The sequence below is a fragment of the Larimichthys crocea genome, chromosome XIII, assembly GCF_000972845.2.
Source record: "Larimichthys crocea isolate SSNF chromosome XIII, L_crocea_2.0, whole genome shotgun sequence".
In the NCBI taxonomy this organism is placed as follows: Eukaryota; Metazoa; Chordata; class Actinopteri; family Sciaenidae; genus Larimichthys; species Larimichthys crocea.
Genome location: NC_040023.1, coordinates 10,423,307 through 10,534,877, shown reverse-complemented (window position 1 = coordinate 10,534,877; position 111,571 = coordinate 10,423,307). Strand labels below are relative to the sequence as shown.

The following is a 111,571-nucleotide window of genomic DNA, read 5'->3' as shown; positions in this document are numbered from 1 at the left end:
TATGCATTGTGGCTATGTGGCATTGTTGCAATCTGTCCATCAATAAACTCTGCAAATCACAGAGAGAAGAAGCTGAGCAGCCAGAGGACATCAGACGGAAAACTAGACAACTGTGTATAAAATCTGATCCAGTTTCACCAAAATCACTGAATAAAGTTATAAAGTCTAAAGGCCCGGTCACAGCCATCAGAATCACTCACAGACTGTATCAAACAGGAAACACTACACTCTAGCTGTGTCATAAGAGAGAAAGTGTTTCATTGGATGTAAAATTAGTACACGCCCGAGTACAGGATGAGTCATCAGCAACTTTTTATTGTTATCAGAAAATTACTAAAATATGATGAAGAATACATGAAATAACTTTTTGTCATTGTTGGACCAGATACTGGAGTACAGGTGACAGGTGGGAGAAACATTAATTCATGGTAACTTTAAGATTTTTTAATATTATTACTATTTGTGTAACATGTGGCACAGTATTAAAACATCTGGATAAACAGCCAGTCATATGTTTGTGATGTTGACCTAAATACGGACGTTTACTTTGAAAGGCAGCGGAAATGTGTGAAGTTGACGGACTCGTACCTGAAAGTGAAAGTACGAAGTGTTGAAGGGGGAATTCAACGATCTGAACTCCAGCACAGCAAAGACTCACAGCAGAGAGACTTTACAACCATGACGGACCTCTCCACGATATACAGACTGTCCCTGCTCGCAGCCTTCTGCTTCGTCAAAGGTAACAGAGGATTATTAATATTAATAATATCTGTCTGTCACTGTCTCATGTCAAATACACCGAGTGCTTCAGTGCAGCACGGATACGTGCGTGCGTGTGTGTGTGTGTGTGTGTGTGCGTGTGCGCGCGCGTGTGTGTGTGTTCTCGTGTAATGAAGTAACACACACTTTAATTATGTTGTTTAATGTTTAATGTTAATTCATAATTGCAACATTTTAAAAAAAGATTATTTAAGCCCCTTTGTGTATTATACATATATTATAAATAGTGGATTATTATTTTTTTTTAGAGAAATCCAAATACAGAAAAACATATTTACACTCACACAGTCTGCAACTTTAACGGCACATTTCAGGGTTTAAAATGTTGATTCATCCTGAAGCATGTACGCCGAATTTAGCACAAGATCTATTAAAGTATTAATTTTTTTAAATTAATTTCATAGACCTCTTTTATAATCAACTTTAACTTAGATTACTTTAAATTACGGCTTATTTCTAAATGGAGTTCTGCCCTGTGAGGCGTTGCGCCCTCTGGTGGCCCAGTGAAAGCGAAAGAGTAGGTCAGTGATAAAACTGAGACAGCTGAACTTCATATAACATAAATATACACAGAGAGAGAACAAAAGGGTTATTAGTTCTGAACAATGACAGAATATTTGTTAAAGTCTGACATCAGAGAGCTGGAGAGTGAAGTGAAACAGAAAGGAGCAGTCAACCACGACATTTTTGGTTTTAGTTTTATTTCTAACTGTCAGGGTTTAATTTTTGATAGGCCGTATGATCGTACTATTATGCTTTTCTTTAACCATGTTTTTTTTAGTTATTGTTGATTTATTGTTATATGTATTGTCTGAAGCCTACAGCAGCAGCTGTCCAGTGTTGGAGTGCTGGTTTGTGCAGGAGAAGGCGGGTCGAGGTGGAGGCTTAACTGCAGCTACAACCCAGGAGAAATCTCTGCTTTACATCAGAAAAGAGCCACACAGCCACAGTGCAGACACCCAGACAGCTCCATCTGACATCAGCCCTGACAGAGTCTACTTTATCACCGGTGAGTACAAACTGTCGCTGAGCAGGATGTGTAACCGCATGTTTATTTGTGTATGTATGAGAGTGTGCCCGCACTCTCTGCTGTTCACTGTGTGTGGATATGTTGCAAAATCTGTCAGATTTTAGGGCTTAAGGTTCAGCTTCATTGTCACTATACGATACAGGATTGTACAATGAGATGCAGTTGTAGCCCTCTCCACACTACATGCACAGAAAACCTATGAACAGATATTTAAATGTTTAAAACATTAAAAAACTAAATAATATTTATAATAAAGATACAGACAGAAGTATATCATGACAGTGTATGCATTTTACCCATCTGCCTCCTCTTTCCTCAGACCCGGCTGGCACTCTCTGTCACCGCTCTCTGAACCCTCCTAAAGGCTCCGTCGAGAAGCCCCACTGTGAGATCAACCCCTTCCTGCCGCAGCCCTCCAGCCTCAAATGGGTTGCTGCGCTCACAGACTCTGCTTTAAGCCCCATATATCTGCAAGCTGATTGGTTTTCAACTGCCCATCAGGGCCTCAACCAACAGCTGACCGTTTCCACTATAATGCGTGCTCCCACAGGAACCAAAGAGCAAAATGGTAACGACACAGGAGACCAGGCGAAATCTTTATGAATTAGTTTAATGATCTCAGTCTGTGGTAGTTTGGCTCTCTCATCCTCGCTGTCTGTTTCCTCAGTGATCCTCAGTGTGACCAGTAAAACGGCCTCAGTGCAGTCCAGGCTCGGGGAACCAGTGCTGCTCGACTGTGGCTTCTGGACCGACCCCTCCTCACCTCTATCTGGGTCGGGATTTGCCGTAGAGTGGCGCTACCAGTTCAGAGGCGATGGGCGATTGGTTCTGGCTTACGATGGCAAGACGGACCGCTTGGCTGATACAGAAGAGGAAGGGGCCACCCTGGACCTTGATAGTTTGCACAAGAAGGGAAACGCGTCCCTGATCCTGCAGGAAGCCAAAGTGCGTCACTCTGGGATGTATATTTGTACAGTGTATCTGCCGTATCTCGTGGCTCAGGTGGCGATGGAGCTTGAGATTGTAGGTGAGGGAAAAGGTTTTACTTTGTGTATGTGATTAAAAACAAACCCACATACTTCAATTTAATAATTTTCATTATTAACTTTCTCTTGTCTTTCCTTTTTTCTTCTTCTCTCTTTTCTCCATCTACCCAGAACCTCCATCCCTCCTCATCCACCCGTCCCCTCTTCCCCTCGCTGTTCCTGGCCAGACTTTGACCGTCCAGTGTGAAGCTTCCGGCTTTGCCCCCCTCACCCTGGAGCTGAGCTGGGAGTTTAAAGGCGCTGATGGGAAGTCCATGCCTCTAGGATCAGGCAGCGTAACTGGCCACAGGCAGGCCTGGGATGGAACCTATAGCCAGAGTACCCGGCTGGAGCTAGACACATCTACCCTGGACCTGGGCAGCGGAGGGGAGCTCACCTGTGTGGCTGTCCATCTTGGAGGCACACGACGGGCCAGCGCGAACCTCAATGTCATTGGTAATGTGAAAGAATTTTGTTGTTTTATTGTTCCCCATATTTTATTCTTCTGCCTTGAGAGAAAGTGTAGAAAAGATTTCTTCTTACAAAATAACAATAATCAAACTTGGAATCTAAAGCCACTATTTCAGTTGGAAATAAGAAGTCTATGGCACATCCGGTTTAAGAAAACATCAGCTGACAGTCACGCCTCTTTCCTTTGTCACCTACATAGTGCCACCCAGTGTGTACAAAAGAAAATAGAAAACAAATGCAAAAATAACAAAGAATTATAATAATCAACTAATGAAATAGCTCCTACAATAAGAGAGTTTATAGTGTATGTTTGAGAGCGTGAATACTTGAAATGCATACAATACATTCATATGAAAACAATGGTCATTTTGTGCTGTGGGGCAATAAAAACATATTTGATTTTCACACCTACCAACACACCTACTATGTGCAATAGCTTTGGTGGATAATTATTGAAGATTAAATTCATTATCTTCTTCAAACTTCACAAAAAAAAAAACGTTATATAAATGTGAATGAAGCTTGAATTCTGTCTTTTGTCTTTCCAGGGTTCAGTACTCCTTCCATTGAAGACTCAATGGCAATGGTTGGCGTAGCGCTTGTGCTCTATGGTCTGATCAAGTTCGTCTCTTGGTCCTTCACCGGCTCAGGTAGAAAATAATCCAGAAACAATAACCAGAAAAATGCCTTGTATAACCTCCACAATAACAACAAAAGCCTTTAACACTGTGTATGTTTAAAGAAGATACAGTAGTATAAGATATTTCAATTTCATTTCTCTGTATGACTCTTTGTCTTTTATTCCACTGCACATAGGCTCCGATGAGGCTGCTAAACAAGACAAGGTAATGTTATTTTTCTTTACATAAATGTGCTACTTGTCTGCTTCTGTTGTATGATCCAGGGTGTCAATAATAACTTTACACTTCTTCCTCTTACAGAAAGACAAGTAAAGAAGAGCAAAGTCCACGGCTGAGGAAGTGTGATACTGAACCGACACATCTCTCTGTTTTCAGCTCTTGGATAGGTGTCAGGATTAACTTTCATATTCATTCAGACAGCTATGTCTGTTTTTTTTTTTGTTTTTTTTTTAAAGCTAACAGAGTGGTACATCTTTTGGCTTTAGACTCATTGTTTTGCATTACATTGATAATTTTCTGAAAAGGTCTTCTGCTCAGTCTGTGTTGTTATATTTCTTAAATTTTCCACTTCTAAGCCATATACTTGGTACATTATGTTGGCCTCCCACTGTTCAAATTCTGTGTCTTGTCACGAACACTGGAAAAGATTCAGAAACTTGGAGCAATGTTAGAATGATAATATCTTAAATCAGCTTTAATTTGGAGACAAGAATGCTCCCTTATGTTTAGAAGCCAAGACGATTATTATCTCTGAGGGTCCAGGGACACTCCAAACCCACAAAGTGAATCCTACTTTTGTAAATACAGAACATCATATTGTTATTTTGTATGTGTGCGTGTGTGTGTTGGTCAGAATGATACCCTAACACCCTGAGCTAATGCACAATGAAACATACTTTGAAGGAAAGATTCAAACACATGAATCTACTGAAGAAAAAAAACATTTGTATAAGAATTAAAAATGATAAGTGACGTCTGCACTCTCCTGTTTATAAATGTTGGTGTCCTCTCAAACGTGCTGGTGTGCCACATTGTTTAAACATAATCTAAAAATGACGACGTGTGTGTATATATCAGCTTTCTAATGGTGTAAATGCTGTGGTGGTTTCTGTTCTATCTATCTATATAATTGGAAGTGACTTCGGTTGTAATTTTCAGAATAAAACTACACCATGAACATACAGTTTTATTTTGTAGTAGCATTTCTGAGCCATAATAGTAATTGTGAGTAATCGCAGTACAAAGTAATGAAGCAATATGTTGGTGTTTTATCCCAGCTGCATAATCATGACTGTATTTTTTTTACAGGACTATTTTAATCACATATGTTGATAAAACCACTGATGTGTTGTTAATTTTAGTTTTCATATAATATATAGAATGAATATTGTCAAGTTAAATAGCTTTGTGGGTCAGTGAGGGAATAGTAGAGCAACTAAAAAACAGGAAATAGAATTCAGCCCAACAGTTCTGTGGACGACAAGACCAGAACGGACGTTACAAGAAGCAAGAGTAGATCTAAAAATATCGGACATCAGAAGAAGAAATAAAACAGTGGACCTGGTACAGGAAAGTCATAACTACACAGATAAAAAGTATGGGGAATATGTTTACTTTTATACAGACCGGTATAACAGGAGCAACAGGTGCAGCAGTGGTGGTTCCCAGTCATAATAACAAAGTATTAAAAAGAACATCAGATAATTTAAGCGTATATGCGGTGGAGCTATGTGCAATAGTATTGGCAATAGAATGGGTGGATAGGAAGATAATCATATGTAGCGATTCAATCTCATCACTCTTGAACATTTAAAAACAGAGCAGCAAAAACACATCAGGAAATATTATATGAATTATTATAATATTATATGAAATACTGTTGAGGACATCCAGATTAGCACAGCAGGGGAGGGACACAGGGGAATGAAAAAGCAGATTAAAATGCAGAGGAAGAAGCAAAGAAAGAGGAGGTGGAAATGAAAGTAAAATGATCAAAAGCAGAAGGAAAAAGTTTAATAAGGAAGGAGATAATCAATCAATGGAAACAATATTGGAAAATCCAGGAAAGGGGGAGACATTTCTATAAACTACAAGAAGAAGAAGATATACTTTATTAATCCCGCAATGGGGGAATTCTTTTTACACTCTATTACACTCTGCATTTTAACTCAGACACACACATGCAGTACATAGACATGCAGTTGGAGAGAGATGGTGGAGTGATGGGTGGCCCCCCTGAGAAGCGCCCAGCGAGCAGTTTGGGGGGGATTGGTGCCTTGCTCAAGTTCGACTCAGCAGTGCCCAGGAGGTGAACTGGCACCTCTCTAGTTACCAGTCCACCTTCCATATTTTGGTCCACCTGGGACTTGAACCGGCCACCCTCCGGGTCCCAAGCCAAGTCCCAAAACTTACGGTAAACTGAATAACACACTCAGTATATTAGGGAAACATCCAGCTGGTCGCTGTAGCTGTGGAGGAGAATCATAAAGGGACATTTTGTTTTAACTGGGTTAATTAAAATAATTAAAAAGGGGAGTAGTGAAGAAGTCCAGCAGGGGGCGGTGTGCGCAACAACAAGGGTGCAGACTGCCGTTCAACAACAAAGAAGAAGAAGAAGAAGAAGTAAATAGCTTTCAACGGCAGTCAACGGGCGGAGGTCATCCAATGGCTGACGACGTTACTGACGGCGAACCCCACCTCGCAGCCAATCAGAGGCGCTGACGCTGACGCACTTTAGCGGGTACACTTTCGGTCTGGAAGCGGCAGCGCAGCTAAGTTAGCGAGCTTTGTTTCAGAGAACACAAACTCAAACCCATTCACACAGCGGAGTCACTTTAGATAACGAGCTATGTAAGTTTTTAGAAACGTACGCAGCATGCGGGGTTTCACGCGGGGTTTCATGCGGGTCTTTCTGCGGGTTTTCTTACTTACTAATCACAAAGCTAACTAGCCACCGAGTGCTAACTGACATCCTGACGATGCGTCTCCGTGGATCGGTGTCCTCCTCTGTCCACACGGCACACAGCTCCTAAAACAAGAGGTCGGTATGTGTGGACATGTCCCTCTGTCTGTCTGTCTGTCTGTCTGTCTGTCTGTCTGTCTGTCCCTCTGTCTGTCCCTCTGTCTGTCTCTCTGTCTGTCTGTCTGTCCCTCTGTCCCTCTGTCTGTCCCTCTGTCTGTCCCTCTGTCTGTCTGTCTGTCTGTCTGTCTGTCTCTGTGTTATTTAATCTGCATTAACGTGCTGCTGTCACGTAGCTTCACCTCACTGCTCTCACTTAAAGTCTCCGCGTGTTGCTGATCCACTCTTTGTGTCAAACCAGAGACACACACAGAGACAGAGACACACAGAGAGACAGAGACACACAGAGAGACAGAGACAGAGACACACAGAGACAGAGACACACAGAGAGAGACACACACAGAGAGAGACACACACAGAGAGACACAGAGAGAGAGACACACAAAGAGACACAGACACAGAGAGACACAGACAGAGACACAGAGACACGCACAGAGAGACACAGAGAGAGAGACACAGAGAGAGAGACACAGAGAGAGACACACAAAGAGACACAGACACAGAGAGACACAGAGACGCACACAGAGACACGCACAGAGAGACACACAGAGAGACACAGACACACAGAGAGACAGAGAGAGACACACAGAGAGAGACACAGACACAGAGAGACAGAGATAGACACACAGAGAGACACAGAGACAGAAAAACAGAGAGACACAGAGAGAGAGACACAGACAGAGAGAGACACACAGACAGAGACACAGACAGAGAGAGACACAGACAGAGACACAGAGACAGAAAAACAGAGAGACACAGAGAGAGAGACACACAAAGAGACACAGAGACAGAGAGACACAGACAGAGAGAGACAGAGAGAGACACACAGAGAGACACAGAGACAGAAAAACAGAGAGACACAGAGAGAGAGACACACAAAGAGACACAGACACAGACAGAGAGACACAGCTCCTGTTAAACAGCTCCTGCATGTGCAACCATAAATAAATAAATGATCAAACTGCTTTCTCCACAAATCCATGATCGAGCTTTAAAATATTAGAAAGTCGCAATAAATGTGTTTGTTTTTTTTCAGTGTTAAACACCAAATGTTCAGTTAACTTTCATTTAAGACAGAAGTTTAGATTAAATTTACTTTATTCATCCAAACCACGGAGGAGTTTACGTGTTACAGCAGCAGAGGAAAGTGAAGCAAACACTACAGAGTTAGAAAAAAACACAATAAAAATATCTCTAACCGACAATAAACACCTTCAGAAACAGGTACTGAGGGTAAACGTGGCCTGATATATAAAAAGAGTATTGTAATGTAAAGTGAGCACAGTGTAATTTAAATAAATATAAATATAGTGAAGTCTTCACCTCTGAGAAACTCAAACTCGACGATGTTACGGCGCTTTGGCTCGGAAAGTGTCCGGTCAGCGTTTGTAACATTGCTGACTCATTCTCCTCGTCACACAGCGGACTATAAAGATAAAAATAAAAATATTTTACGTCTTAAGAACACGTTGTTATTGTGTCACTACCAAAATCTGAGGCACCGTATTGATGTTGATGGTCACATTTTTATTTCCCATCACTCAGACCTTAATAATATTCTAACTTCTCATGTTACAGCTTTCGTGACTGACATCAAGCGTTCAACTTCCTACTTGATACTGTGCCTGATCAATGTTCTCCCTGTTTGTGTTTTCCGAAAAGCAGAAATAATCAACGTTTGGGATGGCGGTGGCTCCCGCCGTGATGGCAGATAAGATCATAGTCCTGGATGACGATGAAGAGGAGAGCCCTCAGCCCTCCTGCTCTGCCTCTACCTCGTCCGCTCAGGATCAGAAAAATGTGTCGCCACTCAAAGCTCAGCAGCCCGTCACGACCCACATCACTGAGTCACCTTTCGCCTCAGCCAAGAAGAAGGCACATGTTCTGCAGGCGGAGAATGAGAAGCTGTTCGCTGAGGTGAGCGTGCGTAACGTTTTTTTTGTTGTTGTTGACAATACAGTGAACTGGAAACCTGAATCGTGTCTTGTTGCTGTGTTCTCGTCTCCGTCCTCCCAGTTTGTGCAGCACTGCTCAGCTTTCACGCAGGACTGCCCCGAGGTTCTGACCTTTCTCCAAACCAAGCATTCTAAGGCCTGCCCCGACTATCTGTCATCTGTGGAGTTCAGGAACACCTTGGGACGATGTTTGACTCGCACCCAGACAAACCGCTCCAAAACCTTTGTCTACATCAACGAGCTGTGCACTGTACTCAAGCAACATGCAGCCAAGAAGAGGCAGACCCTCACCAAGGTTGAGCCTGGGCCTTGTACCTCAACATCAGGTTCTCTCCAGTCTACCTCTTTTATGCCCAAAAGTGAAGACAAGACTGATGCTGAGGAGGAAGGGGTGAAACAGGCAGCGGAGGATAAACCTTCCACCTCAGAGCAGCGGCAGGGCGGGGAGGGCGATAAAAAGGAGGAACAGGAAGCAGAGAAAAAGGCAAAGAGAGCATCCAGGAAACAGGTCAGTGTTTTATTGTTTGGTAATTCTCAAAAGTTGCTTCAGGACATTAATGAGGTCAATTAATGGATGTTACATGTCACGTTCTGATGTTTTCTTTCTTTCTTAACATACAAAATAAATGAACCATCGTTATATACCGAAAGCTTTGATCGGAGGTCAGTGTAGGCAAACACACCTTACCCTTTCTGTCTGTTCTCCTCTTCTTTCAGATAGCGTACCTGGAGAACCTTCTGAAGGTGTACAACGAAGAGATCCAGCGCCTGCAGCAGGCCGAGCTGAGTTTAGATGAACTGGAAAAAGAGGAATCTTTATACATCCAGGAGCACAAGCTGAAACGCAAGGTCAGTCTGGAGTCTGGAGCAGCTTGTGGCTGCGCTGGTTCTGAATAGTGCGTAACAAGCTGTAACAAGAACCTTTACACCAGGTTGTGTGGCATCTAGTCACACCGCGTCCTTCTCTTCTCTTCTTTGTCTCTTCCAGATGATGAAGATTTATGAAAAACTGTGTGAACTCAAGAGCTGCAACACACTAACGGGCCGAGTCATCGAGCAGAGGATCCAGTACAAGAGCACTCGTTACCCTGAGATCAACAAAAAGGTGAACGGGTAGTTTTCTGATTTGAAGTTGAGTAAAACGTTTGATTTTAGTTATGATATGTCAGCTATACTTAGATTTAAATATAGCAGATATGAATATTACACACTCAAATCAGGGGCTTGGGTCAAAAATACTTCTAGATATGACCTATTTTTGTTCGATGTTACTATATACAGTATGTATGTGGGTGACTTTGATTTGCTCCTGATCCCATAATCTTTTTCCTCCTGTCAGATTGAGCGGTTCATCAACAGTCCTGAGGCACAGAGGAACCCTCCGGATTACCAAGACATCCACCAGCTGGTGCTGCGTGCCAACGAGCGCCACAACTTGTGCCTGAGCAGAAAACAGCTGAAGGAGATCGCCCAGGAGGCTTTCAGAGAGACCGGGGGACGCTTGCAGGAGAGACGTCACCTGGACCTGGTGTACAACTTCGGCTCGCACCTTACTGACTCCTACAAGCCTGGTAAGACTTCAGCCAAGGCTTAAAATGATTCTGTGTCCTGACTAGAATGAAAGCAAACATATAATAAATACATACACCACAAAAGGAACCTTTATTTTCTGCTTTAGTCAAACCTTTCAGCATTTAATATTGACATTTATTTTGGACTGTAAAAATAACATTTTCTTTCCCTCACCGCCCTCTGAAGCGACAGACCCAGCTCTGTTGGACCCCGCGCTACTGCGGAAGCTTCGATCTAACAGAGAAGTGGCTATGTCCCGTCTGGAGGACGTCATCACAAAGTACGCCGTAAAACAGGACGACTCAGAGGAGCAGGAGAGGACCAAACGACTGAAGAAAGACCGCAAGGAAAAAGAGGTATGAGAGCATGTGGGGAAGCAGGAAAATCACCAGGGACAGCTCTGTTTCTCATTTTTCACATTTTGTTCCTCTTTCCTCATGACCTGATCCCGTCTGATGCTCACATCTTATTTTCAGGGCCACAAATCAGAAAGGGAGGAAGAAGAAAATGAAGGGGTGAATGGAGAGGCAGAGGAGGAGGAGGAAGAAGAAGAGGTGGAGGAGGATGACGACGACGAAGAAGATGAATCATCAGACCCAGACATCGAGGAAGAGATCCAGGCCAGCACTCAGCAGGATGGACCAGGTTAGAGATAAAATGGTTAAATCCAACATTACCTGTAAAACCCAGTGACAAGTATTGCAGAAGTCAAACATCGCAGGTCAGTGACGCAGATGAGGAGAAAAGATTTCATTGCATTTGTTTTTTTGTTTTGTGTCTTTATAGACGATGGCGACAATGAAGACGACAGTAATGAGGCGGAACAAGCGGCTGATGGTACCAACAAGGAAGATCAGGCAGACGAGGTGTCGGGAAGCGTTTCTGCAGGGGAAGAGCAAAGCATGAAAGATGAGGACGACGAGCCAACAAGTGGACTCAGTCCTCTTTCTGATGAAAGCAAGTCTCAAACGTCTCCGCAGTCTGACGTCCCCTCCCCGAGACACAGCCCCAGCCAATCAGAGCCAAAGCAGTCTGATGACCAGACGCCGCTGTCCAATGGTAAACTCACAGGACTAGAGGAGCCTGTGGATTCTTCCAATCAAATCTCAGTCGTGCTGGTAAGCACCAGCAAAGCCACTAAAGACCCTGCAGACGTGTCTGTAGCAGCCAATGGGGTGTCTGTGCCCCTCTCACCGGTGATCATAGTAGAAAGATGTAAAACGCAGACGAGCAACGGCACGTCACCGCCTCCCAGCCCCAGAACTACGAGGAGCCATAAGAGGAAGAGGGAGGAGATTACTTCAGGGAACCCCCGAAATACAAAGCACACGATCATCCATGACAGGTACCGTGAGGCTCAGCAAATCAATCTGTCTAATGCGGTCACTGAGTCCCATGTTTGAGCTCGCACAGTGTCATTGATTGAACATCTCACCGTCATGTTTTTCCCTCTCTTCTTTTCGTTCTCCTGTCTCTTCATCCATCCATCGTTCCCTCCTCAGCGACGCAGATATTCCTCTGGACATGGGTGTTTTTAACTGCAGTCCTCCGCAGCAAGCCGAGTCAACCCGAGCGGACACTCCAACCCAGGAAATTGTGAGCAGCTCACAGCTGACGCCGCCTCCCAAGAAAAACAAGGTGGGGGTCACATGACCGAACATGAGCCACAGTAATGACAATTAAAAGCTGTTAATGTTATGGCGAGGATATATTTTTATATTTTTCTTTTCAATCCACCTGTTTAACATTTAAATGAAGTGAGATTCAGATTTCCCCTTTCGTTGTGTTTCCAGGTCAACGTGGCGACTCAGTGTGACCCCGACGAGATCATCGTCCTGTCAGACTCAGAATGACCTTTCACCTTTTGACTTACTGAGCTGCAAGATTCTTCCACACGACACCTGTATTCTGGGACAGACTTTCTTTCTAAGGCTTTCCTGCACCTGCGAAAAGGAGAAAAAGAAAATCTTTTTATTATTTTTTTCATGGTGAAATTGCTGAAATACGTTTTTACCAAAACCTACAGCAGGAACACAGGGAAAACTATGAACTTAGTACCTCATGTCACTCGATTACATTACCACACGAACGCAAAGACGACAAAGTGTTTTTGTAAAGGACTTAAATAAAATAATTGTATAATAACATTTGAAAGAAAGCTGCTTATACAGGACGTTTCTCTTTGTAATATCAAGGTTTTGGGAGCCGCCGTCTCTGAGGAGAAACATGGCTGCAGTAAAGATCCGAATCTTTGTGATCCAAGCGGCCAAACTACTGTTGCCGTGTTTCCTGCCTTTTAGTGCTACACGATAAGGTCCAGTTGGTCGTAGCACCGAAATAAGTTTTTTGCTGAAAACACTTCCCTTGGAATGATTGTCACTTGACCTGAACTCTTGTCAGTGTGGTTTAGAAACCAGTGCCTGAAAACATGAAGCGTGCCGTCAGACGCGACGCCCGGACGGGGAGGTTTGTTTTCATACTTCAACTGGCGAGCGACACCGGTTTGTTTACATTTTTATATTTCAATCTTTTTTCATAAAGGACAGGGAAGTGGTGCTCTGTACTGTAGACAGCATTCTTTTATTTGCTCTTGCTATTTATGCATTGAATTATGAGGTGTCGTTTAGACACAAATGCTTGATGGACAAACCTGGCAATACTCTGAGTTTTTCTTATTGTCAACAAATCCCATGAAAAGGCCAAAGAACATATCACCCACCTGCTGCTGAGATACTCACTGGAGCACCCAGCTGAAAATAGTCCCATACAAATACACCATTACTCCTTTTTGAGTAACTAAAACCTACAATATCCAGCTGTTTTTAGGAAATGACTAAAGGTGAGATATATATTTATAAGTTAGCTTCAGTCTGAGGGCAGGTAAAGACGTGGTATATGGTGTGTTTTGGACTTTGCACAGGCTTTGTTGATGATAATAATATTAATAATAATGATGGTAATGCCAGCCTCATCCTTTAAGTAGCTGTAGAACAGAAGCAAAGGCAGGTAAGTTAAGAACAGAGTTGACTCTCACCATGACAATGAAAACTTGTAGGTGTATTTCTGCCCGGCCCTGAAACTGCAGATACATTCATTCACCTGGTCGTCATTGTTTAGGCCCAGCCTTAATTAAACACAATGCATTAATATTTGCCTAAATCCAAACAAGGGGAAGGGAAATCTAGTTTTATTCTGACACTGGTAATTATTCTCTTTCATACAAATTCTCATTATCTAAGTTCTTAGTTTTTATTTTACATTTCTGTTCCCGCCTGTCGACGTTGGCGATTCGGATACATTAAAATTTAAATTTTCTACATCCCTGCTGAATTTAGAATAAAGTTTTTTTTCTCTAGTTGTATGTATGTTGGAGGTGTTCCACTTCAGATCTCCAGCATTCGGTGAATGAGTTTGTTGTTGTCGTTTCTGCGGCTTTTCTATTCAGAGCACTGATGTTTGCAGTAAACTTCAGTTTTATTGTTGTTTTTTTATAATTCTTATTCCAAACCTTGTTTATGTTTTTTCCCCCTCCCAAATTGAATTTTTAAATCAAATTTAACAACACGGGTGAAAATATATTTTGGGGTGAATAACCTTTTTTCAAAGTTACTATGTAGACCAGGAATGTAGTCATCGTAGCTACGATCTTCCAGGCCTCGTTTGTGCAGAGGAGGGATCCATCGTTCACTGTGAACCTTTTCTTTTTCATTTTTGATAATAAAATAAATGGTATTTTTTTTAAATATACAACCTGCTTGTTGTTTTGACTGTATGGAAGCAGAATGACTGTGTAAATTCTTTATTCCTTTTATTATTTTAGTTCCAGGTAATGAGGCATACAGACTGAAAACGGTTCTGTTGTCTGCAGAAACGTTGAGTCAGGAGACTGGAAAAGTTTGAACGTGCAGCCACAGCTGTATTCTCTCTGAATATTGAGGCCTTGCAGCTGCACAATCACCTGTTTAGGAATCAATCAGTCAATCAATCAATCAAACACAAAAACAGTCCAAGATTTATTCGTATATTTTGAAACTTGAACAGAGATTATGACAGATGTTATTTGCACCAAATAATTTATTAATCTGTTATTTTTGATACAGGGCGGAGGTGAATATTGACGTACTGCAGTTCATTACATTATTAGTACTACTCAGGATTTACATAAAAATGTCCATTGACAGTTCAACAATCGACTGGTCGTTGAAGTTGTGTAACGTGGTTTGTGGAATGTACAAAAATAATTCGAACACCTCGGTCTGGTTTTCAGCAGCAAACTGTGAGCTCTCTGTCTCAGCCGCACGTCCTCGTGATGAAGGAGCGCTCAGCTCCTCTAACGCTCATTCAAAGGAAGAGGTGGTGCAAGACAAAGCGTGGGTTTAGAGTTTTTCATTATCTGGACACCAAAAGGCAGTGAAGGTACGAGGCTGTGCTGGGACCCGCGGTCACCTTTAACAGATTTAAAAAAGGTTTGTTGTCATAATTTACGGATTTGAAGATACACGTCCTGATTTTAAACTTCACTAAATCTAGAGATCTGAAAGTGATATAACAAAATCAAATTATAACAGCATTTCCTATAGAGTTATGTAGTTAACGTAAACACTGTACAGACACGTTATTGAGGTTTATTGATTATTTGAGGGGTTTGTACATTCTTGCAGTGCATCTGCTCAGTGTTATCTAACTCTTCCACTGAAATCCAGCTTTATCCTTCATGTTCTTTGACAGGAAATCTTTTAATCGATTATTGTGTCTGACTGATCATTCACATATTTCTGAACACACGACACCTCTGCCTCTTCATATGTTCTGTCTGAACACAGAAATGTGCTCGTCTTGTTCACATACGTTCACTCTCAGTGAAAGTCATCTACATGCGTGTTTTAGAGTGTTGGCACACTTCAAATGTGAAAAGCATTAGATCACATTTCACATGATCTGCTCTCACAACCATCCAGCGTTTTCTCTGCAGCGGCGTAAACAAGCGGGAGCAGATGTGAAACCAAAATCACCCACAGACACAAACTGAACCGGAGTCGTAGAGGAAACACTGGAGGTCACACGAAGCTGAGCTCCAAACCTGCGTATAAAAATATCCAAACCCAGCCTTCACAGAAGGTAACACTCAGATCCTGCATCTCTTTGCTCTGTAAAACATCTCTGAAGGCATGCAAAACGTTTGAAGAGGTCACGTGTAATATTTCTTCCAGCGCCCCGTGCTGTAGCTGCACCGGCACACTGAATGAAGTTTTCTACACAGTTTGATTTGGTTAAATAATGTTACACACAGGAGTGAAACAATAATACAGCTACATATCTTCATAAACACAATACATGGTCATCATCTCTGATTCACAGTACCAACTGTGGCCACAAGGGGAGCACTCCTCTGTGATTTATTAAAAAGGCTGTTTGGATAATTTTCTCTTTTCTGGAAAATCATGCTCTGAACATTTGCTGTTGTTCCGGGTTACAGCTGAATGAGATGTGAAGCACATAGTTCAGAAATGATACGATTAATAACTAATAACTGGAGAATCTGCAGCCTGTTAAATGTGAAATGGTTCAATTAGTTAGAATAAGAGCTACAATAACAAACACAGTCGGGGGTGAACAGGTGTTTCTTCTCTTCTAACAAGTCTGTGACTTTCTATATAAAGACATATTGGAATGTATCATGTTGTATCGTGGCCACCAAAGAAAAATAAGAACAAGGTGCACTAATGGTGGTTAAACCTGATCCGTGTTTAAGGTGTCCCAATACGGTACAAATATACTTTACTTCTATACACACACACACATTAGTTTTGAATCATGTACACACTTTGTGATAACAAACAGAAATATTAGTGTTGAATGAGTAAACCACCTGAACCCATTTGGCAACGTCCCACTTTCAAAAACGACCTCCTTCACGAACAGAACGTATTCCTGCTGTGATCAGTGTGTGTCTTATCAGTAGTTGTACTGGTACATGTTCAGCGTGGTCCCTAAATGCATCACACAGTATTGATGTTACTGTCTAACTACAACAGTTCAGATACAGACATAGAGTGTATTCAGAAGAGAGCATGGTACTCGTGTACAGTGAGGTTCAACGTAAACAAACCGACCTGTGTTTCCATGAGGCAACTTCATTTTTCTGTAATTGTGAGTAAACGATGATGAACTTCCTCCGATCCAACAAATAACTCATTCTATCTGCAGTTCAGCCTTTCCCCAGCGCATGGTAAAAACATAGCTACTATTACCAGGCTTCCAATTATTATTATGAAGAAGGTCAGATTATTTGTTTAGAACACGTCTAAATTAACGAGCAGTGTTCTTTGTGAAATCTTCTTTCCTTAGTTTGGTTCAGTTTAGGTTAAAGTCAGAGCGTTAATCCAGGACATTATCTCAGGTGTGTGTGCACACAGACCATCCATCATCACGATGAACTGCCCTGCTTCTACAACAGAGAGGATCTTTTGTGGGTTTAACACTTTTCAAGGCCTCCACAGTTTCTCCTTCGCCCTAGGAAGGAGAGGGTGAGGCGAGGGGGTTACAATCAGCAATTAATATTTGTTCATCAGCTAATCAATTATTTTTAATAGAAACTACCACTGTTACTCAAAACGGATGTGTTCAGGATGTTTGACAAGTTGGCTGAATATTAATTAAAGTTTTGTTCAGGCAACATTTCTGACCTGGTTTCACTATTCTTGAAATCTTCAACGTGGAACATGTGAGAGAACTGAACCAAAACAATCTTCAGCTTATTGAACCCAAGGTACCTGGACTGCTGCCACATTCACATCCAGGACCAAAACCACTGCTGATAACTTCCCTCGTTGATGGAGAGAACATCCATCAGCATTTCCAAACGCTCGCGAGGTCAGGACGTGTGTGACTCAACGATTCTTTTAAAATTATTGCAGGAAGAAAAACTACCAGTAGAAAATATTTGAAACCCAAGAAAATGAAATGTGTAGCACTCTTCATAACAGAACATTCATAAAAATAATATTTGACTTATTCATGTGCAACGGCTACTGAAAAAAAAACGGAGGTTTTCTTTTCACGTGGGTTCAAAACTTGAGTGAAATCTACTTGGTCAACCGTTCTGAGGAGGTACGCTTGTAAACACACTATACACTGTATAGCTTAGATCAGACCACCGCCTGTCACTGCTTTCATACTCTTCATTGACGTGAACATCGTCGAAGAGGCGCTCTGTAGGTTAAGATGAGTTCTGGGAAACTCGGTGCAGAAAACTTTCAAAATACTTTCTTTACTGCTTCATGAACTCCTTCAAAGCAGACCGGACAGCAGCGAACGCATCAGTTAGTATTTGTTCCAGGTCTGATGAGTAAACGACATTAATATATATATCTCTCTATATTTACAGTGATAATATACTTCTCAAAGCACAAGAACTCTGTGAACAACAAGAAAGTGAAAGCAGGTAACGGCAGCAAAAACAAAAGCAACGGAGAGCTTGTTTAAGTACGTCTGGACCAGATCGGAAAAGAGCTGGAGCTCGTGGGCTCTGTCAGGGTTTCTGCTGCGATGAGGATAAATGATTGTGCCTTTGACTCTAATCCAGAATGCAAAGCGGCAGCGTGGTATCATCTAAAACAACATGGCAGTGCTGACAGTTAGTCTGGTACATGAGAGGAAAATGAACCGCTGCTGCTGTAAGAAACAAAAACACAATGTGCATCTTCAGCTTGTTCGTTTTTGCACATTTGTGTTTCTTCTCTTAAAGTGAAATCATATGATACGTTACAATACAATACTGCAGAAAATCACAGCAATTTAGAACAGCCATTTTTCTACTCTACTGATACTATAATGTTGTCACAGAAGGTAACAGTTAGTGAAGCACTGTCTTTTCATTTTTGGTTTCCTCTCGGCACGCACAGCATTCTTCCACAAAACCAAAAAAATAAACTTTAGTAACATCTGGGATATTTAAAACGATAGCTTACTCACTGAGACAAAAGGTCCATTTTTAATGAGGCCACTTTTTCGGAGGCAAGTTTCCTTGAAGTCTTTGCGGTACGAGAATTGAGGATAACTTAAGATGGCATCAGCACGACCACAAGTCTGTTTCAGAAACTTCACGGCACAACAGTCGACTGGATTCTCCAAGTCCCATTTTTCTATCGACACTTACAGGTTCTTCAGGTTGTCTGTCCAACGGGAGCCTCACCTTTTCCGTGTCCGTGCTTCCTGCTTGAAGTGCTGAGTGTTGGCAGTTAGACGTGTTCCGGAAGAGCACCGAGCTTCTTCCACGTTTACTATAATGTAAAAAAACAGCAGCAGGAACGAGAAGCATGACTGAGAAAGAGGCACCCGTTGGACATAACACAGTTTTGGTTTAAGTCACGCTACTATCATTGGCACTGACTTCACACACGTCTTCATCACACACGCTTCGACCCAGCCCCAGACCGCCAAACATCCCTGATCCCTGACCTTGACCTGGACTCTGAGAGACGACCCCTAGCAGCACGCCTGCTGCCGCAGCCATGTTGTTGCTCAGCGCGGCGCCGCTGCCGTTATTCAAACTGTTGTTACTGCTGCTGCTTCCTGTCGCTGAGACGCTGCTGTGCTGCGGCGACAGGACGGAGCCAGAAAGATGTGGAGAAGAAACAGACATGCCCCCTCTTCCTCCTCCTCCTCCTCCTCCTCCCAGAATACCGCCCTGTCCTCCCTCACCACCAGACAGGAGGAGGTGAGGGGAGGAAATCAAATCTGGCCCGTCCTCACCTCCACCTCCTCCTCGTCTCCCTCCCTCACCACTATTCCCGCCTTCTCCGCCCTCTCCCAGCCCGCTGCGCCTCTCGCAGTGCGAGCGGTGCCTCATGAAGCTGTCGCGCCACATGAACTTCTTGCCGCAGCCGAGGCAGTCGTACGGCTTGAGGCCTGTGTGCGTCTTCATGTGCTCTGTGAGGTGATGCTTCATCTTGAACTTCTTGGCACAGACGGGGCAGTGGAAGGGCCTCAGGTCCAGGTGCATGTTAATGTGGCGGTCCCTCATGCTCTTGTGAGTGAAGGTCTTGCCGCAGTGGCACATAAACACTTTCCCTGATCCCCCGCTGTTACCGTTACTGCCACCACTCCCACCTCCACCTCCAATCCCCCCGCCGTCCATCCCATCAACCCCCAAACCGCCCTGCACCGACAGGTGGACCGCACCGTGCTCCAGGGTGGGACCTTTGTAGGAAGTTCCACCAATCATACCGCCTGCCATCCCCAGAGGAGGGGCGCCAGCGTCCAGAGAGAGTCCGGAGGCCTGGCTGTAAAGGAGGATCTGGTTTCCCTGCATGTCCAGGGGGAAGAGCTGGGCCCGGGCTGTAGCTGCAGACTGAACCTGGCCCAGCAGCGCTGAAACTGCACGGTTAGCGCTCTGGCTTTGACCTGCTGCACTTTCATGAAGGTGCTGAGCTAAAGTCTGGTCCATTAAACTGCCTTCGAACTTGAGGTAGTCTTCTGAAGACTGGCAGTAGTCGCCCTGGAGACAGACAGGGAAGAGTTTAGATGTATGCAAAAACCAACATCAGGACAAAATGTAAATTTCAAACTAGTTATTTAAAGGAGCTTTGAGTTTTCAGAATATATGTGAAGCTTTAATCACATAAAACTCTGCACTGTGTCTTTAAGGCGTTTCCGCTCACCTGTGAGTCCATGTCGTTCTCCGCTCTGCCGGCCAGCTCGGCTGAAAGGCTCCTAACGTTGGAGATGTTGAAGTCGCTTCTCTCCCTCTCTCTGGCCAGCTCCATCTCCCTTTCATCCTCGTCCTCCTCGTCGTCTCCTCCCTCCTCTCCGGACACCACTATGAGGTCATCGTCCTCCATACGTTCAGTTTTCACAACCACCCACTGTTTACGAGGCATGATGCTGGGCTGGCTGTAGGTTGGACGCTTCTGTGGTGGCAACGCTGAGTCATCGCCATCCTTTCAATTCAGATATTTAATGTTATATTAGGGAATATATAATAGGACGTATCTGCTCTTTGTTGTCAGTTCGTATATTCTAAATATTAGATTTTGAGAATCAAACAAAAGCAGAGATGTGTTTTATAAACTGTACAGTTATTAACAGGCCATGTGAAACTTTATGAAAATAAAACTTTGGTTTTTCAAAATAAAAGGTTCACCTGGTAGGACGACACGCCAAAGCTGTCGCTGACGCCGACTTCCTGCTCTGACACTGAGCTCATTTTCTTCCTCCTCCCGCTGCCCCCTCCTCTTCCTCTCTTCCTCTGATGGTACAGCACCTCCTCTTCTTCTTCCTCTACTTCCTCCTCCTCTTCCTCAATCAGGAAGGCTTCCTCTCCTCCCGACGGGGTGCAGTAGCTGGGGGTGTTGCTGGCTCCGCCTCCGTCCACTGAGGCCCCAGCGGCGGCCGCACCGCTTCCTCCAAAACTGCTCCCGTCCCTGGGGCTGAAGTAGTTGGTGCTGCTGGGAGACTGGCTCTCACTCACTGAGGGCCGGCTGGGAGGATGGGAGGCCCGCTGGGGTTCGTTGGACCCTACGACCTGTGCTTGACCACCACCCACGCCGCCATCACCACCAGCTCCATTGCCAACACCTGTACCGCCGTCACCGTTGCTGCTGCTGCACCCGAGGTTTGCTGTCCCTCCACCTCCTCCGACACTGGCTCCTTCCTGCATGACGCCGCCTCCTCCTCCTCCTCCTCCTCCTCCCCCTCCTCCTCCTCCTCCTCCACCCCTCCCTCCTCCCGCCCGGCCCTCCTTCAGCAGCTCGGTGCATTTGTCCACGATGTGCCACATCTGCAGGACGCTGCCCACTGTGAGGTAGTTAACGATGTCCTCGCGCAGCATCTGGAGCTGACCGGTGTAGGCGCAGCTCAGCACGCTCTCAAACGCCAGCGGGTCCATTACCGCCGGGATGGACACTGTCGACATGTTCTTCAGTAGTACCTGGGTGGATCAATACATCATAGATGTCAATGCATTCCCACCCCTCCTCCTCACCGCTCTCTCCACCATTTCTCACTTCCTATAAACACTTACTGCTCACAATCCAAATCAGAGTTAATTTATGTCGTCTATGGAAGTAAAATCTGTCTGCTGCCTCTCAGACGGCACCAAGTGTTAGTAAAGCTGGTCCTTGCTGTATGAGTAAGGCTCTCTTAAACAGAATAATTAAAGCACATAAAACAGAACACACACACACACACACACACACACACACACACACACACACACACACACACATACGTGTCTGTGTGAGGCTGCTGCTACACTGCAAGCTTTTATTCTCAGTTCTAAATTTATGCTTATATCTGCTTAATCAGAGTGACTGCTTGACAGAAACAAGCAGAAACACATCAGTTTAACACAGATTCTGTGTCTCTGTTTCGCTGCATAAAATATTGATGACACTCCCACCTGGTCATGGAAGTAAGGTGAGGAGGCAGCCAGGACGCAGCGGTGGGCTTTGAACACATGTCCCTGGACGTGGATGGAGAGGTCGCAGAGCCTGCCGTCTTCTCTCTGCCGGTTCAGGCTGTCCAGCACCGAGGTCTGAGCACTGGGGAAGCACACCTGCACCACCGAGCCAGATGTGTCGCCGGGGGCCGAGCTGCTGCTTCCCACTTCCATGGGCAGGGACTGCATCTGGGCGGGAGAGAAGGTTTCATGAGTCGACAGGTGAATTACATTTTCATGAAGTTTCACTGCTGCCAGTACGACATTCACTCCTGGTTTGTTGTTGTTAAATCTCTTCAAGGCCACAGTTAAGCTTTAAAAAGTGCATTACAATAACCAGAGGACCTTGTTCTGATATCCAAATATAGTACATCATTATATTTTTGGCAATAAATTCAAAGTATTTTAAAACTCCCAGAGAGCTTGATACTCAGTTCTCAGTTACAGTAGACTTGGATAACAGGATTACAATCTAACCCAACAGCCCTGCAACAAATAAAACCTTTATTAAGGTAAGGATGTTCACATTTTGTTATGAAATGTTTCAGATCAAATAGAAAACAGAGGAAAATTAGTTTCCCAGAGTCGAGGGCGACATTTTCAAATGTATCATTTTATCAGACAAAAAGTCTAAAAACTCCCAAAAAATCAAGTTTCATTTTATCAGACAAAAAGTCTAAAAACTCCCAAAAAATCAAGTTTACAGTGATACAACACAAAAAAACAACAAATTCTTCCACTGGAGAAGCTGCAACCAGACAATTCGGATCATTAATCAACTAATTGTAACTATTGTTGATGATTCTGGAGGCTGCAGTTTGTGGAAATTTCAAACTAACAATCCCTCATTTGGTGTTTTTAATGATGGTGGTCGAGAGCGCTCTCTGACAGGTCGGTCCACAAGTGTTCAGTTTGGTTGACATGTGTTGACTGTGACGGTCACAGCATCTGATTCACATCATTTTCATGCTCAGATCATTCAGTGACCCCTCGTGCTCGATGGATGTGGCACTGTCAGCGTAGGATAAAGGAGATCACGGAGAACTACTCTGTATTGATCTGGAGTAAACCTTTCCTCTGAGGGGACAAGTGGATCCAAACCATGCAGGAAAAAAGCCACAGCACAACAGAGCCAGCGGATCCCCTCACCGCCGGGGTCAAGCTTTCAGGCCTGCAGCATTCTCTCAGTGTACAGCACACATGCACTCGCCACCTTGTCGAGAGTGTGATGAAGGATGACTCATCCGACCGTATCACTTTTTCAACATGATGGTTTTTACACCACTGAACTCTTTGTAATGAATGGATGGGTTCATGCACTGCAGCTCTGACGTTCTCAGTCACCTGAGGACGAGCTGCTTTTTTTATTCTTCCTCACATCATGACATCCGATCCTATTTACTCATTTCTTTCCCATAGATCTAAATTCAGATGCTGCTACTGAAACACGAGCGTGACTGAAGAACATCTGAGTCTCTTTAAAACTTAGATCTTCTCCTCTTGATACAAAACCACAATGAGCTGGGCCTGCTCAGTATTTTTACACATGCCACAGAGCATGATTGGATGTTAATTGCTTAATTGCACCATGCGGTGCACCTGTGTTCGTCGTTAGGCTCAGTGTGTTTTGTCAGGCTTTGTTTATTTTGTTGTACAACTTAATTTAAGTCGAGCCCTTTTTAAAAACTGTAATTTAACAGCAGCACTGAGGTGAAAAAGCCAAAATCAGGTTTGTCAAACAGCTGATCAATTATTTCTCCACCTGTCCAAGATGAATACTGTGATCGAGTGGAATTTTAATCACATCTTAATCCTTCGTAACACACCAGTATGTGAGGGAAAGCAGAGGATGGTAAGTGCAGAGAGAACAGTGGGACAATCAAGGGAGCAATTAACTTGATTGGCCTTGTCGTTACTTAGAAAAGACCCAGAATACACTATAAACGAGTCCTACTTGAGACAGTGAAGAACTAGACAGCCTGGTGCAGCTGAAAACCTGAAGTGTGTATTTGAAGTCTCTTTGTTAGCTCGCAGCCACAGTCACAGTCTGTCTTTGTGCAGCCAGCCTCTGCCGCACGTCACTGTGTTTGAACGCGGTGACAACAAGCTGCACGTCCCCTGTGTGTGCAGCTCAGTGCTGTGCATTGGACATGAGCACTGCATGGCATGCATCATGCGGCTCAGATCACACCGTCCCTGCACTGATGATCTGACCTGGTCACACTCTGACAGCGTCACCCTGAAAAGCTCAAATCAACAGAGTCATGTTGCACTTTGCAGAAAACCAACATTGGAAGAATATCTCCAACACACACACACATGCACAGACACACACATGCACAGACACACACATACACACATGCACACACACACACACCACTTTGTGCTGTTATCAGTGCATGGAGACAAATCAACAGCTGGGTTACAAACACACTTTGAGTTGACCAGCTACCAAAGCTGCAGCTTCAGGAGCAGCAGGCTGACATTGTGCTGACACACACACACAGACACACACATGCACACACACACACACACACACACACACACTCCAATCACACCTTTTACAGATGTGACGCTAGCCTGTTAGCTTAGCTCCGTTGGCTGGCTCCGCCGCGGGCATCGAACTCACCGTTTTTTCGGTTCACGCCGCAGCCTCACAGGTCCGGTCCGTGGCCCAGCTGACGGCAGCCAGTCCTGCCGGTTCGTCCGGGACCTGAAGTTTCAGGAGCATTTTTTTGCAAATGTTGTTCCCATCGGAGCTCCTGCAGCAGCAGACAGCGACGCGGCGCCTTTAAAAGGTTCCAGACAGACGAGCCAGACTTCGGCCGACGGAAAATGAATTAAATAAATAATCAAACATTTAAATGAAGCGTCGGCTTTTCTTCATAATAACAACACACATGCAAATATGTTTTTTTTGTATCTGATGTAGGACGACATGATCAGACTGAGGCGGTTAGTAACTTCATATTACATAACGTTACATCAGCACTATTTATCTGTGATGTCAAACCACTGTGTGCACATCTGTGTTACCTATAATAATATGTATTTCATTATTATCACTATAAATAAATAAAATACTCCTTTATGGATACAGTCAGTGTCTATCAGGCTGATTAAGACCATGCACCTGTTCACAAAGGTGAAGTATAAGTATGTAACCAACCTTTCTTAAAGGTGTGTATGATTCAGTGCCATCCAATGGAGAGGTTGCAGACTGCAACCAACTGAATACTACTCGCCTCACCCTCCTGTTTCAAAGATAACACCCAGAAAAGGTTTCCTGAGCCGGTTTATTATACACAAATGTTTTCATTTCTGTATATTCATTAATAGTTCTGCATATTGTATTCAATTTCTGCCAATAGATCTCTTAAATGTTACATACTGGATGTTTAATCCTCTAACATAACTCAGACCTGCCATGAACTTAGTCAGCCTGAGCAGCTTGGACCTAAAACAAAGACGTCCAGTCTTCAGACTTCTCAAACAAATCTGTCCATATCATAGTAGAATGACACTGAACTCATCTGCCTGGGAAGTAGAACAAAGAAATGCAAATCATTGGTTTGGAAAGTGGCTTCAGTAATGCTACATGCTCGACCATAACATGCTTTATGTTTGACAGGATGAGCAGTCATGTGTCTGAAATAAACAGCAGCACAGAGATATGCAGTCAGTAGCTCAGCCACTGAATGTCTTTATTATGTTGGGCCAGAGGTGAGCACAAAAACAAACACACCTTCGAACACAGATCCAAAGAAAAAACTAAACAAAAATGACAGTATGAGTTTAATTGCACTACAAGTATATGTAACACACTTAAACATGCGTAAATGAATAAAGAGATTAAATGTCTGTTAGATCATAAGTCAAGAGGCCGATCATGCATTTAAAAAGAAAGAAAAATCTGGATAGAATAACGCGTATGTACACATACACTTGATTTACACAGAGGCATAAAAATGTTTAAAAGCTTGTATTAGTGATCAAAGTCCTGAGAATATACAAACAGATGTTTTGGTTTTTACTGGTTGGCACCAAAGCGTGTGTCAAACAGCACAATGTGAAAGTACAAGCTACTGGAAACAATTACACTGAACATTTCATGTTGTGACCGTAATAATAATAATAATAAAAAAGGTAAGAATAGAGTTTCTTTTAAGCACGCCGCACTACTTCCTGTTGGCACTCGCAGTCCCAATTACACAGTCGTTCACCTGTAGAGAGCAAACACAACATTACACGTCAAATATCCAGATCATTCCAGTAATTTACACTAGGCAACAAATTAGAATGAAATTCTGCCAAAAGGAGTCAAGGAAACAAAAAATGATCAACATCTTCTAGCAGCTGTCTGATCAAGAAAAGACAGATGCCACTGACCTTGCTGGCGAACCTCAAGGAGTTGAGGGTTTCCCCAAAACTGTCTGACTCCGGGGCGATGTTCACAAACATCAGGCTGAGACGAGGAAAAGCAAGAAATCAATCAACATAAATAAACATGTCCTAAATATGTTTGCCTGGTGAGAATTTTAAACCAAGGACAACACAAGGCCACCACTGACGTCTTAAAGCTACTTAAACTCACGTTTTGCTGTTTCCTCCCAAGCAGCCCTGCAGAAGGTAGGTAAGCTTGGAGTTCCTGTACGGAACGTAGCTCTCCTGAAAACACAAACAAAATAATACTGAGAAATGAACAGAAATGTAAATAAACCATATATTTATGGCTTCACAGACTCAGAAGATCTCAGTCATTTTCATCCTCCTCTGCTTACAGACCTTGTTGGCCAGCGCGCTGATGACGATGCCCAGGTTGGACAGGGAGCCGTTGATGGCCGTCATCTCTTTGAAGCGTTCACCCTGAGACTGACTCTTCAGCATTCGCTCGCTGCCAGCCAAGTCCACCAGGCACAGAGTGGCTGCACGCACAAAAACATATTTATAAAATCAGATTATTAAGAGATCACATATGCAGAAAATGCAGCTGTTTATAACTGTGGTAAGGGGCTCAATAAACTAATTAACAACAGTTTTGATGTTTTTCATACAGGTAGAATCAGTGGGCTTATACTCACACTTGCATTTGACATCCCTGCCAGCATTCACTCCCTCGATATCCAGCTGGAAGACTGAATGGGAGCGAGAGGAGCGGTCGTTCTGGGCCGTCTGGGCTGTGGAGCGATTCTGATTGGCCAAAGCGATGAGGCCGAGGACCTGACAGGAGGAGGGAAACACGTTATTGTTGATTATTCACTGTAGAGTAACAGATGTACAACTCATCATGCAAACGATGTTACTGAACAGTCACATAACCACAGCTGATGTGTGTGTCTGCCGTACCTGATCCTCGTTGGAGACCTTCTCGTAGGTGAGGTTGGTGATGGTCACCTCATTGTTGGTCGACTTCCGGATCTCATGCTCGGGCCTCTTGCTGGCCTTCCCAGTGTAGAGGAGGTCCCGCAGGGTCTCGTTGTAAATTTCAACAAAGCTCGCTGTGAAGGTGAACTGAGAGAAAACAGAAATGGAGCCAACATTTAGTGAAACTTTTCCACAGATACAGACATCCTGCATGCCACAGAGCAGGCTGGTTGTGTGAAATATGTAGCTGTGACAATAATTTTCTGCATTGCTCTGGGAGAAATCACACCAGTGTGAGAATTCTCCCAGTGCTACAGGCTGTGCTGCTCTCTGCGAGTTCTCTTGTCTTCTGAATGTGTGTACTTTAAGCATGTGTGTATGACATTACACTCTTACCTCCCAGCCCTGTGTTGCCAGCTTCTCTGCTGCTCTGAAGATTTGCTGCACGGCTCTGGGAATGACACCTCTGGTCTTATCAAACTCGTCTCCCTCCATGGTGTACGTCTTTCCACTCCCTGTCTGGCCATAGGCAAAGCAGCAGACGTTGTAGCCGTCCAGTGCTGACTGCACCAGCAGAGAGATCTCTTCAAAGACCTGAAAACAAAGCGACACAATCAGCGTACATGTCCTGGTTTCCAGCTGTTTTATATGTTCAAACATGGGCCCCATTGAATGTTCATGCAGTGTAGATAGTGATAGTGTTACCTCCTGCTGTGAAGCCCCGGGGCCAAACACGCGATCAAAGTTGAAGTTGTAATTCTTCTGAGTGTCTGCAGTTTTGCCTGTGTGAGACTGAAACAACAACAGGAAAGACACCCAACTCAATTAGATATTGCAGTTTATTTTCTACACTGTAACTGGCTTGTCGACAGTAAATACATCACAGAAACTTTAGATGATCGCTGCTACTATGTTTCCTTGACTACAAAGATGCCTTTGAAAGCATTCTCACCTCCTCTGTTTTGGCCAGCGTTATGGTCTTGATGTCACTAGTCGGGAGCTGAATGTGCTTGCTGAGGCCTCCGTCCACCAGTGGGCGCACTCTACAGAACACTCTGATATTGCCCTGCATGAAAAGGGTCATAGACAAGTTAGTCTCACTAGTCAGACAAAAGAGATTTGTTTGGTTGTTGGGAGACTGACAGAAGGATTTTGGTTCTAACAACACAAACATTATGACAGAACCACATTTTCACCAGTAAAGTTAGACTGGAAGTAAACACAGCTCATCAGATCAGCTGAAAGGCCTTTAAGGGCGACATCGCTGGACCGTACCGAGCCGTTTTCCCACATTGTAACTCGCCTTGAGCTCCTGGATGGTATTGTGAAGCCGCCTGCGCTCCATCTCCCCAGCATGAAGCTCGTCTTTCTGCTCAGCCACGGTCTCTTTGAGAGAGCGCACCTCTTCCTCTGTGTCTCTGAGGGTCCCCTGCAGGCGGGCTAGAGTCAACTCCAGCACTGAAAGCTTCATCTGGAGTGGGAAGACAGACACAACTGTTAGGATTTCAGGAAAACGGGTAATTTCCCTGATTGTTAAATGTTAGAATCAGGCATAAATACACTTAAGGAAGGTCAGGTATGCCCAATGATATATTTATGTATATTTATTTGACACAGTCAAAAAACAGATTTAGCTGCCGTCCAGCAGCAGACTGTACCGTGAGAGTTTGCAGCTCTGTCTCCTGACTGTCTCGGAGAGTCTCCATGACTTTGTACTTGCCCTCCAAGTTGGAGAGCTCCTTCTGAAGAGTACTTTTATCACTGGAGACTTTCTCCAGCTCGTCCCGGACTCCTGACAACGCATGTAACTCGTCCTCATACTCACTAAGATCACCAAAACAAACAGCCAAATTATTGACATTACAAGAGTGACAGTAACACATTTAATTAGATTCTTCCAAATGAAATGGTCCTTTCACCTGATCTGGCTCTGCTGCCTCTTCAGCTCCCTCTCCATTTCGGTCACTCTCATCTTGCTCTGGACCATCGTGCCTTTAAGAATGTCATTCTCCTCGTTGACAGATTTCACCTTGGACTGGTAGTTACGGAGCTTTCCCTCCATGTCGCTGACCTTGCCCTTCAGGTCCCATGCATGCCGCTTGGTACCACCACCACCTGTACACAGCAGCATCAGTATCAGATTCTTACATTTTTCCCTTTCAAAAGCCTTTTCTACATACGATCAAATAGATTTCTCACCTGGTTTTGTACCAGTGGGTGCCGCAGTTTGTTTCATGTTGCCTCCCTTTGGTGCAGCTGAAGCTACAGATGGTTTCAGGACACCTGAAGAAACAAGACAGAACAATGCATTAAAAAAAAACAGCCATACAGCTGTGAAATATTGTCTCTGTAAACATTTCCAGGTAAAGATGAGGCCTGCAACTCATGCATGTTCCTCCGTCACCCAGCAGACATATCATCTCACCTCTGGAAGGACCAACAGCCACAGTGGCAGCTCCCACAGCTCTGACTGACCTAGCTGTGTGAGGGAGAAAGTGAGACAAATGTTTTATTTTTATGAAAATAAATAAATATATTCTAAGATTCAAGTTTCAGCTGGTAGCTTACAGATGGGTGCTCTGGTCGCAGCAACAGGAGGACGCTTGCCACCGATGATTGTAGCTGCTGCGTGTGGTTTGACGGGCTCTGGGTCCTTACGAAGCTTCTTCTGCAGACACAGAAAACAACAGCAACATAAGTCAAGAGCAACTTTGAGTTTTGAGAGCAACTTTTTTTGGATATAACAATAACAAAGCTTTTCCTGCAATGCCTATCATGCATGCTCATTTTAAAGGACAGACGAATAAGTCTGTTGAACATTAATGCTTGACAACAGCACCACCAAAGAATCAGCAGCATTTGACACGCCCACAACAGAAACCTAACTTTTTATATTACTTCACCTGTTAAAGATCAGCAGCAGAATAAAACAGACAGACCAATAAGAAAAATAAAAGATGTAGATGACTTTTGGTACAAACCTGAGCGGGTGCCATGTCTTGGCTGTTCTCAGAGCTGCTGCTGCTTGTAAGGACCCGTTTGCTTGTCATGACTGGTAAGCGGGACATGGTCTCTGTGGATGGAGAGGTGAATTATAATCACAACACACAGCAGAGCAACTCAACCTGACCCAACTAATCCCAACCAGGAGCATGTTTAGCCCCAGTTCATACCGATCCTGTCCAGAGAGCAGGGTTCCCACACCTTTTTCATGAACAAATTCAAGCACTTTTCAAGCACTCTTCAAGCACCAGTTTTTCCATTTTTCCAGCACCTTTAAATAGGTAGCCTACTAGTTGTGTTTGCCATGATGGTCATGGGAAGCGCAGCGGTGCCACTGTATGGCATAATAACATGGGTCTAATTAGCATTATTTCATATGGTGGTAGATTGACTGTTTTGATGTTTAACTAATTGTGAACTGGCTTGTATTTGTCAGCTTGTGAGCGGTGTATTGTGTAACTACCATAGCGCAATAACAGTGACAAATAGACATCACACAAATTTCAAGCATTTTCAAGCACTTCACAAAAAAATTCAAGTATTTTCACAACCTTGAAAACACTGAATTGAAATTCAAGCATTTTCATGGAATTCAAGCACCCGTGGGAACCCTGAGAGAGTCACATCAATACAGATACATAAAGCTATTATGTCTCAGTCATTCATTGTAACGTTATAACACAGCTTTACTAACTCAAACGTCACATTAAACACGTGAGAGTGTTAAATTATCTCGGAGTGAACCGTGAAAAACAAACTAACCAACTGTTACCACCAACGTTAACTAAAGTAACGTTAGCTGCTCACATTAGCATGGGCACAAAAGGTAAATAACTAAGTTTACGTTAAATTATAGGAACTGAAGTTATCGCTTTTCGTAGCCTGGACGTGCCCCCTCTAAAACCTTACCTGAACGAACCCGTTATAAAGCTTTAATTAATAAAAACAGTCACCTTTAGCGCCGCTGGTTCTCCGCCGGGACTCCTCCGGCTCCGTCTGCGACCGTTTGAATTTGAAATCGAATGTTTTGGTGGGCGCTTCGGACCGGCCGCTGTGATTGGCTGAGCCAGCGTAAGCCCCGCCTGCCGCTTTATGTGTGCTTGTTTACAATGCACGGAGTGTCCCGCTTGGGTGGGATAACGCTATCCTCACAGTTACCTCCGCCCTGAAGACAACATGTTGGCGGATGACTTGATAGGAATCAAACGAACCCTGTTTTATGTTTTTACCGAAGCTGCGTCACAAATAAAATTTAATTTTATATTTTTTTCTGATTCGTATTATTTATTTAATCATTTTGTACGTTTTAATCGATCGTCCTTTGTGTCCACGGTCCTTATAATATATATGATATGAGTTTTAACACGCCTATGTTTGTTTAATTTAACAAAATAAAACTAGTTTGAATAATTAATGACTAAACATCTCTGTTTGAATGAACTGGCTTTACATCAGCCACGTTTTTGCACATTCAAACATCCAGAGACTTATTTTTTTAAGTTGCGTTGATGGTTAATACTGTGCTGATAACTAGCCCATAAACACATTGGTTACATTATAATATCAAACTGTCTTAATTGATCTTCTCTCTTTTACAGATCGTTAACTTCTTGCAGTTGTTTACTACCCCTGAACAAAGTCCATTTGAGTCACTGTTGAAATTTCCAAATCAGGAAGCAGGAGGGTGATTTCTTTTTATGTTCCACAGAGCAACCAAACAAAATCCTCATAATATAAATCAAATTATTAAAGAAAATCTTTTTGTCAGTTTGGGAGCTTTAACGCTCAGTAAGAGTGTTACACCTAAACTGGGAGTTTAAAAATCAGACACAACAAGGCCTCAGATTTTATCAGACAAAAATATTAGACAAGCATACATTCTTATCATACATGAAATAAATCAGACAATTCATTTTCTTTTTTCCTCAGAAACTGTTTTCGAACTTTATTCTCCTTAAGGGAAGAAACAGTCTGTTCAGATGAGCAAGAGGTGTAACTGTGCATACAGTATGCAAGAGTGTAGCATAAGAGGGCAGTTAATAACTGTATTATTACCAGGAGCATCAAACATTAACAATATTGAGAATGTGTTATTTTTCATAAAAAGACACAATGAAATACAAGGAGGAGTATACATGGAGACAATCAGCCCAGTTGTACCGGCTGCTTGAACGCATTTGATTGGGTAGAGACAGTTTTGTGCACAAAAACATGGCAGCGGTGTCCCAGGTCACCGATGTCACAGCATCGTTTAATGTTATTTAAACGTTCAGATGTGTTCTCGGACAAGTCGTGGAGGTGTTCATGGAGGAATTCACAGGAGTGACCAATGTTTAAGAATTAGTTTACAGGTTGCAGGGAGTCAACTTTGCACAGTGACACAACAAGAGTCCCTGTTAATGATTCCTACAAATGAACCACGATTAACCAAGTTATCAGGTTACATCATGGTTATGTCATAATGAATGTAGTCATGAATCTGAGTGAGGAGACGCTCTGTTACATTTTTCATATATAGGGAATGATCCCTGCGGTAGAAGACTCGCCCGACCACGGCCCATGCTTCACGTATAAAACACCTGTGCTGGCGTGGAAGTACTCCTAGTTTGATGGGAACGCCATGGATGTGTGTGTGCGGTTGAAGATGGAAGAAATGTTTTACCGAAAGAGAAATATTTGAACACAGTTTAAACTTCTATCATTATTTTTAGGAGGTTACAGTGCGTCGGCACCAAAAAGGTGACCTGGGATACAGCCAATGATTTGGTACTTGTTAATTTGAGTTCCTTTAGTTTCCATATATGCTTTATACAGGTCATACTTCCCTTTTACTGATGAAAAAGTATTTTCTATCTATTTATGTACAGCATACTGCAATACAATAATGCCTCAGATTGATAATAATGTGGATAACATTTGCAATACAGTTATAATGAAAGTAGTAATAATATGTATGAAAAGTTCTTTAAAAAAAGATTGATAACAGTACCTGTCAGCCATTTTTATCACACAATCATTATTTCCCCAACAGCTGCCCTGACAATGACAAGTTGGGCTGTCTTTACCCCCTGGAGGAAAGTAAACTGTCTTTCTTTGAATACTAAGAAAAAAAAGAAGAAGGGAAAACCCTCCGTTAGGACTTTTCTCTCTGTTCCCTTCACATTCATGCACTGCACTCGCTTTTTCTGTTTGTTCACACGTTCTTCTGTTGGTAGAAAAATACATACATATGATATATTAAAAAAAAGTACAATGATGACAAACATAGGCATGAAGTACAAGCTCCATCAAGTGCTTTCTTTATGACCCCTCCCACCCCACGACCCCTTTTTTTCCTCTCTCTCTCTCGCTCCGCTGCAGATTCCTCACATTTAGTGCATTCTTGAGCCGGCCCGTCTTTTGTTCGACACTTTGGGCTCCGACAGAGAAATGGTTCCACGGCTCCCCGCTGTCCGAGGGGAGGTGGCTGCAGTTTTGTGAAATGCACACTTTGAGATTCAGCCCCGTGCTTTAGCTTAATCCTGTAATACACCGCATCCCTTTCTTTCTTTTGCGGTTCTTTCTCAGGCTCCAATTCAGTCTTTCGGATCCGACCGCTGCTGTCCGCGGCACCTTCGGCAGTTTCATTCAAAACCCATTCAAACTTTTTTTTATTTTTAATCTAGTCCATCCTGATTTTTGAGATCAGTAGCACTGCCCTGCTGTCTCAGTTGCTATCATGAACCGATACAGTCTGTCCTCCTTGATTCCTCGCCTTGTTTTCCTCTCTTGTTTTGGCTTGAACTAAATAATGGAGAATGTTCAGATTAATGTGATCTGAATGTGTTTAAAAATGGCACGATTCTCTGGACCACACATGTCCAGAGAATCGTGCCATTTATTATTTCACAGATATTTTACACCTTCTTCCTCCTTGATGTCGACTGCAAACAATGCAATACAAAAAAGAGAGAGGACACCGGTGAGCCTCTTTAATCAAGACTCTCAGAAAACTGCTGGTTTAGGATCAGTGTGTTTCACAAAGCGTCCACTCATAGATGTTTAATGGTCAAACTGGACTAAAGATGCTTTTGAGAGATTCAGGTTTATATTTAAATTATAATTACAATGATATAAAAGCCCAAACTGATCTGAGAATAGGTTTTGGCTGGAAGAACGTGGTCCCAGGCTGAAAAACAACTGACTTATATCAGTGTCATAGACCAGCATTTCTACTGAGAGATACTTGGCATAAGTGAGCTCAGGAATCCAGAAGCACACTGTAAAATATCTGTGTTCTAACAAGTAATTTGTTTTTGTACTCGGCATTAAAGCTTCTTTAAACAGAGGGAAAAAACTGGCATCGGGTGGATTCAATCTAACTTGTATCTTTTATCCGGCCGCTCCCTTTTAAAATAATGCTATTCAAAGCTGAAGGAAAGTGAATCTAATTGATTCCACTCGTGTCTTGTTACATTTTCAATTTCAGTTAACTCCTAATTAACCAGATGATTTGCATTTGGCTGACACGGTGGTAATATTACCCATTTTTTCTCACTTGAGAAGACGATAACACTGAGTACAGTTAAATGACTTGTTCATATGGACCTTTTTACACTGCAGACACAATTAGTAATTCCTCAAACAGAGAGGGAAGACGCAGCCTAAGAGTTCATATGCTCCACCTGTATGGCTGACGTGGAGACAGTGAGGCAGAGGTCTTTGTGGGTCACTGGCAGGTCTGCCACAGTGACTGGTTTGTACTGGATCTCGCTGGCTGACACTGTCTTGTACTGGTGCAGGTCAAACGGGCATTGAACCACAGCTTCTGTGGGCTGCTGGTGTGACTGGTAGCTGCCTGGGGGTCCAGGGTTAGGGTTCTGGTTGTTGTTAGGGTTGTTCTGGTTATGGTGCTGGCTTGCCCGGCCTCTCCCTCGGCCACGGCCTCGGCCTCGACCTGGCGTAAGGCCCTGGGCCTGCTGAGCAGCTACCGTTGCTGCCACTGTTAGCGGGTCGGGGTTGTGCTTCCTCATGTGTTTCATTAGATATGTCTCCTGGAGTCGGGGGAAGAGAGAAGTAGAGGACATGACGGGAGGAAAGAAAAAACACTGAAAGAAGGGATCTGCCTAATTCAAGGTAGTCGCGTGTTTGTTTTCCAGTGTGACAACATGAAATCTCTGTGTAATAATAACAATAACGTAGTCAGTACATTATGTGAATACTATGTCTGATGTTGCTTACCGAGGTATAGGATCGGTTACACAGGCCACAGGAGAACAGCTTGGCGTGCTTGACGGTGTGTGTGGACAGGTGCACCTCCAGGCTGGCAGCATCTGTGTAACCACGGTTACAGTTGTGGCACTTGTACGGCTTGTCTTTGTTGTGCTGCCGACGGTGAGACTGTGGGGAGAGGAGGAGCGATACAGAGGAGGGTTAGGACAAACAGCCTGTAGCACAATCACAATACAAACATATGTCTGAAAGATCCGACAATACAAAACAAAATGAGACGATGAACCTTTAACAAGCTGTGAATACACTCACCTGTAGGTTGGACAACTGAGTGAAAGATTTTTCACAGCCAGGGTGGCTACACTTGTACGGTCGGTCACCAGTATGAATCCTGAAAATCAGGCACAGCATTATTTAATTAGATTATTTCACTGAATTATGAATTATATTTCATACAGAAAATGAAAATGATTGTGGTGATTATTAAGTGTGTTTTCTCTGATTAAAAGCAGCATATTTTAAATACAGCACTGTTACCAGATCCTCCTTAGATATATATAATTTAGCATCACTCACAAATATATATTTTAATGACATCAAGAGCTGAGTAACTCTTTTTAGTTTGCAGCTTTTAAATGGAGAATGTGGCACCAATAAACAATCCAAAGTATCATTATAAACCAGGTCTTAGCTTACAGATAAAATGTTATAGAGCTGAAGTCTAAACTAAACTGAATTATTAAAAACATGATATTGTGACAAACCTCTCTGACAACAAGTTTTAAAGAGGCACAAAAACTCAAAAAGATGCAAACAATCACAATGCTATATCTCTCCTCACACCTGCTCCCAGACATGCACGCATAAAAACACATCCGGCCATTCAAACCCACACAGCCCAGCCCAGCCCAGCCCAGCCCAGCCCAGCCCAGCCCAGCCCGGCCCGGCCCAGTACCGTGTGTGCTGCTGTAGGTGACTGAGCTGCCTGAATGTTTTCTGGCAGTAGGAGCAGGAGTAGGGCTTGGCCCCGGTGTGGATGCGGATGTGCTGGGACAGGTAGCTGGAGTTGGCAAACGACTTGGAGCAGTGGGGACACTTGTGGGGCTTGGCCTCAGTGTGGTTTCTAACACGGGAAACCGGGATTGGAGGGGTGAGGAGGTGGAGAGAGAGAAACAGAGAGAGAAACAGCGAGAGATTTTTAAACTACAGCATGACCAAACTTCACGATGAACCGAAGACTAAATCATGCGTTCAGGTTAACAGGATCTGCGATCAGTCGATCACAGATCATTAAGTTTGACAGTGTGCTCTTTGTGCTGTGTCTGAGTTGTGAAAACACAGAACAAAAACATACAGCAAGCACAGTCACGCTTTTCTCTTTCTCTCTCTCTTTCTCTCTTGCAGTCTCTCCATTTGGTGTGCCCTGCTCTGAGTGTGAGTGTGTTTATGAATGTCTGACTGTGCTGCAGTCAAATTGAAATGTAAATTCAAGATAAGTGGCGGTGGAGTGCATCTTCCTGTTTAAACTTAATGGTCCCAAAGAAAAGCCAGTACATGGCAATACGGGAAATGAAAAACATGAAGACGGTGAATGACGGGGTCAAACGTAAAAGTCATGACGGTGTGAACGGGAGACAGCTGCTTTCATCACTTACACGAATAGTTAAAGTTTAAACTTTCTCTATGTCGGATTAGTGATTTTATCTGTTATGATCATGAGGGTGTGTGAAACATGCAGGCTGACTCAGTGCAGTCAAAGAATGGAAAAGAAATAAAGAGTGTGAATTGTATTAGGGGGTGAATGATCGTACACAGTTAGTATGCAGAGTGCGTTCGCACTTGTGTGATTCAAATAACACAAGACTGACTTTGCAGTGAACTTCTGATAATCTACTTTGTCACTTTTTACTTTCACTTTTTTTTCTGCTCGACATGACGTTCCAGTGAAAATGTTTTAACGTTACAAGTGGCTCCAATGACAGTGAAATGCCTCCAGAAGATGCTTCAAACCAAAGAGGAGATGTTAGAGGGAGTGTGGAAGCAGAGGTGAAATGAAAGAAAATGGAATATCTAAGATCAGGCAACATGCATGCAGTACTAAACCAAGCTTGTGAATGTCTCTCCAACAGGATGAAAATGTTATCAACCTCCACCTGATGAATGAAGGTATATTCGGTGGTAACTGGTACTGTAAGGTGACCTCTAACACCGACCTCATCCACCAGGTTCTCGTGTGTTCTGAGAGGATTTTAGCTTGTAAGTGATCAAAGCAACTGTTAAATTTAATGATGAAGCCAGATTCTAGAAAGGAGCTTAACTGGTAAATATATAAAAATTACAAGAACCGTGATTTAATTTAAGTCTGGTACACGCAGAGGTGACACTTAGACTATGCAAAAAGAGCTTTACACTGTCAACACTCTTTCAAAAGCCCCCGACACATCCCTAACTCCTCACCCCTTCCTCCCTTCATCAGTCACTGCACACAGTCCGACACACAAGCATTGACAACAAAAACCACATGAACATGCAAGCACACAGACACACACACACACACACAGAGGACCTCACAAACCACTGCAGCCCAGTACCGTGTGTGCTGCTGTAGGTGACTGAGCTGCCTGAATGTTTTCTGGCAGTACGTGCAGGTGTAGGGCTTGGCCCCGCTGTGGATGCGGATGTGCTGGGACAGGTAGCTGGAGTTGGCAAACGACTTGGAACAGTGAGGGCACTTATGGGGCTTGGCCTCAGTGTGGGACTTGGCGTGGATCTGCATGTCTGACTTGCTAAAGAACGTCACTGCACACATCCGACACCTTGGCAAATGAGGAGTGAAAGAGAGAGAGAGAAAGAAAAGCTTCATGGCAAACTAAGCAGTCAAGGAGAATTAATGTACAGTTACACGTATTCTGTACTGGCAGGTGTTTAATAAATCTGCTTTCTGATCTAAATGTCTCTCTGCTACCTGTAGGATTTGGGGCCATCCTTGTTGGTATGATCATCCTCATCATTCGACAGGTCATATGGGTCAGAATTATGGTGCTGTAACACAATAACAATATAGTTATGAAGACAATCCATCCTGTCAAAGCACTAACAGCTACACCAAAGGTCTAACAAAAGAAAAAGGGAATAGAGGAGACGCTCACCTGTCCACCAGCGGCGAGGTGCGCCAATATTAATGCATCACTTCCTGGAGGGAGGACCCCACCCACTCCTGCCACTCTGCCCATCACCTGTTTGCTTTTCCTGCCTCGCTTTGACGGTGTCGGCATGACAACTGCAGGAGGGATACCAATGTCCTCTTTCTTGTCTGGAAACAAGAGAAAAGTCAAACGTTGTAATCAGTCCCACACATCAGCTACATGAGTTGTTACGCAGGGATGTGCTGCCTTATCTTACAAAAGAACATGCACATACACACGTGTGTGTGTGTGTGTTACCTGCATTTGAGGGGTGCAGTGCAGACACTATCATGGTGGTGGCAGTGTGGGGTCCAGTTACAAATGACTGCGTGGAGGCAGTGGGGACCAGCGTGCCTTGAGGGGTGGTGATCACTAACCCCGCTGAGAGGAAACGACAAACTGTGATCGGGCTATCCATTTGGTCAAAACAAACATTTTTTTAAGTGCACTGTCCGAAACAATTAATTAAAACCACATATTTTTATCAATATCTTGTTTATTACCAGCTAATACTGACATTAAATATGAAAACACTTTCACGGATACAAAGAAACTTGTTCAGATCAACATTTGTAGCTTTTCTGACTCTCATGCACCAATTTTCAAGTTACACCAACAAACAATTATAATAACACAACACAGGAAGGTCGAATGGAGTGGGGCATGTCATGATTCAGGGAGTAAAGAGGACGTAACAGCTCACTCACTCATGATACCCGTAGAGGGAACAGGCACAACGGTGATGTTCTGCGAGGTGTGCGACTGGTGCAGGTGTCCCCCGACCACGCTTAAAGGCCCGCCGCCACTGTTGCCACCTCCTCCTGCATTACCCCCACCCCCTTCCTGTTTCGGGACGACCCGCACCCCGGCCCCTGTGTCCACAGAGCCGGGGATCGCGAGCACAGCCGTTGGGTAGTGAGGGGAGGAGGTGGAAGACGCAGAGGAGTGAGGGAAGGAGCCCGCATTAGCCTTCTCTGGACCTAGCTGCTCCTTTGCCTTGTTCAGGAACATGGCGTTCTCGATCTAGATAGGGGTGAGTAGAGGGGCAGGTTGGTGGTAAGAGGAAAGAAAGGAGGTGAAGTAATGAAGAGAAAAGGAGCATGGGACGGGAGATTGGGAGATTTCACAAGGACAGCAGGATATGGATGGGGTGATGAAGCGTTGTAGGATCAGAGCAAGTGAGAACAGGGAAGGAAGATGAAGGAAGGAGGCCGTAAGAGAAGAGGAACAGGACAGGACAGGTGGGGTGTGAATGAAGGTGAGGAAAATGATGATTAAAAAGGGAGGCGGTGAGACAGGTGCATGAGGAAGGACGGCGAGGCAGATTGGAGGAGGGCAGGAGTTGATCATGGGTCAGATCGATGTAGGGAGAAGACAGAGAGAGAACAGAGAACGGAGGCAAGGTGAGATGCAAAAAAAGTAAACAAAAAAAGGAACAAAGAGAGGTTGAAGCGATAAGACAGGGGAGGGACAGGAGTGATCATGTGATCAAGTCAACCCTCGCCATGTCAAGAACTCATATTCAAACAACTTCAATGTGAGGTTAAGCCAACTTCACCGACTGAGCGAGCAATCGTCGGTGGTGTCATTAACAACATGTTCAGGGTCAAATCATTGTCTGGTGTTATGTAATGCTCAGAGTATTTCCATAAACAGTTAAAGTGATAATCGCTTCCGGGTATCTTATGACATAGCACATACCACTATATCATGTGTATTTCAAGACAATTCCAACAATAAGGTTGTCTCTACCTGTCCTTGTACAGTGGGGACGGGAGACCAAAAGTATGATGAGTTGAAATGGGAATCGTCCATTATTTCTGTAATTAAAAAGCAACACACTTAGAAAACACCTGCCCTCCTCCTCCTCTTCCTCCTCCTCCTCCTCACTGTGCTCTTCTGTTTTTTACTTTCATGCGTGGCTGCGTCTCAATCATCTTTTTGTTTCCTTTCCACTGTATCCTCTCCTCCATCAGCTGACGCGCTGAACTTCTCAAAGCTAAAATTTAGTCGTGGCTGGTTAACGGATCTACCAAATCAGCCACCAACTGGTTTAAGGGTGGGAAAGGTTATTACAAAACTGAGTGGATGAAGGGAAATGCTTTAAAGTTTACACTCTTAGTATTAGAGTTCATGGAGAAGAGGAGGTGAAAGGAATCAGGTAAAGATGTTCAATCCCAGAAGGGATGGACATAACAAAAACTTACAGGAGGACAGAAGAGGCAAGACTTGAGAAAACACTAATAATAATAATAATAATAATAATAATAATAATCAGTCGTTGATGCTCTAGATAATATTTTGTAACACAGCCCATGCACTTCCTCACTATTTCCTCACACAGTATGCGTTGCTGTTAAACAGATGATACAATCTTGGAGAGGTTGCTTTATCAACGACACGTTAGTTAGTCTAGTTAACAGAACAAGCTGTGTCAAATCTATTTATTGCCCGGAAGAGCGACACAGAGGCGTGTCCTCCCGAACTAGATGCTGTCACAGTGTGTGTTGAAAACCTTTTCTAAACGTGCATGATTTTTGTTTTTTTATAAACACAACATTTACTAGTTTAATTGTATATTTCGTCATTGTCACACCTCTCATCTTCTGTTTCCTGATCATCTCCCACTGACACATAGGCAACATGTTTTCTGCAGCACAAAGAAGGAAGTTTCATTGCTCTATTTTCCACATGCATTTTTTTGCACTTTATTCACCACATACTGCTGTTAGAGTATGTGTTACAGCTTTGAGGTTTCCTGTATGCATGTTAACATTACGAGTGCCATGCATTTGCCATATTGCTCACATACCAAGCAAAGCATGCATGTAATTACACGTTAGTAAAGCTGAAGGCTCTTCAGAGGAGGAACCATGAAAAATAAAACCAGCTGCAGTGTCGATGTGTTCCATGCACAACTCAAAGCATGTTGTTTTTCATGAGCCTCCTCTGTAGTTAAGTAGTATAAACACATAAATATATAATGGGGCAGAGCTTATGAGACAAATGCATTAATATCGTCTAATATATATAAAGTCTGGGGCCGTTATTAGTGCAGAACAAAGTCACCGTTACAGAGCTCTGAGAGCCATTTTTGACGAGGGGCACCAGCACTGTGGCACTGCTAGCCGCGGGCTGGCGTTAGCACTGACTGGAGATGGTAAAGGCGGAATTTTGTCACAAAAACCTCAGGAACCGTTTCGTAAAGCAGAGAGCCGGAGAGTGTGAGCGGCACCGAGGCAGCTGCCGGCGCCGAATGAGACGTCTACGGTGTAAACAAACATGGCTAGCGTTAGCTGGTGGCCGCAGCGAGACGACGGGGAGCGAGCCGACTTGCCTCCATTAATTTTCTCCTTTTGTTCGCTGGCTCGCTCCGAGCTACACGGAGGCCTGAGTGTTCACAAGCTCCACCAGCATGTCCGCTTAGTAAACACAAACACCGTCCGCTGCCCTGCTTTACGCCTCCGGTCCTCACTCTCTGCTCATCTCGCTGAGAGAAAATAAAAAAAAAAACAGAGAGAGAGAGAGAGAGAGAGAGGAAAAAAAAAAAAGTCTCGAAAAAAAAAAAAAAAAAAAAAAAAAAAAAAAAAAAAAAAAAAAAAAAAAAAAAGAAGCGTCGACGCCGCTCGGCTCTGTAGAGACGCAGCTTCATGCAGACTTCCGGCGGTTGGGACGACGCTGCTTCTCAGACACACTGAAAATAACAGACAATTAACAACCGAATAATAACTCCTGTGTTCATTACCGGTCAGATCGATTCCCAGTCGACCCCCCCGGAGCTTCCTCGGGTCGGGACAGTTGGGAAACTTTGTCCAAATCCGGCCTCGAACCTCAGATCAACGTTTTTTTTTCTTCGGGTGTTTTTTTTCCTTTTTTTCCCTCCAGCTCTCAGCGCAGTCAAGCCACGCGCGCAGTTACAGCAGCCGCGTATCCGGTCACACATTTCAAAATAAAAGCCGCCGTTATTTGCTAATTGTTGTTGTTAAAAACTAGAAAATCTCTAAAGAAATTTTGAGTGTGCCTGACTCTGGCCCCGTCGCCCCCATACATTATTACTGACACTGCTCAGAAAATTCAGGACTAGAAAATTCCCGCACACCTCAAATAGTCATTGTTAACATTTTTATTTAGACACAAGAGCAGCTAGCGCTTACATGCTAGCAATTAGCATTAACATGTTAGCATTAGCATTTTAGGATTAGCATGTTAACATTAGCATTTTATCATTAGCATGTATTTAATTCTTAGTGGCTAATGTTAATTAACATTAGCAGGTTAGCATTATCATGTTAGCACTGATGCGCTCACGCGCTAGCAATTAACATTAGCATGTTAGCATTAGCATGTTAATATTAACATGTTAACGCTGATGCGCTAGCTATTAACATTAGCATGTTACCATTAACATGTTAACATTAGCATGTTAACGCTGATACGCTGACGCGCTATCAATTAACATTAGCATGTTACCAATTAGCATGTTAATATTAGCATGTTAACGTTGATGCGCTAGCTATTAACATCAACATGTTAACATTAGCATGTTAACATGTTAATATTAACATAATATTAGCTATTAACATTAGCATTTTAACATTAGCATGTTAACGTTACCATGTTAGCATTCACATGTTATCGTTAGCATGTTAACATTAGCATGTTAACGCTGATACGCTTCTTAGTGGCTAATGTTAATTAACATTAACAGGTTAGAATTATCATGTTAGCGCTGATGTGCTCACGGGCTACCAATTAACATTAGCATGTTAGCATTAGCATGTTAATATTAACATGTTAGCGCTGATGCGCTAGCTGTTAACATTAGCATGTTAACATTAGCATGTTAGCACTGATGCGCTGACGCGCTAGAAATTAACATTAGCATGTTAGCATTAACATGTTACACTACTATGTACAAATGTTTTTATTTGGATTCTTCAGACAGGTACATGTGTCAGGGTGCTGGTACTGGCAAGGAGAAACCAGAAGCACGACTCAGAGGCAGACAAGTTTAAGGGATAAGCAGTTTAGTCAGTCCAAAGTACGAACAGGGTCAAAACCAGGAGAGCAGAAAGGCAAACAAATCCGACAAAGGGCAGGCGGGAATCCAAAGTACAAAACAGGCAAAACAGGGTCAGAACGAGAAGACTAAACTGGAATCGCCGGAGAGCTTGGCAAACGATATAACACAAGACAATCTGGCAGGGATGAAGTGGAAATGAACCAGTACGTGAGGAGAGGGGTGGGGAAAACCAGGTGAGGGAAATGAGCTGATTGCAAGGTGGGATCTGAAATGACAGGAGAATTAGTAGACATGGAACCAATAAAGACAGACTGAGTGTAACTATGTTACAACATGTGCATGTTGATCACAGAGTAAAACAGCAAATCAAGGGGGGCACCGCCAGGAATTTTGGGCCCCAGGACAAAATTTGGTTTAATAATTTTATATTGGTGTTTACCTATTTTTTGGGGCCCCTGTCAGTCGTGGGCCCTTGGAATTGTCTAACTCCCCCCCCCCCTATACGGCGCCCCTGCAGCTCGGACCAGCCCTGCACAGCCTGGACCAGCCCTGCACAGCCAGGACCGGCCCTGCACAGCTTGGACTGGCCCTACACAGCCTGGACCGGCCCTACACAGCCTGGACCGGCCCTGCACAGCTCGGACTGGCCCTGCACAGCTAAGCAGGGGTGCCGCCAGGAATTTATATAACTATATATAACTATTAAAGTCTTGCAACTGTTTTGCGTCTTGTAGTTCAATACTAGTATTAGCACAATATTTACTGCTGGTGATTTGTACATGCAAAAAATGTGTGGTAAAGGCCACTTTAGTGTGTTGCACTGTTAAATGCTCCTTCTTGTACAAGAATAATAAATTAAACTTAAACTTTGAGACTTTGAATCCACCCTTCCTTAAAGGGTTTTTCTTTAAAATTCCCATAACAGCCACCGTCTTTAACCTTTTTCAGCCCAAGGGACAAACAGAACAGGGACTAATTAATATTTACGACTGTGTCACATTTTAAGCCTGGCCTAAAATAACTTTTACATTTCACCCTTTTAACCCATTTATATACTGGGTTATTAGCCTGTATGTGTTTATGATTGATAAAAAAAAGTTCATGCATAATTAAGAGCTGTGCGTCTTTGGACATGAACACTGATTCTAGTTTCTCAATCATCTGCAGCCTCATATTCAACATTATTTTGGTGAAAACTGTCAATTATTATGCAGAAAATTGATGGACCCCTGCACTACCTCTGCGGGCCCCCCTAGGGGTCACAATCCCCTTGTTGAAGACCCCTGCCATAGACCATTTATTAAAAATTAAATGTAATAATTTATTCAAATAATGTATGTCCTTGCACTATGCTCCATTGGACCATTTAACTTCTATATATGTCCATAGTTTTTCTTGTCAAGTCCTCTGTTCTGTTTTTTAACTGTACCCGAGTCTATATATGTTTGATGTTTGTACTAAGAGAGCAAAGTGCAACCGGAGTCAAATTCCTCGTGTGTGTACACTGTACACATACCTGGCGAATAAAAGTGATCCGGATGTATGATATAAACAATGTCTATCCCAGCTCCTCATATCTAATATATTGGTTCCACTGGGCGGTTTTAACTGTGTTATAAATATATATCAAAGCCTGTTTTTCCTCTAGTGGTTTATCTCTCAATTTTGAAGATATAATCCTCTCACTTCCTGTACCCGTTTGGGTATCTTCAGCTAACTTGACAGAGCTTTCATTCAGCCTTCCGGTGTTTTAATTATCCCGTCAGTGTGCAGGGTTAAGTATATCATTACAATTATCAGTTTCTGTGTAAAGTTTGGTCTTAAATTGGACGCTCTGGCTGTGTTCTTAAAGTTAACTTAAATAGCCACACTTCTGATTTAAAAAGCCATCGCTGCTGCAGTGTTCTTGTATCCATAATATCCAATTACTATTTTTTATTTTCCATTTGAATTAAGCTGAAATAGAGGGCCACAGAAAGTGACCAATATCTTATGTCAGCAAACATTTTTCATGGCTTTAGCACCAGAGAAGAACAGAAGAGGAAACGACTGTGATTAGACTGAAGTTAGTTATAATCAATGCACAAATAAATAACTAAATGCAACAACAGTTACAAGAGATTACATCAATGAAGGAAAACCTGAAAAATGTTTAAAAACAGAAGTTTATTAAGAGCTCTGCTTGTGGGAGCACAACTTGACTATTGATAAAAAAAAAAATAATGAAAACTCAAACAAAAAGCCAAAAACGTGAAAAAAATCAATGTGTAAAACAGAAATAAAGCACAAAGCACAAAGCAAAGAAAGATACATAATTAACACACAGCGGTATAATATAGGATACAATTATTCTGGTTTCAAAATCAGTCAAATCAAAAAGACATAAGTGGTTTCCTTTTGCAATGTAATAAGTTTATTGTGTATAGATTTCTAGAATAACATTTTCCTAAAAGACAAATTTCCTGAAGTGCGCAGACACTAATTAAAACGTAACAAAGTGGTGTCTTTCATTTTGGCAGAACTTTACCAGCAAACTACAGCAGAAGTTTAAATAACACAGAAAACTGACGAGAGCTTAAATACGCTTACAATAAAACACTGCGGCTGCAGTTAGTAAGAGTTAGTGGAGGTGTTAATGGTGACTTGTGAAGTGAACAGTGCTACTGTATCAAATATATACTGCATAAATACATCCATATCCATATGTAGTGCCACTTATCATTACACTTAAAACCATCACAGAGGAGCAAAGACACATTTCCTTTCTGTAACTGTGATAGATCATCTCTAAACCTTTGGCTGTACAGTAAGCAGCAGTGCAGAGACACATTCACAGACAAACAGTGAGCCATTTAAGCCATCACGAAGAAAACAGAAAGAGCTACTCTTGGTTAAATGTTGTGGTTAGTGATTGTAATATTCTTAAATCTTTAAGTAGTGTTTGATGTCTTAAAACATATGTAGATACCAACATAAAACATGTTTTCAATACCCAGATGCAGAGGTTATGGTGAGGTAGAGGGTGACAGTGTGATGGGTTAGACTATAAGGCAGGTTTGAATACGCTCCTAAAACTTCACTAGCATCATTCTGGGTGACAAGCATTGACTCAGTGAGAAGTGACATTACAATGTACAAGATTTCTTTTGGATTGTTTGGTATTAACTAAATGTCAAATCTTAAACGTCCCTTTCCCTGAAGTACAAGCTGACATCACTTACAGCTACTAATCTGAGTGTTTAGCACCTCGTCCATCTCGCTTCACGTTAGGCTCCCATTACAAACAATAACGGTACACATTTCAGCATTTCAGTTCAGTTATCTCCAAATTACACTGTGGTATTCCCACTGCTACAATAGAAGACTAAAGCTATACTTTTACACCACGTTTACCTTTAGTTTCACAAGCTACACCTTTATGAGAGCTGCTACATAACTGGCCATAGTAAGACAAAGGACAGCACTTTACTTAAAGTATACATCGAGGACAATATATGTAATACTGGGCTGCAGGGTGGCAACATCTCAAAGGAAAGACACCCAAATGACTTTTCTGTTATGGTCTAAATCTGTTTTGTTTAAGCGTTCTTAGGAAATGATAGAAGTTCTGGATCAGTTCTGCAGCTGACCCCGATCTGTGACCCCACTGAGTGAGGAGAATTAACCTACGCTGGTCATCACAGCATCAGATTCAACAAAAACAAACGGCTCTTGATGCATTCGAAATTTCTATTTCGCTCGACCATGAACCTTCAACAAAACATCATCATGACAGAGAAGTTAACAGCAAATAAGCGTCCGATAGAAGGGGCTGTGAGGTTTAAAGCGACCGCTGTAGTGCACTGATGATAAATAGAAAAATATCAATCACAGAAGTGCTTAGTGTAGAACCTGAAGTCAAAAGTTAATGAACATGCATCACATATGTTGATGTTTTGCATAAAGTCACAGAGAGAGGTGTGATGTGGGGTTACTGTACAGGTTCCTAATGTATGGTGCGATATTATACTGGTTTGTCTTAAGCAAATGGTTCTTAAAAATAGCTTCCTAAAATCCTCAAAATATTAACACAATATTGATATCAAGACAAGAAGACATCAGTGGATGGACAATACACAAAGAAAACAATGATAGACTTAGAAAATATACTGAAATGCCATTCAGATTTACACTTTGTATCACAATTTGAATTACTTGTTAGTTTGTAACCATCCATGACCCATTTTAAAGTGATGGCCAAAACCACAGGCTGAAGTTGTGACCTAGTATTGGACTATGTAATGTATGTATGTAATGTATGTAGCATTAGTAAACGAAGCTGTTGAATGTATGTTTGTATTAAACTTTTATATTAAGATGCACTTAAGGTTTGGCAGCAAGACAGTGTACAGGCAGTTATTGGGGGGACACTGAAGGTAAACACAGCCAGTGTGGAGTGTGGAAACACTCATTTGACACAAACACAGAGAATGTGACATACTGTAGGGTCAATAACTAAAAAGTACAGGATGGCTACTGTTACTGATGTTGCAGAGCCAATGTAAATCAAATCACAGGCCCAAATTATGAGAATAGAAAATGTGGGAGGATTGTAATTTGAACATTTCAAGTTTATGCTGAATGTAACACAGTGTTTGACATATTTTGACATATGGACCAAATAAAAACAAATAACTGGAAATAACTGTAACTGTAGCCAGAGAACAATACTTTAGCTCAGATGGAGCTGGGTGTTAGTGACCAAAAACAACCTATTTCCCAACACAGAGACATCACGGCAACATGTGGATAGAGCTACATGGGGAAACAGCTTTACACATGATGTTAGACAGAGACGGGAGTAGAGGAAAGAAGTTAGCACACTCATGCAAAGAGTCCAGGCAGCTGATAAGACAGCGGATGATTGAATCTGCCACCGGTCACTGAATTCACTGATCCTCTTCAGCCTGTACGAGAGGTCACCTGCAGAATGGACGGAAGGAGGGAAAGACAGACGTCTATATATTAATAAATGTGACAAATTCTCAAAGCATGATAAACTTCCCTCTGCAGCTCTACAGAGTCTTTAAGCCCAGTTATGCTGTGGTTCAGTCGGACAGGACGTCCAATAAGAGTGTGTGTTCATGGATGTGTTACCTGGGAGATGGTGACTCCGGTCAGCTTCTCCACCGCCTCGGGGAGGCGGGTCATGATGTCCAACACCTCTCCCGACAGTTTGGCTGCACCCACCTCCCCATTTCCACTGGACACCATGGTAATCTTTCTGGCTTCACACAGAGGCTTGCTGATCTCTTCTGCCATCTGGTGGAAGACAGATAATGCTAAATGCTGAAACCTTTACAAACTCTTTAATGTGCAGAAGAAACATGAAGAGCATGGGGTGACAAAGTAGAAGAGTTAAATGTTTTTATATTAAGACTTTATGTATGTCACTTCATGGATTATAAAATGAGCAAATCTGGATAAAATGTCAATTTAAATTAGCAGTAATCAAAGTGTTAAATAAATACCTCTCTATTTTTTATACCTTTTGTTTTTGTTTATGCAACAGTCTTCATAAAATATGCATGAAATAGCTCTAATAATCAGCTGTATTTAGGGCAATAAGTGGAAACCAGGAATGGATTTGTAACCAAACTATCCACACAGAGCTGAGATGCATAAAATAACATTGGCTGCATATCACGGCTGTTATGGACTGTTCAGGATGTTGTCTCTCACCAGAGGCAGTTTCTCCAGCAGCATGTCCACCATGGCTCCATCCTTGTACTGCTGGAAGGCCTCTGCCTTCTTTGACATCTGCTCTGCCTCAGCGCGACCCTTGGCCTCCACGGCAAAAGCCTCAGCCTCACCTTTAATCTGAAGGAGACAAGAGGACATGCTAAAAAAACGTTTCCAACGTTTTTAAAAAAAACCCCACAGACAGCTGAGTTGGGATTCTGCTGTTGTGACTCACCCTGATGGACTCGGCTTCAGCCTCTGCCTCCATGATCAGCTTAAGACTGGACAGGAACAGAGAAAGAAAAGCTGAGTCAGACCGAGAGCAGACAGAGAACAGTTCTACGATACAACCATGTCATGAACAATACTGCAAGATGAGGCAGGACGTGTGTGTGTGTGTAAGAAAACAAAGCCTAGCAACTCACCGCTGAGCCTCAGCCAGTTTCTCCAGGCGGTACCGCTCAGCGTCTGCAGGTTTCTTCACCTTAGCTTCCAGCTCCTTCTCCCTGCGAGTGATCTCCTGCTCCTGCAGCATGATCTGCTGCGTCCGCTCGACCACCTGGACCTGCATCTTCTCCTCCTCAATACGTTGCTTTGTCTTTGCAACCTGGCAAAGGAAGACACGGTACATGCATTTAATATTTCATCATTAAATAGTATAAAATATTAGATCCAGTCAGTGAATGAGTGTGTTTACATTGTGGTTTGACATGAGTAACCAGGTTTCTGGTCATCTGAAGGCTTGTGTCTTTATTTCTCACCATCTCACCCAATCTGATCTGTGCGTAGATCAATACTATGCAATGCATTCTCCAGCTCACTGGTGGAATAATATTACCCAGTTCTTATTCACTCTCGTGTACCTGCAGCTGGTAGGCCATCTCTGATTCGGCCTTCTTAGTGTTGACCTCGATGTCATAGGCTGCCTTCTTCAGCTCGTAGTCCCTCTGGGCCTTTGCCATGTCGATCTCATTCTTATACTGAGCCGACACTTTCTCCTGCATCGCGTGGGCCTCCTGCAGAGAGAGAGAGACAAAGAAATGAGGAGGGAAAACATGGCTCAGTGGGAATAACTCTTGAAAATAAGATAAACAGGATGAAGATGCTAAAAATACAGAAAAGTGTTTAGATAATTATAGTGACTGACATCAACGCAGGAAGTGGGAACGCTAAGGGGGTGCAGTAAGTTTCAAGAAATAACCGAAACACTTCATAGGAATGACTGCATGGCGAATGGAGACAACATGACATATCTCACCCTGATCACGGCATCTCTCTTGTTCTTGGCCTCTCCAATGCGAGCGTCTTTCTGAACCTGGGCTGTTCGAGCCTTCCCCAGTGAATGCAGATAATCCTGCGTACCAGAAAGAGATAGAACATTTAGATTTAATCCAACATACAGAAGATTTATGTGTATATTTGTGTTATTATGTGGTTGCTATGACAGCTCTTTCTGAATATACAGAGGTGAGAAAGGTGCACTCTGTTGGCCTGAGTGATTTGTTTTTCCTATGTCAGCAGTTCAGATAGCCATCTATTTGTACGTAATGATATAATGATATAATAAAATTGAAGATGTGTGTTTACCTGGTCGTCGTGAACATCTTTGAGTGTGTAGCTGACCACGCTGATGCCCATGTTCACCAGGTCAGAGGAAGCCACCTTAAAAACCTCCTCGGAGAACTTCTTTCGGTCCTTGTAGATCTCCTGTAAAAAAATGTTTATGATAAATGCATGTTATTAATTATGCATAGTTAAATGCTGTTATCAGTGTGTATAGTGTAGGACAGGCTGGTTTGTGTGCCTCTGCAGTCGGGAAAACAATGTGACATAAATAAACCTTGAATATCGAAACAACCGTCACATCCGTACCTCAACAGTGAGGTGGGCGATGATGGCTCGCTGGTGTCCCTCCAGAGTCTCCAAGGCGATCTGAGCGATCTCGGGCTCTGACTTCCCCATGAACATTTGGCAGGCTGCAGCCAGCATCTGTTTGTTCTGACCCTGGATCTTCATCTGTAGGAAACAGCAACTTGTTTATAATTGTTGAGACACACTGATGTTCACTGGGTTCATTTCCCATGTCCACAATAAAAAACATACCAATAAAACAGCAACTGGGTTTGTACACAAAAGAATCATAGTATCATAGTTTATTACATGATGACTCACAGAAACTTTTTGTCCATTAGTCCTCCCTCAGCAAAAAGGCTGTGTCTTTGCAGCGGCACAGGTTAGATTCAAACCAACTGCATGTCTTCCTCTCTCTCTCCCTCCCGTGATCTCCTGTCTATCTGTCTTCTGCTGTGCTATCTAATAAAGTTATGAATAAAAACCCTCCTCTGCAGTGATGCACACTGACCTGGGCAATCCCGGTCACGGAGATGGGCACCCCGTGACGAGTGTAGACTTTGTCGCTCTTCACATTCAGAGTCAGAGTGTTCAAGGAAATCCTGGAGAGAGAAAAATATGATTATTGATTATCTGTACCTGCTCTCATGCTGTGCATTAAAGTGTAGTCACGCCCGCATTGTACTTTTATAGAGTGCACGTTTTAAAAGATACCAAGGCCAGCTACAACACTCAGACAAATAAAACACTGAGTCTGGAGCCAGATGATGGACGGTAATCAATGCAGGAGGAGCAGTGTGTGCACTGGAAAGTCCAGATGTGTCCGGGCCTGCCGCATTATATGTTTATTTGACAGTGAGATGAAAATCAAACCCCTCTTATTAGGTAAGCTGTGGTTTATGTCCAGCACAAATGACATTATTAGATTATTGGAAGATGGTCAGTGTGAGTGTTTGAATCTGTGTCTCTCAGTCATCCTGGCACTACAATCACAGATTAATCACATTTTAATGATTTATCTCCTTGCTGCAGTGCCTTCTGCTGTCTCATCATGTTTACCATCTGTTGTATATCTGGTAAAAATGTCAGTCTTGAATGCAGCGACGTTAGGAATTTCACTCAGTGGACAACAGTGGATAGTGGATTTGCAAACCTCTGTATCTTCTGAATGCACGGGATGATGAAGACTCGGCCTCCAGCTATCATCAGCGGAGGAGAACGGCAGAACCCTGGAAGAGATGAGAGACAAAGCAGAACCTCAAATCAGACTTCAGGCATGACTGAGGAAGAGTGATAAGAACAAAGTACTGCAACATAATGTTTTTATATTTAGTCTAAGACAACTTGTTTCCATCACACAGATACGTAAGTTATGTAAATGTATCAGTGACAACAGTTGATTATGGATTATGATTATAGTAAAACATAATTTTACCTGACACCACCATCGCCTCGTTGGGACCACAGGTGTAGAACATGTTTGCTGATTCTCTTCAGACTGGAAACCAAAGAAACTAGTAGAAGAACATAAAAGCAATGACTATTAAAGTCCCAACACTCAATTAAATGAAGCAACTGATTGGAAAACCTGTGAGACAGGCGCACAGTGATGAAAATCACTTCTACTATACATCTACATTTATTCTATCATCATCAAAATAAGACCTCTTAAATCCGGTAACATTTATGCTTTAACACTGTGACTCCCACAAATACAGAGGAGGGAGGGGTCGTGATGTGCCAGGCAGCAGACCTGCAGGGCTCAAATCTAATTTATCCAAATGTTGCGCAGTAAAATAACGCGCAAGAAAAGCTCGAAGCACGAATAACGGAAAACAAACACACAGCTGAAAAAAATAACGCTTTAAAAATACATGTGTGACGTTACTCTGTAGATTACAAGCTGTCTGTGCATTAAGTCAATCAAATTGGGACGCACGTTTGTGTTTACAGTCGAGGATGGAGGAGGACAGACGCGTAATACAGGCTCACACTTACCGCTTTGTATTCAGACGATGTGGTTTAGGTGGAGTTTGGTGAAGATGGAGGAAACAGTGTCTGTCTGTGCGGGTTCAAATCTATCTGATCCCAGCTGACGGTTATTCCCGTTAGATGCTGATGCGGCCAGTAAATACAGACAGACACAGCAGCTTAGTTTCTATTGAGCATGCCCATTCACACTGCGTGAGCGCGCCATGCAGTGGCGCGGTGAGGGACTGACGCAGGTTGCCCTCAATTTAATATATAATGAAATGGAAACAACAACAACAATGAAGTGAAGAACAGGTCAGAGTTATGGCAATGGTGCAAGACATAAGAAGATAAAAACTAATCTTCAGAATGTAATACAATAAAAAAAACAATTGATAAAAAATATAATAAAAAGAACATTTGTATTTTATACTGCATAAATGTGAAAAAGTTGTGTCAAATATTAAAGAAATATCACTGTAAAAATAAACATAAATGTACTATACAAACAGGATATACTACACTCTTTAAAATATATGTTTGTCAGAGTATCGTGTACACAGGGGTACTGCACAAAGTATCAGTCCTGTTGCTATAGCAGCTGTCATGCTTGGTAAAGTGACACATGCACGCAGTGGTATTGAGTGTCAGTCCTGGTATTACAGCAGCAGTCATGGTTGGTAGTGCATTTTTTCCAGACAGCAGTCCTGTTAAATTATGATTTAAGAAGTCTGATGACTCTGGTCAACTGGTAACAGTCTGCAAGCTGAGTGTCTGTGGTCCATAAAGATGCTCAGTTAATTTGTTAATTTATTTACTTTATTCATGATGTAACTAAAGGCACTATGTAAACCAATATGGACCAGTAAGTTCTTCACATATAAAGTATTGTAGTTTTACTTCCAATATTTGTTTAACAAAGTATAATATAATTATTATTGTTTTAAATGCAAAGAAGCTCAGGAATTACAAAACTATGCAGATATTTCTTCTTTCGAAGCATTAAAGTGAAACATAAATCAACATAATGTTTATGATAACTTTATATTTTCAAAACTGGTTTTACATTCAGACAGAATTATCTTATAGTTTTATTAACTTGGGGTTTATCACTGATTAAACTATGTTCCTGACTGATATTAGCCTTTTTTAGTGTACCTGCATTATGACAACACCATAATTAACTACAACAGTATATCTGCTCTGTTATTGTACTTTAAACTGTAATTTGATATTTGATTGCCTCATTATCAGAATCAGTTTTATTCATATATGTACACATCAGAGGAATTTGACTCTGATTTATCTCATTGCTCTCCATCTACTTAAACAGGAATATCATTAATCATTAACAGCATCATTAACATGTCTGTGTATAAGTGCAGTGTTTCTGTATCAATTATATGACATATAAAAAATGCCTCTGTGCTCTCTGCATTGTTTCACTCTCTCAGGCTCTAACAGTGTTTCTGTATGTATTGATATGATATATAAAACATGTCTGATATATGTATCATATAAAACATGTCTGATATATGTATGACATGTAAAACATGCCTCTGTGCTCTCTGCATTGTTTCACTCTCTCAGGCTCTAACAATGTTTCTGTATGTATTGATATGACATATTAAACATGTCTGATATATGTATGACATATAAAACATGCCTCTGTGCTCTCTGCATTGTTTCTCTCTGAGGCTCTAACAGTGTTTCTGCATGTTATTATATGACATATTAAACATGTCTGATATAGGTATGACATATAAAACATGCCTCTGTGCTCTCTGCATTGTTTCTCTCTCTCAGGCTCTAACAGTGTTTCTGCATGTATTGATATGATATATTAAACATGTCTGATACATATGTATGACATGTAAAACATGCCTCTGTGCTCTCTGCATTGTTTCTCTCTCTCAGGCTCTAACAGTGTTTCTGCATGTATTGATATGATATATTAAACATGTCTGATATATGTATGACATGTAAAACATGCCTCTGTGCTCTCTGCATTGTTTCTCTCTCTCAGGCTCCAGCAGGGCACTGATGACAAGACCCGGCACTCCCTCTCCTCTTCCGGTCCTTGCATTTCAGACAAAGAAACCCCTTTATAAAAAAGGAAATCTGCCTTTTCAGCCAATCAGCGCAGAGGCTGCAGCGACAGCAGCCAATCACAAGCAAGAACAGCGTGATGGCCGCGTCCCAAACCTCTGGCCCCGCCTGCAGCACTGAGTGCAGCCCACACAGTGTTCAGTGTGTCTGTCAGTCTGTCTGTGCTCAGTCAGTAGGTCAGCAGCTCCTCTGCATCTCCTCCACTCTTTACTTCACTCACTATCATCCATCATGAGGGAAATCGTGCACATCCAGGCCGGCCAGTGCGGGAACCAGATTGGTGCAAAGGTAAGAAGAAGTAGTGAGAACAAAATAAACTCCTTTATGTTGTTTATTAGTTGTTGTTTATTTGTTTATGTTAAGTAATTCATTGTTAAACTTTGCCTTTCTTCTGTTGTGTGTTTGGACAGTTTCAGAAAATGTTTAAATGTAATTAAAATGCTAAAATCAGCTGTTTAGTTTTTGTATTTTACAAAAACTAAACACAAAAAGAAATATTAATCATTATTTTATTTATTTATACACAAAGATATAAGAAGCTCTGCGGCCCTATTGTCCTGGCCTTCAGCTTTAAAGACCCAGTTAACCATTTAATGTGCTCATCTTTCACCAGCTCATGACTAGATCTTAAATTTTAATACTTACTTACTTTAATACTCCTAAATGGTCCATGATTTCGTTCACAACAGTTTTTTATTGTAGAAGAAAGTATCCTAATACACTTTCCATAAAGTATATAAAGTTAGTTTTTTTTATTGTCTTACTAGCACCAAATGAATTAGTTTTGATTCCAGGCTGTCTTTATCAAAATAAATGTATAGGTTTTAATAGATTTTAAAGGACTACTGCACAAATGTATCAATAAAGCTATAAAGTAACATTCAACTCACAGTCAAATAGAAATAAAAAATATTTTAACAGTCCTGTCAACAAGCACTCCTCCACTGTTAACAATAGAAGGTTAAACAAAGCTTTCACTATAACTAATACATGGTCCATGTTGCAGTGCTACTGTGATCTTCACATCAGGATTCTTTCATATGAATACAGTAACAGTTCAGTCATTTGGAACTGTTGACACAACAGTGACTCAAGTCATTGATCCATGATTAATGAAGCTGACCAGATCTGAGCAGGCGCTCGGGGCCAGCTGCTGTCTTGGCCGCCTGGTGAGTCGGACTCTTTGTCACTGAGAAAAAAGAGAGAGAGAGAGAGAGAAAACAAGAGGAGAGGCTGAAAAGAAAGGAGAAGTTTGCTGAGGCAAAGGAGAGGAACGCAGCGGGAGGGGGTGAAGGGGGAACAGATAACAAGTGTCTCAGTGTCTGCTCTGAAAGCACAGATGAGGTCATTTAAATAGCCCCTTTCCCAGCCAGTGCATCACATGAACATGCCCCGGGCCCCCAAAACCACCAGTGAACCCGAAAACCTTGTTTACACGCAGCCATGAAGTGATTATCTGCAGAATTCTGTTTCATCAGCATTTTTGCTGAGGCACTTTGAATGTCCTCTACACTTGTACACGGCCAAAGCTTTGCTCGTTTCAGCTTCTCAAATGTGAATATTTGATGTTTCTTTTGTCATGTGGAGCGTGGCTGAAATATACTGAAGCTTTTTCACTGTTTGTTGGGGCGAAACAAACTATTTGAAGACTCTGGTGATGACCAGTTTTCATTGGCACAATCTACTTTACAGGCGAATCGTAGAGACTGTGGTATCTAATGTGATTATTCCTGGTTCCAAACCAGTTCAGTAATGTGTACAAATAGACGGCTATGCTGATTGGATGAATGACTTCATTTGATTGACATATTGTAAACAATGCAACTGAGTTGTGAGGACTTGAAATTGTCATTTTATGGCTAAGTTATCTTTGGGCTTCTCGTTACAGCTTCACATTAAACTCAAGTTTTAATCACTATATTGAAACAGAAGGTCTCGTGGTTTTAAGAATCTGAATCTGAATGTAATTTGTGAGCACACTGCTTCAGCCTTCTTCACAAATTGCCAAAGAAAACATACATCCCCCAAATTGTCATTCCAGCCTTGTACAACAAAGTGAAACCAGATTTCTTTTTACTCTTCCACGACAGATATGTGGTCAAGCTTAAATACGATAATATGGTTTATCGTGGCCTGAGCTGACTTCTCTCTGGGGTTCTTGGCAGGACAACAGGAGGCGTGCCAGCAACATATGGGGTGACTCAGGCTCCACAACTCAATGGCCCTGATCAGTGAAGACAAGTGTATTTACAGAGGATTTAGTGAGGCTGAGGTCATCCTCATTTCACAATGGATTAACTTTGCCTGAACTCATTCACTCACTCACCCAAGTTCCAACCAAAACTGGATCAGGTCTGTTTTTGGGCTGGAGAACTTCTTATAGATACAGAGGATTAGATTATCACAGACTCGTTTCAGTGCCTTGTTTGCTCCATGGTGTGGTGACGCTCAGCCTCTGCTGTTCATGTTGATGTTTGTGCTATTGTTAAACACATATTATATTCAATTATTATTCTTATAGCGTTCAGCCTCTCCCATTAAAAGACTAAACTTATCTACTTGTTTCCATGGTGATGACAGGGAGGTTAAATTCAGAGACAGCCAAAGATGGTGAGGTGACAGTCGTGAAGATTAAAAGAGAGATTTCCTTTTCTGCCCACCAATCTCTCTCTCTCTCTCTCTCTCTCTCTCTCTCTCTCTCTCGTGCCAACCTCCCTCTGCCGTCCACGGCACAGATTAGGGTCAGTTGACTGAGCAGGTGTGACAGTCTGCTCTTGTGTCTTAAATGATTTTGGCGTTAACGTCTCAGCCTGTAGAAAAGAGGCTGATTGATTCCTCTGAGGAAGCTCTGCTCTCACCGACCCTCCGACTGTGAGGAGTGTTAGTACTTATGGGGTTGTAGGGGCGGTGTTATGACCATAATTTGTGTTCATGTGTGGCACCAGATGGAAAAATCCAGGTGGGGAGAATTAAATATCATTCTCCCTTCTCATAAAACTACATAAAACAGCTAAAATCCCCAAATCGTTCTGAAGAGAACATCTTGTGACTTTTAATTAAGAAACGAGATTAGCCATGTTTGCCAGAATGATTTTATGATGTTGGTTAAAAGTGTTAATTACTGACTCATAGACAGCATTGAGGCCTCCATCCAGAGAAACTAGACTCATTTTTTTACCCACACTTTTGCCCCTTTGCTATAAAAAGCTCTGCAGATGCTGGCTGGGTATGTTACATGATTGAGTTTGACCGATGAACCAGATCTGCCACACTACCAGGCTACAAAATGTCCGCAGTCTTTTAAACATTTGAATATTTCTTGTTGTTTTTCGTCTTCTGTCTTGAGGCAAACTGGTTTTGGATGGTTGGTTGGACTAACAGTCATGTCACCTGGACTTTGGGAGACTGTACTGCACATTTTCCTGATTTTTCCAACATTTTTAGATATCCCTGTTTTTCATTCTTCCCGGCAGTACTTCCTCCTTTTGTTGTCGTGTCTCAAACATTCAAATTTCTCTTTGTCCTGGTGGCTGTTTTCCAAGAGCTGAAGCACAACTCGATGAGGCTTTAACACGATCAGGGCTGTGTCATTTTCTGTATTCATCTGTAAATCTAGCTGAAGGTTTGCAGAGAGCTGTTTCTGTCCGCCTCGTTCTTGTTTTAGCTGCGATCTGGATCAAAGCTTCGGTCCCTTCTAATTTCAGCCTTCGGGTCAGAAAGAACAAGTTGGAGCTGTGACAAGACGCTGCATGCTTGTGTATTTAATCACACATGATACAATGACTGTGTGTCCATAATGCTGCTGACTGCAGACTGATTTCTTTTACAGCTTTTTTACAGAACATGCCGCTTCTTTCAGGCGATCTTGTGACTTTTAAAGGTAATCAGATGTCAGCGTGTTCTCTGGAAGCACAGAGGACAGGAAAGTGATTGTAAACCACTCTCCTCTCTCCTCCCCTCAGTAAATTGGCTTGCAGTTATGGCCTTAATCAGCACACAAAGTCACCTCTTTCTGAGGAATGTCTCCAGAACTGAGACTAAACAACTTCAATGACATGGATGTTCAGGTTTCGAGCCTCGAGAAGACTACAAGTCAGCATAGTCAGCAGATCAAAATGAATTTATTTAGTTTTAAATAGCTCCATCTTCATTACAGCACACAGCTTCTTTACTGATGTTGTGCTGGCCTGTGTGTGTTTGTGTGTTTAGTTCTGGGAGGTGATCAGCGATGAGCACGGCATTGACCCAACAGGAACCTACCATGGAGACAGCGACCTGCAGCTGGACAGGATCAGTGTGTATTACAACGAAGCCACTGGTAAGAACATCCTGACATGTGGTGCTGAGTCTGTGACCTGAGACGTCCCCCTGTGTGGGGAAACTGACTCACTGCAGCTAAAACAGATGTGATCTAACCCTGACCTTAACTGTAACTTGGTGATAAAGCAATATTACTGAGTTAAATAACCCTAAATAAAAGTGAGAAGTGGTGCATGAAATAATCTGAAATGTTGCTGCACAGTCTGGTCATGATATGGTTAATCTAACATCACAAAATGTTTCAAGAGTTTAGACAGCTGCTTCCTTCAGTTTCCTCCGAGTGTTGGACTCCACCTGGTGGCTACATGAGATATTATATCCAGACACCAGCTGTTTTACTGAACAGTGGGAACTTTTCACTCCACTAAACTGAAGCATGTGTTGTGAATTTCTTTTAAATCCTCAGCAAACGAATAAGAAATGTTTTGGTCTCTGTGTGCAGGTGGGAAGTATGTGCCCAGAGCCATCCTAGTAGACCTGGAACCGGGCACCATGGACTCTGTCCGCTCTGGACCCTTTGGACAAATCTTCAGACCCGACAACTTTGTCTTTGGTGAGAGCACAGCCTACCGAAGAAGAGTTTGAGTTTATAATGTGGGCAAAGGAGGAGGTAAAGGACGGATACAAGATACAAGATGTAAAGTTTAACATTAGATACTTGTAGCTTGATGCCAAAACGGTTTGGTCTCCAGTTAAAGGATAAACTCTGAGTCTCTCCTCTGCCCTGTCCTGTTCATTAGACAAATATAGCTCGACTGACTGTCCCATATGGCACAGACTTGAAACCAGTTTGAAACCACACTGCTTACTCACTGACTTGTGTTTTTCATTCAGCTGTCGAGTGGGTGGCAGAAAACAAAAAAAATACTAGCTCCTTTTTTTATTCCTCAGGTCAAAGTGGAGCAGGAAACAACTGGGCCAAAGGTCACTACACTGAGGGGGCCGAGCTGGTGGACTCGGTCCTGGATGTGGTGAGGAAAGAGGCTGAGAGCTGCGAGTGTCTGCAGGGCTTCCAGCTCACACACTCCCTGGGAGGAGGCACCGGCTCCGGCATGGGCACCCTGCTCATCAGCAAGATCAGGGAGGAGTACCCTGACCGCATCATGAACACCTTCAGCGTGGTGCCCTCTCCGAAGGTAACAAGCTCCATACAGTTAAATAAGACTTTGTTCAAATACCATCGCATATTAGACATTAGCCCACTTTGTCTCCTCTCCGGTAACTTTAATATTAATACCATCCTTTAGTGCAGACAGAGAATAAAGTGTTTCTTTTTAGTGCGCACACAAACTGTTCTTTGTCGCTTTCAGGTATCGGACACAGTGGTTGAGCCGTACAATGCCACACTGTCAGTGCACCAGCTTGTTGAAAACACAGATGAGACCTACTGCATTGACAACGAAGCTCTTTATGACATTTGCTTCCGCACTCTCAAACTCACAACACCCACCTACGGCGATCTGAACCACCTGGTTTCAGCCACCATGAGCGGCGTGACCACTTGCCTGCGTTTCCCCGGCCAGCTTAACGCCGATCTGAGGAAGCTGGCGGTCAACATGGTTCCCTTCCCTCGTCTCCACTTCTTCATGCCCGGCTTTGCTCCTCTGACCAGCAGGGGGAGTCAGCAGTACCGTGCCCTGACGGTGCCCGAGCTCACCCAGCAGGTGTTTGACGCCAAAAACATGATGGCAGCTTGCGACCCACGCCACGGACGCTACCTGACGGTGGCAGCCGTGTTCCGTGGGCGCATGTCCATGAAGGAGGTGGATGAGCAGATGCTGAATGTCCAAAACAAGAACAGCAGCTACTTTGTGGAGTGGATCCCCAACAACGTGAAGACGGCCGTCTGCGACATCCCGCCACGTGGCCTCAAAATGGCCGTCACCTTCATTGGCAACAGCACCGCCATCCAGGAGCTGTTCAAACGCATCTCTGAGCAGTTCACCGCCATGTTCCGCCGCAAGGCCTTCCTCCACTGGTACACCGGAGAGGGCATGGATGAGATGGAGTTCACCGAGGCCGAGAGCAACATGAATGACCTGGTGTCCGAGTACCAGCAGTACCAGGACGCCACGGCCGAGGAGGAGGGAGAGTTTGAGGAGGAAGTGGAAGAGGATGCCTAAAAAAAGTAACAAAAAAATGAAACAACGCGCTGAAGAAAAAGAAGAAATCAATAACCAAAATAAAAAAATTAAAAAAAAGTGAAAAAAAAAAAGATATGAAGGAATGTAGCAGAACAGTTAGAGAGGGCAGGTTAGAGAAGGATGCGGGTCTGAAATGGTTAGAGAGATAGAAACGAGAAGGAAGGTTGAATGTAGTCAGAGAAGAGAAAGAGAAGCGGGATGAGAAACAGCATAAAAATTACGTGACCAAATCCATGTGCCATGGTTTACAGTGTATTGTGACACCATGCAGGCTGATGTCACCAGGACCGGCCTCCCAGAATCACTTTTTAACACGGAGATCTTGTAGCAGACACACGAATCAAAAGCACTTCTTCCACTTCACTTTCATCATGTAGGAACGAAAAATACTGAATTAAAGTAACGGTGCCGGCTTCGTACCTGCAGAAAATGTGCTAAACAGTTAGACTTACATTCACTCACATGCCACACAAACAAGCTTGTGATTTATTTGCCAAATATTGATGAAACCAGTTTTCCATTCGTTGGAAAAATCTCGGTGCTTCTTCACTGATCTGCAGTGAAAAGTCCAACTTTGGATGTTTTTATTCCAAAAGCGTTAAAGTGTTTAAACAAGAGCGAAGACAAAGAATGTCAAGAGAAACCCTATAACTGTGACTTCAGTTGAAATCATGCCATTATCAGTGTTCATTACTTTTATCAGTGTTCATTACTTGACAGCTTTCGAGACCCACTCTAAGAGATAAATGTGAACTTAGGTTGTAGACGGGACAATACTGTCTCTCTCCATTCCTGTTTTTCTTCATGTTGTAGTGACATTAACGATTATCAATCGGTTGAAACGTGACACAGCAAATCATCATGATCAGGTCGCTGTTTTCTCACTTGTATTGTAACTTTTACTTTAATTCATAAAGCACAAAGCGTAGACAGATGTAATAAAGACAGACGTGTTTTAAGAAGCCTTTTTTTTTTTAAGTGCAGAGCTTGCAGCTGATTCAACATATAATATGCAAGTCAGTAAAGTTGTCAGTCAGAACAGACCAAAACTTTCATTGAATTCCTGGCAAATGTCATTTTTAAAAGTTTTAATACGACAGCAGTATTAGCAGGATTTTTCTCAGGCGCCAGCCAACGTCGTGAGGACAGTCACACTCTGTAGATGCCCCCGAAGCGTATCAGCTTCAGTCTGATCTCCTTATTATTTGGGTATGTTAGACCCCAAAAAGGCCGGGGCTCCTCTTTTCTGTTGTTGTATTAGAACCATGTATCTGCCATGTGTTGTACAAGTTACCAACAAGAAAGAACCATGTATCTGCCATGTGTTGTACAAGTTACCAACAAGAAAGTATCTTTTTTTAAAGTATTAAGGCTTCTTGAAACACATTTCTCTGTGTTTTTAATGTTCGAAAACTAAAAACATGGATTTACACTTTTATATTTCATCTTATAAAATGTTTTGTCCTGTGAAGATGTGCACGATTTAACATTCTGCTAAATGTTTACACTCTGAGCCACTACAGTATTCATTCAAATGGGACAAAAAGTCATCAGTGTTCAGTATGCGTGCTGTCTCTGTGTCTGTGTTGTTTGTTAGTATCTTTTTAATTCCCGTGGAACAGTGTGACTTAGGATCAGTGCCTGTGAAACATCTGTGAGAAATAAAAAGGCGTTTGTAGGAAAAAAAAGACTTTGTCTTTGTTTGTTGTTGTTCTTTTCAGTCAGAGCTTCCAGGAAGTCATCACAGTTTTTAAGATGAGAGCAAATGGAGTGAGGGTTGTCGCGTGAAGGCAAGCATCCAAAAACACGTAACTGTAACGCTTTCCAGTCTCACAAACATGCTCATGTGTCAGTGATTTCACTGTAGGGCTGCAATGAAAGATTGTTTTTGTTATCCATTACACTATTTATTATTTTGTACAGCTGACATATTGTTTTTTACTCTTTATAAAGATATGAGAACATTGTGAAAATGTCCATCAGAAGTCCTCAGCATCCACGGTGGGCTTGATTGTCTGATCAACAGGCCAAAACCTAAATATATTCAGTTTATAATGATATATAACACCAGTGGCCGAGACAGCAAGGCCATGAAGAGGAAGATTTAGGACCTCGGACAGAGGGGGGCTAACATTATTAGTTCACTGCTGCTGATTCTGCTGACGTACTAAATAACACTTAATGTCACATCCTTCAGATCTTTCAAATATAGACTTTACAGCACTGACAATCATTGATCCGTCGTGGATGGATGGTTGTACATTCGTATCTTAGCAACTGTAACTAGGCATGACAGGACCCATAAAAAAGGCACCTGATTACTTCTATAAATCAACAACTGAAAATATGAATAATGAATACTAACTTAATCAAAAATAGGGGAACATAATGTAAAATATAACTGACATAACATGCCAGAGAGCATCAGATAATCCAAAATGAAATTATCTTTTCAGTGATTTTTAACAGGAACCAACCAAAAATGTTCGGCTTTGACTTCAGGTTAATTATTATTCTTTAGTTTCATGGAATCTAAAGAGTTTCTGTTAGTAAAATCAAAAACAGTTTTAAAAAAAAGGCAGTCTCATTCCAGTCAGGGACATTTGAAGAAGTGGACTAATATTCGTCCTCGCTGTGACAAAATGTCAGGCAGAACAACAGTTTAAAGGGATGTTGAGACTAAATTTAATAAATGTTAATATTATGATGTATTTTTAGAAAATTATGAGGGTCATGAAAGATATTTTCCTCAAAGCAAATGGAAAAGTAAATACTTGATGCCAGGAAAATCAGGACCTTGGACAGCAGCACCATAAGTTGGGGGTAAAGATTCAGGACCACGGACAGAGACAGCTGACATCATATATTTATTCATATATGAATTCATTCACCACCAAAGTACAATCAAACAATAAGTGATTTTTAAGGAGGAGGAGTCTCACGTCAAAGTCCGCGTGGGCAGGTAACTGAACACCAGACCGGAGCGCTCGTGCATGTGTAATGGTCCCTGAGGTTAAACTGCAGAGCGGCAGCTCGTGGCTTCAAGCCAGAACTGACGATTTTTACCGAAGCTTCCCGAGCAGCGTCGATCTCAAATGGTCCACAAACCCGACATCAACCGAAACTCTCCAGTTACTCCCGATTCGGTCCCATTGAAGTCCGTTGCTGTCGGGTTGGGGGTGATGGGGTGGACGAGATTTATGAAATAAAGAAAAAAAGAAAAAGGCGATATCCAGAAAGCATCAGTCCCGAGCCCCTCCCAGCCCAGTGATTTTCGGATTCGAGGCTTGACAAAGGTAATTGCATCCAATTATAATTATATATTACAGCAGTTGGTCTTTTTTCTCAGCATTTGCTTCACACAGGGAGATATTGGGTTAAATTCTGCAGTTTTTCCTTCGCTGTTTTGACTATTTGCTTGTCCCACGCGGCAGTAACGGCTGATTTTGGGCGTGTTAACCAACAGAAACGCAGCAGAGGCAAACACAGCATGCACCTCCACACAGGAATAAAACAATGAACGGATCCCAGGCATGAAACAGGGACGTAAAGTTTCAGAAACGGCCGAGACGACACATTATTTCATAAGGCACCTGGTCTCCAAATGGCCTCCTTCATTCATCCAGATCCTGGTTCATTATGTAAATGCATGAATATTTCCTCTGATTAATAAAAATGAATACCATGTTCACACTGATGCTGATGATCGGATCACCGTGTGTTTGTGTTTTAACGCACATTATGATGCGTGTTTCCCGGGCTGTGCTGCATTATCATGGCTTGTATGCGGGATATACCCGTCTGAGTTCAGGGGTATTTTCTGGTCTATCCCACTGGAAATGGTTACGCAATGTACCCACGGCACACATTAGAGCTGCTGACTAAGTATTTTTCACACAGAGGAGTCATTTGTGTTGTGTTGGATGAGTACAGTGTAGGATGAGGACAGTGTCTGATATCTAATGAAGAAATGAAGTTATTTTAGTTGAGCTTAGCTCATTTGTATCTCAGATATCTGCTGATTTTTGCATATTTCATTTCATCACAGATGCCCAAACCATAATCCAACTGGTGAGATGAAAGGAGAGAGATTGCATGCTTTATTCTTGGACTATTAAGCACATTCGAGTGTCTGACTGTGGTGCCACCAACTCTCTTCATTCTTCATTCATTGTCATTCTTCCTCCTCCCCCCCTCTCTAATTTCCTCCATCTTCCATCCAGAAATCCCCGTAACGGGACGGCCCCCCATTCATGCCGGTCGTGACACACCCTTGGCTGCACCAGCAGCTGTTCCTGGCTGCATGGGCTGCGTAAAGGGTGAGGAGGGGGAGTGGGAGAGAAGGAAAGTGCAGAGGACATGCAGGTCCAGAGAGGGGACCTAAGATCCCTTTGGTCTCAGTGTCTTTAGGTCAAAAGTTGTGACTATTCTCATGTTAAAAATGGATAAACAGTCACATGGGAGATCGTCCACATTTGCATTTTATCATTTTATCAAATACTCAGGTATTTAGACTTCTATAAAAGAGATTTCATTTTAGGGCAGTACAAGAATAATCACGGAGAGAGTTAAGAAGACGAGGCAGAGAAAGACAAATGTGTTCCAGAGAAAGAGAAACAGTAAAGCTGAGCTAGAGAGAGGCAGAAATATGAGCGAGACAATCCTGTATCAAGCGGGGGACGGATGCATGATGCTCCCGCCCTCCTGGGTTGTGTGGGAGAGGAGAGATAAGGGGGGAAAAGGCTCTTAGGTCCGTCAGTCAGGATGGATGTCTAGCTGATGAGATCAGCCTGAAAGATGTAACCTCCACATCTCTCACGGCGAGGAAGCTGCTGGATGTGTCACACACACACACACACACACACACTAAAGTAAAAGCTGCGCCTCGTACACTTTGAATGATCTAATTGGTCATAACAGGAGACGGGAGAGCGGTGACCCCATTTAGAGTCAGACTATTAAAACGGACATGGCGCTCTGAGTCAAAGGACAATGCTTACGTATGTATCTCAGGCGTCTTAGCTGATGCTTTTATCCACCCAGTGATGAACTGAGCTTTAATGTTCAGCCCCCCCCCACCCCGCCCCAGTTAGGAGCATAACTTATCTTCTTTTCAGGCCTCAGTCTAGTCTTCAGGTCCACAACCACTCCTCAGACGGCGCTTCACTGAATACATATTTCATGTGTCAGTTTTTTTAACCCATGCGCATGTGTGCATCTTGTCAATGACATGACCTTTATATAATCAGCAGCAGCAACCTCTTATTTTCTTGTCAGATGTATAGTCGATGAGTCAAATCTGGGATTCATGTATTCATGCAATAAGCTAATGGCTGTGTGGGACATTAAAACGAGATGATTCAAACATGCTGCGCAGACTACAGATTGGAAAATACTCTGTGATTACTGTGTTTTTCTCTGCCCACTTTAATGGTGTGGTGTCATTTGGAAGTGACTTTGTGTGTGTTGATGTGCAGAAGGAAAGCAGATGGGCTTTCATCTTTTTTTTTCCTCCCCCACTTTAAATAGCACTCTAATCCCTCATCTGAAGAAGCTGGCAGAAATTCAGTGGTTTTATTGTTCTCTCTGTCTAAAGATGAAGTGATTCTCTCTATTCTGCGAGGCCGCAGTGGACACAAACAGGAAAATATCTCACACTTCATTAATTGGGGCACAACTCTGAAACCTGAAAACCCTTTTTGCAGACAAAACCCTGTAATGTAACAGATAGAAAGTTGGAGTTGATCTCATTTTAGTGAAAACATAAAATGAGCAGGCTTTTGGATATAGAAGGTTCAGTAAGTCTGCACACTGAAAGTGCACATCTGGTGGTGTGGTGGGTGCCTTTTGAAATGAAGCACCCCATTGGGACTGTTGTTGTTGACGCTGCATTGCTAGTTGTCGTGTTTGTGTCTGCCTAATTGTCGGTGTAGTGTCGGGACAGTGGAGTTTCACTGTGGATGAGTGTAATTCTTGTCAGTATCGAGAGAAAACAGACTGACTTGATGTGAATGTAGCATCTCACACTGCCAGATATGTTCAGTCGACTGTGATAAAATCCTCACATGCCCTCATGTATGCCCTCTTAAAATCCACAGTCTTTGACAGAAATGTGTCCTTTGAAGCAACTTTATGTAACATTTGGTATTTGTTGTGATTTGGCCTCCAGCTGTCATAAATGTGGACAGGTACGATCGCATCACTTCTGATCAAGCAAGTGCAACAACACGAGACATAGCAGCCAGATAATATTACTTACTATTCTACCAGCAAGCAAAGAGCAAGCGTCTGTCTTTCAGCCTTTTATTTCATGAAACGCTCGCCAACGACTAAAAGCCAGTCCTAGATTTACTCCTGTCTGGCAGCCTCTCGCTTCCTCCGTCAGTGTCTTCTTGGGTCTCTAAATCAGCATTCCCCACTGGCTGCCACTCACCTCAGGCTTACAAACCGACTCCTCCTGGTCATGCAGACTCCCTCTGATCGTGGTGTAAATACCAACGCTCGCCCCAGTACAGACAAAAGGTTAACCTACTTTAAAACAAGTAAAGCTTGGATACATCAGAAGACACTTTCTCCATAAAATATGATCCAGTTTCACCGAAATCAGTGGAAAAAGTCGTCGGTGTGTGACTTAAAGTTCAGCGCTTTGAGAAGAGTTGTTAGTAACTGTGTTTAAGTCAAATCTCCTCCTGTCTCCAGCTGAGTCTCTCCCACTATCCATCCATCTAATTACTCCACCTTAATACCTCTGTGCTACTACTGCCAGGGCAGCAGCCGTGAAAGGTCAGAGTGTCCTCATGCCAGCTGGATCCCATCCATCTCATCATCCTGATGCGATTACCATGTACTCTTCCACTACTTCCTTCCTCGCTCTTCATCCTCTCCTCTCTCTCTTCCTTCCCTACGTGTCTCTCTCTCTGCTTTGTGTTTGTGGTTGTGTGTCGTGACTGGAGAGCTAATTGGCTCATCGCACCGCGGGAGACGTCTCTCTGCTTTGAAGACGTTTTATCTGTTAAACTTGGCTTAATGTTATGTTTTACTTTACAGCAGCACTATAGATTTTGTCATCAAGGATTGTTGGCAGTGTTTTCCTCTAGGAGCTAATTTGTGAAATGCAATCTAATGTAGCAGTGTGGTGCAAGGGGGAACTCAGTTTTCCAATAAACACTGAATCCAATTAGCAATTTATCTTTACTGTCGGAGGCATATCGCCTTTTTTTTGAAAGTCATGATTTGTTCCTTCGGAGCCATGCTTGTGATTGTTGTGTGTTATATGTGGGTTTCTTTTTTCCAGAGACAGACTCTTCAAGATGAAAGTAATCAGCGCCGCAGTGCTTAGCGCCCTGTTCTGCACCGGTAAGCACAAACATAAGCAGTCACTCGGGATCTGGTTTGGCTAAATGAATGACTGAAACAGACTCCCTGCAAAACTGGATTTGTTTCATCTGAGTTATTAGCATATGTTCTATGAAAAGCTCACCAAAGGAAGCTATACGTTATTTTGTGATCTGTTTATTTTCACCTTATTTGCTTTCATTACTTTTCACGGGAGAAAGTTTGAACGTGTTTAAATCTGGTGTATTTTTATCTGTCATTATGTGAAGCATTTACATTTCAAACACTTCAATAAGAACAAAGAGACTCTGACTTATTAAGAGATCTCCAAAAAACTGTGCTTTTTAAAAATAAACCCCTCTGTGTATTTTCCTTCACAGTTGTGTCAGCATCTTCCAAAGGTAAAATCACATGTTAGTTTGGATTGCAATGCATGACTGCGAGGGGGATGGGCAGAGAAAGTAAATAAGAAAGTGAAGGTTATCTATGATATCTAATAAAAAACCATCTTGGTTGTTTCTCCCAGTCAAAGAGGAACACAGGACAGCCTTCTTCGGGGAAGACGTTCACATCGATGTCCCGCCCGGGAATGTTGGCGAGGTTGTGTTCAAACCCAGGACCAATCGCTCCACTGAGGTGGTTCTGCTTCGAGCAGGCAAGGTGATGAATCCAGGGAGCTACATCAACACTCTGGGCCACCTGGTGCTGGAAGACGTGCAGGAGAAGGACGAGGGGTTGTATGTCATCAAGAACACCAACAGCTCCAACGTCCTCAAGCACCTTATCCTCATTGTCAGGGGTAAGCCGTAGCTACTGTATCTTATGTAATATTTAGGACACACGATCATAACAAGATTGAACTCGATCACATAAGTAATACTCAACAATTCCTCTCGTCTTGTTCAGACTGTGCTCTGGAGGAAGTGGTGAAGTACGGAGAAACTTACTACATCCATCTCAACCACGTGGAAGGCCCCATCACCCTGGAGTTCAGGTACACTCAGTGAAAGTAATCTGGAGACATGTCGATTATGGATTGTTTAGCTGCTTTGACCTGATTTTAATAGATGGGACAGGGCGGGAAAATGCTGCTCCTCTTTGTTTCAAGCCTCTCACCACACCCCAGTCAGTGATTAGAGGTGAAACACCAGCTGGCATCACTGATTGATCTTCTTCCTCTTGATTTGTGACCATGTGAAGACGCAGCCTGGTTCAGCCCAATCAGACTGACATACACCACGCCACAGAGTCTCCACCCGTGGTGCTGTACAACCAGACGGCGGTGTCGGCAGACGAATATGTGGGACGCCTCAGCGTGTCGGAGAAACGGGTCACGCTGCACTCAGTGAAGATGACGGACGAGGGGAGCTTTACGGTGCTGGACCACGAGAACAAAATCAGGAGGAGGAACTGTCTGAATGTCAGAGGTGAGGAGAGATCTGTGCTCTGCTGCATCTTCTCAACTTTAACTGACGTTTATTCTGCAGACACTGGTGTTCTGTCCGTCTGTGTGTGTCCTATTTAGTGCAGTGTTGATGTATTTAAAGGTCCAGTGTGTAAGATTTATTGGCTGAATATGGCAGATATCGTTTTCATTGATGCTGTAAATACGATTTGTTGAGTCCTTTTTCTTCACAGAAGCCCAGAACAGACCCAACACTGGCTCTTGTTGTTGAAAGCTGTAAGAGAACACACTGTAATATTAGCTAACATCAACTTACAGACACGTACCGACCCGAATGACTTTTCAAATGACGAACAAAGTCTCAGTGTTGTAATCTGGATGTCACAGATCTTTGAGCAGGCCCCTTTAGCAGTTTGTGAATGTCTTGAATCCAGAGGTGATGGGCATGATGATGATGATCTGATCTGATCCATAGACCATCAGGTAGCGTTACGAGGAGTTTGACTGACAGGGCAGTACTTTAGTCCTGACAGTGCCGTTTACATTTAATATTTAAACTGAAATCATAAATAAATCATCGAGTCAAATCTCAAGTTAAGTTCTCTGTCAGGGCAAGTTGCAAGTCACCAAAACAGTGGCTCAAGTCCAAATCTCTGCCATCACCACTAACTGAATCTGTAGCATCGTTACCTGTATAATGTTACAGATACTTACAGATTACAGCAACATGCCAGACTCTGGGAAATCGGATCGGACATATCAGATGAAACTCTTAAAACGTGTCATTGTCTCTGGACATCTGTCGACATTTCTCTCTTCGGTTCTCCACAGAGCACCAGAACTTCTTGCATCTCTCCTACGGAGGAAACCTGAAGATGAAACTCTACCTGCACTATTCCAATCTTAACATTGTCTACAGGCGCAAATCAGACAATCAGGACCGGCTCATAGTGGACCAGGGGGTTCTGGTGACGCCGCTGGACCCGATGCTGGAGGGCAGGCTGACCGTGGAGGGATCCCTGCTCATGATGAAGAAGGTCAACGTGGCCGACACAGGCGTCTTCAAAGTGACAGACCTGTCTGGGTTTACTGTGGCTCATGTCTACATAGAGGTGGACGGTAAGAGGATAAAGATGATCAGCATGATGTATGATGGTTTTAATTATGAGCTAACGAGGATCCACATCTCCTGATGCAGGACTCATGACCACATGTTTGCAGTAGTTCAGTGGACGTCCCTGTAGTGGTATCAGAGGAATCTTTGACATAATTTTAACATATTCGTATTATTATGTTACACTATTCTTTATCATATTGTCTATTTTATGGAGCAATTTTGACTTTTTGCATCAAAAATCTGTCGTAGTTAGTCTGTTCACTGTTCCAGCAGTCACTGACTCTTGTTTGGTGGAAATAATAATGCAGATGATCATTACAGCTGCTCTCTTTCACTCTTGGTAAGCACGGTTTTGTGAACAAAGCACAGAAAGGCTGACATAACAGTCGCTGCTATATTAATGTACTCTCATATTATGACCTTTAAGGTCGTGCATCACTGTGACATGTTGAGAAGACAAAAACAAGAATTTAAACCTTTGACATATTAAAAAAATACAAGTACCCAACCTTAGAGAGACCCACGAGAACTATACTCCAATATTTCTGCTCAACGTTTTATGCATGAGTGATTCACAAGAATACACGAGAACAGGGGCTGAGACAAAGAAAACTGTCATCTGAGATTATGTTTTATTTTAATGTTTTAACTGATGATCTGAGCTGTAGATACAAAGGAATGTAATCTTTAACTAGACAACATTTAATGCAAGTTAACATGCTAATTTAAAACAAGACAGATGAAAGACGAAAGTCAGTTTGAAGCAACATTTCTGCAGTCACAGAGGACTCAGTGTTTTTCTCTGCCTCCCTCACAGCCTATAAGCTGCCTCCCCTGACTGTAGCCATCCTCTCCCTGGTGGGCCTGATCGCCTTCATGCTGCTGGTGTGCCTGCTGTCCTGTATCTATAAAATGCACAGGAGGAACGAGAAGAGCAAGAGGCTGATGCTCATTGCTCAGCAGGCCGGCAAGGGAGATGGCGAGGCTTTCAGACAGGTAACACCCACCCGGTGCATCATCACCATCATTCTTCGTTTCTCTGTGATGGAGGAATATTGTAGGTTCACAGAGTTAGGCGTGTTTTTTTGTGTGTTGGCGGAGAAAGGATTAAAAGGCAGAGGAGGGTTCTGTTCCTGCTGTGTGAGTCAGGATGGTCAGCTGGTCGACTTCCTCCCCTGCAGTGCTGATCCTGGCGCACATGGTTACATCCGAATTAGGGGAAATCTCAGGACAACTCACAGAAACATTTCTAATGCAGCTCCCCAGACCTTTGTTACATTTAGTGTAAATCACAGTGAAAAGCTGCAAATGAAGTTCAAATATTCAGACAGGATACACTAATGCTAATCAGCACCCATTGCCATTGTTGGAAACTTGAGTCTGGAAAACACTTAATGTAAATCCACAAGCATGAAAGCTTTGAGCTATAAAAAGCAATATTGACATTTAAAAATGTAATTTTTACCTTTTTAATGAAGCACAAGCCACAGCCTCAAGCCTGGAGGGCTGCTATCACAGACAATAACAAGATTTTGGCAATAGACATTTTCTGAAATTACAGCGAGTCTTTGCTCAGGGGAAATTATGACCATTTGACAAAGGAAAAAAAACATAAATATAATATAAATAAATTAAGTTATTAATCACATTGTGAAGTGTGTGTCTTGATGATTTACTCAAAAAGCCCTTCGAGGCGCCGTCATTGATGTGTTTATTATTCTTAAAACATCAATTTTGAATAAAACACTACAATTAAGAATTAATTGCGAGGGTGCTGAGTCTATAGGAGCAGAAATAGAACTAAATAAAAACCATTGATCGTTCTCCAGCTGGCCATTTACCATCTTTGCTCCTCTTCTCCTGCTCAATGCCGACTGATTAACTGACTGATTGGACGATTTAGAGGAGCTGTCAGTTAACCCTTCTGTCACCACAACCCTCCGATCAGCATCCCCCCGGTTAGGGAACTGAATTTACGGACCAATTAAAAACCCATTACAAACTGATGACTCACCTATAGAAAACAGGCCGATTGTCTGTGTTCCAATACAAAGACCAAACAGGTTTGAATGATCAATTTTAGTTTAATCAACAAAAAGGCTGAAGCACACACTCTGCTGTTTATTGTGTTAGATTTAAGAATAAACTGTAGGTAATCAAAACTCAGCTTTAATCCTGCAAATTAAAAAACTTTAAGAACTAAAAATCGGAGCTCTTTATGGCTTTTACAGATGCTTCACTGACTAATTGGATCATTTAAAATAGACGACAGTTAACCCCTCCTCCCCCAACCAGCACCTCCACTAAATGATCTTTTAACTGACGATTTGAATTTATGACCCAATTAAAAATCACTGCAGAAAGATGACTCATTGTAAACAACACAGAAACGGCTGCAGAGACTATTAGATGATGTTTGGACACATTATATCACGACTCTGGGACTGAAGAGCAGTTTTTGACAGACTGCCGCACGTATTAAGATTTTCTCATTTTGGAGCACTTTTCGAATTTAAATGTATAATTGTACACAAATATAACATGATGCTGCTCATTCTTTTAAACAAATGACTGTGTATGTGATGTTTTATTAATGTTACATAGGTTTGTTCTCTCTGCAGGATACAGCTGAACTTCCTGTGACGCTGTTAGACGTTATAGTCCTTGTGACACACAAACAACACCGAGCTGAACTGTAGAATAAATGCTGCTAGATTATCACAGTGACCCAGATTGATGCTGATTTAACCTCCATCCATCTTGTCGTGTGCTTCTTTGTATTTATTCTTGTGACTGAGGTACCAGAAATGACGAATGTTTGTCCAGTTTATGGTGTTTTCATGATCTGAGTGAACCGCTGTAGAAATGAGGCCTTTGTACTAACAGCCCGATGTCTCTGATTGGTGGCCCAGCTAACGCTGTTGCCTGTGCGTTGCGTTTCTCCCTCTTACTTTAAGGAGCCTCAAACGGAGCCTCTTCTTGGTGAGAGAACTGTGTTCTGGCCTCTTTGTTTCCGCTCTTCCTTTTCTTTTTTTAATATTGGTGTCTAGAGAAAATGTAAAGCTTTTTTGGCAAATAAGTTCCTCGATCAACTTTCCGATGTGACGAGATTATTGGTGGCAGTTTCGGAAATGTGTTCAGTATTTTGTAAATTGTGCTGCTTTTGAAAGAAACTGAGCATCAGCACTGAATAAATCCTGGACACTGAGGGGAAACTGCTATCAATCTTATTGAACACGCAGTTGATCAAAGACCTAATTTGACAAAAAGTCAATGAAAAACCTGAAGTGGATTTGGCACCACAACTTGGGACAAGCTGTCTCTGTGATCCTCGCAGACTTTTTAATACTCAAATGAGCCTTTTTGTGTAGACTATAAGAAGTATATTTTATATCATGTGGCAGAGGGTTAGATGTCTCAGAGATATTTCATTAAGTTGATACCATGTTTACACAGGCAGTAGAAATCAATGGCAATCAAATTGGGGTTAGATGCAAAGATCAATATTAACGTTTGAGCCAGCAATCTAAAAACTGTTGGTTTGACAGGCTCGGTCAGGAGTGTGATCTCTCTTCCAGGATTTAAGACACAGTTTTGAACCAGGTCGGGGTGCACACTGCAAAACATGATCCATTTGAACATGTAGTTTAATCCAATATTTACTCTTAAAATCTTGCGTTTCTTAAAACAAGTGAAAATCTCTGCCGAGGCGAGGCCAGTTCTTTTCACTTGCATCAGGAAAACAAGATTTTAAACTTAAGTATAGAGACTAAATGACCTGTTGAGATGGTTTCTGTCTTCTCTATATCAGTGTGTGTAACTGCAGCTGAGCAATGAGATCAGAGAAAGTCACACCGACGCCACGTGTGACTTTTTCTTTCTGGTGTTTGTGACGAAACATTTGTGCCACCCATTCCTCTGCTTTGTTTTTCTTGCTTTCCTTCCTTGTTTCTTTCTTTCCTTCTGTCTTTCTTTCTTATGTCTCTGCTGATGAACAGCTCAGATCTAACACTGCAGTTACTCATAAACCTCAGAGTTATGATAACTGTGGACATTTAGCTTCACTGCTGTATTTAACGTAGTGATCCAGCTCGCCGAGCGCACACACATGCACATTTCTTACTTCGGTGTTGTTTTCTCGTGTTGGGTGGATTACAAGGTAAATATCTGATGTGTATGTGTGGGTATCTGTGCTGGTGTACATGTTAAGGGCAGTAGTGATTAACCTGTACGAGCAGACTTTATTAAACTTTATATTTATTCGTGAATTGTCACTGTGTAATCAACTACTTGCCCAAAAATGTCTGTAGGTGTGCTGTCACTGTGTTTTTGTGTCTGTCTGTGTTTGTCCAGTTTCTGTGCATTATGTTTTTATAATCTAATTTTCAAGTGATGCAAAGCAACAGATTAACATGTGACATGACTTTGAGACATCCCCCCCCCTCCATGGTGTGCTGGTTTTACATTTATTCCCAAATCTCAAGTCACCAAAGAGACCATCGCTTACATTTCAGTGACTCATCACTGTTCTTCATGCTATTAGTTGCTTATTTTACATTATTGCAGAACTTTTAGTCAGCAGTTCTGGCTTTACTTGCATCTGCAGAGAGCTTGTACATATTTTTATGTTTGTTGAGACAAACCAAACACTGCACAGAGCCTTCTGTGAGGTTCTTGGCTGTATTTTCCTTTACATGCTTGGAAAGTAGGTTGAGGTCAGAGTTCAGTTGTTGCAATCTGCAACTTCACCACTAGATGCCACAAAATCCTACACAGAGGACCTTTAATGTATTTCCAAACACTAACGTCAGACGTACATGCTATTAATTAGCAGGTTTAATGTTTATGTAGTTCATGTCATACTGTATAAGTATGCCAGTGTAATTTAATTATTCATTAAAATCGAGTTTTATATTCCCGTATATTAAAAGACCAGCAGTAATATTGTTTAAACGCATCAGTTAACAGTCACTATAGATACGGACAAATCTTAAATCTTTGATCAATACTGTAAACAAATGTTAAATCAGCAGGTCATACTCCTCTGTGTAAGCTGTATGTGTCTGTGTGTACAGGTATTGTTTAGGTGTGTGTGTGTGTTTGTGTATTTCTGTGTGTGCTTACATAACAATAGGTGTGTGTGCCAGATTTCCATGTGTGTGTTTGGGAACGTGTAACGTGTGTTTGTGTATTGGCAGTGGAGGTTGAGATGGCGGCAGCTGCCCGTGTTATGGATTTCCTCATAGATCTGAGAACACAGACAACATGTGTGAGAGGATGTCAGCGACCTTTCGGGACTCGACCCAAGAGACCGACATGAAACTCAAATCAATCAAACCTCCTGACTCGCTCTCTCTCTCTCTCTGCATGTCTCCTCATCGTTTTCCCATCGATCTTCCTCTCCATCGCTGTCCGTGCTCTTTTCTCCTCATCTGTTTATCATCTGTCTTTCATTCTTACTTTTTCTTCCTCTCCTTTCATTTAAAGTCTCTTGTGTTTCACTTTTATCTCTCTCAATTTAGACTTATTACTCTTCACCCTTGCTTATCTTGCCACCCTCACTCCTCTCGCCTTCCCCTCCTCATCTGTTCTGTACCTTCTCTCGCTGACCGAAGCCTTTTAATAGGTGTTTTTTGTTGAAATAGATGAATTTCAAACATTTAAACCTGCTAATAGCTGATGTGTAATTGTAGTATTTATAGGGGAAAACCATAGTTTCATTTACCCATTACACATTGCAAAGTATAGACAGTTCCAGCCAGTTTACAACAGCACTATATATTATATTTTGTATAACCTCCAGATGATTAAAAAAAACTTCTTACAACTTAATAGAATTTTTTAAAAATAGGTCACCCACCTCACGGGGGCAGCAGTCGCTCAGTCTGTCAGGATTTGGCTTGGGAACCAGAGGGAGGTCGGTTCAAGTCCAGCATGAACCAAAGTATGGAGGGTGGATGCAGTTCACCTCCTGGGCCCTGCTGAGGCACTGAACCCAGTCTGTATTCACTCTTTTTCACCTTTTTCATCCATCTTGGGGTTCTCTCTCCTCCTCTCATGCTGTCTTTCAATGAAACTGACATTTTTTGAAAGAGTACAACCCATCTGGCTCTGTTCCCTCTCAGCCTCCAGCCGTGAAGGCACCATGAAGCCGAATAAAACCACTTGGCTCTCAGTCATGTCACACAAGCTTCCTCTTCAGTATCTTATCTGTGTTTTTAAGAGCTTTCTGTGCAGTTACATGTGCCCCCCGTGTGTGTGTGTGTGTGTGTGTTCATGTCCTCTGTAGCAGCGTCTATGTATTTTTAATGACTAGTTTGCAAAAGCTCAGCTGCTGGGATGTTAGAGGGTTGTGATCACAGTTTGACGTGTTTCCTGTGTGTGTGTGTGTGTGTGTGTGTGTGTGTGTGTGTGTGTATGGTCTGCAGGTGGTCCATGAGGCTTACACCAGGTTCGCTGAAGAGTCTCTGATGCAGTCTGTGTGTGAAAAGACCTCAGAGAGCACCGAGGTCACAATCAAGGTGAGTGGTGGACACATTAAAATACATTCTCAACACACCTTAACACACGTGATTAAAACGTTATCACTTCATTATCTTATCATCAACCAATCGATTGGTCGATATGGAAAAAATCAGGCTCAGTCAGCAACGGGTCAACAAACCAGTCTTTCAACAGCAGCGTGTTTGGAGAATATTTTAATGAGATACATGAATCATTACAGCAATAATATCTGAGAGTGAAGTCTTGATCTTGATACTGAGAACGAGCTGCAGCTGAGTAATATCTAACTCTGGATTACAAGACACCTTTGTACTGTCAGAGAACATTAAAAGGGTTATACCAATAAAAAACAGAGAGGTCATTAACTTTACTCTCGACCCTTTGGCAGAAATGATCTGCGCCTCAATGCCAAGTGTAATTAAAAGGCAATCAACCTCACACACTGCGCTCGGTAGTGGAACAGATGAAAGTCCAAAGGAAGGATCTGAAATGAAAAGGAAGAGAGTGAAGTGAAGGAGCGTCTGCAGACGTCATCAGACATGATCAGAATGAAAGTACAGACTTCAAATCTAAGGCAATAAACATAAATGGAGGTTTTCAAATGACTATATTTCATCATGTTGACCTGTCTTTGAAATATTGTTTGAATTGCTGTTTGTTGAAGTTATATACCAAGAAAAATAAATCAATCCTTACTGTGTTACTCCAACACGAATGTGGCATCGGGCAGAACGATCAGTTCTCTGACTCAATCTGGAACAATGACACCAACTTCGAGCTCTGTATCTTTAGTGCAAATCAGATTTATTCTCTGTCGACATACTGTCTGCGTATTATTGAACACAACAAAGACAAGAAGCAGCTGTAGCTGCACGGCAGTGGAAGGTACAGTAAATCTATAAATATGGTCTGATATATAAATTATTCACTTTGCTTTTTCACTGACCTCAATTTTTACCACTTCCCTTCCTCCATCTTTCCACTCTGTTGGGGGAATCCGTTCGTTGCTCGTCTCGCTCCATCTCTCTCTCTGCTCTCTCCGCCTCTTTTTTATGCTCCTTTTGTTTTAGTGTTGTCTTCTTCTTCCCTCCTCTATTGTCTCCTCTTTTCTCCTTCTGTGTCCTTTCTTTCCTCTTGTCCTTGCCTTTGGTAATCTCACGTCTCCTGTGCCCTTTCATCTCTTTGACCTCCCCCTCCTTCTCCTGTCCTCTCCTATTTCATCTCTCCTCTCTGTCTCTTTTTTCGCTGTAGGGACTCGAGGTGTCCAAGCCGGGCCGCTACCACACTCTCTCCTCAGAAAACTTTATGGAGATGAGCGACTCTGGTGTGGAGTTCACCTCTGGGCTTCCACTGGACAGTGACACTGATGCTGCGATGACATACGCGTCCCACAAGCCCCTCCTGAATGCCATCTCCCCAACGGCTGTGACCGGAGTGGTTAACTCCGACAGCCTGGAGGCCACTTTGGCCCCCCAAGGCGACCTCAGCGCCAGCCGGACCCCTGACTCCGTCATGAGTGCCAGCCCTGCCTCCAACCCTCGTTCACTTGCAGCTGCCACCCCCGACGGCAGCCTGTGTGGTGCTGCATCACCAGGAGCGGCCTCCAGGGGCACTGCTGGATCAGATTCAGCCAAGATAGAGGGAGGAGCTGAGAGCGGCGAAGCCGGGCAGAAGGAGGAATCAGCTCAGAGCACCTGAGAGGAAACACCAGGGTTAATCTTTTTTTTTTTTTTTAGCTCATGGTCCAGTAACAACATCCACAACCATCTGACTCTCTGTCCCGGGAACCCTAACATATCCAAACACCACTAAGTTCTTGATCAGTGCATTTGAAACATCACAGACAAAATATTGATGCTTGAATCCGGATGTCAGTTTAGCCTAGAAGAAAACAACAAAGAGACAGCTGCACAAAATGCACAACACAAAAATCAGTGCAGTAAATGAGATGCGAAAGACTAAACCCCGAGCTCCATCAAAAAGAAGAACAAAGCGAGCCTGTGCATATGGAAAATGCATGCATTTAAATTAAACTTTAAAATAGATATTATAGTTCAGATCTGCGGGAAGATGCTGACGTTAGACTAGACTGATTGCATGCAAGCTTCGATGGGCCAAAAAAAAAAAAGAAGCACAGGCTCCAAAAGAAGTTGTGATGATGTGAAAAGGATAAAACACTCAGCACTTTTAGGAAAACACCTAAATGGGATCAAATAATTTTTAGCTCCGTCGGAAGGATGTCAAAGAGAAAAGAATTACAGAAGTTTGACAGTCTGACAGCTCGAGTCAGTCGGCCCAACAAATCAGACATTATATTCCAAGACCGAGGCTACTAACAACAACAGCAGAGAGCTGCGTCTGCATTGAGGCGAGTCTCAATGTGTTGCCTCTGACAGCACTTTTGTCTGCTCTCTCTGCATCAGGCAGACACTGCGATGATTGCATTTCATCCCACCTACACACAGACTCTATTATTAACAGTACAAGTATGTCAGGAAGCGTCTCCGCCTCTCAGACAGAACTGCTTGTTTCAGCACTCGTTCACTGCTATCCACGAGCAAAAACCTCCTGGATGTATTCTTTCGAGAAACCTGCAAACTGAAACAAGCTCTGTAGATTGAACACCGCCTCTCCTCCGCGAGTACCACTGTTTGTTTTCCTTCCTCTCATATCCCGCGTGTCAAATCTGCCACATTTGAAGGCATCATCTGAAGAAACCCGTCGAACCGTCCACCTCGTCTCACTCACGCTAATGATCAATGTGAGGGAAAAACACCCACGAGAACGACAGCTAACTGTAGAAACTATCCTCATCTCTTTTTGTTTTATCCCCAGTGGAGTTGTCACAAGCCCTGTCAGAGCAAAATAAAATTGGAAGAATACTGTGCAACACTTCTGGGACTTTTGGAACAGCTCCCGAGAACGTAATTGGATTCTTGGTCTCTTCACAGAAGAGCCGATTCATGGACACCACAGAGTGACGAGTGGTGATAAAAGAGACGACAGAGATGGAACAGGGCACTATTCGGAGAACAGATAAATGACTTGCATGATTTAAAGCCTCCTATTTTCATCTCAGTCCCCATCCAGCTCTGATTATTGCAGCCCAGTTGTTTGCCAAAATGAAGTGACTGGAAAGACGCAGTTGGATCAATCTCTGATAACGACGCAGCCTGCAGCCCCCGCGGAATGAGACTGAATAACCGTGATTATGTGGTGTGTGTGTGTGTGTGTGTGTGTGTGTGTGTGTGTGTGTGTGTGTGTGTGTGTGTGTGTGTGTGTGTGTGTGTGTGTGTGTGAGGAGGAGGGGGAGTTCACACAAAGCAACCAACAATATTAGACCTTCAATGCATGGAGACTCCTCTCAGTCCACGTAAATGAAAAATAGGAAATGAAAAAGAAGGAGGACTCTCTCAAAGTATAGAAATCCTGAATTAATAGCTAAAGTAATATCAACAACTGAAAAACATATTTTTGCTGCTTGTGCTCCAAGAATCCACCTGTAATAATATTACAAAGGCGTCTCGCTCAACATCCACTTCACTTCACACTCCAGGAAGGTCAAATGTTTACACATATTTCAGTTCAAGTGTATTCAGCTTCTCTGTGACCATGTTATGCCTCTTACTATGTGAATGACATTCAAATCCCAATAACTAAGAGGTCTTCCTTTATATTTCTTTACTGTAAAGAGCTCTAAAGCATGTGTGAGTTTAAAAGGAAGAGCCCTGAGGCATCACAGGATGTGATACGGATGCTGTCAGGTATCTTCTGAATGACATCCGCATAAGAACAGCTTGTTTGTTTTGTTTTTCAAGGATCTCTTTTTTCCCACGCGGGGGCCTGGGTATATTAGCTGCGGCTCATTGAATTACAAACTTAACAACAACAAAGAAAGGACAAGAAAATACACAAGCGATGGACGGCAGAAATACAACCGAGAGAGTATGGCACAAGTTCAGGCATATTTAAAAAGAGGCAATTGGATTAAGCCCGCACAGCCGTAACAACAACTGCTTTTGACTAATTAGTTCCCTTTCCTTGCTGTGGAAGAAGCCTGTGGGCTTATTCAGGTCACAGGAAACTGATTTACACCAAAGACTTTTCACAGGATGAAAGCGAGGCATCAAATATAGCTGATGAAACTCTGTCCAAGCATGTCCCCCCTCCACGCTGACAGGCAGCCTGTGATACTTGCATAGTGCCCACTTTTACCCCTCAGAGCATGACAGCATCAATCACATGCTTCCCTCTACTGAAACACACCAAACCACAGTGATCTTCATCATAACAACGATCCCATAGATGTCACTGTTATCGTTTCCTTTGACAGCTGTTAGCAGCATGGCTACCTCATGCTGTAAGTGAACTGATGTCAGCCTGTCTGCAGTCTGCAGGATGTACGACCTTCACCTCTGCGGGTTACTAAGAGCAGTCGAGACAGGCACGATGTTTGGTGTCTGAACAAGAAAAGCACAAAATCTAACATGTGATCCTTTTGAAACAAGACTTAGCTTCACATAAAAGGGGTAAAAAAAATAAAAAAAGTAGCAGCTATTGTAAATATAAAATATGGATGTGCAAAAAATAAACTAGGCGAACTAGCTCCCTTCAGGAAAATGCCGTTTGGATTGAGTGCAGAGTGTGTAAAATGACTTACCCTACTTACATGCCATTGAATTATTGATTTTGTATGGCTGTTTGATAGGGCAGTGCTTTTTGCCTGTGTACGGACTTTGAATGAATATATATAGATATATATAATATATTAAGAGGCAGCGGTAAGGCTCCGGAAACAGACTTTGTGTATGATAAATATCTCTTGGATTAAAATAAGCTCTGATGAGGAGGTTAGCTGAGCTAATGACAAATTGATGGTCGAAGATATTCAGTTAAATCTAAAGCAATATTAATGAAAATGGCACTGACACATCATTAACACCCACTGACAGCACATCTCCACATCAGTCACTCTGAATCAGCCTTTTTTTTTCCACTCTTGTAAATATAGAAAATATGTGGTCTGCATGTGTAGTGTGAAAATACTCAAATGTTTCTTACTGCAAGGCTTATGCAAGATTTTATACTATCAACAACGCTGCATCGATCCTTTAACCGCTCGTCCACAGTAGGTAGGAAACTGAACACGTACAGCTGGAGATGGCGTTCATGTGGGAGGACTCTCCGGTCAAACTCATGTCACGTTATTTGGGTCACAGTGACGCCGTGTGAAATCCTTTCATCAGAATTTGCTTCAGCAGTGTTGGAGTATCTGCAGTCACCTCTGGGGTGCGTTATTTCACACAGCAACAGTGCAACAAGGTGGTGGTCGGCCTCAATTAAGGCTCAGGCCAGTAACACGGGACAGATATAAAATACCAAACCATCAGGATCGAAACCCAACTCTATTTAAAGATTGTTTGTAAGAGTATAAATTTGATAATTCAAGAAGAATGTTGTGAAGAAAAGTAGGAAACATCCAATATTTGGAGATGCACTCATTTACTGTCCAACCAGAGTTTGACTCCAAGCTTTGTGCAAAGGCAACAGAGGAAAACTGCAAGCGTGCATCAAAACAGGAGAAAAATGCCAAGCAGCAGCTCCAAAATGTTTTCAGGCAACTTGTCTGCAAACAAACCAGGCACCAATACATCCAAGAATCATCTGAGCTGCTCAGCTAAATGCTCATTAAGCCACCGCGTCTTGTTTTACACTGAGATGTAGTAGGCCAACGTTTTCTTCTACTTCTACTTGTGCAAAGCTAAACACGTCCCCGTCCCTGAAGTCTGCTGAGGGCACAGAGATGAAAATGACAAACATATTTTTAGCCAATTTTTCTACCAACTGTTGTGCAGACTGTGAGAAAAGTCTCCTTGTTGTCAGATTTTGGGACTACCACTCGGTGAAAGGAACTATAACTGTATCAACGAACTAGTGGCAGAATGGTGATAAAGTCTGCACTTATATCTGAATAAGATCCTACAAAGCTGGCAGTGCAGGTAATGCTGGAATAAACTGGAAGTATTTTTCTATTCTTCAGCCAACATGGCTTGAATGCAGCTGAAGTAAATCAGCTTATTATATTCCTGTGATGATGCCGGGTAAAAAGATTCAGAGATAAATGGACCAACCAGAAAATTCAACAAATTCAAGTTTCCCGACATGTTGGAATAATAAAACTAAAGTTCAGCCAATCACAGCTGATGAAGGCTTCATGAAAGGATTTCACTTTCTGCCATTCAACCTCGTCTGATGTTTTCAAAGCCGCTATTCACAAAGCCCGTCAGAACAGAAGTGCTGATCCGTGTGTGGGTAGAGGGAGATTTAATAAAAACGTTCTGTCGGTTCTGGTAGCTTCACTCTTCTGCTAATCTACTAATATAATGAAAAACCAAGAACTTATGCCTGCAGTGTCGCAGAAAATCACTTTTGCTAAATATCAGAAGAACTGTCAAGCACAGTTTCTGAGACTGAAAAATTAATTTTTAATCCACTCCAGTGAGACTCTTTCTGTGATTGAATTTAGTCTTATCTTTGATTCATGACCGATAGATGGAGAAAATAATTAAAAACCACTGGTTCGTCACACCGAGCTCAATCTATCATCTATAGGAGCAACACCGTTTTAAATAAGACGAGCAAACTGATCCCAGTTCAGCAGCGCTCCTCGTCTGAGCTTTGTCAGAAATGCATTGTACTCTATCTGCTTGAAAAGTGTTGACGTCACCTCACCTCTGTCCCCACCGTGATGCTCCCAGCACCTGAGAATGTTTATACGAGAAAACAAAAAAATAATTTTCATATAATCAGTGTGTGTTTACTTTACATCATTCCAGACTAAAAAAGTGCATTTGGTGAAAAAAGTCACACCTCCTTTGAATGAATGTTCATGCCTGAAGACGTGTCATCGTGAGAACTTTTTGTAGCATCACATTTAGCACCAAAAAAAAAAAACTACTCTCGCTACTAACGTGCTTCGTATCTCTGCGTACTCTCATATTATAGCCTATATCTGCTGTCCCAGTGTATACCTAAGAGTTAGTGTAACTGCAGCATGCTGACCTGTAGATTGCTTGTGGGACAGCAGCCGTGATGCTGATAGCTAACAACGATAAGTATTAATATGAACTGCACTCTTCTGTACAGCGAGCCTCCTGAGTCCATCCTGAGCGTGCTGCTGAAGTCTGGCTGCGGTTTCCCATGACCCCTCCGACTCCTAACATCACCCGTCACTTTGGTGTTTGAGATTTGAGATAGTTAAAGGAGAACACTGGTGTTTTTTTAAAGCTCGCTGCCAATCATGTGCGTGTTTGCCGCCATTCATTATTATGCAATAAGAAATATTTGATACATCTATGAAATATAGAATTCAAACTTTGTTTTATTGCTACGTCACGGTCAACCACCTAAAAACTGTTTTTTATCTTTTCAGGGAAATATGAACTTTTAAAGTAAGACCAATCAGACGGCGAGCATTAAAAATTATTCCGGTACTCTCCTTTAACTCTTCTGAAGTTCTAAATTTTGAAGCTGATGGTAATATAAACATTATGTAACGTACATTCTCTGTCTCATTCCAAGGGGCATTAAAGTTTGCATTCCAGAGGTTTGTTTCATGTGGATGAAATATTACATTCACAGGTGATTTATTTAACAAACACCCCTCCTGGGTTTTGGGAAACTCCAGAGTCAGGATGGCTCACGAGGCTAAAGTAGATCCTGGTTGTTTCACACTCAGGCAGGAGAAGTATTGTCACTGTCAATATTACTATAATGCAACTTTCACATGAGAAAAAAAATCATCTTTCCTTTGCACTTGATTGCAAAATGTATCTGCAGATGATTTTATTTTTCTCTAATCAACTAATCACAGCTTCATTTGGGTTATGATAATAGTCCTGAATGTACATTTCATAGTTTAAAGGCGTGTGTGTAAAAGAGAACGTGCAGCTGACTGTGCTGTCTTAACGCTCAGGTGACTGAATATGAGAGGTTATATCAAACTCTTCATGTCTTTTAGGGAAAAAGTGGGATAAAATCAAGATGTATGGGTCGGTTTGTTAAATCTGTGTGAACAAAACACAGAATTCATCCAGGATTAAAAAGGTGCGAGGAGAAATCTTGGTTCACCTGCATGAACGTCTCTGTTGTCATGTGTTGTTGTTGTTTTGTTTACGAAAGGAATAAGTTCATATGGAAGAGTTCGGATTTTTCCAAAGCTCGGTAATCATTGACTCTAACGATACTTCACGGCACTGCCATGAACAAGCGACCACACCCCTTCGTTTGCTTGAAGAATAAATCAGTGATTATTTATATTCTGGTATTATATAAGACCTTTTGGCATCCTGCACAGAATTTTGTAAAGCTTCTCTTTTTTCTGTAATGAATGAATAATTCCAATTAAATGACTTTTCAACAGAGAGTGAATCAAAAGGTTTATTTTGTGTGTGTGTCTGATTCTGATGCTCTTCTCTTCACTCAAGTGTTTTTCCATTTAAATTTCAGCGTCGGACGAGCAGGCATTTCTAAAACATGCCAGATCTTACAGTCCTCAAACATTTTCCAAATAAAGCGGCTTAAAGAACACGATGGTCCAAAATTGCATCTTTTCAATTTTAAGATTACAGAAGATTCAGCTTAGAAAGAAAGAACAAATTTGAGGCACTCGTGCTCGAGTATTCCTGTTTCATGCAGCTTTTTACTTGAGTGTATAAAGACAGTGATGAGGTTCTCAGGGAGAAGCATGTCTGTCAGTGAATCACCATAAATAACATAAAATAACATGTATGGACGTGAATGTTGAAAGCTCTCATAACTCAAAAATGTTTCTTGCACACTGTAACTTCAGAATATTTGAGCTCAGGATCATGAGATCTACCCAAGAATCCTGTTTTTCAGATGCAGGAGGAAAGTTTCTCTGTGTTCACTTCTGTGCCATGAGCCAGTTTGCAACTTATAGAAGCGGGATATGAAAATGTGCAAATGCACAAAGTGGGAAACAGACTGAGAAAAGCCACACTAATACATTATACACATACCACACTGTGAATATAATTAAATCTGTAATCTGACACAAACATGATCAATCACTTTGAAGTTGTTGCCCATTATTTAACTGTAAATTTGATCTTTTATATACCTTTAATATATATATATCTATTATATATCTATATATTATATTATATATATATATATATATATTATATATATATTAAAGTATTTCTGATTCTGATTCAAAACCTTAATTAAATAATTCAAGTATGTGAGTATTATCATCCAAAGTATCAAAAGTAAAGTACTTATTCTGCAGTAAAATAGTCAGTGCTTTATTAATATATGCATACATGTTTTATTTTACTGCTGCGCATCTTAAGAACTGGTTACATACTCTTTAATCCACATGGAAAGCACAACAGATCACATGTGAGAACCCCATGAGTTTTAAATGTTTTTGTACCATACATTTTATTTACTATTGTTTTGATATTTTATTATGTATAGTTTGTTCTTTATCTATCTATCTATCTATCTATCTATCTATCTATCTATCTATCTATCTATCTATCTATCTATCTATCTATCTATCTATCTATCTATCTATCTATTTTATAAAGTTAATTTATTCTAAGAAGTCAGATAATTTTCTCAGCCCACAAAGGAAAACTTCCTTTAGTTTATGTGAAAAAGTCAAATCCAGAATCATAAATGTGCAGACACAGTTTTCACTGGACAGGAAGAGTCTGCAAATGTGTAATCTAAAAAGTAACTAGTAACTAAAGATGCAATAGAGTATTCCTGTGGTATGAGTAGAACGTTACATCAAAGTACTGTAAATGTACTTAGTTAATGAAAGACCTCCATGGCTCCGCATGCGTGTCCTCCTCACGCACGCACGCACGCACTCACGCACGCTCCCGCAGAAGGCGCCCTGGCCGTCAGCCAATCGGGGCGGAGCAGGACGTGACGCGGGTTCTAGCGCTAGGAAGCCCCGGGAGTGGCGCGCCAAATTTCAAAGGACTTCCTCCTGGAAGCAGAGGCTGCGGACGGACCACGGCCACGGAAAAACCCGCAGAGACCGTCAAACACGCAGATCCGGAGCTTAAACCCGCAGCACGACGCGTGGACGGCGTGAGAGCGGCTCCGGGTCCGGATCCGGGACTGGATCTCTGCAGCTGCTGTAAGTGTCAGATCCGACTCTGAACCAACAGCTAGCTGTTCCTGTGGCACGAGCTACACGCATCATGCGCACGCGGGTCAGCGCAGATTGAAGCACGAGCACGGACTGCACGAGCACGTGTGCAGATGTGCGTGAAATATAGACAAGGTCAGATGATCTGAGGAGGTCTGTGTCTCTGTGTCTCTGTGTCTCTGTGTCTCTGTGTCTTTGTGTCTCTGTGTCTCTGTGTCTCTGTGTCTCTGTGTCTCTGTCTTTGTGTCTCTGTGTCCATGAGCTGTGATGCATGCGGTGATCAGAGTCCAGCTGACTGTCTTTGTGTCCCTGTGTCTTTGTGTCCCTGTGTCTTTGTGTCTCTGTGTCTTTGTGTCTCTGTGTCCATGATCTATGATGCATGCAGTGATCAGAGTCCAGCTGACAGTCTCTGTGTCTTTGTGTCTCTGTGTCTCTGTGTCCAGCTGACAGCTTCTGTGTTTCTGTTTCACTCTGAGATTTGATTCAACGTGTTTCTGCTTTCACACCAGCTCAGCTGTCAAATCATTTTCAGACACTGATTAGAGAAATTAAGCAGAATGCATTTCTTTGTTTGTTTCATGGACTTTTCTTTCGTCTTCTTGCAGATCAGACGGTTCAACCGTGTCAGGCTCTCCACCTGTGTGAGGCGGCTGGTGTCAGGAGCCTGGGATTTTAATCTCACACACACACACACACACACACACACACACACACACACACAGATGACAGCTGTTCAGGCCTGGAAATATTAAAAGTCAGAGCTGTAAAAGTCACGGCTGTCACAGCTTTGCTCTTTATGATTTTAACGTTTACGGTAACACACGCTTTTATTGTGAAATCTGTTTGAGTTTGAGCTCATATGCTCCATACCTTCATTATTTATTCATGCATTCACACCAGGACACAAGTCATCATCTTTCCGTATTAAATCAGACACCTGTGGCTCGGAGCTGCTGCACCTGTCTGTAACCTCCACGCTCGCTGCTGCCTTCAGTCTTTCATCTTGCTCCAGCTTTATGTTGGCGGTCGGCACTCTGTGGTCAGATGCCTTCAGTTTAACTTCCGTCCACTAGTAACCAGTTGTATCTCACGATGGATCGCAGCCTCCTCTAACTCAGGGCCGCTCACAGACAAAGTGCGGCCTCTGGGTGGGCCAGGTGGACAATCGGACCCTTCAGTCATGCTGTCTGGGGTGCAGCCATGCTTCCAGCTGCTTCGGATCGGATCCTCGGCCGGCGACTCGGTGCGGGACCTGTACACGTTCAGGCCGACGCTGAGCCACTCCGTGTTCCGTCTGGGCCGGGCGGCCGAGCTTTGTGACGTCACGCTGGACTCGACATCTGTGTCGAGAATCCACGCCGAGCTGCACGCGGAGAAGGAGGCGAGCGGAGGTGACGCGGCGCCGCAGGAGGACGGCTGCAGGGTCCACATCAAGGACAGGAGCAGTCATGGTGAGAGTCACACACAGAGTCGGTGTGAGGATTACTCACAGCTCTACAGTCATTGTGGAAGAGAGGAGGAGTCACACACCCTCTTACAAGAAATACAAGTACTGACACACTAACTGAGGAAGTACTGACACAAATACCAAAGCCGACACCTGCAGCTGAGACACACACACTGAGGACGCATCTCTGAAACTTTAACTTTTAAAAACTTTTCAGGACGTTTATCTCGTTTAGAGTTGCGGAACTTCCCCAGCCTGTTGAGGAGCATGTAATGCCTCCAGTTAGAGCTGCTGCAATAAAAGAAATTGGAGTTTGATAGCGACGATAAGGAGGTAATTAAAGACCGTCCTGATCTTTGACCCGGATTTCTTTGTGAGCCCGTGCACGAAGCCAGCTCCGGACTGATTATATAAAAATGGATTTAAACAAGCGCACGAGCAACAAATTAAAAGAAAAACTCACGTAAAGTTTATTAGAAAGATGTTTGTGAATCTTCAGAGCAGCTTCAGCGCTCAACACAGATTCTACAAGAAGCATGAACACAGGTCGACTGTGAAGGACGAGTCTGACTCGTCTGCATCAGTCCACTCATTTATCTACGCATTACTGTTTTACCAGGATCTGATCAAACTTATTATGAACATGAAAATATAAACAGCATAAATATCAGTCTTGGAAGATGAGATGAGATCAGATGATGAGTAACTGACCTTGATGTGTCTTTCCTTCAGCTATAGTGAAGAAACCCGATGGACTGGAAGTTTCTTTATTGATTGTGAATGAATCTTTTTGGACTGTTGATCGAACAAAACAAACCAAACGTCACCGTGAGCTGTGGAAACTGGCAGCGGGCATCTGTCTTCTGTTTTGTGACCTTTCGTAAACCGAAAACTTCATCGATTAGTCGAGAGAATAATCAGCAGGTTAATCAGCGGCGGCGGCGCCACTTGAAATGAATAAAAAACGCACACGCTGCAGATACACGAGTTTTAAGATTAGAAGTAATTTAAAGCACCAATAAGCATGATAGATATTCAGACACATGCAGATAATATATGATCAGCTATAAGTCTGTTTCATTCAGTTTGAAGTGCACATGAAACAGCTGATATATACAGGGAACAAATGGACAATAAGACTGTTAACGAGCAAGATTAAGAAGCAGTGATGGTGGATGTGATGTCTGTAAGTAGGCGTCACACACACACACACACACACACACACACACACACACACGGCAGGTCAGATATTACACCTTCACTGCGTCGGTATGCTAATGAGTCTTAAGTGAAACCTGAAGTGCTCGGGAAGCAGAACGAGGTGAGCAGGGAGTGAAAGTCTTCTCTTAAGCCCGGTGGACTGTGTCTGACAGGCTCCCAATCTAAGCTGCGCCCTCACTGTCTAATTTTTCAAGTAATTTCACAGTCTGTTTCACACATTTTTCATTCCCGCTATTAAAATTACATTTTAGTATTCACCGTGCATTTCTCATTTTGCTCTGCGGTGTCGTGGCCGTGGTGATTGCCTCGTAGCGTCCCGGCTCTCTCTCCTCGGTTCCAGGTCCATTTCACAGGCTGTTTTACATTTTGCCTCAGTTCTGCGAGCGGCAAACACATTGATAGTCAACAAGCGACTTTATTTTGATTTATTCGTGTTTGTCAGACGTTGCATATTAAAAAAAAGTTCTGTGATGATAAGGTGACATCGTCTTCAGCTGGACTCTAAACACCAGACTTCAGCTCATTAAACGCCGGCTCTTTGTACTGACACATTCTTGCTTCTTGTTCTCGTGTTGCTAGGCACCTGGGTCAATGAAGTCCGCCTGCAGCGTGGCGTCCAGTGGGAGCTCTCTGACGGCGACACGCTGACCTTCGGGGGTCAGTCGGCTCCGGGGAGCCCAGAGTTCTACTTCCTCTTCCAGAAGGTCAAAGTTCGCCCGCTGGACTTTGACGCTATCACAATTCCAAAGGTGATCTTTGTTTCTCAACACAGAGATGCAGTCGCCTGTTTACCGCCTGGTTCTGTGCAGATTCAGTTTAACAGCTGAACTTTTCAGATCTGTGTGGGTCTGTGCAAGCTTCGGGTTAAACAGCAAGTCTGGATGTTTGGTGTCTGTGCATCACAGTTCAGACTTTTCACAGCTGAACATTAACCAGTGGCAAACTTATGAACACCAGAGATCATCAATGAATTTATAAGCTGCATGAAGAGTTGAAGTTTTTCCTAGAGTTGGAATTATTTAGATAGATGTTGAAGACAAGCTGATGGTACACCGTCTCACGGCTTCATTCCACATAGCACATGCTGCATCAAGCTGCACAGACAGACACAGCAACACAGTAAAACCATTTAATTGCACAGCCTACCTGCCTAAAACCAAGGACCAATTCAACAACATGAGGAGGGCAACATGCTCTGATCCTGCAGGATGTAACAGAACAGCCTTGCAGACACAAAATCATGGAGACGTGCACGGTGAAATACATTTGTAGTTCATGGCACAGCTCACAGTCTGGGCACAGAGGACAAAGGAGAAGTTATACTGCATGTTTCTAATCGACACTGTCTCACGTTCACGATGCTGCTGCTGCAAATACTCGAGCACTAAATCTGAGTTTCCCTCCCACTCATGCTTCACTTTCTAATTTATATATTCACATCTCGTCTCCTAGGCGGGCTCTTTCTCCTCAGACTTACAGAACCGGATCAGAACTAATCTGGACCGCAAAGTGGCCGCCAACCTGGACCTGTCCAAGCTGTCCATCAACCGGGCCACCGTCATCCTCAACTCCATCGGCAGCCTGAGTAAGATGAAGGGCAGCGCCTGGACCTTTAAGAGGAGCCACAGCCACGAGGGAACCGTCTCGGACCCGGGCTCCTCCTCCTCGCCTCCTCTGGCTGTGGGCTTCTCCTCCCTCCTCCCTCCCTCCACCCCTCCGTCGTTGTCCTCCGCAGCTTCGGTGCCTTCGACAAAGTCCCTCCAGTCGACCTCCAGGAGCAGGAGGAAGTCGGCTCACACGGTGCTCCTCGAGGACGACAGTTCAGACGAACCGAGAAGTCGAGGAGGCGGCGGCGGCGGAGGAGGAGGAGGAGGAGGTGCAGGAGGAGGTGAGGCTTTCTGAGAACAAACTGCAGGTTTTTAGAAGAGCTGTCATTTGTTAATGGAGGCATGTGTGACAGAGGATATTCTCTTTTATTCAGACAGATTTTATAAGAAACATGTAACGAGTTAAAACAGCACAAAAGAGCAAATGTGTGAAAATGAGAATAAATCGTCAGAGTTGTGGTTAGATGTTTGAATGCAGCCTTCTAAAGAATAAAAAGTCTTTATCTGACGTGTATGACAATAATCTTGTGATGTTCAGCTCCAGCAGGAGTCGTGGAGGATGGACCGAGGGCGAGGCCGAAGAAGAGGCGGCGGCTCTACAAGTCTGAGTCTGAGAGTTTCAGCTCCCCGCCTCCTCTGCCGCTGCAGCCCAAGAGCCACAACGATGTGCGAAGGCCTCTGCAGGCCAAGCCCTTCCCCGTTGGCATCAGGACCATTGGCAGTTTCCACGGCGCCATGACCAACAGCAGACTCAACCACCACCTCCTTCAGGCGTCGTTCACCAACCCAGCCGTCAGCAAGCAAGAAGTGCAGACGGTGCACCGGGTCCAGACGGTGGTGCACGGCAACATCGCAGCTTTCCGACAGCAGAAACCCGGCCACAGTTCTCCGACTGCGCAGAGGGGCAGGCGGAGGGCGCACAGCTCTCCGGTTTTCTCCCCTCTGGTGGTCGGAGGGGAGAGCTACAGCCTGGCTTCACCCTCAGTGAGGATCCGCACGGAGGAGAGAGGAGGCAGGGTGCAGTTCAACAGATTTCACCACTCAGCAAGGTACGACTGTCTGCAGGAATCTGTCTCTGCAACCGACCGAGGTCTCTCAGATAATCCTGGAGGCATCCTGCCACCACGGGGAGTCAGAAACCTTTAAAGGTCGACTGTGTGGAATATCTTATGTTTTCATTTGAGGATTTAATTAGTGTATAATCACCTGGAAATAAGAATAACGGAGTCAAGTGTTGAACCAGCGGTTGAATCGAGTGTTGCAGTCTGCAGCTGCAGCACTGGGTGCCACTAAATCCTTCAGTCTTTCACCACATGAGCTTTAATATCTAACAAGGTTTCATGTTTTAATGCTAGTTCAGCATGAAATGAGGACAGAAGTGATGAAAATGATCTAATAAACCGATCCCACCTTGCATTGTAATTATGTGCTGTGATCACACAGTTCTTCTGTTTGATCCCCAAAACAGCCAGAATTACTTTTTTGCACATTTCCTGCTGCTGAGGTGTGTAAATATCTGTAATCAGCTTAACGGCTGATTTAATAAGGAATGTAACAGACGCAGACGCTGAGTTTTTACTTATTTGTTTGCATTTTACAGTCAAACTAAACAGAAATGAGCAGGACGTGTTTAACCCTCACGATTTCTTTTCTCCTCTCAGCAAGCGGCGAGGTCGCCCCAGGAAACACCCCCCCCCTCCCCGGCCGTCCCTGCCCTCTCCATCCTCCTCGTCTTCTTCTTCTACCTCCTCGGCCTCGTCCTCGTCCGGCTCCTCTTCGTCCTCCTCCGACGATGAGGACGACGACGACGAGGAAGACGGAGAGGCGGCCGTCGGGACGGTGGATTCGTGCGCGGCGCCGCGCTGTCGGATGCCCCAGCAGGACACGGTGCAGTGGATCCAGTGCGACGTTTGCGACGCCTGGTACCACATAGACTGTCTGCACATCGACCGCAAGAAGCTCCTCAAGGACCCCAACGCTGACTTCCACTGCGGGTGTCGCTGATAGGAGAGAAGCCGAGTGTGTGACGGTGAAATGACTTTCAAATTATCACGTTCTTTCCCTTAAACGTTTGTTTCCTCAGCCACGCTCGTGAAGATCAACAGACTTTTCATTAAAGACTTCTTCTCTTGGCCGCTGAGCTGCTCTCCTCAAGCATGCAGTGCTTTTTTTTTTCTTACCTCAGCAGCAGCAGCAGCTGGCGAGGGCGGTAAAAGAGTTTCTGTCAACTTTTACACCCCGACCTTCCCAAGTTTGAGGATTTGTGACCCGGCAGTCACACGGCTCCGGCCCGACTCCGTTTCAGGGCTCAGCCTTTAAAGGAGGAGGAGGCGAAACCAAAATGAAATGTCTCGGGCCTGGAGAGGAGCCATGAGGGCAGGAAAACATGATGAAATGTTTCTGAGCACGCACCCACCGTGGGCGGCCGTTGACCAGGAGGCAGCATTCAGGAAGATTAATGAAATGTTTCAGATCAAGTCCATACAGGGCGATTACACTTTCCTCAGATGTCTAAGTGCAGCCACCGTGTCAATTTTTCAAGGCAGAGCAGGTCCTTCAGTGAACGTTTACTGGTGCTGTTCCAACTCCACCTCCCCTCCCCAAAATAAATCAGCGATGGGCTGGGTGGCAGCACCGGCCGAGGGGCGGGCGTGCGATGTTTCAGGGCGATTCAAAGCCAGAAAACGTGTCAGCAGAGCTCCGTCGTCGTTGCTGATGATCGGTGCTCTCGGGACGATAATCAAATGTTTCAATGCACTTCAAGAGAAGCAGACACTCGGTTCTTTTAGAGGGGGGATGGGCGCTGCAGTGTGACTGTGTGTCTGCTGGTTTCTGAGGACTCATCACCAGTGAAATGTCATGAAATATCATCCACTGATGTATCAGGAGGAACAGATTCAGTAAAGGTCTCTGACTGCAGGGTCGAGTCTTGATGTGACAGGTCTCCTCTCGTTACACTGACTGAAAGTGGACGCTTTAGTCCCGGGCTGGACCTGCCTGAACTGTTCTCCACTGCAGAGCAGTACATGCACACACAGATGTTTGCTCAGGTGCTGCTGGAGTGGAATAAAATCCAAACGTAGAGCTCTGAATTCTTCTTAAGCACCTTTTCTATTATTTAAATCAAAGTCTTTACTTTGCGTCACTCGGATCTGTGGCAGCGTTGAAGATGAACTGTCCGGGCCGGTGTTGTGTAAAAAGGGGTCTGAGGGAGAAAATGTAGAAAACTTTATTCTTGAGCAATAAAATATGAAAAAAGCAACTAAAAAAAAAAATTAATTTTTAACTTGTTAATAGCTGACGGCAGACTAATGATTGCTTCCAGCTTCACTGAAGCCTGGAGACTCATTACTCAGTAACTTCTCGTGCTACTTCGCCGCCTCCTCTCAGCAACGTCGCTGGTTAAGTAGCCGGCAAGACGATGTCAGAAGAAAAACCTCTGAGAATTAGTTTAGGGAGTCAGTTAATTTTCAATTCAGTGGGTTCATCTAAAAATCCAATTATTAAAAAGAAAAAAAAAAGTGTTGACCCATAAATTTATTTAATGGAATTAATAAATGTAACAAGTCAAAAAGCTCCGACGACCTATCACCATGAAATAAACCAACATTTTAATCTTAATGTGAGGTCCCATCGCCTCCCTGCAGTAACAGACGATATCAGTCATATAGGACTTAACGTGATGCTGCTTAACGCAGATTTTAAAGACTCGTTTGGTCCCGTTGAGCCGTTCTGACTGTAAAATGTTTGCTTTGGGTTTTCTCTGTTGATCTTCGAGTTTTGTGTGTCTCTCGTTTGCAGACAAACATGTCTGTGTCGCATATTCGTCTTGTCTCTTTAGATTTTTGAGCTCTACACATATTTAAAAAGCGTGTTCATGTCTTCAGTCAAAGAAATGTGCCATCGTCGTTCACGGTGTCACGCTGCTGCGTCAGCTGCCGCCTCACCGTGCGCCTGTTTGACGCTTTTCATGTGGCGTGCCGAACGAGAAACAAAAAAAATAAGATGTGCTGAAACCGACTGCTGCCACTGATACCTTTTTAATTGGTGAGGTGAATGTGACAAACTTTAACAACAACCAAGCACAGAAAACTGTGATATTGAAAAAAGAAATGAGCGCACAGTGCAAAAGTACTGAAGTTGTGATTTTTTTAAAAATGCAGAGTTCATTCAGCGTCACGCTGCTGTTTCTACCTGAAAGTTCTGATGCTGTCACATTTTGAGGCAATGCAGATGGACTGTTGAGACAGATCTGAGGGGAAACGTCCGAGCTGACACCAGAAAGAAGTCGTTTATCGAGCAGAGATTACAAAAACACAGCTTCGATGGAAAATCTGCTGCTGCTCTGTAACTCTTAATATCTCTTTGGATTGTTTGTCTCTGGCTGTAATGGTCGTAGACATTGTTCACAAACTCCAGACGTTAATAGACTCATTTAATCATGGATGTAATTGTTAGCTGCAGCACTGGTTGACAGATATATTGTGTTGCAGAATTATCACAGTGGAGCTGTAAAAACTCAACGTTTCGCTCCTCGTTAACGCAGGAGACTATTTACAACGAATGACCACAAATGAATCGACCAGCTGCCATATTCATAAACTGCTGTTCTGTAGCTGTGGTCAGGAAATCTCTTCATCTCTTAAAGTGGCTCCTGTCTGATGCTCGATAAGTCGTCCTCACTCATCAATAACCGCACCATTAGCAGCTCTTTTCCATTCGCGTCGCCTCAAAGAGAAACAACTTTTCTGTGAACGTCTTTCCATCTTTGGCAGATTTAAAGTTTGTGGCCAGTATTTCTGATCATTGCACTGTCGTCGTCGCCTCGTTGTTTCAGTATTTCATTTGTGCCATCTGCTGAACGTGCAGCACGCTCGAGCACTGCAGGTTTTTTTTACAGTTTACAGTTAAAATCCCAAAACGCGGGATTCTTCCAGCGATGAAATGAAGCCAATCAAAGGGATTGTTTTGGAACTCATATTTCCATAAGTCAGTTTCTCTCAGTTCACTCTTCTCTCTTCTTCACTTTAGCTATCACATCGAAATGCAGACACGCAGCACAGTTTGACTTTGTTGGTGTTGTACAGAATTAAACCGATTGTCATTATTCTCTGAGACGCCATCAGCGTCAAAGTTATCAGGGAAGAAATAAAGAATATTCATAAAAATGTGTCTTTGGCGTTGTGTCTTGTTTTATCTGTTCCCAGAGAAGAATCTAAAGAGGCTGGCATCTAAAACACGTTTCAGATCAAGTCATGATTGATGAAACATTGATAATATAAATTTACATTTTGTTTTGCTCCGGGCTTTAAAAGAAACTTGAGCTGTGATTTATCTGCTTATTATGTTCATTGCTTTCTTTGAAATGATCACGGCAGACTGAGTCAACAAGCAAAGACAACATCTTCATAATTGCAGCTCATTATCTCGCGCTTTCTTTTTTTCTTTTCTCTTAAACTTCATAATGGATTTGTCTTATCTGCGTTCTCCATGCATGAAGTTACATTTCTTCACAGAATTACTGCTTACAGCGTCTGTGGTTTGACAGTTCAAAGAGAAGGCGACATGAGCAGAGTTTACACAGATATTTTAAGGTAGATTACATGTGTAATATCCTCATTTATTTTACATTTTTTAGATATTTCTCAGCTCAAAAGCAGAAAGAGAGAGAGGGGGCGACATACATACTATTTAATCTGAGAGAATTTAACGTGCAGAATCATTTAAGGCTAATTTAATTTCAGCGTGACATCTGAGAAGGCTGATAAGGAATTGTGCAGGTCCTGTGAAATGAAGCGTGTTTGAATTCTTATGTAAACTCAGTTCCTCTGTGATGATTTCATAATATTATAGAAAATACATTTCCCACATTCCCACAGTTGTATTTTTTTTCTTAATATATATTATTTACCAACTCTGTGTCAGACTGTGCTTTAATTCTTAATGTTTGAAAATTATGCATAACATTACACACGTTACATTATATTGTAAGGTTCGTGTGTGTGTGTGTGTATATGTATATATATATATATTATATAATTGTATATATATATCTGTATTGTGTGTGTGTGGATATGGTATGTATGTGTATATATGTGTGTGTGTGTTTATTTATTTGGTCTGTATGTGTGTGGTATATATATGTGTGTGTGTGTGTGTGTTGTGTGTTGTGTGTATTATGTTGTATTGTATGTATATATGTATGTATATATATATGTGTGTGTATATAATATATATGTATGTATGTATGTATGTGTTGTATGTTATGTAGGTATGTGTGGATGTATGTAGGTATTGTGTGATATAGATGTGTATATATATATATTATATATATATATATATATATATATATATAGTATATATTATATCTATGTATATAATATGTTATATAAGTTGTATATGTATATATAATGTATGTTTAGCTTTTCCAGCAGCACAATGCCACAGAGTTGAGCCTCAGCTGATTCCTTCAATCCTCAACACAGACTGAACATTTTAGCAGGTTGCTGGGTTAATCACGAGGTTCATGCAGAGCTCCTGTAAACTGGCAGTTAAAGGGCAATATGATGTGCACGAGTCATGAAAATTAATGTGCTTAACAGTGATTAACCCCATCACGTCTGTTTAAGGCACCAGTCAGTGCATGTGCATTTGAAAGTGGTGGAGGTGTGTATGTATGTGTGTGTGTGTCACACAGCTGGCTGGGCTGGTGAAGAATAAGACATGTGCACTGACTGCTGTTTTCCTCGCAGTCAGCCAGTAGCTGTGATGATGCTCGGTTGGGAACTCTTCCTCGAGTTGTTTGTTTTGAAGCGTCACGTGCACATGAAAGACTTGTCTGTGTCCCGTTCTCCTGAATGGTGAAGAGGCTGAACTGTATAGTTATCTGTGTCTGTGATGCCTCCGTAAGCCGCTCACACTTGAGTTGTTGCCTCCTGAAGTCAGACCTCTCGAGTTCCAGTACAGTGAGTAAAAGTTGGTTATTGGCTCTGAAGCTGCCTGAGCTCAGAGTTCCTGTGATTATCCCTAAAAGCTTCACAGGTTTTACTGATTAGTTTTAATCCTGCTCTGTCGTGGAGCTGTTATATCAGCGTAGCCTAAATGTTTCACATATTAATCAATCATGAATCTTGAAGGCAAAAACATACAAATACCCTGACAAATGTGCATACAGCCATATTTGATCTGGGGTCTGAGTGCAGTTTGGACTGTGTTGGCGTTGGATGGATACAAGAGTAAAAATATAAAAGGTTTAAAAGGATCAGGTTTAAATAAAAGCAGAAAGCCTGGCTGTCATCTTTGGGAGCTGAGCTGTCGGAGTTGTAAGACCCTCGACAAAATAAGACATGAAGCACACACACACACACACACACACACACACAGGTTTTGAATTCACCCTGCATATGATGCAGCATATTTGTAACTCGACTGCAGGAAACCTTTCATACACTCTGTGTGCAGATACAGAGGAGACGAGAGATTATGGAGCTGAAATGCCGCTGCCTTGACCTGCAAAGGTGGAGGGAGACAATTACATTTGTCCAGACTGTTGCCATAGCAACTTCTCTCTCTCTCTCTTCTGTCTTTTTATTTATTTATTATCTTTTTAGGGGTGGTGGTGGTGTGGTGGTGGGTGTGAAAATGCGAGAAGCCACTCTGTGCTCCATCCTGGAATAACAACCGACACCTTCTTTCCCCTGATGATGCATGAGCTGAGACACAGCGAGGGTATGAAGCTGGTGTGTGGTGTGTGGGGTGTGTGTGTGTGTGTGTGGGTGGAAACAGTGAGTGCTGTTGATCTGTGTCAATAGGAACTGCCCTCACATATTACTGGTGTGTGTGTCCTGTATCTTGTATCACACACACACACACACACACACACACACACACACAAACAACTCACTGGGGTCATTTTTCTCCTCTGTCATCAGAGCACTGCAGCAATCAGCCTGCATGTAATGGTGATCAGAGACACTGATGGAAAAGAGCTCATGATGTATTTGAATCACTGTAAACAATGTAATTCTGGATATCATGCATCAGTTATAGTTATATTAATAATAATATTTGTAGCAGGCAGATAGAATCTTTTCTCACTTGTGGTCACACAGACAAAACATCTCCATAAATGTCAGAATGTTGGCATGAGTAATAAGAGAGGCCTTCATTTGATATGTGTGTATTAGATATTATACACTGTAAGTGCTATCCTCATCAGGGTCACGGTCCCAGCTGAGTCGGGCGAGAGGCGGGGCACGTCACCAGTTCATCGCAGGAAACATACACATTATTAATGAAAATAACAAAGGTAAACACGTTGTAGTCAAGCTTCAGATGAACTCCAGTGATCTACTTATCGAGACTTAAACTTGTTTAAAGCCGGTGGACAGATAAAATACTTTTACTCTCTCATACTTCAAGCTCCATGCTGGATGTTACAATTTCCCTTATGCAACTCAACTGTATCTTTCTTAGATCCTTCCTGCCCACGTCACACAAGACCATGCCAAGCCCATGACATCATCGTTTGTTTTTTTAACTCCTCCAGAGCCGCAAGACATGATACGACTGTCTTCCTGAGTCGGTGCTAAAGAACTTCTGTTGTTCTCAGTTCCGTACCTGTTCCATGGGATCGAGTCCCATCATGTCTCAAATCTTTGATGGCCTCGCTTCACTCACCTGAACTCTGTAAAAATCAGTTGAGTGCCCCTTTAAAAAAATGTACCTGGATCACATGAGCGAGGCTGCAGCTCAGCATCAGTGTGTGGTGTGTGTGTGTGTGTGTGTGTGTGTGTGTGTGAAAGTGTTAAAATAACAAATAAGACAAAGTGAAGGAAGCACTTCTCCTGATTGTATCTGTTGCTTCCTCGTGTCCCAGCAGGGGGCAGTGTCGGCCTGGCACAGTCCACAGACCCCCACAGCAGACAGTGAGGCGGGTCGGTGTGTGTGGTGTGAGCCACTCCCTGCACATTACACTCAGAATGGAAATCATACGTTTTCATTATTCCTCTCAGGGGCACAGCCAATGTTATTTTGAACGCTCAAGAGTGTGTGAGAGGAGCCAGCAGCAGGAGGTGCTGGTGGGGAGGTGCACGAGGTGCGGGGAGTGGTTCAATGGATCACAGAGCTCGACTCACTGACACTCATTCAAATCACACAGCACACACACACACTCGAGCAGCTCAGCTCACAGCATGTTTTCACTTGTTCTCCATACCGTGTGTGTGTGTGTGTGTGTGTGGTGGTGTTGTGTGGTGGGTGTGTGTGTGTGTGTGTGTCTTCTGTGTCTGATAAATATGTGTCTGTGTGTGTATATGTGTCAAAGCTCAAGGATACAAAGCTGAATGTGGTGAGTTGCCTGTTTATGCAGGTCTAATGACTGCACACACACCAAGAGCAATGAAGCTGTTTGTGTGTTGGTGGTTGTGTGGTGGGTGGTGTGTGTGTGTGTGTGGGTGTGTGTGTGGTGTGTGTGGGGTGTGTTAGGCTGTCCTTCCCCTGAATCATCCGAATAGGATCTCATGAGGCAGCGTCAATCCTCCCCTTCAACATTTTGCCTCCGCTCCAACTCTCCTCTTGTCCCCTTCCCATCCGGTGTCTCCTCCCGGTCTCGCTTTCTCTTCTCCTTCCATCTCATCTCCTCCTTTCTTCTGTTCTTCTTTTCTCCTCCTTTTTATCTCCACATGTTCCCTCTCTCCTCGTCTTCTTAACCGTCTCTTTCCCTTTATCTTTTGTTCTCGTCTCCTATCACTTCTACTCTTTCCACTCTCCTCCACTTGCCCCCTCCTCTTCCTGTGTGTTCCTCTCCTTCCTCATTTTATCTCATTCCTCTCCTCTCCTGTCTGGCTTTCCCTCTTGTCTCTCTTGTCTCTCATTTCGCTATCCTCCTTTCCTTTGCTCTCTCATTCTTTTATCATCATATCTCTTTTTTGCTCCTTTCCATGTTCCCTCCGCTCCTCCCGTCCTCTGTTTCCCTTCTTTGTCTCGTCTCATCTTCCACTCTCTTCCTCTCCTTTTTTTGTTTGGGGGGTTGGTTTCACCCTTTTTGTTTGTGTTTTTTTGTCTCCTCGATTCGCTCGTTATCCGGCTCCTCGTCATTTTTGTCTAAAGATGACAACTCCTGCAATCCCACAACGACATTCCTCTCCCTCCTCTTCTCTTCCCTCACCTCTGGTTCGCCTCTTACTCTCCTTCCTCTTTTTCATCACAGTTAAAACGACCCCGTTCTCTCCTCTCCGTTCATCTCCTCTCCTTGTTAGTCAAATTTCCGTCCTCCCTCTTCTGCTTCTCTCTCCTCTCCCTACGGGTTGCAGTGCTCGGTTCAAGGCATTTTTTGTTTGTGTGTTCCTTTCTCCTCTCTCTCCGCTCATCTAATTTCTTTTTGGGTTCCTCCCATGTCCTTGCTTTCGCTCGCCTCTCCTCGCCTCTCCTCTCCGCTCCGTCTCCTCTCCTCTCCTACTCCTATACTCGTTCCTCTCCGCGCCTCTCCTCTTCAACCCTTTCTATGTCTGTGGTCCTCCGTACCGAATTCAAATCATGAAACTCCTTTTGCTCTCATCTTTCTCCTCTCTTCGCCTTCTCTGGTCTTTTTCTCGCTCCTCACTCACTCTCGGCTCTTTCTCCTTTCTTCCCCTTTAGCTCACCAGGAATGAGTTTTTTGGCTATTTGGCTTATTTCCACCTGGTCCCCAATGCGACCTTTGGACATGTCCTCTCTCTCACTCACAGACACACCTAGTCCAACCACTAACACACACACACATACACAACACACCACACACACACACACGCACACACACACACACAACACACACACACACAGTCCATACATACAACGACTCTATATGCCCAGGGCACAAACACAAACACAATCACACACTCCCACTTTTTTCCACCCACACACACAACACTCAAACACACGCCACTCAATTCCACTACATTGTTTTCAGTCATCCCTCACAAATCACTCTAATTGGCCTCCAGCTAGAGAACAAACACAAACCTCTCTAAACTGTTTAATAACGGCATTAATCATTTCCGCTTGGACTTCGCGTGGGCACAGCCGGCTCTATAAGTGGCCTGAAAGTGGGTTTAAAAACGATTGAAGGGGGCCCCGAGCTACGTCAGGGGCCCCCAAAACTATGAATTAATTGGCCTTTCAGCCTTGTGCTACATGGTCTTTTTATACATGCCGCGACAACAGACCCCTCTGTGAAAGATGATTTCCAGAAATTTTCCCTCTTTTTCCTTTTTGTTTCATGTTTCATCACAGTCTTGAAAAGGGAAGTTCAGTTTCAGTTCAGTCGTGTGCTGTCAGCCGTGAAGCACGAGAAGATAAACACGAGATCGACATTAAATAAAGATATCCAGCGTTGTCAGCGCGGCCTCAACCAAATGAGTAATGCTTTTAAAATATAATTAAACAAATGATGGGTTTGGAAGGGAAGTGGGTCACAATATCACATTTGCTGCTCTACCAGCCACCAATTAATGTAAAAGTCCCAGCGGTGGTTTATCTACAGAAGTTTCTTCGGTTAACATTTGTTCTTCTTTCGGCAGTGGGAGCGTGACGTTTTCTCTCCTGGTTTACAGTTTTTTCTTTTTCTCTCCATTGGTTGTTTGGCTCATTTCTTTGAAACTGAGATGACATTCCTCATAACTATAAAGCAATTGGCCAACAGACTTGCAGTTTTCTGCACAACACTTAGATAACCAGCAAAATGTAATTTGTCTCCCAAAACGACTCATCCCTGCTTCAAATGAAATCCCGTTCCCATGTAAATAGTCAGTAAAACCATAAAAATGGCATGGATCATTCGCAATTGCTTTGGCACATGGGTTGATTCATTTGGTAAACTATCTGTCAAAATAAATTGGATGGTACTCACAACTACATGGATCAACACCTGGCAATGTTTGTACAGCTCCCCAAAACAGTTTTTACCCTTCAGTCAAAACTACATTCCCTTCTCATATAACTATCAGTGCCTCCAAAATGCATTGTCCCTTTGGTATCGTGTAGTACGCAAGTCAAAATCGTAGACGCTTTTGTCATGGCATTTTCGAACTATAGGCAATAAATTTTTCACACCACACAACAAACTGCGCGCATCCTGCCGAGGAATTTTCATTTTTTTTCTTCAACTAAGTAATTTGTAACACATTACAGTAGGTAGGGAAACCGTAAAAAAGGAAAATATAACTTGGGTACACAAAAGACAAAAACCGCACACAAAAAAAGAAAAAAAATAAACAAATCAGCACGTAATACAAAGAGTCACAAATGAAAGACATTTTTGTTTTTAGTCCCACGGTCACTCCCCCCCCTCTCTCCTGGTCACCATCCTCATCTTCCTGCCATCCTTTCTCTGGGGCTCTGTTTCGGCCCACAGATCTCATCCAGACATCGCATGCTGAGGTTGTCCCTCTTGAGGATAGGCAGCGCAGGAAGAAGCGTCGTGCATGCCTGAGCCATCCCTCTAGCACTGATTCCCCTTTGTTACTCACAGGCAGCGTCCATGCAGTCATGAGAGCCCTCTGGTTTTTCGGCATGGTGTTCAGACACTCGTTCCTTTTCCAAGCAGAGAAAAACCTCGATAGATTGAGGAATGGAGAGTATGGTGGCAAGAACACATTGTGCATTCTTGGATGCATGTGAAACCAGCATCCCCGGATGCGTGGACCCCGGTGGAAACTAACATGGTCGGGCCCATTTAATTACAAACGGGGGGAAGGTGGGGCCCTTCGAGACCACCCCTCTCATTTTCTGGGACCAGATCAAGATACAGTTTGATCAGGAAACGGAGGAGTTTTTAATCTGTGGTTTGTATGGGCCCAAATTGCCTTGGTGGGTGGCCACGCATTTTCTGAGATGGCCGCGCACATGGTTATCATGCCTCGTCGTTAGTCCAAAACTTATTTCACCTAACCTGATTATCTCCTAAATTTACTATAAAATCTTCCAAAATATGTACTGTATTCCTATTTCCAGTTTTCCTAACACTAGGTTGACAGTGAGCAGACTATTCCTGCATATGATACTTATACGATGAAAATGTGCTGACATGTGTTAGGACAATAACCATGACACTGAAAACCAACCAATTGGGATAGATCAGAAAGATACATTCTGGAAAAATTTTCTAAATGTTTTGGCTGATTTGTGTTAACTGTAGGATAAACTTTGTACAGGAGCTAGTTGCAAGGATTACGAAAGGCTTGGACACATGTACAAAGCATTTGGAAATGTGATGAAAGCAATGGATAAATGCCATTCTGTTTGAGAAACTGGCAAGATAGTTTGGGGGATTTGTTTCCATGTTGTTATGGAGAATGTCATCTCAGTTTGTTCAAGAAAAATGACCAACCAAGGAGAAAAACTGTAAAAAAAAAAAAAACTTTGGAACAGGAATAGTGATGGAGTTTTATTTTGTATTTCCGTCAGTGGGGGCAGCTGTCGTGCTGTATACACACCTATAATGTCATTCTTCTGATAACTTGGTGCCAATATAAACGACGTACTCTGCGTTTTAGGACTGTATGTTGCCTCTGTTTCCATGGACCCAACGGGAAAAGAACTGATGCTGATGATCATGTGATATGGATCAAACAGCCCTGGGAGAAATACTAAATGGACCTTGTTTGCTGATTTATTAGTATTATTATTTTGTCAGCTGCTGACAAGAAATCAACCTTGAATCTCAAGTTGCAACCCAAAAATTAATTGCATTAATCACTAAAGCTGAAGCCACAAAAAGAGAAAGCAACACCTACCTGAATTCTATGCTAGAACATTACTGCCACAGCTGATGCACGGTTTTTGTTGCGCCGGAACTTAACACCATGTGTGTGCTACATCTCAAAAAATCTTTGCTCTGAAACGTCTGTGAAGAATCCTCATCCAGGTCATAGGAAACTGTTGAGGTTATCGCACGGATGTTTGCGAACACGTATTCATCCAACGAGAGAAACATTTTCAAGAGTCTGCGGAAGCCAGTGGCCTCTGATTCAACCTTCAACTGAAGCTCCTGACATGTAATAGCTGCGGGCTGCAGAAATGTTTTACCCTATTTCACAAAAACAAATTATAGTATAATAAATGTAATTCTAGTTGTTGTACCAAAAACAACACTCTGGCTATAGCTCCAACTGTACAGAAAGAGTTAGAAAAGTTTCTTGAAATATAAAGTCTATAATATAAAGTTTTTACACTGCAAACAATTTATGTTTTCAGTATCTATAATTTCACTTCTTCTAACGGTGGTCTGGTGGCGATTCTGAAAATTATTGTTCCATTAAGACGATATTAAAGTTTAAACTGGTTTTGATTTGATTGACAGTCTTCTCAGGTTTGGACTCTGAGCTTGTGCTGGATGTCGACACACACATTGGGTGCAGGCAACTGTGGAAAAGCCACCGTTTGCACATGATGTAATAATTTGACATTAGTGACAGTACAAACCAGACCCAGTTTCCAGTGAGCACAGCAGGGCTGGTTGTTAGGATGAGCAGGAGATAAGCAGAGCAGGAACAAAGACAGAAATGCTGCATCCTAGTTCAGAGGCTGCGACTGCGTCAAGACTTCATTTCATAATGGATGAAAAAAATGTATTTTATCCAAAAGAAGACAACACAGAACCCGATAAGCTTCATCAACTGGTAAAAATCTGAACCCAAGTGATCTTATGTATCATTTTGAGAGGAATGGAAGCCCCGTTTGGTTCAGTGTGCAGTTACACAGCACAGGTCTTCTTATAAACTCCGTTAATATGGAGCTATGACTTAAAAGCACAAGCGAGTCTCCATAGAACACGCGTTTGTGAGTTGCGGCCGCTTAGTTCCTTAATTGCGAGGCAGCGGGTCAGACTTTCTCCAGCAGAAAGGCCGTCCGCTGCTTGACTGATCCGAACTGTGGCGCAGCATCGAAGCACATTTCTGAATCAGAAAAAAACAATACATTAAAAACATAGGAAGTAATGACTCTCTGATTGCTTAAAATCATTTATATAAAAAGAAGGAGATGCTGCTGCGTCTGACCTTTGTTTGTCTGTCGTGCCTCCTGTTCTGCTTCCTGCCACCTCATTACTGGCATTATCAACTAGATTCAAAAGACCTAAAAAAGAGAGTCGCCATTCCCGCTTCGATGAACTCCAGAGAGTGCCTAGCAAGAAAGAGACAGATAGACAGTTTAATTTGCATCAGTATGTTGATGCCAACAGGAAGCTCCAGCAAGAAGCAATCCTCGGAGAGTTTGCAACTCTGCTTAGTGCATCCGAGAGTCCGCCACCCAGGCTGGATTTTAGGAAACTGCTTCCCCGTGAGGCAGGAAGTTGGCTCTCCAGTGCAGGGGGGACATCAGCAAATTAGCAACAAAAAGAAACCCAAGGCTGAATCGTTTGCAAAGAATGTAATATTGAAAGGCAAAACCCTCCTCAGATTCACTCTTAATCATCAACTCATGATGTTCAGTTCATCCCTTTATTACAAACGTCAACCAACTTACACCCGACCTGTTTCCTCCTACTCTAGATATAGATGGATAGACAGATAGACGGATAGACGTAGATGATAGATAGATGATAGATAGAATTAGAAGATAGATAGATAGATAGTAGATAGATAGATAGATAGATAGATAGATAGATAGATAGATAGATAGATAGAATAGATAGATGGATGATGGATGGATGGATGATGGATAGATGAGATGGATGGATGGATGGAGATGGATGGATGGAATGGAGGGGATGGATGCAGGCAAAGAGATGAAATAGATGGAGAGAGTGAACATAATGGAACAATCCCAGTGTGTGTCCAGTGTGCCCTGCTCGGTTGGTTAGGTTGTTGTTGGAGCTGGTGAAGGTGCAGCCTGATAGCTGTGGGGACCACACGATCTCTGTGGCAATTATCTGTCAGTCTGCTGCAGGACGAGCTGCTCGACTCTGGAGGCAGCTGCAGAAGTTTTGAAGCAAAGTGGTTTTGGAGCTGCACACAACTCTTGGAAGGACAAGATGCATTAGTATGCACAGCGCCAGCAAGCGTGCATCGCCAAAATGTCTTCTTTGGAGGGTTTAGATAAGTTAAATTTCTACACTGACTGTCATGTTTCCGCCCAACTTGCAGCTTGGCACATTAAAGTTTTCTAATGAAGAGAAGATGACAGCATCACACGAAAATAATTCGCATAACGAGTGGCTCAGAATACAGATGCATGAAGATGGTGTGCGATCTTCAAAAATGAACTGGTTTTACTCTTTCTGTCTATTTTGTTCTGCTTGTACATATATATATATATATATGTATGTCATGTATAGGCATGTAGTGCCATGCCTTTATTGGATAGCAACAGCAGGGAAGAGAAAACTGTGAGGACACAGAGATGAGAATGACCTTCACAACTAAACCAGTAGGATGTTGCTCTCCAGTATACATATTATTCAGACTATTTCTCCAGGACGTCACTGCTTAGTCGGGCATATAACCCCCCATAAAACAGTGTTTTTCATTTTTAACTTTGGTTTTTTACGGAATAAACAAACAAGATCGCCGAGCGCTGGTTCCATCCTGGGGAGATCATGGGTGGGTCAGAGGGCCTTCTCGATGTAAATCTCCTCCATCTATATTTACTGTATTTCAGCTTTTTTTTTCATTTATGTGAAAAAAAAAACAATAATAAATTGTTCTCTTAAGTTTAGATTTTATTTCAGATATAAAAGTTTAAAAAACAGCTCATCCTTAAGGAGGGCAGTGGTGTAGGATTTAGTGGCATTAGTGGTGAAGTTCCAGATTGCAAATAACTGAAGACCACTCGCCTCCCTCCGGTTCCAAACATGAAGGAGAAAAACTACAGAAAAAAACACAAATGCCTCTGTCTAGTTAGTGTTTTATTCATGCACAGCCTACATATTTCCCGTGCAGACATGAGTTTTGGTACTAAATCTGTCTGTCTTCAAACTTTTGGGAAAGAAACGAGAGTTGTGGAACTGTTCCGTTTCACATCCGGCACGTTCCCGGTTGGCTCTACAGAAATGGCCTCGCTGCGCTCCACAAAGTTTTCTTTTTATAATGTGGACTCACGGGAATTGTAACGCGTGCTGTGCACCTTGTCATTACACCTGCATATGTTCTGTTGTCCTATGTGGAGACTTAAAATATGCCCGCTGGGTCCCACCCACCTGAACATCATTGCTACTTTAAGTGCCATTCTGCTGTTTTTTTTTATTTTATGTTTGCAAAGTAAAGCATATTCTCCACATTAATCCCCAATCTATTTTTGGCAGTGTGAGCCTGGCTCCAACATTTCCTTCAGGTGGTGTCGATGTGCAGCTGTCTTTTACAACAATAACACGCAACAAAAAGCCGAGGCTGGAAAGGTCTGCTGACAGAGATTATCAGTTTAGATAAGTCGTCTGTTTGGCATTGGACTGGAGCACAGCATCCTTATATTGAAAGATTGTGCTGACACTGTGGACACTGGAAGACAAAGAATGGCAACTCAACAACAATACGGACTGCATGAGTCATTCCAAGTACACCACTTGATAAAGAGACACTCTTTCAAATAAGGCTCGCTCAGTGATGGGGACTGTGTCTTATTTCTGGCTGAACCACACTGGAAAAAAATCAGTTAGAGATACATAACAATAAAGTCACTCAAATCTATTTTTGCCGTTGCGGGGCCGTAACCTGAAACATCCCTGTGCCTGCGAGGGATCTCATATGACAGATAAAAGCAGAGTAAACAGCAGGAAGGCTGGGAGAAGAGGCAGGTAAAGCTATTAAAAATAAACAAACCAGACAGGAGCGTGATCAGGTCCTTTCCGGTAGTGAACGCTCAGCCCTCCTGTCCCTTATCCTCCAGCGTCCCATAAGTCAGGATGGAAACCGGGGAGAGAAGCACCCACGGCGCAACATGATTGCCAACAAACAAACAACTGAGCTGCGCTTGGAGACCACTCAGGCATCAGAAAAATGGGACCTTCAACGATACTTGTTTGTTTTTCCTCAAATTTGAGTCTTTCTCAACAATTCACAAGGGTAAGTTTTAAGCAGAGAAGAGCTTCTCCCTAATGGTGCGGATGCATACGGCAGACTCACCGAGCGCCTTTGTGTGGCTGCAGCTGGCTAAGCATCAATTACTGAAAACCATTTCAGGGTTAGGTGAGGCAGGAGTCTGATTGATACAACTATTATATGTGCTGTTGGGCTACCTTTTATGTGGTGATGCTGAAGGATATTCTGGGAGGAAGAAGTCAAGCAGAGAGAAGCGAATGAAAGCAAAATAGGGGGAGACAGAGAAGTGGGATGATGGACTAATTGTTGTATTCAAATTCATTTTTCTCCAAGGAAGTTGAGGGGACAGATCGCCACAGGAGAAGGGATGAGTGAGCGAGGAGAGAAGAGGAGGGAAGGAGCAACAATGAAAGAGAGAAACTGGGCAGAGGAGACGGAGAGGCTGAGATTATAAAAAACAGAAGAGAGAGAGGAAAAGATAAACCTGAACGGCAGCAATAAAGACTATGAGAGTGAGAGTGTGAGGCACAAAAGCCCTTTCAGACACACTTCACTCTGTAGAACGTGCTGCCAAGAAAGATTGACTACAATAAGTGGGATCATTTTCAAATCTATGTTGAACAGTTCCTGAGGAGGCGATCAGGTAGTTATTTGGTTCGGGCTATAAATTCTATGAAACGTGGCGTAAGTCTGTTCCCAGCGGCTGACAAAGGAGAGTCAGGCTTAATTTTATTGAAATAACACCGTGTGCAAGATGACTGATGAGTCTCTCCATTGGCGGGGTAAATAAGGAAAGATAAAACTTCAAACGGCCGTCGCCTACATTCAACTAAGTAG

General features: G+C 42.9%; 9 protein-coding genes across 20 annotated transcripts; 5 read left to right on the top strand and 4 right to left on the bottom strand.

Moving 5' to 3' along the window:
* The first annotated feature begins 579 nt into the window (after positions 1 to 579).
* Positions 580 to 5,130, top strand: tapbp.1 (TAP binding protein (tapasin), tandem duplicate 1). The gene is made up of 8 exons (XM_027286648.1): positions 580 to 739; positions 1,598 to 1,789; positions 2,130 to 2,378; positions 2,478 to 2,837; positions 2,968 to 3,291; positions 3,855 to 3,956; positions 4,123 to 4,151; positions 4,248 to 5,130. The coding sequence occupies exons 1-8, from the start codon at positions 679 to 681 to the stop codon at positions 4,257 to 4,259; spliced, it is 1,329 nt and encodes a 442-aa protein (XP_027142449.1). The 5' UTR covers positions 580 to 678; the 3' UTR covers positions 4,260 to 5,130.
* A 1,458-nt stretch (positions 5,131 to 6,588) lies between these two features.
* Positions 6,589 to 14,266, top strand: daxx (death-domain associated protein). 2 transcript variants are annotated; one of them, XM_019270802.2, is made up of 11 exons: positions 6,589 to 6,797; positions 8,692 to 8,943; positions 9,043 to 9,489; positions 9,699 to 9,830; positions 9,970 to 10,086; positions 10,321 to 10,552; positions 10,740 to 10,909; positions 11,030 to 11,198; positions 11,340 to 11,898; positions 12,056 to 12,191; positions 12,347 to 14,266. In XM_019270802.2, the coding sequence occupies exons 2-11, from the start codon at positions 8,710 to 8,712 to the stop codon at positions 12,404 to 12,406; spliced, it is 2,256 nt and encodes a 751-aa protein (XP_019126347.2). In that variant the 5' UTR covers positions 6,589 to 6,797; positions 8,692 to 8,709; the 3' UTR covers positions 12,407 to 14,266. The 2 variants fall into 2 exon arrangements, with proteins under 2 accessions (XP_019126347.2, XP_010753379.2); XM_010755077.3 differs by having other exon boundaries at positions 6,589 to 6,987.
* Positions 14,267 to 15,712: 1,446 nt separating this feature from the next.
* On the bottom strand, positions 15,713 to 24,933 carry zbtb22b (zinc finger and BTB domain containing 22b). Of its 3 annotated transcripts, none has more exons than XM_027286611.1 (5): positions 24,623 to 24,933; positions 21,955 to 22,182; positions 20,698 to 21,483; positions 20,216 to 20,494; positions 15,713 to 20,052 (listed from the first exon to the last, which is right to left on the bottom strand). In XM_027286611.1, exons 2-5 carry the CDS (start codon positions 22,180 to 22,182, stop codon positions 18,916 to 18,918), a joined length of 2,430 nt encoding a protein of 809 aa, XP_027142412.1. In that variant the 5' UTR covers positions 24,623 to 24,933; the 3' UTR covers positions 15,713 to 18,915. The 3 variants fall into 3 exon arrangements, with proteins under 3 accessions (XP_027142412.1, XP_027142414.1, XP_027142413.1); XM_027286613.1 differs by lacking the exon at positions 24,623 to 24,933 and adding an exon at positions 24,428 to 24,478; XM_027286612.1 differs by lacking the exon at positions 24,623 to 24,933 and adding an exon at positions 23,948 to 24,280.
* A 732-nt stretch (positions 24,934 to 25,665) lies between these two features.
* Positions 25,666 to 31,448, bottom strand: kifc1 (kinesin family member C1). 2 transcript variants are annotated; one of them, XM_027286627.1, is made up of 17 exons: positions 31,314 to 31,448; positions 30,339 to 30,430; positions 29,926 to 30,025; positions 29,783 to 29,836; positions 29,554 to 29,640; positions 29,277 to 29,472; positions 29,016 to 29,181; positions 28,661 to 28,828; positions 28,310 to 28,423; positions 28,063 to 28,149; positions 27,754 to 27,951; positions 27,340 to 27,504; positions 27,075 to 27,213; positions 26,779 to 26,918; positions 26,588 to 26,661; positions 26,383 to 26,458; positions 25,666 to 26,216 (listed from the first exon to the last, which is right to left on the bottom strand). In XM_027286627.1, exons 2-17 carry the CDS (start codon positions 30,423 to 30,425, stop codon positions 26,172 to 26,174), a joined length of 1,896 nt encoding a protein of 631 aa, XP_027142428.1. In that variant the 5' UTR covers positions 30,426 to 30,430; positions 31,314 to 31,448; the 3' UTR covers positions 25,666 to 26,171. The 2 variants fall into 2 exon arrangements, with proteins under 2 accessions (XP_027142428.1, XP_010753380.2); XM_010755078.3 differs by having other exon boundaries at positions 29,557 to 29,640; positions 31,314 to 31,420.
* Positions 31,449 to 32,272: 824 nt separating this feature from the next.
* znf384a (zinc finger protein 384 a) lies at positions 32,273 to 42,681 on the bottom strand. 6 transcript variants are annotated; one of them, XM_027286628.1, is made up of 13 exons: positions 42,502 to 42,680; positions 42,094 to 42,246; positions 41,353 to 41,406; positions 40,509 to 40,576; positions 39,464 to 39,779; positions 39,015 to 39,137; positions 38,721 to 38,884; positions 38,537 to 38,613; positions 38,163 to 38,387; positions 36,527 to 36,694; positions 35,884 to 35,962; positions 35,581 to 35,739; positions 32,273 to 35,393 (listed from the first exon to the last, which is right to left on the bottom strand). In XM_027286628.1, exons 3-13 carry the CDS (start codon positions 41,399 to 41,401, stop codon positions 35,004 to 35,006), a joined length of 1,818 nt encoding a protein of 605 aa, XP_027142429.1. In that variant the 5' UTR covers positions 41,402 to 41,406; positions 42,094 to 42,246; positions 42,502 to 42,680; the 3' UTR covers positions 32,273 to 35,003. The 6 variants fall into 6 exon arrangements, with proteins under 6 accessions (XP_027142429.1, XP_027142430.1, XP_019126350.1 ...); XM_027286629.1 differs by lacking the exon at positions 41,353 to 41,406; XM_019270805.2 differs by lacking the exon at positions 42,094 to 42,246.
* Positions 42,682 to 46,051: 3,370 nt separating this feature from the next.
* flot1a (flotillin 1a) lies at positions 46,052 to 53,579 on the bottom strand. Its single transcript, XM_010743459.3, has 13 exons — positions 53,350 to 53,579; positions 52,787 to 52,865; positions 52,505 to 52,580; positions 51,863 to 51,953; positions 51,373 to 51,516; positions 51,088 to 51,207; positions 50,759 to 50,854; positions 50,364 to 50,516; positions 49,926 to 50,107; positions 49,736 to 49,781; positions 49,501 to 49,638; positions 48,916 to 49,080; positions 46,052 to 48,741 (listed from the first exon to the last, which is right to left on the bottom strand). Exons 2-13 carry the CDS (start codon positions 52,827 to 52,829, stop codon positions 48,721 to 48,723), a joined length of 1,275 nt encoding a protein of 424 aa, XP_010741761.2. The 5' UTR covers positions 52,830 to 52,865; positions 53,350 to 53,579; the 3' UTR covers positions 46,052 to 48,720.
* A 1,981-nt stretch (positions 53,580 to 55,560) lies between these two features.
* Positions 55,561 to 63,583, top strand: LOC104929038 (tubulin beta chain). The gene is made up of 5 exons (XM_019270791.2): positions 55,561 to 55,719; positions 59,641 to 59,749; positions 60,194 to 60,304; positions 60,643 to 60,887; positions 61,062 to 63,583. The coding sequence occupies exons 1-5, from the start codon at positions 55,663 to 55,665 to the stop codon at positions 61,872 to 61,874; spliced, it is 1,335 nt and encodes a 444-aa protein (XP_019126336.2). The 5' UTR covers positions 55,561 to 55,662; the 3' UTR covers positions 61,875 to 63,583.
* Positions 63,584 to 64,843: 1,260 nt separating this feature from the next.
* Positions 64,844 to 81,988, top strand: LOC104929041 (hypothetical protein). Of its 2 annotated transcripts, none has more exons than XM_027286633.1 (10): positions 64,844 to 65,191; positions 69,190 to 69,251; positions 69,611 to 69,631; positions 69,757 to 70,029; positions 70,137 to 70,224; positions 70,431 to 70,657; positions 71,467 to 71,754; positions 72,570 to 72,748; positions 78,181 to 78,273; positions 79,508 to 81,988. In XM_027286633.1, exons 2-10 carry the CDS (start codon positions 69,206 to 69,208, stop codon positions 79,952 to 79,954), a joined length of 1,662 nt encoding a protein of 553 aa, XP_027142434.1. In that variant the 5' UTR covers positions 64,844 to 65,191; positions 69,190 to 69,205; the 3' UTR covers positions 79,955 to 81,988. The 2 variants fall into 2 exon arrangements, with proteins under 2 accessions (XP_027142434.1, XP_027142435.1); XM_027286634.1 differs by lacking the exon at positions 79,508 to 81,988 and adding an exon at positions 74,710 to 74,734.
* A 6,231-nt stretch (positions 81,989 to 88,219) lies between these two features.
* Positions 88,220 to 97,895, top strand: tcf19l (transcription factor 19 (SC1), like). Of its 2 annotated transcripts, none has more exons than XM_027286632.1 (6): positions 88,220 to 88,436; positions 89,054 to 89,899; positions 91,696 to 91,865; positions 92,569 to 93,004; positions 93,262 to 93,772; positions 94,385 to 97,895. In XM_027286632.1, the coding sequence occupies exons 2-6, from the start codon at positions 89,629 to 89,631 to the stop codon at positions 94,725 to 94,727; spliced, it is 1,731 nt and encodes a 576-aa protein (XP_027142433.1). In that variant the 5' UTR covers positions 88,220 to 88,436; positions 89,054 to 89,628; the 3' UTR covers positions 94,728 to 97,895. The 2 variants fall into 2 exon arrangements, with proteins under 2 accessions (XP_027142433.1, XP_027142432.1); XM_027286631.1 differs by having other exon boundaries at positions 88,220 to 88,583.
* Positions 97,896 to 111,571: the final 13,676 nt, after the last annotated feature.

Coding starts and splice junctions, on each gene's coding strand:
- tapbp.1 (XM_027286648.1), top strand. CDS start 679: ATGACGGACCTCTCCACGATATACAGACTGTCCCTGCTCGCAGCCTTC. Junction 2,838..2,967: donor GATGGAGCTTGAGATTGTAG/GTGAGGGAAAAG, acceptor CCATCTACCCAG/AACCTCCATCCCTCCTCATC. Junction 3,957..4,122: donor TTGGTCCTTCACCGGCTCAG/GTAGAAAATAAT, acceptor CACTGCACATAG/GCTCCGATGAGGCTGCTAAA.
- kifc1 (XM_027286627.1), bottom strand. CDS start 30,425: ATGTCCCGCTTACCAGTCATGACAAGCAAACGGGTCCTTACAAGCAGC. Junction 29,473..29,553: donor CACTGGTACAAAACCAGGTG/AGAAATCTATTT, acceptor TGCTGTGTACAG/GTGGTGGTGGTACCAAGCGG. Junction 26,217..26,382: donor CCTTGAGGTTCGCCAGCAAG/GTCAGTGGCATC, acceptor TGCTCTCTACAG/GTGAACGACTGTGTAATTGG.
- tcf19l (XM_027286632.1), top strand. CDS start 89,629: ATGCTGTCTGGGGTGCAGCCATGCTTCCAGCTGCTTCGGATCGGATCC. Junction 89,900..91,695: donor CAAGGACAGGAGCAGTCATG/GTGAGAGTCACA, acceptor TCGTGTTGCTAG/GCACCTGGGTCAATGAAGTC. Junction 91,866..92,568: donor ACGCTATCACAATTCCAAAG/GTGATCTTTGTT, acceptor CTCGTCTCCTAG/GCGGGCTCTTTCTCCTCAGA.
- LOC104929041 (XM_027286633.1), top strand. CDS start 69,206: ATGAAAGTAATCAGCGCCGCAGTGCTTAGCGCCCTGTTCTGCACCG. Junction 69,252..69,610: donor TAGCGCCCTGTTCTGCACCG/GTAAGCACAAAC, acceptor TTTCCTTCACAG/TTGTGTCAGCATCTTCCAAA. Junction 70,225..70,430: donor CCCATCACCCTGGAGTTCAG/GTACACTCAGTG, acceptor GACCATGTGAAG/ACGCAGCCTGGTTCAGCCCA.
- zbtb22b (XM_027286611.1), bottom strand. CDS start 22,182: ATGCAGTCCCTGCCCATGGAAGTGGGAAGCAGCAGCTCGGCCCCCGGC. Junction 21,484..21,954: donor CACCTTACTTCCATGACCAG/GTGGGAGTGTCA, acceptor TGATCCACCCAG/GTACTACTGAAGAACATGTC. Junction 20,495..20,697: donor TTGGCGTGTCGTCCTACCAG/GTGAACCTTTTA, acceptor CTGAATTGAAAG/GATGGCGATGACTCAGCGTT.
- flot1a (XM_010743459.3), bottom strand. CDS start 52,829: ATGTTCTACACCTGTGGTCCCAACGAGGCGATGGTGGTGTCAG. Junction 51,954..52,504: donor TGCATTCAGAAGATACAGAG/GTTTGCAAATCC, acceptor TTCTCTCTCCAG/GATTTCCTTGAACACTCTGA. Junction 49,639..49,735: donor CTGAAGCCGAGTCCATCAGG/GTGAGTCACAAC, acceptor TGTCTCCTTCAG/ATTAAAGGTGAGGCTGAGGC.
- znf384a (XM_027286628.1), bottom strand. CDS start 41,401: ATGTTGCCTATGTGTCAGTGGGAGATGATCAGGAAACAGAAGATGAGA. Junction 39,138..39,463: donor TCCCTCTACGGGTATCATGA/GTGAGTGAGCTG, acceptor GTTTCCTCTCAG/CGGGGTTAGTGATCACCACC. Junction 35,963..36,526: donor CACCTACAGCAGCACACACG/GTACTGGGCCGG, acceptor CCTGATTTTCAG/GATTCATACTGGTGACCGAC.
- daxx (XM_019270802.2), top strand. CDS start 8,710: ATGGCGGTGGCTCCCGCCGTGATGGCAGATAAGATCATAGTCCTGGAT. Junction 10,910..11,029: donor AAGACCGCAAGGAAAAAGAG/GTATGAGAGCAT, acceptor TCTTATTTTCAG/GGCCACAAATCAGAAAGGGA. Junction 11,199..11,339: donor CACTCAGCAGGATGGACCAG/GTTAGAGATAAA, acceptor GTGTCTTTATAG/ACGATGGCGACAATGAAGAC.
- LOC104929038 (XM_019270791.2), top strand. CDS start 55,663: ATGAGGGAAATCGTGCACATCCAGGCCGGCCAGTGCGGGAACCAGATT. Junction 59,750..60,193: donor GTATTACAACGAAGCCACTG/GTAAGAACATCC, acceptor CTCTGTGTGCAG/GTGGGAAGTATGTGCCCAGA. Junction 60,888..61,061: donor GCGTGGTGCCCTCTCCGAAG/GTAACAAGCTCC, acceptor TGTCGCTTTCAG/GTATCGGACACAGTGGTTGA.